This window comes from Anoplopoma fimbria, chromosome 5, assembly GCF_027596085.1.
Source record: "Anoplopoma fimbria isolate UVic2021 breed Golden Eagle Sablefish chromosome 5, Afim_UVic_2022, whole genome shotgun sequence".
Taxonomy (NCBI): domain Eukaryota; kingdom Metazoa; phylum Chordata; class Actinopteri; order Perciformes; family Anoplopomatidae; genus Anoplopoma; species Anoplopoma fimbria.
In genome coordinates, this window is record NC_072453.1 from 5,508,089 (window position 1) to 5,615,397 (window position 107,309).

The 107,309-nt window shown below is 41.0% G+C and overlaps 7 protein-coding genes across 8 annotated transcripts; 2 read left to right on the plus strand and 5 right to left on the minus strand.

Annotated features, from left to right (window-relative positions):
* Positions 1 to 694: 694 nt before the first annotated feature.
* Positions 695 to 10,138, minus strand: fam20a (FAM20A golgi associated secretory pathway pseudokinase). Of its 2 annotated transcripts, none has more exons than XM_054598708.1 (11): positions 9,267 to 10,138; positions 7,442 to 7,635; positions 7,194 to 7,244; positions 5,581 to 5,659; positions 5,237 to 5,329; positions 3,277 to 3,392; positions 2,782 to 2,962; positions 2,136 to 2,245; positions 1,955 to 2,036; positions 1,812 to 1,871; positions 695 to 1,673 (listed from the first exon to the last, which is right to left on the minus strand). In XM_054598708.1, the coding sequence occupies exons 1-11, from the start codon at positions 9,635 to 9,637 to the stop codon at positions 1,403 to 1,405; spliced, it is 1,608 nt and encodes a 535-aa protein (XP_054454683.1). In that variant the 5' UTR covers positions 9,638 to 10,138; the 3' UTR covers positions 695 to 1,402. The 2 variants fall into 2 exon arrangements, with proteins under 2 accessions (XP_054454683.1, XP_054454685.1); XM_054598710.1 differs by lacking the exon at positions 9,267 to 10,138 and adding an exon at positions 8,833 to 8,925 and having other exon boundaries at positions 697 to 1,673.
* Positions 10,139 to 17,527: 7,389 nt separating this feature from the next.
* On the minus strand, positions 17,528 to 24,452 carry LOC129091693 (WD repeat-containing protein 49). Its single transcript, XM_054599389.1, has 11 exons — positions 24,403 to 24,452; positions 24,257 to 24,303; positions 24,036 to 24,173; positions 23,737 to 23,925; positions 22,746 to 22,937; positions 22,157 to 22,630; positions 21,882 to 22,031; positions 20,184 to 20,368; positions 19,618 to 19,757; positions 17,850 to 17,998; positions 17,528 to 17,743 (listed from the first exon to the last, which is right to left on the minus strand). Exons 3-11 carry the CDS (start codon positions 24,114 to 24,116, stop codon positions 17,528 to 17,530), a joined length of 1,776 nt encoding a protein of 591 aa, XP_054455364.1. The 5' UTR covers positions 24,117 to 24,173; positions 24,257 to 24,303; positions 24,403 to 24,452.
* LOC129091775 (uncharacterized) lies at positions 24,253 to 27,384 on the minus strand. The gene is made up of 6 exons (XM_054599469.1): positions 27,066 to 27,384; positions 25,727 to 25,964; positions 25,388 to 25,534; positions 24,664 to 24,786; positions 24,428 to 24,574; positions 24,253 to 24,303 (listed from the first exon to the last, which is right to left on the minus strand). The coding sequence occupies exons 1-6, from the start codon at positions 27,134 to 27,136 to the stop codon at positions 24,253 to 24,255; spliced, it is 777 nt and encodes a 258-aa protein (XP_054455444.1). The 5' UTR covers positions 27,137 to 27,384.
* Positions 27,385 to 28,649: 1,265 nt separating this feature from the next.
* Positions 28,650 to 56,109, plus strand: LOC129091671 (myoferlin-like). The gene is given in 56 exon segments (XM_054599366.1): positions 28,650 to 29,098; positions 30,005 to 30,060; positions 30,439 to 30,530; positions 36,915 to 37,023; positions 37,134 to 37,227; positions 37,329 to 37,492; positions 37,913 to 38,041; positions 38,217 to 38,279; positions 38,365 to 38,415; positions 38,512 to 38,542; positions 39,437 to 39,552; positions 39,683 to 39,809; positions 40,011 to 40,114; positions 40,216 to 40,284; positions 40,410 to 40,453; positions 41,040 to 41,122; positions 41,311 to 41,349; positions 41,693 to 41,817; positions 41,905 to 42,018; positions 42,174 to 42,351; positions 42,445 to 42,569; positions 42,766 to 42,875; positions 43,123 to 43,315; positions 43,428 to 43,583; positions 43,685 to 43,816; positions 43,999 to 44,162; positions 44,949 to 45,063; positions 45,370 to 45,472; positions 45,760 to 45,902; positions 46,063 to 46,233; positions 46,547 to 46,640; positions 46,727 to 46,804; positions 46,967 to 47,101; positions 47,104 to 47,147; positions 47,486 to 47,644; positions 47,813 to 47,914; positions 48,003 to 48,164; positions 48,427 to 48,592; positions 48,704 to 48,777; positions 48,927 to 48,983; positions 50,151 to 50,162; positions 50,263 to 50,361; positions 50,490 to 50,618; positions 50,791 to 50,946; positions 51,045 to 51,136; positions 51,250 to 51,420; positions 51,514 to 51,662; positions 52,470 to 52,609; positions 52,699 to 52,787; positions 52,873 to 52,968; positions 53,127 to 53,268; positions 53,406 to 53,505; positions 53,619 to 53,812; positions 54,333 to 54,442; positions 54,608 to 54,755; positions 54,951 to 56,109. Coding segments are annotated over 56 exon segments (6,225 nt in total). The 5' UTR covers positions 28,650 to 29,010; the 3' UTR covers positions 54,990 to 56,109.
* Positions 55,502 to 59,046, minus strand: aarsd1 (alanyl-tRNA synthetase domain containing 1). Its single transcript, XM_054599362.1, has 12 exons — positions 58,944 to 59,046; positions 58,360 to 58,488; positions 57,998 to 58,157; positions 57,844 to 57,901; positions 57,600 to 57,756; positions 57,332 to 57,448; positions 57,090 to 57,220; positions 56,931 to 56,997; positions 56,698 to 56,789; positions 56,531 to 56,585; positions 56,356 to 56,450; positions 55,502 to 56,275 (listed from the first exon to the last, which is right to left on the minus strand). Exons 1-12 carry the CDS (start codon positions 58,980 to 58,982, stop codon positions 56,137 to 56,139), a joined length of 1,239 nt encoding a protein of 412 aa, XP_054455337.1. The 5' UTR covers positions 58,983 to 59,046; the 3' UTR covers positions 55,502 to 56,136.
* Positions 59,047 to 59,862: 816 nt separating this feature from the next.
* ptges3l (prostaglandin E synthase 3 like) lies at positions 59,863 to 61,833 on the minus strand. The gene is made up of 7 exons (XM_054599363.1): positions 61,561 to 61,833; positions 61,324 to 61,437; positions 61,053 to 61,119; positions 60,827 to 60,925; positions 60,318 to 60,407; positions 60,093 to 60,155; positions 59,863 to 59,976 (listed from the first exon to the last, which is right to left on the minus strand). The coding sequence occupies exons 1-7, from the start codon at positions 61,593 to 61,595 to the stop codon at positions 59,968 to 59,970; spliced, it is 477 nt and encodes a 158-aa protein (XP_054455338.1). The 5' UTR covers positions 61,596 to 61,833; the 3' UTR covers positions 59,863 to 59,967.
* Positions 61,834 to 62,632: 799 nt separating this feature from the next.
* Positions 62,633 to 69,946, plus strand: kat7b (K(lysine) acetyltransferase 7b). The gene is made up of 14 exons (XM_054598849.1): positions 62,633 to 62,825; positions 63,818 to 63,968; positions 64,064 to 64,312; positions 64,473 to 64,555; positions 65,010 to 65,090; positions 65,267 to 65,365; positions 65,478 to 65,588; positions 66,483 to 66,674; positions 66,988 to 67,077; positions 67,218 to 67,358; positions 67,490 to 67,583; positions 68,110 to 68,256; positions 68,424 to 68,530; positions 68,905 to 69,946. The coding sequence occupies exons 1-14, from the start codon at positions 62,808 to 62,810 to the stop codon at positions 69,004 to 69,006; spliced, it is 1,665 nt and encodes a 554-aa protein (XP_054454824.1). The 5' UTR covers positions 62,633 to 62,807; the 3' UTR covers positions 69,007 to 69,946.
* The last annotated feature ends 37,363 nt before the right edge of the window (positions 69,947 to 107,309 follow it).

Consider the following 107,309-nt stretch of genomic DNA (forward strand, 5'->3'; position numbering starts at 1 on the left):
ATACTACTCAGTTTTTCCCCTTTTAAGAGGATTTTTATGACTTCAGACATCTATGGTCTTTTTTCCATGCTGTGATATTTTCAACTAATGAGCAGAAGTTTTAAACTTAATTATGAACAATTGTACTTGGCTCTGGGGAAACTACCAACATTTGCCGAAATAAAATGGTTGCCGTTAGTTATTCGGAGTTGGAATAGATCTGTCTGTTCCTTTATGTCCTACTCAGTCATCCTTAATTTTGACAGAGGTTTAAAATGTGAATTCCTGTCGCTATGTTTTAGTGCTATGGTATGAAGGTATTTACCTGAGCCACAGAGCATGTTTTATGATCTCACTTCTTATAAGCCTCCCTGTCTGCTTTGTCAGGCTGATGTCTGACTTTATTTGGCATCCCAAAGACCTCTTAAAAATAGTTGTGGTTGTTCGTAGAACTTAACATCACACAGAGACCTGGAATGTATCAGGATTGTTGGATAAGAACAAAGAAAATAAGGCCAAAGCTCAAACACACTGACAGAGTCACATTAAACCTTTGGCTTAGTTCGGAGTTATTACGGTGCAATGATACAACACATATTTCTCAGTTGCTTTAGTTTAGCCACTACTCTGTCTCAGCCTGTTAAAGTTGTCAGTGATGTGGTGAAGCTGTTTAAACACTCTAATGAGACAGAAAGATTACAAGTCTGGAAAACAGGGCGAAACTAAATGGAAGCTTTAACTGCACTTTTCTCACACAAAGACATCGACACATACATGCACTTACACTATGTTATTTGCAGGTGATAATTTATCTTCAAAATAACTTTATTTTAAAATAATTACATCACATGGACACAAAAATCTTTATTTCCCCGATCACCCATTAAGCATTAATTTGATAAACAACTGATCCAGTGCATGGCAGCTGTCTCTTATGAATATGAACTCCATTGCTGATTTTGATGTGTATGTCAGTGAGAGAGCGCAAATAGCTCCACGTATCAAAGAAAGCTCCAGTATTAAATCATGTACGCTTTAACAGCTTTTAGGTGTTTAACATTTGTCTTTAATTGTTCCTTAAAAGGTCTTAATTTAAATGTATCAACTCCAAACATACCTGACTGTGTAGGTGGACATGAAAACTGAGAGCCCTGTAATAAAATGCACCCTTGGGGGAATTTATGACCCTGAGAGAAGCAAATAAAACTAAAATGTACGGCTCCCCCTGTGATAGGAATCTGAGGCCTGCAGTTTTTCAAGTCATGAATCTCCACAATAAGATTCCTTCCTTCTCTGAAGATTTCACAGTGTTTTCCATTCATGGCTTGTTCCTTAACAAAACATCTGTGCCTTGTTTGCCCACTGCGCTTCATCATGAAGTCTTCTGTGATGCAAAGAGGAGCGCCGACCCTCTCATCCTGTGTTACCTGACCTTTCCTGTCTCTGTGGCGGTCTGAGATGTTGCTGTTGATTTGATAAAGTCCCTGGCGATCACCTCGTCCTCACCCAGCCTCCGGACGCAGCGCTGTACCGTTCTTAGGACCTTCTCTAACCTGCGGTCCAGCGCTAAGAGGTGGGGCTCGGTCAGGATCGGCTGCAAAGGGTCTCCCTCCAGGGACTCCCTCATCACATCGCTGAGTCTGAACTCTGGTCGGGCCAGAAGCTGGAGCCGCATCAGTGTGGAGCGCTTTATCCTGAGGAGGAGAGAAGAGATTATCCATTATCCTCCCAAAACTTCAAGACACTACACGTTCCTTATTCACTTATGAATTTCATATGTCGATCCACAATCAACAAGCGGTTTCAACTGCACCACACAACATTATACTCACATGCAGCACTGAGATAGTGGAGCCAGGATGGACATCTCATCTTGAGAGTGCTTCCCAAACCTGAGCACAGGATGTGATAATGAAATCAAACCACAACGGTTAAATTCACAATCGTTAAATTCTTTGTGACATTTTTGTCTCACCCTCTGGCGTTGTCCAAGTGGAGAAGAAACCCTTCGTCCCCAAACTTAGTAAAAATCTCATAGTGGTGCCTGTCCATGTTGCCTGTAACAAAGGGACAAAAACCTTATAGAAAGATTGTTTCCAGACGGTAAACGTTCTGGGGCTAATGTGAATAATAGGTGATGAAGTGGTATACAATACTTGTGAGGAAGTCAAAGATGGACATGTCTATGATGTTGAGGAGCCTGTTGCCTGAGTTATAGGGATACAGCTGCTTTATGGTGTCGCAGTAGAAGGGATTCACTTCCCACCTTTAAACAAAAAGACATGCAGGCATAAATTACATCTTTAAAAGTTCTGATGCAGGAACTGTATACTGCATTTGGATTTTTTGACCAGATTTTCGAAACAATTTGAGAAAACACAGTCTAAAATTAACCCTCAGTTCATTTAGATTTTGAGACATTATTATAATGATGATACTGATGAAACCTGGTCAGGGGATTAAAGGAACGAAACAGGAAGAGGCTGCTGTTGGTCGGGTGGAACCAGAAATCATAGGTATAAAAATAGTGGATGGTGTGGCAAAGACTGAAAATCCAACAAAGCACTCTTCCATCTCTTTCATCCCTAATTAGAAAAGCCTTTGACCAAAGAGATAAACATGCAATGTGCTTCAACAGGATATAAAGGAAATCTGGTCTTTAATTTTATTTTGAAAATACTACAATTTATAATCTCACTGGAGGCCACCAACTGTCTACACCACAGTTGGATTATAGTCAGCAAAAGACAGTAAACTTGCAAAATTAAATGTTATATATTTTGGGTGAGGTCGAGGTCTTACTCTTCCCGTCCAGTGAAGGTGTAGGAGCGTATCCAGGGGTTGGGGATGGAGATGCGGGGAGCGATGCTGAGGCCGGGCAGGTAGGCGGACAGGGAGCCCTCCAGCAGGTCGGGGCCCCCGCACACTGCGTATTCAGTCTTACAAACGTACAGGCACTTGGCAAAGAAACACGTGTTGTTCGCTGTTGGGAACCAGAGTTAAATAGCAAAAAATGAGTTTCATGTTCACATAAAATGACATGCTGTTTGATCAACTCCGCCAATTCCTCCAACTGAAGAACATCAAACCAGAAACAAGAATAACTAACGGACATGCTTAGTTCAAAATGGGAAGTTGCCTTTTTTAACCCCCTGTAAGATTACCCTGCTTCCTGCCTTTATGCTAAGCTAACCTATGTGCAAGCTAACAAGCTGTTAGCTTCATACAGTACAGACGTGAGAGTGGTGTCAATCTTCTCAGCTTACTCTTGGCAAAAATGTCCTGCTGGTTTTTTACCTGGTGAGGTGAAGAAGACAGCTCGTAGGTCTTCGTTGTGGGTGACTTGGAGGACTTCCCCTGTGACGTTCACCAGCCTGCCAGCCACCGGTGGGACCCTCCGGAAGTCAAGGATCCTAAAAAATAAGTTGATTCAATCCAGAAAAGAAACTCTATTGGAAACGGTTGCTTGCGTGAGGAAAAGTTTACAGTTCACACAGTTCATGCTTACATAAACTGAATATTAATGCAATGTGAACCCTGTCAAGAAGATGGCATCCTTATCTCTGTCTCCTCGCCTCATTTCACAGGAGCCCGTGGTTCATTTCCACTGATTCTTATCAATGAATGTACCCTACTGACAGTCTCCACGCTGTGTAATTTGGCTGGCTGTGTGTTCATACACACTACCGAGAGCTTATACCTCCCCGAGGGCTGTATTTCAGTCATGTCTCGCAAACAGTAATCAAACAACAATCAGTGTGTGGAGCTGAATGGCTGTTTCTCAGATCCTCGGCGGCGTTCCCCAGCTGCTGATTGCTAGCAATGATGATAAGGGTTGGCAGCCAGCGCAGACACAACAGAGAGACAACACACTGCCACGGATTAAAAACACACCAAATTAAAAATAGGAGAGAGAAGAGAAATGAGGTTTGGGTTTGATGACAGAAACTTACATTTGAACGACTAATAGATCGTTAGATTATGTGCAGATAGGCAGTAGAATAATAATTGTAGTGGTTGTTTGAGTTGTTGACGTGGCACTGCTGTTGTTTTCTGTCTGGTGTGCTGAGGTGATGACTTATCATTGTGTGTGGCATCCTAATGATACTGTCTAGCTCAGATGACTGTGTTTCAGAGTGAATCACCTCACCTCAGCTAATGTGCAATTTCACAACGTGTGTGAGTGTTTGCGCGCGTGCGTGTGTGTGTGTGTGTGTGTGTGTGTGTGTGTGTGTGTGTGTGTGTGTGTGTGTGTGTGTGTGAGTGAGAGAGCTGGTGTTTTCTCAAAGCCTGTGGTTTACACTGATCAGCTAGTTTGGAAATCCTGGGCTGGGCAAACATGTTGCAATCTTTGCTTAGGGTGGCTGATTTATTTGTTGGCCCCAGAGGACAGTTTTAATTTATAAATGGAAACTGTTAAGGATTTTTTTTTTTTTTAAATGATTGCCTTTTGTTTCTGTTCATCAGTGGTAAACTACAACAAGAATAGTTTCTCCGCTTCTGTAATGGTTACAATCGAATTTCATAACTGCTCATTTTAAGAAACATTTAACGCTAGTGTCAGCATGCTAACATGCGCACTATGACAATGCTATCATGCTGATGCAAAGCGTGTATAATGATTACAATGTTCAGCATTTAAGGTTAGCATATTAGTCTTTTAACATTTGCTAATTATCATGAAACATTAGGAACAATTGAGGATGATGGGAATGTCATTGGTTCTGCAGGGATTTTGACCTCATGGTTGCACTAAAAGAAAAGTCAGGCGGTCACCAAAGTCAAAAGTATTCATCCTCTGAGGACAATGAATGTGTGGCATGACATCAAAAGTTTGATGTATAAATTATGACTAAGCTTTTTATGTTCTTTTCTCAGCTGGTCATAATTTTGAATATAGGCATGTTACACTGCTGTTCTCAATTATTTAACAGCACTGGAAGCCATTAATACTTTTTACTTGCTTTTTTACTTCCTTTTTCAGTTTTACATTTGCATCACGTATTGTCTCTTTAAAATAAAGGACCCTAAAAAAAACATTTGTAGCACTTCAGTATGCACCACAGCCATAACTGGTGCCAATAAAATGACAGATGTGCAACAAAAGCTAAAATTACCCCCAAGCACCGCAAGCAACACTACCGCATAAATACCCTGAGAGACTACTTAGGATATACAGAGTGTAACAAAGATGATAGTAAAACAGGAAAAAAAATTAAATGCTAATGAGCATCATGAGAGGAGAGGAGTGTCCCACCTGTCTAGGTGAAAGGCAGCAATCTCTGCATTGTGTCTCTGGAAATCAACAAAGTAGAAGAAGTCTTCTGGAGTCTCCACGTCCCTCTGCTGCCTGAAAAACACACACACAGACACAAACACAGTCAAGATGTACACAGCGATCAAGCTGCCAGTTAGCATATAATCAACGCGAGGAAAACTATCATCTGAGCAAATACTAGATGATTTAGCTTGACGTACTGGCGCACTGTAATATACAGATTAAAGAACCCCAGTGTCGTACTTCACCAACCATTCAGCTTCCTCAACATAAAATCCATTGGTGAGACCAGTGACTAAATCAAATGTGGGTTCAGTCCTCACCTCATTGGTTTGAACATGGCTTTAGCGAAGTTTTGCATCTTCAGAGCCAGTTTCAGGTGATGTCCACTGGGCTTCACAACTAGAGCGGAAACAGAAAGAATAAGAAACGTAACATAATATAGAAACTTCAATGTTAGCGTGACAAAATCAGCATCAGGCAACTGAGTCAGTGTCTAGTTGAGTTGGGGGAAATAATCAATACAGCAGAGTATCGTGATTCTTTTCATGTCACAAGTGTTTGATACAAGGACACCAAGTATGAAACTTTTATTCTATTATTTTTATTACTAATACAACTGAAAACTTTTGGTAACGAGTGCTTATTCAGTCAACTTCAGTCTGTCTGATTTTCTGACAAACCCATTTGCTGCAATAAAAATGTTTGAAATTAGATCAGTGAAAACTTTATCTTATTAGACAAAAAAGATGTTGACAAACTGCATAATTTGCAGTTGAATTTTTTTTATTGAATCCCAATATATGTGATCGCAATATCGTGATTTCCACCCCTAGTATTTGGTTTTTAGCTTGGTGTTCCACAGGCCAGACCAAGAACCCTTTCTACATGAAGATCTGCCAGTTCCCTGGGATAAAGTAATTGGGGTTTGGCCACACAGCTTGCAATCTGCTCTCTGTTTCTCTCTGTCTGGCTGTATATTATGTCACAGCAGTAGGCCAGACTAACCACAGACACGCCTTGCTCCTGCTGCGCTCATTCAAGCTCCAGGGTATTAATAGTTAACAATCATATAAGGTTTACAATCACTACATATTTTTTTTCTGGAGAAGAATCAAACAGGACCAAAGAGGCGTAAACAGCCCTCCGGGCAGATGAACACTCTCGCTCACTCTTTCGGTACTGAAATAATGAGAATGTATTTTGAGGTTAAATTTACGGGACGGATTGTTTTGTTGTATTTCTTCTTGGCAGTGAATAATGTTTGTGTGGTCAGCCACGTCACTGTGCTGGTCAGGCACAGACAGGACAAAAAGCATTTTTTTGTCTGAAAATACTGAAGATTTGGAGCTTGTTTTCGTTTTACAACTTTGCTTTAATGTTCTTACTTCTACTTGAAAAAGAATACTACAGCCTTTTCACACTATCTGGATCCAAACAGCAAGCTGCATCATTACTACGTTCCCCGTATATGCTAGTTTTTGCACCAAATACATAAATTAAAAGTGAATTTGTCTGTAACTTTTCCAATTATCCATCCTTACATTTGCAGCTTTGGCTTGCATGCTGCTCAGAGGTAGGAGATGACAGTGTAGGTGGCTGCTGGTGTGTAGGTTGAAGCCTGCAAAGGTTGGCTTCCTTCAGAGCACGCAGACATCAAACACTGCTGTAATTAAGAAGCTCTGCCTTTGAACACAAACACACGCCTGCTTTTCTGCCCCAGAGCATGTGTCTTACACAGACAGACAGACAAATCTGGGTTTTGACGCCAAAGGAACACAGAATCTTCCCTATCACAAAGGCAGCAGTGTGTTTGTCTCTGATGGTACCGCCAAGCACAGCGAGAAACGTAAAGAGAGAAACAAAGGGGCTAGTCAGAGATCGAAAACAAAGAGGATCAAAACCCAAACACATGTATAAGCCTAATTGACCATACCTTGGGTACAATCACATGCTCCTTTTAGGGCCTTCTCATCTTGAGTGTAATCTGTAAGAGAGAAAGATTTGTAAACTCATAATTTAACATTACAGTGCACTTGTAGCATTTTAACATCAATGATTTGTCACAACAAGAAGCCATAATATTAGCACCTCTAAGATGGTAGCTACTAATTACTACAAGCAATCACAAGTCATTTTACACTGACATGCAGATGTTTTGAATCCCAACTATCCTTCCATCACCTGAGCTGACGACGGTCATGCTCTGCATGTCTTTCAGTAGTTGTGGGATAGCTGGGTCATCACGGGAATACAGAGCATAGCGGTTTATTCCCAGGTGGAACTTCAGCCAGCTGGCGCCGGGGTCAAAGGTCACTTCATGTTCAGTCACAGTGATGTTGGACATAGCCGCTGCCTCACTGTAGAGTTTCATATGTCTGAGGAGATAGAAGCCACATAAAGGTTAACTGTAGGGGATGAATACATTAACAAAATATATGATTTATGTGTTATCGTAAGTTTTCTTGCTGCAGAGGGGTTTGTGAATGCCATGTTACATAAACAACAAAGAGGTAGCTGACTGAAAGAGACCAGGGCTTCTTGCTGTGCTGTTGCTAAACCTGGACTGCCAAGATTAAAAATAAAAGAATCCACTGCTTGGGAATCACTTCTTACAACGTTTTGTAAAGGCGGTGGTTTATTTTGGAAAGACCACAGATTTGGAGCGGTACTTGGTGCCAGAAATCCATGGCAAAGTGCATTCAACAGGTTTTCTCAGCAGCAGCTCTCACAAGAATGTGTTTGAAATGAAAGAGGATATGAGCAACTAAACGGTGTTGCAGGGATTTGTTGAATTTATTATACACATTCTGTTTTATAACTTGTTTTATTAGCCCAATTTTGCTTGAAAAAATAGACATTTTATTATTTTACATAAGTTGTCTTATGGGCTCTCTATTGTTTTTAACAGTAGTTGTACCAACATTTTGAATTTCCACAGCCTCCTCTACTCTATGCTATACTTAAATCCTGAGCAACAATAATCTGAGATCCAAAGCAAATACGTCTGTGGTGAGAGTGGCATGACATTGTCAGAGCTGACCACACTGAGTGGGACAGTCATCTCCCAACCCAAACAAACTCCATCACGGCCGCATAAAGGGCCTAAATAATGGAGTGATCAGGACAATAGGCAGTGTAGACACACACAAAATAGCAAAGAGGAAGTGGAGAATGTTTCAGTAGTCATTTCTTGCAACATGTGCCAAATACACATACACAAGGTTGAGCAGGAAACATTTTTTTAAACCCATTTCCTTTTTCAGCATGATAATGAAAGCTGTCGTCATTGTTCATTTGACTAGTCAAAAAGCTCTCCTAGGTGTTTAGATGCTGTTGCAAGATTTTGCAAGTCTTCAGCAAGCCTTTGGGCTATCCATTGTTTTGGTGCAAACTTATAAAAAAGGCAGCAGAGAGAGGAGATCCATTGCTCATAGTTCTTCTTATTTTCCAGCTTGAGAGCCCAAAATCTGTATCTCTCTGAGTGACAGACAGACAGACAGTCTCACAAGCCAAGACAGCTCCAGCTCCCACGGATTAAAAATGGGCTTTAGCAGTTTTAAATCCTTGTTTACCTTAAAGAGAGCTTTCCAGACGCGAGCTCTCATAATGACATGTTTGTGAGTCTTTTCTGCCACAAGCCCACTCGACATTGGACTTTTATGACGCACAGAATTGTCTACACATCCTGATGTCAGTCAGTGGGTGTACATCTGTTATCTTGAACAAATGCACAAGTTTGTTTATGTGCATGGATGTTTGTTTGTGCGCGTCTGCAAGTGGGATCGGCCGTGATGTCGGTGACCCTGCCCCCTGACCACAGTCAAGCCCCAACGCGTCCTTTCACGGTGAGATCTGTCAGCCAAAATGAACCTGCTCCTCTTTCCATTGAGCAACACAAGCCATGTTTAGATAGTTGGCAGCCATTGAAAAATCAGTGCACTGTGGACAAAATAAGCAATGTCTAAATGTGTTTTTTAAAAATCAAGAAAATGAATCCGAAACTGACCTTTCCCAGTGTGACACCTTCCTCCTGTAGTACTCCATCAGCTGCTCCTCCTGCAGAAGCCTCTCCTCCAGCCCCAGCACCGGAGTCTGGATGTTGTACAGAGGGTGAGCAAACAGCCTCCCCAGCTTGGAGCCCCCATCAGCGGGTTCAGATGTGGTACCATCACTGGGCAGTGCAGAAGTCCAGTTGGAGAGCTGCGGGGTGGCCAGACCCCCGTGCCTGGGAAGGGTGAGGTTGATGGGTCCACATGGACAAAAGTGTCCTGATCCTTGCCCCATGCTCCGCAGCTTTGGCAGTAGGATGAAGTAGAAGTCAGCAGAGAAGATAGCTGTGAGGGTCGCGGCCAAGAAGAGACGGTCTCTCCTCATCATTGGAGCAAAGAGGGCAAAATTTAGAGAGAGGAAGCTAAAGAACTATGTGCTGCTCCAGAGAGTGTGAGGCATCACTTGTTGTCTCCCACAGTCAGCCAGGCAGAGGTTGGTCCAAGTCTGTCTCTTTCTCTTTTCTATCTGTGTATTTCAGTCTGTTCCTTCCAGCCTCACTTCTTCTCCTCCTCCTCCTCCTCCTCCTCCTCCTCCTCTTCCTCCTCCTCCACCTCCTCCCTTGGCAGCGTCTGAAGAAAGAGCCGAGCTGAGAGCGAGCATGCGTTTGCAACAGTCACTGACAGTTTGGCTGCTTCCAGGGACCTGCTGCTCTGGGGAACGAGAGAGAGCCAGAGTGTGTGTGTGTTTGTGTGTGTGCAGTTTTGTACACACACATCAAGTGACAGGTTAGGAGAGTGAGAGTGAGCACAATAAACACACTCCGAAGCAGAAGTCATTGGGAACAGGAAGGGGTGGAGACTGTGAACCTCTTCTTGTCACAGCAGATCTGAATGAAACCACGTCGAGCTGCCGTATCCACTTTGATGCAATGTGTGTGTGTGTGTTTATGTGTGTTTGTGTTGAGTGTGTGTGTGTGTAGAGCTGTAGGTCCAAGTCCAGTTTTCATTCATGTGTGTGCGGAAATTGGCTGCCTTCCTCTCCAATTTTCTGGCAGGGGGATTGTGAGCGTGCGTGTGTAGATTTAAAGGAGTAAAAGTGTGTGAAGTGTGTTTGAGCGTGTGACTTGCCTTGACATCCCAAGCAGGCGTGGAGACATGGTTCCCTTCCCTCTGTCATCTCCTCAGCTCTTCCTCATTAAGTAGAATCCACTTTTCACTTCTCTCCCCCTCCCATCCCCTGCCTCATGTCATCCCTTCTTCAAACGTTGCTCTTCTGCCGTCTCTTCTACCTCTCTCTTTCCTTTCTCCTTTCCTTTCTCCTTTCCTTCTCTTGCCTTTTCTCCACAGACGTCCGGTCTGTTTTGCTCCGGGGCATAAATTCCCAGCTGCACTTTCCTTTCCTTATGCAGTTCCCACACATGAATCCCTCGCTTTTCTCCCTGTCACGCTGGTCTGCGGAAGAAAAGCAAGTTCAGAAAAGGCAGGGCTGGAAAAGAAAATACAACTTTTTGCACAACTTCAAATGAGGAAACACGCAGGAAGAAATAACCCTTCGTTCACAGGCCACCTTTTCTTTACTCTCTCCCTCTCTGATTCCTGTGAAAACATACAGTGTATAAATTACGAGTGCTGCCTGTGCCCATTACGCCTCTAAAAGCCCTAAGCAGCTTTATACTGAAGCAATAAAGAACTCACAGGGCATTTCCCCGCCTGCATCTGCGCTGATGTTACTGTGGTATTTTGGAACATCTGTCGTCTGTTTAGGTGTGTGTGTGTGTGTGTGTGTGTGTGTGTGTGTGTGTGTGTGTGTGTGTGTGTGTGTGTGTGTGTGTGTGTGTGTGTGTGTGTGTGTGTGTGTGTGTGTGTGTGTGTGTGTGTGTATGAGAGTCTGGCAAAATTACGCATGAGTGTCTGGGAGTTGTTCTCCGGGGTGTTTTACCATCTCTGAAGAGAGAACGGGCTGAGGGAAATCTATGCTGATGTTGGAAATTAGTGAAAGGAATCTTTAACCTGCCGTTTAGCAGAATTGTAAATGAGCTTCTGTTTTGCCTTGATACACACACACACTAAGTGGGTGACTGCTGCCTTTTCGAAAGAACACAGTTACGAAAACAGACATTTTTGTTGTTGTTTTGACCCAGATGCATGCTAAAAATATATCTGTTTTTAGACGAGCAGAAGCCACGTTTTTTGTTCATGGTCTGTGGAAGCTGTTATTTATTGACTTTATGGCAAAAAAAATCCCACAACTAAACTACAACAAACTGAGAAATGTATAAATATGTCTTTGTATTTTTTATTCTGCTGCACCAAGATAAATACTTGAAAATGTAATCACTAAATGCCAGTCTATCTGTTGTCTCCCCCAGCAGAAGATATTTCTGAAAACACATTTCAGTAATGTTATGCTGTCTTATAGATGCCTGGTGGGCAAAAGTGCAGTGTAGTTGACTTGCCCTGTTTGTGCCGGCTGTGTCTGTTTGTATTTATCCCAGAGAAACAAACTGGAGAAAGGGCTCTGCGCTCACTTCCTCCCCCGCTAAAACGTGCTTAAAATAACCCTTTTTTTTCCCAGGATGAGCAGGCAAGCTCATGCAAAGAAGTTGCAAATAATTGAATATGGAAAGAAAGCAAGCAAAAATAGGGCATTGAGTCTTGCGTCATAAATTTGTGCAATTCAGCAGACCCTTATGTATTCATGTCCAGGGTTGGGTTGACATAAATTGGTGAGATGGCTCAAATGTCTGTCAGTCGGAATTACTCTCAGATATTAGGCCATTTCACACAGCTGATAAAAGAAATACAACAATAAGGGTATTTTGAAGATGCATAGCCAACAATTTTCAAAGCAGTAGTTCATTCTTTTTTGTGAATACCCTTAGCTTAGCTCAGTTTAAGAACAGGAAACAAGGAAACAGCTAGCTAAGCTCTGTCAGAAGGTAATATAACATTATGTGCTGGACTATTTCTTGCATGGGCAACCTTATAGTGACATCAAAACAGGTACAGGCAGTTAGCTGGGATCAGGGGCTAATAATCTAGTCATTTTTACACTTCAGTCTTTGTGAGGATTAAACAAATAAGAACTGGAAATAGTGGGTTCTGGTGTTGCTGGTTTGCAGATTTTTTTATTTTCCTGAATGTAGCCAGGCTAGCTATTTCACCCACTTCCAGTCTTTAAGCTAAGAAAAGCTAACTGACTGCTGACTGTATCTCAATCTTCTTATCTAACTCTAAGTGTATGATGTCAGCTATATTCTTTTAAAGCAGAGATGAGTAAGAGACGGACCGAACATCAGGAAATGTGAGCAGAGTTTGGCATGAATGAAAAAAGAATACGAAAAAAACCTAAATGCAATGTGGTGCAGGCTGTTTTGAAAAGGAAATAGTTCCAGCACAGTATTCATATGACATATTTAAACAGACATAGTCAATATGCAGTTTCAACACGACTTTATGAGAAACAGGAAAAACAGCATTCATGTCTGCATCTTCGTTTATATCTGACTAGACAGGTAGGGAGCTCAATTTTCCTTCCACATGCTGTGAGCTGAGCCTTTCGCTGTAAGTCAAACCCCGATACCACACCCAGGGGATTGTGGGTAAATCCTCGGTGGAGGCATCTCCTGGAAAAAGAATATGAGTAAAAAAGAGGCAAATTAAGAACAGACTTTTCAGCTTCAGGTTCAGATAACTATTTTCATGAAGATGGAGCAGCGTTTACAGAGCAGCATCATAGAGGCATTGCTGACATTCTTCCCTTCAGCAAACATCTAGAGCAGTCAGATGAATCGATGGAAGTCTTTTCAACTTCCTGTCTGACCTCTCAGTCCTCACAAATTAGCAGCTACAGCAATGCACAAACCCACAGTGTGGCAGCACAACATACAATATAAAGGGACAAAGTCACAGTGAGGAGAAGTAAACAGAGAGATGATGCAGAGGCTCAACAGATGGAGAGATCAGGGGAAAGATTTAGAGAAGTTAAGATAAAACAAGAAAAGAAGGAGGTGGGAGGACATGTATGCAAACTCACTAAATCAGGTTTTTACCCGTCAGATTGGTCTAAAATAGAATGGCAGTATTCCACATTTATTCCATTTCTTTTTTTTATCCCTCTTTCATTATCCCTTCCCATCAATTTATGTTTTTCTGGACAACTTCAGCCTGAGCATGGAGTTCTACAGCCACAGCCGCAACGAAAGGAAGTGAAACTGCGCCCTCACATTCCTCCAGAATTGATTGAGCCTTTTATAGTTGCATTTGCTGAACAGTATTTTCATGCTGGTCGCTACAGGATATCCACAAACCTTGACAAAAAAACTCTCCCACTATAGAGTATCTAGATAATGCACTGAAAATAAAAATTATAATATTATTCAAAGCAGTCATTAAAAGCAACAAAGAGCACTGCATTTTGGAAATGAAGGAGAGACTATGTAACTTTTTAGCAGCAGCCACTTCAAATGTAGTGGTATGCTTGAATGGAAATGATGAAATTTAACTTTATAGTTGCACAAGTAGAGAAGTCCTATAGTCAGCAAACTGACTCACTCCGATCCATTTGAAGTTTGCTTACATTAGCTAGCATTAGCCAAAAGAGCAAGAACGTTTTTTATTGTTTAGGAGTTAAACTCATAACTTGTCAGAAAAAAGAATGTGTCATTCCCTTTTTCAAAAGGTACATACTGTTGTTTTAAGTTGCAACTGGTATAAAAAGTTATTTGAAAGAGGCAAGATACTTGAGGTTTAGTTCCACAAGTTTTGCATGGAGTCAGACAGTTGTTTAGCATCATATTAAGACCGGCTCTATCCAGAGGTCACAAAATCTACAAACCAGCACCTCTGGTGTCTTCGCTGTTTGCCGAGCAACTTCACAGTGATGACAAGACAATAATTCAGTCGTCTGACGCTTAACCCACCTGTAAAACCAAGCTTCGTATTTACCTTACAAACATAACAGTGGTATGGATCCTCTCATCCAAACTATCTATTTAAGTCTTTCATTCATCTGCACAATTTTTTGCTTTCTTTTTGCAAAACAGAGAATTGCAATAAAAAAATTGTATGCATCATTTTTTATTACAGTCACTGGGCACCAACAGAACTTAACGATCAGGTATTCATAAAGCGGTCAGGAGGAGAGAAGGGAAAGGATCCAGTAATCAGTGTGAAAGCCACCTGCAGAATGTTATGGTGCAACAACAGCCAATCAACAGCATTAGTTGTTGCCGATGTCATCAAACAGATGTCTCCTCTTGTGAGCTAGCGTCTGGCAAGAGTCCTCTCACAGATACTGACATCCACAGATGATGGTCGTATTGATGGATGTGCATGCATGGAGGAAAAGAAAGAAGACAATTGAGATGAGAATGACAAGAGTTTGCACTCATAAGCTGCTGATTGTATGTTTGCTGGATACCATGGGCTGTTGAGGTTGATTGTGGTTGTACTCTGCTGCGCTGGTGGGTGAAACTTAAGTGGATGACAGTAAACAAAACTAGTCAATATGTGTATGTACATAACTGTCCCTGCCTGGGTGTGGTTGCTGAGAAAGCACAGCTAATCGCTTATTTTGGCAAGTTCTGAGTAACGGGCAGACAGTGAAAGGAAAGTGAAGGAAATATCTTGCACTTGCACACACACAAACCTAGAGCATTTCTGCACTTAAAAAAAATGTTTTTGTTTTTTTTACAATCTGGCTTGCATCTCTGGAGCAGTGCTTTGCCCAAATGTTACCGATCTGAGCTCCAGAATTCAGAGTAGGAGAATGTGAAGAATGCTCTTCTCATCATAATGTGGTGGAATTGGACATGATTTAAGTATCAGATTTAATGAGCCTGGAAGGCCATCCTGACCTGTAAGTTGTTTTTCTGCAGCAGCAGCTACACACACCCAAACACGTGTGGAAGGATTCTAACGAAAGTGGTAATTACGTCAAGGGACATTCCCAGTGCACAGCCAAATGTGACTGGAGATGTCCTGGATCAGGAAGAGGCCATCTGTGTGTGTGTGTGTGTGTGTGTGTGTGTGTGTGTGTGTGTGTGTGTGTGTGTGTGTGTGTGTGTGTGTGTGTGTGTGTGTGTGTGTGTGTGTGTGTGTGTGTGTGTGTGTAGCCTCTTAAAACACCTGTTTGCACTAAATGATTACCTTCAGAACAGCATTCCTCCTGTGAAGTTTGACCCCTGTTGACCTTTGACCCTGCTAAGCCCGTTTCATCACTTTCAGTCCTCTTCTTGTCAGTATCTTTTGTGTCTTTCGATGGATGTCAGAACCAAAATATTTCTTTGCTGTTGGGAATTGACTTGTGCAAACACAAAGCTGTTTACTTTAGACAGTTTCCCAATTGTTGTTCATGTCACTGATTTATACAGGATCAGTGATCTCTGCTGGATGATATGTTGTTAAGTTTGATTGAAACCAGAACTGTGGCTGTTTTTCTTTTTCTGTGGTGTAGCTGGCCTGCAATCGAGTACTCAGTGTGCACCTTCTGTGTATGTGAGTGTGTGTTTTAGGACTGTTTATTAAAACCGACAACATATGAAACTTAACACTGATTAGCTGTTTAAAAGTGATCTGAATGGTTTGAGACTTTTGTGGCAAAATGAGAGTTTAAAAGTGAATGTTTGGCCGCCTCTCTGTTGAAGCCAGCATCTTGAGCAATTATGCATGTATGGAATGCAAATTTATTGATGTTTACATGTGCATTTTTAAAACACATGCCAGTACACAGTATTTACTGCTTTGCTAAAAACTGGACAATGCATAGGCAAAAAAAGGCAGCTCTCCAGCAATACTAGAGGCTCTGTGAGGCTGTACTTCTATATACATCATAGCTATCTGACTGCGTTCAAGGACAACATGTCATGAAACTTAATGCAGTTTGCTCGCGCATGCTTCGCCATTGTTAGAATACCAGTTGATAACAACACATTCAAACATCATAGCAACACGTTCACAGATAAGGAGTTGGACAGTTCTGTATGTATGACTTATTTAATGAGACACAAGTAGAAGAGAATTAATAAACATTATGTTACTAAAGCTTTTTCACTGTTGATGCACGGAGCAGCCGTCTTGGATTTTGAGGACGGTTTTGGAGGGGGTTTGTATGACTTTCAGACGGGGTTTCTTGAAATTTCTGCCTGGAAAATAAGAAATGATGACTGTTCAAATGAAAAACAGAATTAGGCACAGCACTTTAGACTTATGCTAATGTCAGGATGCTAACATGCTTGCAATGACAATGCAAACATGCTAATGTTACATAGCTATAATGTTTATCATGATCTTTATAATAATTTAGCATCAACACTAAACACTAACTGTAGCTGAGGCTGATTGGGATGTCATAAGCTTTGCAAGTATTTGGTCGACATTGCCACCCTGTGAAATTATGCAACACTTATGCAACAGCTACAGCAGATACATGACTCTCTGTGGATGATCGACCAATCAGAAGCCGCAGAGGGTGAGAGGAGTAGAAATGAAGCAACAACATAATTGATTTTTAGACCGCAAACTTTTTCTCTCTCACTCTCACATGTATCTAAGCATGTGCTGACTCTGTTTTTGCGTTTCTGCACTTTTTTGTGTCTTTTAAACTAAAATACTTCATAGTGTTCTCTCGTTTATGGTTCATGTTGCCCAACATGTGATAGAAATACAGTCAAGCACACAGCAAAGGCCCCTTGCCAAGCCAGAGTTTATGAACTTTAACCAAACTGAAGTTGCTATTAAACACTCAAATGTCTGTGGAAACAACGGGGGAAGTTTATTTTGGAGGAAGCACTTAACCATTACGTATTCCTCTATATTAGATTTGGCACAAACCATTGACAGTCGACATCATTACTTGTATGGACTTACCCTGTACACGCTACTATGTATTTTCAGAATTATATGATAAAATCACAGGAAAGCTGCCATGTTTACACACGTCATCCTCAAAATTTGGACAGTATGTTCCAATATACTTTATTGGCAGCATGTGTGCTGACATTTTTAACATTTATCGCACACTGAGAAACACACAGAGTTGATCTCTTAACTCTCAGTGGGTTAAGCAAATTAGGAAAAGTTAGCCATCAAATTTTGTTTGCATTTTGGCATTTTTTGATTCCCTGCTAGATTTTGTGTCATGTATTAAAATGTAATTTGGTCATGGATGCGGTAACATTGCTGAGCTTTCTCTATAACTCTTTTTATTTTAATTTTCGCTTTTATATGACATATACTCTCTAGATATACAAGTGTAACAGACACAAGCTCATGAGCCTCACCTCTGATAAGTAGCTGGCTCACTAATAATCCACATCATCTCATGCCCGAAAGAACCCACATGGTCCCCGTCTTTTGTCCAAAGTCCAGCAGAGCCGTAAGCTGAGGCTGTGAGGACGAACGATCGGTCAGCCACTTCAAGGACTTCCACGCTTACTAATGCTCTCTCATGAGCCTTCCAACACTGCAGAAGAGGAGGCCGCTCACAAACTGTCTGTGTGGAGAGAGACCACCTCGGGTATATGGGGATGTACAGTACAGTGCACACTTCATCCTTTATTTATTAACATCAGCTCACACACACAAAGACAAACACTCACCTCCTGTTGGATGTCCAGTGCGTAGTGACAGATGTCCCAGATCTGAAGACAGCCCGTTGTGTCTCCAGTGACCAGGGTGGTATTTTTAAGCTGATCTGAGCTCAGACTCAGTACTCGCTCACCTGGTTGCTCAGGAGCATAGAACTGACCTGGAATGAGGAGGAATGAATTGCACGCAGTTTTTTAAACATAAAGAAACCAAATAAAATCAATATAAATTTTAATTTAATGGTCTCCTTCAGGTTTGGGTTCCTGAAGGTCAAAAATACTGTCTTGACTTTAATCCCAAATTTACCTCTGAGACAAATTGCCACCCTTAAATGTTATGTCACACATCGCCCTATTACTCTCAAGTTCCTTAATGCTGGAAAAATGCATGGACACATACAGACATATACACACACACATATGCAGACTGGCTCACTCATACACACACCCATGCATGCTCGTACACATATGCAGCGGTCACAGTGCATGAATCCCACACCACTAAACACAGACGGGATCTGGAAAGAGACATAGTTGTGGGCTGCCAGGAATGGTAGAGGCGGGAGGCCAAGTCGTGAGTTCAGCCTGACTGTCACTGACTGCTCTGGCTGTTTGTAAATCCATCTCATAGGAGGATCATTAAAACTGACAGCTGCTTGTCAATTGCTTATATAGTTTGGTGCTTCCACCTCCCTCATACTGTGAGAGTTTTATTCTAAACTCACATCTTTGTACTTTTGCATCCAGTTCTTCTGAATGTTACTCTCTGCACAGTGCTTTAAGCAGAAAAATATATATGCCAAGACTCCCCGTATTAACATGTTGGTATGTGTATGACTAGTATTAGCAATCATTTCCACATCATGAATTTCTACATTTAAATAAAAGATAATAGGAGATAGTGAGTTTGGGGTGCTCTACCCCAATAAAAATAGTTTTTTTTAATAATATTTTAACCATTATCATTACAACAGATAACGCCCTTAAAGCTAAATACTACCCTTGCTGTAGTTTATTTTATTTACACATTTCACAAAATTCTTATGGAAATATTTGACCTGTAAAACGGTATTCTTTAAATCAAAAGAGCCATTTCAGAAAAGTTTTAAATAATAATAATTGTTGACAAACAAAAAAAGTTACGACAAACAGTTCTCTAATTATTTCACAAAAAGGACGTTAACATTGTTTCAATAAATTACAGCATCCTAGTTCTCAACCCCCTTCCCCCTCATCTTCCCCTCCCCCGTGACATGCCATGTGCTGGCTTCTCTAGATGCTCTCCATATTATTTTCAAGTTCATATGGTTTATGAGGCGTGTAAGCCCAGAGAAACTGATATGGATATGTACAGAAAAGAGCAACAGCATCTTGTAAGATGTGGTAGTATGCAAGAAAAAGTCAGAGCACGCTAAAGAGTAATATGAAGAAGTGTTGGTACTGCGTACCGGTGAGTACCAGCCCACTTTGATCACTGCCAGGGAGAACTTTTTCACAGGTCTGTTTCTCATGATCTTCTTAACCAAGGTTGTGGAAATGTGTAACTCAACACATAGAGCACTTTTAAACAGCCTAGATTATTCAGGTTGTGGATTTGGAAAATGTTGTCCATGTAATAGATGGTTAAGCTGTTTAAAAGTGCTCCACGGGTTGAGTTACACAATTCCATAACCTTTTTAATAGGGATTACGAGAAAAAGGACATTCAGTGGAGATCAGGCTGTATAAAAACACAGTGGGCAAAATTGTAGTCTGCATCCATAGTAGCTTTCTTCTCTCACCATAAGTGTGCGTCTGTCCAGTGATGCTCCAAAAGGAGAGACAGCCGGCCTGCGACGAGACCAGGACACCTCTGTTCCTCAACTTTCTGTTGCCAGCCCGATGCTGCAGAAACAAGAGGCTGTCCACAGGGGTCAGAACTCTAGATGCACATAAAGGAAGAACAAACAAACAAACAGGCCACAACAATAAATACCACATGAGAAGGATGCAGAAATGGTTAACAACCAGACTAGGGTTAATGTTTCTGCTTTGGGGATTGTGAGATAAATTAATAGTGTAGGAAAGAAGAAAAAACTAAGTTCTGCTACATAAATTTGTATTTGTTATTTTGCCCTTTTCTGATCTTTTCTTTTTTTATTGGGAATATTGGATAATTTTACCACTTGAATGTGACAAAGGGCCCCAACTAGACATTGCTGTTTTATAAGCAGTCACAAACCAAAAAGTTTGTGAACCACTGTTTTAACTTTAACAATGCATTGTATTTAATTAACGTATTATATGCTTTTTTTAATGCAGTACAATACATCTTTGCTATCTTTACATCACTGCTGCGTTTTCCTACCCTCCCTGTGTCGGTCTCTGAAGGTGAAGCACTGGTCCTTGCGTCTCCAGCCTCCATACAATGACCTCTCCGTCGTGGCTCGCCGTGGCAACGACCCCCAGAGAAGCGCACTGACACACAGCTAGGATGTCCGACTTGTGGACGCCGCTTGACTTCCACGACATGTCTGCTCTTACATACAAATCCTATACATACAGTGTATACACAGATGTACATATTAAACATCAGCAAAGGTTTTTTAACTTGGTATCAATTAAAATAATTGAGGAAACATTAGTGTGTAGTATTCAGTTAGAAAACCAGCAGTTTAAACAGCTTAGTGTTAACATAGAAAAGATTTTCAGAAAACAAAAAAGTGCCAATGATGTCTTCAGGCTCCACTGTGTGCGTGAGCTTGTTGGCTGAAATCTCCACTTCCCACTCTGACAGTTTACAGATGGTCTAGAATAACTTGTAATTGTTTGTGCTGCATTGTGGAAAGCAGCACTATTTCCTTCTCTGGTTTACTGATTTTGTTTACACCTCTGGGCTACAGTGTTGAGGTCAGCTCTTTCAAATGGGTTGGCTGTGGTTCAGGGGGATGGAGTGGGTCGACCTTACATCAAAAGGTTGGCAGTTCGATCCCCGCCTCCTCCTGTCCGCATGTCAAAGTGTTGTTGAGCAAGAAACTGAACCCAGAGTTGCTCCCCGGGCGCTTTACAGCAGCCAACGGCTATTACTGCTTTGGATAGTTAAATGTAGAGGACAAATTTGTTGTGTATGACTATACGTGACAAGAAAAAATAAAGTTAAGTTATAGCCCAGCATAATGGACTTCAGAGAAATCTTGGTGCAGATGTTTTGCATGGCCCAGATGTTTTGGATCTCACCAGGTGAATGGATAAATGTAATTTGCGTCATTTGCTAATATCATTTACTCGTAAGTAACAGTCTTCACATTTTTTTTGCCTTCTCAAAAACCTGTTTCTGCTGACACAAGGCGGCTTTACAATAAGATACATTGTGAGCGGAGGAAAAACAGGACATGAATACTGAATGTTGCTACTGTAGTCAAGGGATGAATCTAACCGCAGAGCAGATGGCAGCTAAAGGTTGAGAGGTAAAATGTAATACAAGAATTTGAGGTGTGAAAAAATACCGTCCAAGCTTTTGTCTCACATTGCAGTTCATAATAGTGTTTATACTGGCACTGGCAATGCTATATCTTTATTTTTTGAGACCAAAGTGTCAGCATATAGAAATGTGTAGGCGGATGTGGTGAATCTTTTCTCCCAAACACTGAAACATGCTAGACATTTAATAAAAAGATATGATGCCTTTCTGACCTAAACCACTTAAGCTCAAACTCTTAGTTGGCAGCGGTTTGTAAGGGGACTGCTGATCCAGCACTCAAAATGTGGGGAAGAACTTGTGGACGAGCAAAAGTGTGAAGGCTAAGACATCTTGATGTATGCCTCTTGGCATATTTGTAGTACTTGTGGAGTTTGTGACCACTAGTAGCACCATGGTGCAATGTTTTTAAGAGTGGGCCCTCATAATACACAGTCCTGCTGATTGTTTAAGTTGATTGATGTCATGTTGCAAAAGAAGGAAGGAAGAGACTGCTAACTAGCAATATATATAAAGAACAATGCAAGTTTCAAGTTACTTTATGTCAAACCGCTGTGATTATCAAATCAAATCAGCCTTTAATTTTACCTTGGCGGCTGCAATGTCGTACTGAACGACCCGCTGGCTCCATCCAACCGACAGCAGCTGGTTGTCATGGAGACAGGTCAACCCGGTGACCTCGGAGTTGGTGACGGGCTCCAATTTGTGCAAGTTAAGGCCATTTAGTAAGTTCCACACCTGTTGATGAGTTGTCTTCTCATTAATATGTCTCATACATGTGAAATAAATATGCACAGCAATGTTTGGTGCACCAGTTGTTACAGTATTTTTGTACAAACTGATGGGGTTAAGTGGTATTAAACCTTTATAGTGCCATTGCGAGCTCCAGTAATAAGTCTTCTGTGGGAGGAGTCAAGTGTCATGCAGGTGAGCTCATCTTCTCCATGAGCGTTTAGGATCTGAAGCCTCCTCCTACCCGTCTCCACGTCCCACAGAGACACAGATGAGTCGGCATGTCCAGTCACCACCTGTCTCAGAGAAGAGTTGTACAGAACACAGGAGAGGGCAGGACCACTTTGGTTGTTTGGTCCAGGTTCCCTTCCTCCGTCAGTCAACCATCCGCCCCCTCCTCTTCTCGTTTCAGCCAGGTTGAGCAGTGCCAGGTAATCTTTGCATCCCACCACCAAATGAGACTGGGTCTGCTCAGGAAGAGGAGGGCTCAGCAACAGGAAGGGGAAGTTGCCGTGTTCTGGGATTCGACCCGGCTGCTGGCAGGGGAACTGCAGGCAGACGGTTTTCAGACAGTGATGGCTGGAAATGTCCCAAACCTTCAGCTCCTGATGAAGAAACAAGTACTTAATAAGAAAAGAAGCAAGCTCTGTTGTGATATGTCACAATTCACAAAAATCCCAAATACGATTTAATATGAATAGTGAATATTTAATGACTCACAGCATCTCTGGAATAGCTGAAGATCTGCCCAACAGGTTGGTAGATTGCAACATCCAACACAGTGGTGCGGTGACCCAGCAGCGTAGCTACGGGACGTGTGGTCACAAATCGAGTCCATAGTCTGACTGCTCGGTCACAACCTCCAGTAACCATCAACTGCAGAGACGCATCGTAGTCAAAACATTTAGCCCCCTGAAATGAGATGAAAAGAACTTGGTATACAGAATAATTATACTTAATACTTAAAATAAAGCATGGTCACTTCTGATAAAACTAAACAAGTCAATGGTCTCATAATTGTTTTTAATGGGGAGTTTTTAAGGTTGGCTGCATTGTTAAAATGTCCCGACATTTAATTGGAGCATGAAATTAGCCTTCAACTTTAAAAGAATTGTGAATAACAGGAAGCATCACCGCCCAGTTTTAACAACCCTTTTGAAACAGCATTACTCCTTCTCTCCACAGTCACTAGTGCTGTTTACCTCTGCATGCTGTGAAAGAGTCCAGATTAGAAAATACTTGACTGAAATCTCATATTTGTTCTTCTGGATAAAACTGGCAGGGGAAAATTCAGTGTATGAGTTAAGAACAATTTGCATTTGCCACGTAAGGGCATTCATTGATTTATAAACAAGTTTAAAGGGAAGGTTGATTTAAACCTAGTTAGGTCGGGGTCACCCAGGCCAGTGTACAGTGACCTCCATCTGACCTTGATCCACATAAAAAGGGGATAACAACAAAAACCATTGCACTCCCTTCCTGCTTCTTTACATTTTCATTCTCTCTGGAAATATACTTCTGATGCACAAAAACATACTTTATATTATGGAGTGCTAACTGCAATAATATGTGGTATCTAGTAAAATTGTAGGCATATGTTTGTTAAAGTTCCTTACATAAAGGTGTGATACTCAGTTATATTTACTAAAGAGAATTCACACAGTAACAAACAAAACCCTGCTATCAAACACCTCAGAGTGAAGTCGGTTACCTGCTTGAATTTCCAAATGTAAGGCTCCTGCTTCAGTGTCACATTCATAAAGACCACAGAGGTGGTGTCACTTTCTGATGATGTCATGATGACGTTGGCGCCGGGCTCAAACATCACTCTGTTGATTGGTTCCTGGTGGATGTTTGGGATGTGACGGTAGGAGACCATGTTGCTGTGTTCACCAAGGTCCTGTTAGTACGATGTATAACAATAAATGCTTGTTTGTAAAACTGGAGTGTAATCAACAAGTGGTTTTCATTGCTGACTTTTACACTGGTTACTACTGGTGCAAAGCTTACTGGGAAAAAGATCCTCTGTGGATCGTTCTCTTTGTTGGCCAGATTCTTGAAAAGACCTTTAGATGGATTCAGGAACCACATGAGGTGGACTCCTCCTTTTTCATCCCCCAGTAGCAGCAGAGAGGGTCGCTCTGGACACTTGGAGGGAAAAAGCACGTAGATTCAAGGGATGGGTTTATCGCTTTCAGAGTGAATTTGTCTCAAATGAATAGTGGTCCTACCTGAGCATCATACCAGTAACAAAGCGCAGTCGGGACACTTCGAAACCCTTTCAAAAACGATGAGACTGTTAAGGGTTGACGACACTTGACAATTTAGATTTTCAGCTCATTTTGGAAAAATTCAGCACGTTAGCAATAAAGTATACCAAACAGGTGGACATCCTCAAATACATTGCCCGTGGAGACATTGACAAAGTGCAAGTCCCTGCAGTCGGTTGCTATGGCAACCTTGTGGACGTTGCCCATAGAGACAGCATCAGTGGTCCAGCCTCTGAACCTCCTCGTGTTGGCCACTTCCTCCGTTGGGTCTCCGGCAAGCTGGATTAAACATGATTAAATATAAAATATGTGTGTGAGTGTGTAGTATTTCCACGCGGATGTAAAAGTATTACCATGATGTCACTCACCCCTAGAGTTTTGAGGATGTGTAGGCTGCTGTTCCAGACAGTGATCTGACCTCCCTTACTGACACTAATATAGCGAAGTGGAGGAGGGTGAGAGACAGCAACTACACGCACTGTTGGCTCCCGCTGCAGAGGAGTGAGTGCAATTATAATTAATGACACAAAAAAGGTTATTGGAGTAATAAAAGTATTACTTTTAGAAAAAAAATATGTAGAGTAGAAGTAGAGTATAGAAAATAATGTAAGACAAAACTATTCTCATTTCTGGCTATAGAGGGGCAGAACACTTCCATTAGATGACAGACACACAGCTGGCTAACATGTTAGCAAATTGACTATACTAGTTATACATACAGCAGAAACAAAGCAAGCTTGTTTCTGCCTACCTGCCAACTTTTAATCCAATATTCACTTTCTTTTTTTAGCTTTGTTTGGGACTCTGCCAACTTCTGAGGGCAAAATATTACTTTTTACCATGCTAATGTTAGACTTTCTTGACCAGCCAGCGTTATCATAATTGCTATCTTTGTCTGTCTGCCGTTAATTGGTGCTGGCCAGTTAGCACAGTGTTTCCAAAGCTTTTTGTTTGAAATCTCTGCATGGTAAATTGGTAATATTTGATAAGACTGACCGGTTTACTGGTTAATGTGGTTTTTCACTATGGGTGACCCTTTTCCCTGTAAAAATAGCCTTTCCTTCTCATTCTCCCAGGCTGGTGGGTTTCTACCTTGTTGTGAGAGCAGTGTCTGATCTGCGGCCTGGAGTCCAGGAGAGCTGCTCTGGGGATGGAGGCCCGATCTCTCTCGGTGTACTCCAGAAGCAGGTAGGAACAAAGCTGCTGCCACTTTACCTGGCCGGTACAGCTGATGTCCACCTGGATATGAAACAGTAAGACGACTCTGCATCATCATCATCTAGAAAGTCATCATATATGTTTTTGTTTGGTACATTGAAGTTACGCTGATAGGATTATACTGTATAATGTCCTGTAATGTGCGCAGCCTATGTGCTATTCTTTTTAACATTATATGGCATTATTATTTCTTCTATACTCGTTTCTTCTTACCTCACCAAAGAACCTTTCGACCCATGTGTCTTCAACATCTGGACCAATCACAGACCTCAAAACCTCCCGAAACTCTGCGAACTTCATTCCTTCATTTCCTCTGTTCCTTCCACTCCTTCCTTTTGGCCTGAATTCATGGATCAGTGGTCCAGCTTTTGGACAAGTAAATGCATTTCTCAGGAGCTGCAGGTGCTCGGGGGTCAGTTTTTCTGCAGGACTGACTCCACAGGCCGGATCACTGCAGCCATGATCAGTTAAAGGAAATTGTAAATCTTTGCAGATATAGGATACTTTCAACTAACTTACTTCTTGAGTGTGCAGGTATACAGCTGATTAAAAACAAGTTAGGTAGGACTGGAGCCAATTGAAGCCAAAGAATGATCAATCAGGGACAATTGGTTGTCTTATTATCACTCATTTTAGTTTTTGTTATTAAGTTAAGTTACACTAATTCCATACAGTCACTGACATCTGGTTTGTGAATGTATCACTGCAGAATGAATGCAGCACTCCCAAGTGGCAGCACTGGGACAACACACTGCTGATCCCTAAAAAAATTGTTTAAAGTCACCTAATGAACTATTGTGCATAATCAACTGAAACATAGTATGAGTAAAAAAGAATGTATGTAAATTAGACAGTGGGTCTTAATGTGAGTATTTGGTGAATGTTGCTAATAGGGAATAAATTAGGTTTTGGGGGACATGTTTATAACATCACAGTGACGTTCACCACCAGCAGCTCCTGTGTGGCCCTGTTGCTCGGGGAGACTACAAGCTGGAACAACCAGTCACATGTCTCAGCATTGTGAGGTCTTCTCCAGACCTAACAGGACATGCATGAGTGGTCATTTGCATTATACACATTTCTCACTAATGCTAATGAAACCGTAAAGTAATTAAGTAATAAAAGTGTTGGTTAGATTGCTGACAAAGGAGTGTAAAAAAAAGCTGTTGTATCTGAGTTGGTGAAGCTGTCAGTGTCTGAGTTGAGAAAAAATGTGAATCTGAACAAGAGAGATGCAAATGTTCTTCATAGAAGACTTGACATAACCTTTTGTGATGTTATGGAAGAATGGATAGCCTAGTATATTGATGTAGGGTGAAGTTTGAAACCAGTATATCTTTTTCCCATTGACAATGTTGTATTTGACAGGACAGAATTTAAGTTGATAAAATGTCAGTTGGATTGGTGTCACATGAAGAATATCGAAAGTATTTGGAAAGTTAAAAGGTACAGCCATATCACATGCAAAATTGACAGACTTTTGTTTTAATTAACAGTGTTCCGTAATATCCATCAAGATCAGATAAATAATAACAAGCCAAAGAAAACTCACCAAAACCTGCTGTGTGGTATTTCCGTCTCATAAAGCCCCCAAGGATTTCTGTTGTTTCTTAAAGTGTCCATATTGATAACCTGAGCCTCACTGCCTCTTTAAATTCTTCCAAAACAGCAGATAATGCTCAATCTTCTCCTGTTGAATTTTAAATCCAGATTGAATCTACATTGGTCAGTGTTTCAAGTTCTTTAAACCCAGATCCTGGTGACAAACAAAGATGCAGCACCCACAAGCGCTGTGGCCAATCTGAGATCCTCACCATGCTCTGAGTCTAAACACGCAGGGCTTTTGTTTCCATCCCTCCTCTCTGTCTTTTCAGGCAAACCTGATTTGCTCAAACACAGCTTCTTGTCTCCAGACGGGGAAGGAATGTCCAGTTTGACGGATCAACAAGCCATCCGTCGCAACTGTTTGAGTCAACACATCACTGGTGAAAAGACCGTTGAGAGTTTCCAAGATAACTGCAAGTCCGCTGGGGCTAACAGAGCCACAAACCCTCAGTGGATTAATCATTTAAAGAGGCAAAGTTAGTCAGGACCCAAAAGAGTTAAAACTGGCAACTTTTGGACAAGGACAGCTGTTCAAACATAATAAGGACTTTGCAGAAATCCTCAATATTACATTTAAAATTACAAATGTATTTTAGGTTAAAAAGAGTAAAGCAAACATCAGTATTACTCTGTCATAATTGTCATAGCCTCAAATACTTCTTTAACTAATGGAGTTTAATTATTGCCAGGCAACTCACAGCACTTTTGCTTACCACACCAATGAGCACACACTATCCAGAATAGCCTCCCACGAGGTTTAATGGATGTACCAAAGTCCCAGTGGGGTCTGGTCTGCAGGGCAATTCATTCAGCCTTGTCTAGTATCAGACCTACACACACCAGTAGCCTGTACTGTAACTGGCCCTACATAATTAATTCCATATATGATGCAATGGGCAGCAATGGACAACAGAAAATAGTGGCAAACAGTAATACACCTTTTCCACTACATATGCTGTGCTTGTTATAGCAAGAAAAACACAGGTGGAACATAAAAAGGCTTCCTGTTTTGCCATGTAGACCTTTTACAGCAGGATCTGTCAGCAGTGATGTCATCAGCAGGTCTAAGACTGACTTCGCTACAACTACTACTGCAATAGGTAGGGGAGCAAAAGTGTATATGAAATCTATTTTGTACAACTTCACCTGGACCCATGATGATAGGAAGCTGTTTCAAAATGTATTATACATTAGAAAGCAGAGGCTGCAAAGACTGAAACAAGTAATGCAGGATAATATAAGCTCATATTTCAGATCCTAGCGCATTACATTCTGTGGGTGGGCCTATTTTTGCTTTTGGTTGGAATGTGTCCTTGCCCATGTAATGCTATGTTTTTGTGGGTGTGTGTTAATTATATTTTTTTTACTAAAAGCCTTGTAAATTTAATAAGGTATTTGCTAGGCTGGGATGGCCCCGTGACTGGCCTCAGTCAAATATATGCTATTACCTGATGCAGCCACTAGATGGAGCCCCATTCACATATTTGATCAGTGCTCAAACATGCAGAGTGAAACCCGACGAGTGGAGCCGTCTGAAGACATTTAAACCCTCTGAACAAAATGATAGTTTGGGCTATTGCAAAATAGTTTGATCGTGGTTTTAATGAAGGAATAGGGAACTCTTCTCTTCTCAGCTTTAACTCACACGTTGGCAGCAGAAGCTCACTGACTTCCACTCGGGATAATCACTCCCCCGTGATCCGCCCTTAGTCCACCCCTCGCTCCCACCAACGGGACGGGCAAATATACTTCCTCAGCCCTGCCCTGTCTGCTTCAGTGATGATGGGGCTGTGAGGATGCCAAAGCACGAAAATCCTTTGAAGATTTTTTTATTTTCATTTCATTCCACAACTTCACAAATTTAGTCTTTTTTTTTTAACCTGTTTGTTGCCATGTTGCGGGTTGTAGTAGAATCGGCTCGAGGGCTGCCGAAAAAGAAAATTGGAAACCCTGATCCAATTACCAGTGTGATTTTTAAAGGTGAGTTTTAAAAGTCTTAAAGTTGTATTTGTGTTCCGTTTTCGGGAAAGAAATCACTTGTAGCCTGACATTAAAGTCTTAAAGAAGTATGTAAACTGGGTATTTGGGAATAAATGGGAAGTTTATGGTCGCTAAATTCATTAAACCTTTTTCTAGTATGACGTCACTCTACAAACTTAATAGTTTTATTTTGATTTTATATGGAAGCCCATGCAATAAAGATAGTGTTATTCTATTGTTTTGTCGTTCTTTCACATTAACTGGAAGCCAAATGGTCCATTTAGAATTAATGAAGTTAAGAGTCATTGTTTTCCTTCTAAATGTAGTATGTTTCAAAATCAATATAAATTGTTTTGCATTACTGTGCCAACATGTCAAAGTATTTATAAATGCAAAGAGAGCTTGGAAGGGACGATGGTTGGACCGGTGGTGAGTTCAGACAGAACAAAGGAAGCTTCAGAGAAACAAGTTAGAATTTGTAGGGAAATGGCCTTCAACTACTGGAAAAAAAATGGTATCAGGTAGTGCCTCCCTGATGAGGAAATGATCTGGCAATCAGCCCTAGTTGCTCTCAGCTGTTTTTTGGACCTAAGTTGTTATCATCACTCACAGCTGTGGGAGCTTCTCTTTTTCAGTTGTCCTCCCAGTAAAGACAGAAACTGCAGCCCACTGACGCTAACTCTTGCCATAAAGCATGCAAACCTGCTAGGTTAGACACAGCAGTAACTAAACTTTGTCAGCTAAATGAGTTGGTAGAATGATTTTAGCTGTATTTACTTGGGTTGCTTGATCTATGTGTGTCCTAATCTTGAGAAATCATGTACCATACAGCATGCTTTTTCTCAAGGATCAGTTGATGTTCTATTTTTTTTTTTTTTAAATTTCATGAAATGATTTGACTTTCAGATGAAAAGCAGAAAACCAAATCGATTGACAGTGAGGTGAATCCTGTGTGGAACGAGGTACATCTACATTACACACACAGACATGTTTAAACATGCAGATATCGCTGCGTCCCTCTTTTACTTAGATTTTTAATCAGTTAGTTTTGATCAGCTGCTTGCTTAGGAAAGCAGGAATAACTGATATGTCACCTCTTTTAAATGCAGCAGTAAACATTACATGGTAAACATAAGCTGTGACAATCATCCTATGACTGTCATAGTATGTATAGACCATTAAAAACTGATTATGTGACATGTAGATTAGTCTTGGAGTTCAATGTGACTGTGTGTTCTGTGTCGTACAGGCTGAGTTGCAAAATAAACTCAATATTTACTCAGTTTACATTAATTGGAGGTCCTGCTCTACGATACAATGTTGCTCATCTATTCTTGCAGGTGCTTGAGTTTGATCTGAAGGGCACTGGGCTGGATGCTAGCTCCTACATAGACGTGATTGTGAAAGACTATGAAACCATTGGGAAAAATAAGTAAGTGCAAAACAAACCGCTTAGATTGATCTTCCTGTTATCCATGGATTTTGTGCAACAGATGGATCACAGTGATGAAAGAGAAGATGGGGGGGGGGGGTGCACCTCGCCCTATTGAATCACTGCGCAAACCTTTTTTTTTGTGAGCAAAGACTTTCTAGGTAATTAGTCTGTCCTGTTATAAAGCAGGTTGGCTAAAAGCAAGTCTTTCTGTTGTATGGATGTTTTTGAATTACAGTTTTTCAGATACAACACAGGCAGTCCAACACCATCTGTCATTTAGACAGTCTCAATCTGAAGTACCTTGGCTACAATAAAGGTGTTTGAACATGCCAAAAGTTCCACCACCCACTGGTTAAAGGAAAGGCATTATTATCAACACAGACACATTAACACACAAAGAGAGTAAGTTGGATATTTTCACAGTAACCCTGTGTTTGAGTTATGTAGCTGGATGCCTCTACCCCCTCACACCCTACTTGCCATGTTAAGACTTGCTGGGCTGTGTGGGCTAACTGATCCTGATTGGGCAACACTGGATGGATGAATGCGCTTGTTCTCTCTCTATCGTAGGAAAACAAAGCTCTCTCTCTCTCTCTCTCTCTCTCTCTCTGTCTCTGTCTCTGTCTCTCTGTCTCTGTCTCTGTCTGTCTCTGATTTGGGTGGACAGGGAACATGTTAAAGGAAAATACTTTATGTGGCATATACTTGCCGACTTATATTGTAGTTGCGTAATTGCTGTACATACAGCATATATGAACTGCTTTAATACTGTGTGAGGAGAGTTGCTGTCATGCAAAATGCTTCTACATTTTTTTTTTCAAACAAGCTCAATGTTGTTGTTTCCATATAAAGCCAGAATCACATATGGGACCAATCTAGACCAACCACACAGCAAGTTTCTTCTACATCTAATTACTGCGATCAAAGTCTTGTCTATCGTAAGAACAACAAAGCACATTAAAGTCTATCTGTCTTCATAATTTATGTCAAACAGACCATATGTGGTGTATCAATATTTTTTATCTAGTGAATGTTCCCCCAGTGCATGGGACAGTCATAACTGAGGGGTGGAGCTTTTCAAATGTGCTTCTCCAGCACATGAATTCATGTCAAATTGAGTAAAGTTTTCCACTGGGCTGGCCCATCTGACACACTCCCTAAAGATCTACACTGTGGTAGCAGAAATGGACTTCTCTCTCCGTCTCAAATAGTTTTCCAGATGTTGTTGTGGGTAATCCCTGTTGTCATGGCAACAAAAGGGGAACCTGGAAATAAGCAAGCAGTGTTTTCGTAAACTAAATCGTTTTAAGAAAATGGATAAGAAGATTGTCGGACAGAGTTCCCCCTCTGTGTATATTAGTACAGTCTAGATTATACGATTAGAGAATCAAATTCTGCTTGTGAGTTTCATTAAAATCATGAACAAAATGTCCAATTTCATTACACATATTATTTGGATCTGAAATGACACATGATTGATTCATTTAAATTTACAAGTTAAGTAAATCCATTTTACAGTCAGTTCATGTTCTGTTTAAAGTATTTTAAACGGGTAAAAACAAGACTACATAAACGTCTTTGGTCAACTAAAATATTGGATGGACAATTGAAATTCGAACTATATGATAAATCCACTAGATTTAAAGCCAGGGGATCACTTTTGTCATTAGAATGTTTCCTCTCTGGACCATTCATATCTATAGTACATCCCAAAGCAATCCATTCAATGGTTGTTGAGACTTTTCACCCTTAACAACAAATGTAAACCTCATGGTTGTACTAGATGAAAGGTCAGGGGATCATCACAGTCATCAGGAGTCATCCTCTGGGGACCATGACTGACTTTACAAGATGTCATGGCAATCCATCTCATTTTCCCATTAAAATCAAGATTCATTAACTTGAGGAATATGCTTTAGAGTTCTACAACAGGGATTCAGACTTTTTGAAGTCATTGCATGGTTAGTTTTTTTGATAACGCTGATATAAGGAAACGGCCACTTAAATATTATAATTACCATTAAATATTAACATGGTGGGGATGGTAAAAACCTCTTCAGGAGGATATGGCTGAAAAAATGTTTTCACATCAGAACCTCAGAGTATTGTTTCATTTCCCGTCTTCATAAAAACCTCAGGGTCAGACAGGGTCTGTCAAAATGTTTCACTTACCCCGTTTGTGAAAAACATTTCTGGATTTTGTAGCCTTGCAGTGCTTGATAAATAGGATGCAACAGTAATAATCAGAGAACTGCGTTTTCTAAATGTCACACTCTAATCACAGATCTGACATGAGCTGTGTCATCACACTCAGCCATCCTAACAGATCTGCGAAATAAATGAATTATGACAGCGGGAGGGTGTTGACGTCTTGAACTGAACTCTTGCTCTTGTGGAGCTGCTTGTGTGGAGAGTTACGCTTTTCCCTTCACGGATAGGTGATCATAGTTAACTTCGTTGTACCGGGGGAGGTGGAAAGGCCAAAAGGTTCAACTTGTTTGTTGGCTAAACGTCTGGTGGCAAGAAGCATCGTAGTCCGTTCTTCCACTGGCTATAGCAGGCTGACAAAGGAAAAAAATGTGACTATATACAATAATAACTCAACACACATCATTTCTGTCTGTGGGAGGATTTGTGAATGTTTAAACATGGAAACTTTATCAGCTATGGTAGGATGTTGTTCCTCTCTGACTCACCAGGGCTTGGCATTAGTCACCAAGTTTGTTTTGGTCATTTCCCCTGTGTTTACATGTAAAACAATGGCATGACCTCTATATTCTGTACACAATACATGCACTTCTGGCCGTTAATAATTGTCCCATAACTTTGGAAGTTGTTAAGGAGCGTGTGTGTGTGGTGTTTCATACCGTACAATCCTGCAGTATGATTCTACATATTTGAATGCTCTTATCAGAACGCAGTCAAACCTGAAACCGAGAGGTAGCAAAATGAAAAATATGTAAGAAGGGACAGCCCTACGTCTGAATCGGGTCACATAAGCTTTTTGAATAGTTTGGAACCAGTCGCAGCTGGCAGAAGTGTCCAAGGAAAAAAAACATTGCTGAAAACCATTGGAAAACTACACAGGGGTGTTATTGGACACCCAGTGAGATTCAAGGCTGCATACCAGGTTTATAGAGTCACTGACTCCTCGGAGAATCCCCCTGTCAACCTCCTTCCTGATGTAGTGTCATAAAAAAAACTCCTTTCTTCTCCCAAACCAAACTCTGTACAACTATTGGTGTTGTGACTGAAAGAGTTGGTAATCTGATATGAGTAGCTGTATACGTATAGTTCATATCTTGCACTGATCTATTTCAGTGGAGGGAAGCACAAAATTTATAATCTGCTAATGCATGGATGTGTGCTTCTAGTATTTGCTTTGACCTTGAAGTTTTTTGATCTGTTATGTTTAAACAGATGCTTTTCTGATAGATGTCGAGTATAACTTACTCAATGTAAATCACAGCATGGTGGTGGTCTTTTTACAGCAATTTCTTTTTGTCCCATGACATTTTCCATCAAGGCCAAGTAAAAGTGGTTAGCAACGGGGGGGGAGAACACCCTTTGAATATTGAATATTGAGTTCTTATTGAAAGCTTTGAGTTCTGGTCAGTCTTGGATGTATCTGATTCTGAACATAAAGTGGTGTCATTGGCTCCCGTTTAACCCTTGTGTTGTCTTAGGGGTCAAAAATGATCCGCCACTATGTTTAACAGCATAGGAAACCCCTTTAATCATCTTTTTTCAACTTGAAATTCAATGACTTTTCCTAGAATGACCCCAACATGAGAAAAAGTTAAACATTGCCTTTGTTCATATTTCCATAAAAGCTGTACACCAACAAATCTTGTCTTAGGGGTCATTTCTGACACGGCAGTTCTAAAATCACTTTCATACTACAGAAACCATAAAACAAACACACACACACACACACACACACACACACACACACACACACACACACACACACACACACACACACACACACACACACACACACACACACACACACACAAGAAATTGAGATTACGTGTGCTACTGATTGAACTCAGGGAAAACAAAAGCTTTCTCGCAAATGTGCAGCATCTCCCCTCCACGACCCCACACCTGACTGAAGTTGACAGACAAAATACAAACAAGATCAGAGAGAAAGCATTGTTTACTAATGGGGAATGCAGTCAGAGGCTATAAAGGTGCTGTAGATGACAGTACCCCCAGTAATCTCTTTACTGTAGCCATGCGTGCACATTTCACTGCCCAGCAGGTCCTAGATCTGATTTATTCAGATGTCCAGGAGGATAATAAAAACGAGTGGATTCCACTGGTTAAACACAGTCTTTCTGCACTGTGAAGAGGAAAAACCTAGATATTCACAAAGTTTGTGATGAATGACAGGTTGTTTCTTCATGCAAAATAGATTTGGGGTTTAAAATGCAATCAAGCTGCTTTATTTTAGGGTTTTAGTGAAGGCGGGTCATTTTTTACCCTTAGGACAAGTGGTGTATACAGAAAGTTAAGACAACACAAGGGTTAAGGAAACTGTGAGTTTCTGTTTTGGGTCAACAGAAATGCTGCCACAATAATATAACCTAGTAAACCCAAAGAACAATACAGTTAATATGATGTATTGCATTTAATTGGCTACATTGTTAAATTATTTTAATCAGTAAAACATACAGAGTTGCCAGTTTATTAACTAAAACTTATGCAATCTACACAAGTCATGCAATAATAACTGCTACCTTTTATAAAGGCCATAATGTTCAGTTTCTGTTCAGAAGGTTAAAGAGGTGTTGACTCTACTGTGTACTAATGTAAAAGAAGATTCAGTTGGTAGCAAACAAAGATGTGTTTTTGTTATTTAGCCTACCCTCACTGATATAAATCCGATGGACAAAATAATAGAACTACTTTGTTTCAATATATCTTGGCTTGTAATGGTTATTTGGCACCATTTAGGAAACAATTTAAATATATGTTCTAAGAGCTAATGGTATGTTGTTTCTTTCATATGTAATTATAAGTGTCTAAACATAAACAAGCAGCACATTGAGCAGTGTAGTTTTTGGCTACACACCAAGACAAACACGACAAGCAACGACACGCAATGACAAACTGCTTCTGAGTTCTTTTTTTAACTGACAGTGCATGGAAAGGCGACTGTACCTGTTTAACAACAGTTAAGTATTATTATTAGAAGGGGTGTCACGATATAACGTTATTAACGATAACAGTGATATTTAAGAACTGTAGTACTGATATTGTGTCAATAATACACATTTGATAATATTATTTACATAATGCGATTCCCCTCTCAAATCACACTTTTGTACAGTTATGGAAAAAGACTTTCTTCACCTCCCTACAGATGAATTTTGAGTATAATCCCTTTGCTAATAAAAAAGACAAAACGCATGGTAACAATGTTAAAGATGAATTTGACTGATTGCATGAACATACATTTTTTTTAAATTTTCTATAGCATTATCCTGTATTATTTTGGCCACAATAACTGTGTAGTCAAAATTGTGATATTGTGACCCAATGTAATTGTTAGTCAGATCTAACACCAACAGATACTTTAAGCCACATTTACTTTAATTTATTTAGATCTTTAACATATCTAAGCTTAAGGCCACACAACTGTCATAGCAATTCAAATTCAAGTTTAATCTGTAACCTTTATTTTGACAACTGTTGATTCATTACATAATATTTTTTTCTACTTAATCATTCAAATTTTGATAATAACAAACCAATAAAAAATGCTAAACATAAGGATTCTTTCATGGAGAAAAATTTGTAATTTAACAATCAATAAGGAAACAGTTCGACTAAGAGGCAAATGACTTGGAATGAAATGGGTTTCTTTTTTTATTATATTGTTATTTGACCACTGGAAACTAATAAGTGGTTCTGTTGTCCCTAGCTGGTGTTTAAACGACCCTCAAATGGAATAATTGGCTAATTTTAGTTCTCACAGATGACCCAAAGACACCGTGAATCACTGGCTAGTAGCTTCCGTGCGGCGTTGACTGTGCGGTGGCTCATGGGGTGCGTTTGTTTGTCTGTGCAGGCAGGGCTTGTTAGCTCTGGGTGGTGACCTGCTATTTGCCCCTTTTGTGAATGTGATGTCACTGAGTGCACATGCAGCATATCATTTTCTGTGTGGTCTGTAACTTGATTACTGATATGTTGGCTGACTAGAATGGCAGCCTGTATTTTGCCCTTTTTAAAGCAGGAAATCAGTGCAGAATCGTTACCAAGCAGATTCTCCCAAGTCACATGCTATACACTGAAAAGAATCCACTATCTGACAGTGAATACAAATCTATTTGTGTATTTAATGTTTTTCCCTGCTTTGTTTTTTCCTAACAGATTCCTTGGGTCAACCAGAATCTCTCTGAGAGAACTTGCCTCAGGTCAAATGAGATCAATGCCATCCAAAAATGTTCCTTTGGTCAATGAAAGTGGACAGAGTATTGGAGTAAGTTTTTGTTTTTTTCTGCATGAATTAAAAAATATAAGCAACAGGAAGGCGACCTTCCTTATTAAATAAATAATGAAATAATAGAGCAGCCATTCACTTCCTTCTAGGCTAAAATCAACCTTGTGATTGGCTACGATCCTCCAGCCAATGCTGCAGCAAACCTCAATGACCCTCAGGCAGGAGATGCCACAGTGGATGATGGTACGTTCATGTTATCCTTAGTGATGCAGAGCAATGCAGTAAATATTGGTAGCATTCAATGCATGCCAGACATTTGATCATCTTGCTTTTCTGCTGATTAGGCGGTGGTGGTGGTGATGAGGAGGGGGATGAGACTTTACCAGATGGGGGGCAAAGTGGCCTGGCAGGTGTCCCCTCATCCCCTGGTCAGTCCGGTAACCTTCGCCAGAAGATAGCCCGAGCACGGAATCGCCACCGGCTAGTCGATAAACCTCAGGACTTCCAGGTCAGTTCGTTTTTGTTTTTTTTGAGCGATCATCAACAAAGACCGTCGAGCTAGATTCTTAATACGCATATCAAGAACAGAATGGTGTGGATGTTTGGAGTGCAAGCAAAAAGAAGACAATCAGCAAAAACTGAAATCAAGTTTTCTTTGTTATTCCTTTTTTTTGGCATTAAAATACTTTACAAAAGAACTATTCCATAACCTTTTTAAGATTTTTTTTTTATTGAAATTCTTAGTCACTTTCAGGTTGCCACAACAGTACTTTCCCAGCTAGATTATGTTTGCTCAGGTTATGTTTATCTATGTCAACGGTGTATTTAGATGCAATGCGGTGTATTCGGACAGAACCAGCTGCTTTCATACTCGCACGACGTGAATTAATTCATCAACACTGATACTGTGATACTACGCGTCCTTTAGATTCGTGTCCGAATCCTTGAGGCCCGTCAGTTGTCCGGCAACAACATCAAACCAGTGGTGAAGGTTAACGTGTGTGGAGACACCCACAGGACGAGGATCAAGAGGGGAAACAACCCCTTCTTTGATGAGGTACTCTCACTTCATTCTTACACAGAAACTATAGAAGACACAGGTTTGAAAAACGAATATAAATGTGTTCCTGGGGTCAGTTTCACACATTAAATAATTTAACATGGGTTAAATTGTGCTGGGTGATGGTAAATGTAACATTTTCATTGAAACGTATGATTTTGCTTTTTTGTAGATATTCTTCTACAACGTCCACATGCTTCCATCGGATCTGTTTGATAAGCACATCAGCTTCCGGGTCAGTACACATCTGCAGATTTTAAGATCCTATCCTCTGTCAATGTGTATGTATACATATAAACTGTGAATGCTCTTTTCTGCAGGTATATAACTCCTATTCACTGCGGGCTGACAGTCTCATGGGATTATTCAAGGTGCCTGGTCTAATTTTGTCTTCACATATTTGTTAAAAGAATGCTGTTGATGCCTTTTTATGAGTCTGGCTAATCTTGTTTTGTTCTCTCACACAGATCGACATTGGTTATGTTTATGATGAACCAGGTGAGCTCGGCACAAACCACCGATTTGTGTGTCATTTACATTTGCTAAGAGGATGCTATTGTTTGTCATGTGGAGGTCTGAATGTGAGAGGGTTATTATAGTCTTATTTGTAGTTGGTTCGTATAATGCTGATAATATTCAGAATGGGTGTTTCTGGAATCTGATAAATGTGGTTAACATGATTTTTTTTATTTTTTTTTATCAATAGTCAAAGTGGCTATAATCTTTAGGTAATAAGTCACTTGAGTACTTGTATGCGAATGGTTTAGCTCATAGTGATGAACCCAGAGAGTATTATATCATTATCAACCAGCTCTGCTGTTCCCCTCAACTCTACAGAGCATTTTAGCATCTTCCAGGTCGTCGTTTTGGTTTTTAAACCTGATAATTAGATTTTTCTCAGAAGTTGGTGGCTAAGAAGAGGGTGAATATTAGACTTTTGTCTGTTGGCCAAATTAATGATGTTGAACTCTATAAGATGGATGTGTAAATAAGCAGCTCCCTATATCAACTTAAAAAGTGGTCATACAAAGGTGTTGCCATGTTCAATCAATTACTGCAGGGTTAAGTAAAATTAGACAAAAATTCCACTACAAAAACAAATGGTTAGCTTTGAAAAATTGCAAGAGAATTCAAAACTTCCTTTTAGCCATTTCTTCTTATTAGTTTCTTACACTGATTTTTTTAAAATGTGGTTTAAATCTTTAATATTCAATTTATTAGAATGTTGCATTAGCATAATTACTTTTAGCAGGAATAACTTATATAAACTCAGGCACTTGGGTGTGCACAAGGTATAACTTTAAGGTTAATATTAATTTACCCATACATTCTACCTGATGGTGCTGACTGTACGAATGTGTGTCCTTTGTGTGTGTTTGTGTCCTGATGCAGCCCACTGTGTCATGAGGAAGTGGCTCCTGCTGAATGATCCAGATGACTCCAGCTCCGGGGCTAAAGGCTACCTCAAAGTCAGCCTCTTCGTAGTTGGAGCTGGAGACGAGCCTCCGGTACGACTCGCAGACTGCAGCTCTCAGATCACTTTCACTAGCGCTGGTTGCTTCCTCTTTCCACATGTAAATATGGTGGTCATACCTCTAGCCCTCTCTCATGAACTCGTTTCTGTTCTTTCTACCTCAGGTGGAGAAGAGGGACTCATGTGACGATCAGGATGACATAGAGAGTAATCTGCTGCTGCCAGCTGGTGTGACTCTGCGATGGGCCACCCTGTCCCTGAAGGTGTTCAGGGCTGAGGACATTCCCCAGAGTAAGACAAGTTGTTGTAATTATTTAATATTTGTAACATACCAAACGGTCATTTAATCCGCACATCAAAAAGACAGATTTAAAAGCTGAGCTGAAACTGAATTATTTTCATTTTCTGGCCGCCAAAACTGATAGTATGCTACCATACTGTGATATTAATCATGATTGATTAATTAAATATTCCAATGTTTTTGCATTACAGTGGATGACGCATTCATCCAGACCATGAAAGAAATTTTCGGGGGAGATGAAAACAAGAAGAACCTGGTGGATCCCTTCTTAGAGGCTCGCTTTGCTGGCAAAAAGGTTCGTTTTGTCTCTTTTTAGCTGCAGTGTTGAATGTACGCATGCTTGATATAACGTTGAAGTGTAGCAGAAGAAAACTGATTGATTGTTTTTCTCTCCAGCTGTGCACTCAGATCATTGAGAAGAACGCAAACCCAGAGTGGAACCAAGTGCTGAACCTCCAAGTAAAGGTGAGAGGATGAAAAAGTGTTGTTCTGACCCAGCACCACTAAAGAAAGGGGGGGGGAAATGGACACTGAATGCATTTTGGTCTTTTTTTTTTTTTTTTTTAACCTGCTTCTTGTGTTTTCTGTAGTTTCCTTCCATGTGTGAGCGTGTCAAGCTGACAGTCTTTGATTGGTAAGTCAAACAAGATTAGAACTTACATTTAAGAGAATGACTGTGTGGTTTTGTGCTCACGAAGAGGCAGCATTCTTTTGTTATTTGAAGTATACCATAATATTTCTACTGTATGGGTGTGTGTGTGTGTGTGTCCATGCCCCATCACCAAACACATGAGACTCAGGCTGTGCAGGCCCCTCCCTTCCCCTCAGTTACATGCTCTGGGATCCTGTTGGCACCGTCTCTCAGCTTATTTCATTATTGTGTGTTTGTGTGCGAACGAACTGCCCGATAACTCTTTTCCAGGAAGTTTGAAGGGAAATAAGTCCAAGAGGAAAGGTTGGAACAGTTGTGTGGGCCTCAGGAGGTGTTGAAAACAGGCTCGGATCGCTGACCCAAAAAAATACATTGTTAAAAACATGAAAAGCAAGAAAGAGACTTTGCTTTTCTATTCCATGTACTTCCTTCATAGAGGTGGTGGAAAAAGCAGAGCATAACAATGCCCCTACATTATGAAATGTGCACGTTATTTTCAGTTAATTACGAGCGAAGTGCTATGTGTGTGTGTGCAGCGTGAGTCTAAAGGTGTTATGTGTGGTTGCAGGGATCGTTTAACAGGAAATGATGCTATTGGCACTACATACCTGAACCTGGCCAAGATAGCCTCCTCTGGTGGAGAGATAGAAGGTAGGATTTTTGTTTGTTTGTTTAAAAATGCCCAATAGGTCTGGATCTTTTTTTTTTTTTTTTTTTTTTTTTAAACCCCTCTGTGAAAAACAATATGTTTTACATTTGAAAACCATAGTTGCTCTTAAATGTCTGTTTTGTTACAACTTCTAAATGGTACTTGAATTGTCCTTTTTCTCCTGGAATAGAGGAACATGCGAGAAATGGGGAAATGCCGTCATATGAAGGTTCAATTGTGGTCTTTTTTTCGCTCTGTGTTGCATGAGATGTAACGCGTTAAGCATGTCGTTCACACTAATTTGCTGAATACGTCTGTTCGTGCACATTGCAAATTAAGCTGTGTTGTGCTCTGTTTTGAGATTATTATTAGTATTTTAAGTGTTAAACCGTTTTGTTGTCTGAGTGCTTGCCACTTGCTTTATTTACCCAGCATTCACTGTTTCCAGCTCAATCTGTCCATCACCCCCGCCTCAAATACCAAAACTCTGACGTACTAACATTAAAGCTTTGCATAGCTTTGCTTGAGTCTAAGCATACAAAGATTAAGTCCATCCCCATCTCTATTCACAGCTAACACAGGGCAGTCTGAAGTGGGTTTCCTGCCCGTCTTTGGGCCCTGCTATGTCAACCTGTATGGCAGCCCCAGAGAGTTCACCGGCCTGCCAGACCCCTATGAGGATCTCAATTATGGCAAAGTATTGAAGATTTGTTTCTTCTCACTTTATCCCTTTACTACAACCCATTCATTGGTTTCCCAACAGTTAATATCAATGTCTTTGCAGGGAGAAGGCGTGGCGTACAGGGGCAGGGTCCTGGTCGAGCTGTCCACTAAGTTGGAGGGAAAAGCAGACAAAACAATAGACAGTATCCACAGCGACGACATCCTGGTGATGCAGGTATTGTGCCTATTTATCCGCTGAGTGATACCTGAGAAGTGTGGTTCCGTTTAACAGGGGTGTGGTTTCACTTGTGCTTCTCTGATGGTAAATTATAATTAGTTAAAATATGTTCTACTTCTATTTCCCTTTTCTGTTTTTCTTCCCTACATTAGAAGTACCAGAGGAGGAGGAAGTACAGTCTGTGTGCAGTCTTCCACAGCGCCTCCATGATACAGGAACCAGGAGAGCCAATCCAGTTCGAGGTCAGCATCGGCAACTATGGCAACAAATTGGACACCACCTGCAAACCACTGGCCTCCACCACTCAGTATAGCTGTGCTGTATTTGATGGTGAGTGAGGAAGCTACTATGTGATGTTACACTTAATCTGATCAATCTGCGTTCTCGTTAAGAGGATTTTAAATTGGTGTGTCATTTTTCCAGGTAACCACTACTATTACCTGCCCTGGGTAAACACTAAGCCAGTGGTTGTGGTTCTCTCATTCTGGGAGGACATCAGCCACCGCCTGGACTCTGTCAACATCATCCTCTACATTACTCACCGCCTGGTAATACTGCATTATCCTCTTTAATCCACATAAATCATTGAGTTTATGATTTATTGATAGGTTTGCAGGCATTAAAGCATGCTGTATTGTCCTAATGTTTGGTACGTGTGTGTACATGTATCAGTGTGAGAGCTGAGAGTCATAGAGGTTTAAGATAGGAGCGTAATCCTCACCCATATTTTGTTTTTTGTTGCAGCAATCCAACCTGGGGTTATTTAAAACTGCCATCTCGGCTAAAGTGTCTGACAACGATCTTGTAGAGGTGTGGCTGAAGTTGCTCAATCAGCTGATTGAAGACATAGAAAGGTAAACCGAGGATGTGGTGTTAATTTTTAATGTTGTCTGTGCACCTTTTCAATGTAATAAAAAGTCAGATGAACCCAAGAGAGTCGGACAAAACAGAAGGAAACTGTGCTCAGTTTCACCCAAGAAAAAATGACACAAGGATGGTCATAGAAGTTAAAGAGTTTGTTTGGTAAATAATGAGTATAATCTCCATTTGTGTGTTTTTTCGATTAAAATGAATTGTGTCCCATTTTTGTCTCTCCTCCAGTTTGCCTACACCGGAGCTAGAGGGTCGCTCCAACCTGACATCTCTGGACATTCAAATCAAAAAGCTGCGAGACAGCGCTCTGGCCACCGTCAAGGACGGAGCCAGACGCATGAGGGAGGAGGCCACTGACATCCCTGACACTCTGCCCGACTTAGAGTCCTGGGCGGACAAACTTAAACTGCTGGCCGAGGAGGTATGTACCACAGCGAGCCTGAAAAAGGGGGCACCTAAAAATAATGTTTCCAAGCAGTATATTGTTTTGCCCATCTGTAATTCTGCATTTTTCTCTCACTTTTTTTGTCCAGCCCCAGAACAGCATGCCTGATGTGATCGTCTGGATGTTACGGGGTGAGAAGAGGGTGGCCTACTGTCGTATTCCCGCTCACCAAGTCCTCTACTCCACATACAGCGAGCAGGCCTGTGGTCAGCACTGTGGCAAGACACAGACTGTCTTTTTACAGGTACAACACATGAGGTCCAAAAAACATTTATGTAGTAATCAGTTCTCATTCAGACTCTGAAATCATAATGCTCATGTCATTTTTTGTTTTGTTCCCTGCAGTACCCCATGGACAAGAACAAGGGCCTGAAGGTGCCGGTTCAGATTAGAGTCAACATGTGGCTGGGTCTGGCTGCTCATGAGAAGAAGTTCAACTCCTTCTCTGAGGGAACCTTCAGCGTGTTTGCTGAGCTGGTACATTGCTCCATAATATAATGCGTCATAGTGCCTCTCTCACAATAGAAATATTGTTATTTTTGTATTTGCAAAGCCAGAAAATACATTTGAATACCAGAGAGAGAGAGAGAGAGAGAGAGAGAGAGACACAGCAGTCCAGTCAGCATCTAAAACTAAACATGTCGTCTTTTGCATTACAGTACGAGAACCAGGCCCAGGTGTTTGGGAAATGGGGGACCACAGGTTTAGTCGGGCGCCACAAATTCTCAGATGTAACGGGCAAACTGAAGCTGAAACAAGAGTACTTCATGCCTCCAAGAGGATGGGAATGGGAAGCTGAGTGGTTCATTGACCCAGAGAGAGCGTGAGTATAATTGTAGATTACAATTTGGCATCGTAAAATTCAAAACATTTGACCAAGACAAAGCACAAGGTGTTTGTCTTAATATAATGGAGGCTGAATGTGAATGCTTTCAAGTGAACACAGTCTGTGGACTTAACTAGAGGGGCGACGTCTGCTTTCTACTGTTTACATTCCTCTCATGCCTTAGACCAGGATTTAATCACAAAGTACCAGACTGTGCCAGTGAGCTGGAAGTTATATGCAGTTACTTTTTCTGTTTATCTCCAAACACTCTCTGTACTTGAATCTTGACTCAAATGTACATGTCTACTTGTTTGTTTTACATGCCAACGTCCTCAGTATATTTCTGTTAGTGGCTCTCAATCACTAACTGCTGTAATTCTGCCATGTACAGACAGGTGACACAAAAGGGCTGCATACAATGGAGAAAGATTATTTCATGCAAGTCATGAAGGGACATCTTTATATTGTTTTTATCTTAACTTTTTATCTCATCTCAAACATCTGCATATCATAGGCGAACTATTTCAATATATAAAAAGAAAATATCGCATACGCAAAGCACCAAAAGGAACACTTTGACAACTTGATTTGGTTACTCCAAATGTGTCACAACCTTTTCTTATCTGTCACACTGTAACAAGTCCATCATAACAAAGATACACATTCGTCATACTACCACCGGAGGGTGCCAAAAATCACAAACTAGGGCTTTAAAGTAGCCTCTTGTCAAATGAATTAAACATTTTCACACACATAACACATATGTTTGACTTTGTGTTTCAGTCTCTTATCAGAGGCAGATGCAGGACACACTGAATTCATGGACGAGGTGTACCAAAATGAGACTCGCTTCCCCGGTGGAGATTGGAAGGCTGCCCCCGAGCAATACACTGATGTGGTGAGAACTGCACGCTGACATGCAAATAATGTGCAGGGGTGGCTTAAAATATCACACAAGCAGTTGATTTTTTTTTTCTTGGTCTCTGTAACACAACAAACATGCATGACTACTACCAAGATCCACACTCTTTCTCTTAGTAACTCATTGACTTTGGTGGCAATTCCATTACTATTTACACTCAGTTTTCCTCCAGAAGCCTATGATGGAAGAGTAATCTTGTTGACCTATTCTAATATAAGAGGACGAAAACACATGAAGAAATGAAATTGCAAAAATAAAAACTGAGGTTTTTTTGTTGCACAGAATGGTGAGAAGAGCCGCAACCCTGGAGAGTTTGAATGTCCTCCAGGTTGGACCTGGGAGGACAAGTGGACAGTGGATGACAACAGAGCTGTGGATGATCAAGGTACAGGCATTTACATCACCAGCTAAAATCTAGAGAGTAGTGTTCTTCAAGCTATTTGTAGGCATAAGAAGTTAATCAGAAAGGCAGCATGGGGAAAAAAAGACTATATTGTGTTCTTGTTTACAGTTCTTTGTTCTCTCTTCTGGTTTCCCGGTACTCTGACTCACTCTTGCCTCCTTGTTAGGTCATAATAATAGTAAATTAAACTCACATGGTGAAAACCATATGTTCTTCTGTACAAATAGTAATGAAACAATGTAAAAATGTTGTCTGTCTGCACCTCACAGGTTGGGAGTATGGAGTCACCATTCCCCCAGATGACAAGCCCCGGTCCTGGGTCCCTGCAGAGAAGGTGTACCACATCCACCGCAGGAGAAGGATTGTTCGACCTCGCAAGAGAGCTGCACCTACTCCAGGAGCAGCTGTGGAGGTCAGAATAGGGTCATCGGGCTTAACTGTGACATCTTTTGCATTTTATGGCAATATTTTATTATATATAATATTCTAAATGTCTCTTTATTTAACAGTAAATAATCCCCCATTACTAATTATTGCATCACTCAGATTTTCTTGTTTATCTTTGGTCACAGAGACGGGACCAAGGGGATCCTGAGGGGTGGGAATTCTCGTCTCTGATTGGCTGGAAGTTCCACAGAAAAGAGCGATCATCAGATACTTTTCGTCGAAGGCGCTGGAGGCGAAAGATGGCACCAGAGGACCGGCTCGGTGCATCCGCCATCTTCCAACTGGAGGGGGCATTGGTGAGTAAAGAAGAGAAAATATTCAGTTTTTAAGCTGCTTGTTTGGGTCACGATCTGGTTTCATAAAGATTATTTGAGTGTGGCTCAAATAATTACAATGCAACACAGAAGTATCCGTCAACGTACGAGTTTGAGAGGAAGCGCCAACATTAAAGCATGAACCGGATCTGAGCATGTTGAGTCACCAAATATTTTCAAATATTTACTTATGTATTAACACATCTCCAGTGCCATGGTGGCATTTTTTATTTGGCAGTGTGTGACGCATAAACAGGTTAAAGCTCTGAGACGTCCGCTTTGGTTTACTCTGCAGGGTGTTGATACTGATGAGAAAGAGAAAGGATCCAAGGCTGATGCCAACAAGCTGTTTGGTGCCAACACCCCCATTGTGTCCTGCACCTTTGACAGTGAGTGATGCATATAGTGACAATTATGAATGATCATGCATGTACAAATAAAAATACTTAAAAAACTATTTTTATTTTCTCTACAGGGTCACATGTGTACCATCTGCGTGTCTACGTCTATCAGGCACAGAACTTGGCGTCTATGGACAAAGATAGTTTTTCTGGTAAGATTCTATTCGATGGTCAAAAATATAATTGAAATGATTAGTTTCTAATATCAGTATTAGGACTGCTGATGAAAATTAGATTAGTTTCATTGCAGAATTGTCTGTTTATGATGGATGTGAAAAGATGACCATTAAACGATGTGTTTTTTTCCTTTGCAGATCCGTATGCACACGTCACCTTCCTGCATGTTAGTAAGACAACAGAGAAGCTGCAGGCAACTCTGAACCCAACCTGGGACCAAACTCTGATCTTCAATGATGTGGAGATTTACGGTGACCCCCAGAAAGTTTCTCAGCGCCCCCTGAGGTTGTTCTGGAGTTCTACGACCATGACCAAGTGGTATATAAAAAAGCATTTGTACAACTAAATATGCGGGGTGTCAGTACTTGATGATGTACCCTATGATACATTATTGCATATAATTGCTATCGGGGGGTGGCGACCACATATTTTACCCAAACTTTGGGAACCATGAATGCAGAAGATATCTATTTGGACCTCTAATGGTCTTGATATTCAAGTTAGACTTTTATGGTGTGAACTGCCTTTAAAAAATCGCTGGATGTTTTTATTTGATGTTGTTTTCCTCTTTCTTATAGTAAAGTCCTCTTTTTCTCTACACTGAAATGTTTTTTCTAAGTCTCTAAGCTTAAGGTATGGTGTTATGTTTTGCCCAGGGGAAGGATGAGCTGCTAGGCCGCAGTGTTTTCCGTCCACTGGTGAAGTTGAATCAGGACATGGATCAGACCCCCAAACTGCTCTGGTACCCCATCATCCATAAAGGTCAAAAGGCGGGGGAGGCACTGCTGGCGGCAGAACTCATCCTTAAAGACAAGGTTTGTCCTGAAAGTAATGGAGAAATGGCGACTTTCCAGTATTTAAAACACAGCCATGTTCTTGAGGCCTGTAGTTGTTTTACATTTTAGAGTGTGAATTAATGAAAAGGTATTGGTAAAAGCATAAAAGTAAGCATAATCCATACTCTCCTGTCTCTGTCTTTGTAGTCGGGCGAGTCAGATCTTCCCCTGTTTCCCCCAAAGAGATCAGAGAACCTCTACATGGTTCCTCAGGGCATCCGGCCCGTGGTGCAGCTCACTGCTGTGGAGGTAACACTCAACCTTTAGACACCGTCCCTCTGAGCTTATATACACAATGTTTCTACCATCACCTCGGTGTTTGTGTCACTGTGTTCAGATTCTTGCATGGGGCCTGAGGAACATGAAGCCGTACCAGCTGGCCTCGGTGTCTTCACCCAGCCTGGTGGTGGAGTGTGGGGGGCAGAGGGTGGAGTCAGCTGTCATCAAGAACATGAAGAAGAGCCCCAACTTCCCCAGCTCTGTCCTCTTCATCAAAGTGGTAATTGCAGGGTAACACAAGCTGGGTGTGTGGAAATAACACTTGTCTACGAGAAAAAAGGTTCAAAGCTATTGTAGAGGGGTAATAATATCTTCCAAAATAAATAGAAACATTATGATTTAATTTGTTTATCTTCTGCACTAGAATCCTAAAAAAAACAAAAAAAAACACAAAGCAGTCCTTGAGCTTTTTTTTTTTAACAATAATGTAAACTCACAATACATTTTTTTTCTCTCACACCTTCTCTACAACCTCCATGCAGCTCCTTCCAAAGGAGGAGATGTACACACCTCCCATTGTGCTGAAGGTGATTGACCACCGTCCATTTGGCAGGAAGCCTGTGGTGGGTCAGTGCACCATCACTACTCTGGAGCAGTTCAAATGTGACCCATATGTCATCACTGCAGAGGGAGCCATGTCTTCCAAAAGTAAGGTGTCATACAAAGTAATACAAATGACTTGGATCATTCCTATTCAATTGAGATAGAAAGCCTTGTTCTAATGTGGTCCTCCCATTTTTTTTAATTTTTTTTTAACAGTGGCCATGATGGCTTCTCCTTCCAAACATCTCTCTATTAACATGGATGAGAAAAGACCACTGCTAGAAACTCAGGTAAACTCCCTCCTAAACAAACGACACAATAATTTCCTCATGTCGTTCCGGAACTAGTTACTGTTAATTCTTCTTTCCTCGTGTCACTAAGAAGTGCATAATTTGGCTCTCTAGTCAAATTTGACAAGCCTGATTACTCTCGCTTACAGTTCATGTACAGCATGTCAGCTGCTGTCAACAAAATGGCTTCCCCTACCTCCCATTTTGTATGTATGGTTACTTACTTATAGCTTTCTAATTCACACGGCTGGGCACCAATGACAATGGAAGGCTGAGATCACTTAATCCACAGCGCTACAGCAGGATCGACAAAAGCTGCATAATAAAGTCACAACGCCATTGATCTGGAAATTGTCACATGAATGCAATTGTTCTTAATTTGCCACTATTTTAATGAGCACATTTGATCTTTTTTTTCACAGCAAGGGTGCAACATGTAAATGGGCCCTGAAGCAGATTAGGCTCCCAGGCATCCATTTTGCATGGAAGTAGATTTAGCTAGAAGTACAATTTCCAATATTTTACTAAAAGCAAAAGTTAAACATTTTGAGAAATGTTATTATTAAATGTCCTGCCAAGAGTTAAACGAGAAGATAAATACAACTCATGTTACGCTAAATATGAGGCTACCGCCAGCAGCTGATTATCTTAGCATGAAGACAGGAATAGTTTATAGGTGGGGTTTTTTAAGCTCACTAATTTAATTTGTCAAATCCATTTTGTTTCTACACTTCAGTTGTTCAAGCTTTGTTTTACTGCTTGGGTTGTTACCCGAATTTAACAAACGGGATGTGACATGTTAATTAATTAATTGGCTTTAGAGTTGAGGTAGTAGTGGATATGGTACCTCAGACAGAGACAAGCTAGCCTTTTATCCTGTTTCCAATCTTAATGCAAAGCTAAGATAAGCAGCTGCTAGCAGCAGCTTCATATTTAGAATACAGAAGTACGAGAGATATCAATTTTTACATTGAACTCCTGGCAAGAAAGAAATAAGCTTATTACATTATTATTATATACAAGACTCAAAGCCAGCTCCAACTCCTGGCAGGCATTTAAAAACTCCTGTTGCCATGTTGTAAGTTAAGGGACAAAGTGTTAGTGAAAAAAAGTGTTAGTTAGAGGCCTGGGGCCTTAATGCAGTAGCACATTCTGCAAAGCCCCTTTGTTACGCCCTTGTTTTCCAACTTGCTGTCAATCGTGAAATTGCAACCTCTCCTTATCAATCTTTCCTTCACTGACTTTCTTGTTAATATTTGTAGCCTATTGTATAATCTGTATGTGTGTGTTTTTTGCATTTGTTAATGCTGTATGTATATGTACTTTTTACTTCTCTTCTGCTTTCTGTCCCATTGCATCTTTGTTCTCCAAAGCTTGAAGAGAAGGTGAGAGTAAACAAGTGAATAGGAATGAGATTTCAGATTATCATACCAGATACATTGAACTATGTACAGGAATTTTAACAAAGCGCAATTCAATATTCAGGAAAAAGAGACGGTCGATTGGTGGAGTAAATTCTACGCTTCAACTGGAGACCATCAGAAATGTGGCCCTTACCTGAAAAAAGGCTACGACACCCTCAAAGTGAGTAGGCTTTCTTTCTTCCCACACACCCCAGACTTTATAGTGTTACTGCACTTGTTTGTTGTAAGTCTTGTCTTTGATCCCTACAAAGTGTTGTAGATGACTTGAATGCATATGTGTGTCCTCAGGTGTATGAATGCGAACTTGAGGATGTCCCAGAGTTCAAAGGGCTCACTGATTTCTGCTGCACCTTCAAACTTGAGCGGGGCAAGAATGAAAATGGGGATGATGACCCCTCTGTGGTTGGAGAGTTGAAGGTAATTTGACGCCAATCAGAACACTAACACTTGATCAGAATCTATTCAAAATAAAGCTGTTAAACAAAGCTGAATCTCCTCAGCTCAGGACCAAGGCCAGTTCTTAAGACTTACAAAACAGAAAACGTCAAATCTGAATTGTGTGTGTGTGTGTGTGCCTTTGTACCTGCAGGGTTCGTTCAAGGTGTACCCTCTGCCGGACGACCCAGGTGTTTCTCCCCCTCCCCGTCAGTTCAGAGAGCTGCCAGAGAGTGGACCTCAGGAGTGTCTGGTCAGGATTTATGTGGTCCAGGCCATAGATCTGCAGCCCAAAGACAATAATGGAAGAGTGAGAATAAATTTGTATTGAGTAGAAGCAGCATGTTTAAACACACGTAGACCAGTCATCACTTTCTGCTTGAACTTGTTTGTCTCTCTCCTGCTCAGTGTGATCCATACATTAAGATGTCACTGGGAAGGAACACGATTGATGACAGAGACCATTACCTACCTAACACCACCAGCCCTGTGTTTGGAAGGTAAATGCTATGAATGGACAAATTTAAACGATGGAGAATATGTTAATATTACAGACCATATTTTCCTGGTAAACACCGTGCACCTTTTCAACCACTCCTTTTGTTTTATTTAGGATGTTTGAGATGACGTGTTACCTGCCCCAGGACAAGGACCTGAAAATCTCCATCTATGATTATGATCTTCTGAGCCGCGATGAGAAGGTCGGCGAGACAGTGATAGACCTGGAGAACCGCTTCCTGTCCCGATACAACTCCTACTGTGGCCTTCCACAAACCTACTGCATGTAAGGAAACACCTCAAGGGGGTGGATTTTAGGAAATGTTCCTAAAAAAACCTTCGGTCATGATCCTTTCTTTCATTTCTGTTTTTGTCTCAGTTCCGGTATCAACAAGTGGCGGGACCAGCTGAAGCCGTCTCAGATCCTGGAGAACCTGGCTCGTCTAAAAGGCTTGTCCAAACCCAGGACAGAAGACAACGGCACATCAATGACCTTCAATGGCAAAGAATACATGCTGGATCAGTTTGGTAATGTCAATGTTTTAAAATATAATGGTGTAAGTGTGTGTGATTCATACAACATCATTTTATTTACAACCGTCCGACAAATTGACCTTAGTCTGCTCAGGCTAAGTTGTAATGGTAGACCCAACTGGCTTGATAGGCAGTGTCATCTAAATACTTGGGCATGCTCAGTTGTCCAACAACCATCACTGTTTATCTCGTGCCATTAATAGTAATAACTTTAGTTCATATGTTATCACCAAGCTTTAAGTATGTGTTTAACACATAAACTTAAAGACTCTATAGACTAAGAGTCTATAGCCAAGCTATAAGAGTCTATAGCCAAGCTAGCAGCTCTATGAGGCTGTATTTTGGCACAGCAAAAGTAGGTATTTGGTCAAAAACTAGAGTATCGGACAAATATAATCTTTTAACGGATGAGAGTAGAGCAAGGTCAGGATCTCCAAAGTTATTATTCATTTTGAGGGGAACATGAATGTCTATACCAAAATTCTTGGAAATAAATCCAAAGTTGTAGAGATATTAACTAAAAACATCATGGTTGTGCTAAAGGCAAAATCATGGGATCACCAAGGTCGTTGGGATTCAACCTCTGGAGACCATGAATGTCTGAAATATTTCCACGTGAAATTTTGTACTGTCTGGATCAAAGTGGTGAACCGACTTGGCGTCCTTCAAGCCATGTTGCTGGCTTTGCTAAAAGTAGTATCAAACATTAGAACTATTGACCGATTCTTTTTCCCACATCTAATTTCACTAATTATGGTACCACATGAGCCTAATGAAGCTGTAACATGTTTTCACGTCCAGAGAACAACAAGGAAATTCATGAGCACCTTGGTCCGCCCCGAGAACGCCTCTGCCTGCATGTGCTCAGGAAACAGGGACTTGTCCCTGAACACGTGGAGTCCAGGACGCTTTACAGCACCTTCCAGCCCAATATCTCTCAGGTTAGACGTCACAACTCAAAAATGTTGTATCTGTCCACATCCACCCTGACGCAGCTATTTAGTAAAACCTTTATAATGTGTTTATTTAGGGGCAGCTTCAGATGTGGGTGGATGTTTTCCCCAAAAGCATCGGCATCCCTGGACCTCCCTTTGACATCACACCACGCAAGCCTAAGAAGTGAGTGCTGTGCCGCTCTTCGGTGCGTCATCACTGGTCACATTAGAGGACACTGAGTTAATCCATGCTGTTTTTGAATTGTCAGGTTTATCCTGCGTGCTATCGTCTGGAACACCACAGACGTGACTTTAGATGAGACCAGCATCACAGGAGAACACATGAGTGACATCTACGTCAAAGGGTATTGATGATAAATCATTCAAATTAACTAAAGTTTCTGAATCTTGTATACAATGATTTAATTTAATCTTTTAAAAGCAAACTTGTATAGTAAAAGGTTACCTTGGAACCAGTTGGGACAGGACAATGAATGCTGACACCTGTTGTTCCCTTTGCCAGCTGGATGCCTGGCATGGAGGACAACAAGCAGAAGACTGACGTCCACTACAGGTCTCTGGACGGAGATGGCAACTTTAACTGGAGGTTCATCTTTGACTTTGAGTACCTGCCAGCTGAACAACTCTGCCTGGTGTCCAAGAAGGTGAGGCTCGTCTGGATTATCAAACAATTGGCTAAAAATAAAAAAAGGATCATTTTATTCCTGTACTGATTTGCTGTTGTTGTTGTTGTTGTTAAAGCAATTCTAAATCACGTTCTCCTGTGTTCTTTATTCAACAGGAGCACTTCTGGAGTCTTGACAAATCAGAGTTCAGGATTCCCCCCAAGCTAATTGTCCAGATATGGGATAATGACAAATTCTCACTGGATGATTACCTTGGTAAGACACTTTATTAAAAGTTAACAAAGCAAGCTTTTATCAAGCTGCTGATTTGACCTACAGCCATTAAATGAAAACCTGGCCATTCATAGTATTATAATCTGTGGTCCCAGGCACTGTGGAGCTGGATCTGCGTAATCTGGTTGCTCCTGCAAAGACCCCAGAGAAGTGCTCTCTGAAGATGATGGATGATCTGGAAATTGGAGCTCCAAACAAACCAGAGCAAGCAAAGTCTCTGTTTGCTCAGCAGTCAGTCAGAGGCTGGTGGCCATGTTCCATTGAACAGGATGGAAATAGGGTTCTGGGTGTAAGTATGAATAAAAAAATACAACATAAAATAGATGGAGATATTTTGTAGTTTTTAGGTAAATTGACTTGTTCAAGCTATTGAGCATATGAATGAACAGCAATAGGATTGGATTTGAAGCAAATTTAGGATGAGTTAAAACTTCTCAAACACAGCATTAGACTAGAAAGAAGAATTAAGAAATGAAGTAAAGAACACTGTTTTGAGGTAAACTGACAAAAAGAACAACTTCATTCCTGTCCATGTGCCTCAGCTTTGTTAATATGTGGAAACCCATCTGACCAACAAGAACACTCATTTAATCTAAAATGAGAACGGCATGGGAAAACTGCTATTGTTTTTTCAGAAATAAGGATATAACCCTGCCTTAGTTTTTGTAACAAATTTCCTATTCATTATTCCTAAAAAAGTACTTAAAAGTAAAAGTTACCCGCAGACGTCTGATGAAGTATCAGAGATGATTTAATGTTATGTTGTAATACAGTATTTTCCTCTAAATCGAACTGTCTTGTGCTTACAGGGAAAAGTTGAGATGACACTGGAGATTGTAGGTGAAACACAAGTGGATGAGAGACCTGCAGGAAAAGGCAGGGACGAACCCAACATGAACCCAAAACTGGACCCTCCCAAGTAAGATCCCAGCCTATGAAACATACCATATTTAATATTCTGCAGATTGAATCTATTAAAAATGTATCCAAATCATGTTCCTTACCTGCTGGTTAAAATAAGGCAAATGTAGTTTTGCAGGTGACATACACAAATACACTGTCTTTCATTTTTCACAACCCTCAGCCGTCCAGATACATCCTTCTTTTGGTTCACCAACCCATGTAAGACCATGAAGTTCATTGTGTGGAGAAGGTTCAGGTGCCTCTTCATCGGACTCATCATCCTCATCATAGTGGTGCTCTTCCTCGCCATCCTGTTGTACTCTTTACCGGTAAGGACAGACGGGAGATAATATTCTGACTTCATTTGGTTCAGCTTGTGAAACTCAAAAGCGAAAGCAGTTGTTCAAAAATACACACAAATGTTCCCTGTTATGTGGCAGGTGATGATGTAAACTTCTGAAGCTGTGTGTTTTATGAGAAGAAGTAATTGTTTGTTCTTGATTGTTCTTTTTTGCCTTTTCCAGAACTACATCTCGATGAAGATAGTGAAACCTTTTCAATAAACCGGAGCAGTGGGACTGGAAAGGATGATTCAAAATGTCTACAGGATGATCACACTAACTGGGCAAAACTACTTCCAAACACTTTCTTTTTTTTTACTGCCTATAGTATTTTTATAAAGGTCTAAATGGGAAGGGGTGCTTGCACAGTTGCACTATATTGTCATATTTACCATGAGCACTTTCTCTACACCGCTTGACTGTGAAAGGCTTGAGCAATACATTTGTATCCAAACCACTGCTGTTAAAACACACACCCACACTCACACACTCACGAAACTAGAACCCCCTGTACAGTTTAATTCCAACTGTCCTGTAATAAACTCTTATTGTGTTTATTTGAGGGTGATAGTGTGTGCAAGAAATTTAGCTCTTGGGGGATTTGTGAGGCTGCATTTAGTGCTTATGTTGCATTAGATTGCACATTATTGTAAGGTGTTTCTACTATTTTGGCATTCTGAATGTAAATCAGGTGATTAACAGACATTTATAATAAATAAATAACTATTAAAAAGTTTCACCAAGGTAGTATTTATTACAGGACTGCTGCATTAAAATATACAAGGGTTTCTATTTTCCTGATCAAAGTAATTGTGCCAAAACAAATTAAGACTTCAGCTATCAACAGTCATGTTAAGTGTGTCTGTCTTTTGTACATTATATTTCCACAGGTCTTTTAAATTAAAAATATGAAAAAAATCTTCAACTGGTGTTGGTGTGCATTGTCTAAAACAGCTCTGAACAATATGAGCAGCAGGACTCTTAAAATGTTAATCGTCTGTTTCTAAATTTAACATTGACGTGCCCTTGAGCTGGGCATTTAGTACAGCCCCAACATGCATATAAAAAACCTAACTGGATAAAAAAGGACTTGATTGGATATGACAGAAAATAAGGTTTAACAGATAAGTTTTAAATGAATAAAAACAGCACATGACAATATGTACAGCACATGTTGTACACAAGTCCCAGTTATATACATTTTAACAGAAATGATTCATTTCTTGGTATTTGTACAGTACTTTAACCCATTTAGTCTTTACAACAAAATAAGAATACCTCAAACAATCAGGTAAGCTATCCTTATTGCCTTCTAAATGTATTGTTTCTCTAAGAAACATTTGTTTCTCATATTGAACCATTGCTGAGTTTATTCTTCCTCTGAGGTGTGATGTTTGCAGTGCTGCTGCAGGAAAGCTTCAACCTCCCCTCTTCTAGCCAGGCTGTTGGCTTTTCCTTGGAAACGTCCGTTTTTCCCCGCCCCCTTCCCTTGGAGCATCTCTAACACCCTGGGGAGCACAGAGAAATTCACATAGTACCAACCTAAATTAAAGCAAAAGCTAAATAAATACGTGGTGGTGTCCCTTACCGCGCCCCCATCTCAGCCACTTGTCCACTGGGTCCAGCCATTAGAAACAAACCAGGTCCCTTCTCCTCTCCGACAGTCAGGAAAACCAAAGTTTCCTAACAGCAGACGAAATGAGGCTTAACAAAAACATTTACCAGCTAATACCAAGAAGTATGCAGTAGAGTTGTAAAGTTACCTCAGTGTTTATTTCATTGGCAATGATATTCATGAACTCATTGTCACCCTCTTTCCTGTAGAAAGAAAGATACCATTTCTTTAATTAAATACTTATATTGATGTTCTTTAAACATCAATGCTGTACTTACAAACAAAGCCCCTTCAACTTGAAGAAGAGTCTCTTACTTGTGCAAACTGAAGAAGTTGCCTCTCTGGGGGTCGTTCTTAAAGTTCTGAGTGATGAGAACAGCCATGTCTCGTAGAAGGCTCAGGTTAGTCTGCCCAAGACATTTTTATGGTAGTTAGGGAGTCTATGCGCAGTGTTTTATGCAGCACCAAACACATGTGTGACAGTGCTCATCAAAATAAAAAGATTCTTATCGCATCTAGAGAAGAAGTCACTGATGAAATGTTCTTACTTTTTGTAGTAGCTTAACAGATTTCTGCAACTTGTCAACAGCCTCAACGTGCTCATCGGGTCCAGTTCTGTTGAACAAAGAAGTAGATTTTTTTTTTACTTAAAAACCCCAAGGATGAGTTGAACTCACATTTGTGATATTTGGATGATTCAGACTTACTTCAGGAGAGACACCAGTGATCGCTCTGTGCTGTAGCTTTTCTCAGCATACTTCAAAACCCTGTCTCCTACCAGGAAGATCAGGTTGGTTTTGTTTTTCTTTCCTTTCTCAGTTCCCAGTAGCTTAATTACCTAAATTTTTGATTTGACAAATATGACTTATGAATATATGTTTAGTACTGTATAAGTCAGATGAGGCACATCTAAGTGCTTGTGTGTCTGCATGCGTGTGTTAAGTTGAACCTGTAAGTGACTGAGGTTAGACACATGGGTTCCACAGCACATGTTGGCATCTACGCCCTCGATATCAATGATCCGAATCGGCCCTGCATGGTCGTCTGGCAGCCCCCGACTCCTCACCTGGTAAACACACACACATAAAACTCATGTGACAAACTGATGATGTCAAATCTTTTTTAATAGATGTAGAACATGAAAAAGGAGATATGTGTTGAAACAATATCCAAAACTTGAATTGATTGCACAGTAAGAGGACTGTAAGTAAATGCACCTTTTCCACAGCGGGATCATCTATAGAGAGGAGCTGAACGGTGACAGGGACATGGACTCTGATCTTTTCGTTTATGGCTTCCTCCAGAGCCTGGAGCTGGGCGGGCTTCACAGAGGGAGTGTCCAGTTCAATGGTGCTTCTCTGACGCCCCAGTTCCCTGAGAAACAAAAGAAAAACAGAAGAAAGGTAAACCCAGAAGTCTCTAATGGTTACAGGGAAATGGCGCAGTGCAGTGGTAATGTACCAGGATGTGGTCTTGTATCCAAAAAGGTTATCTGCCAAAGCTGTGATCAAATGTTGACCTAAGAAACAGGAAGAAAACAATTGCAGCTTAGAGCAAGTGTGTTATATCAACGTATGACACAACAGTCCCTGACCTTTTTCGTTGAGATAATCACCTGAGTGTTGCTGCATGTGGTCAAACCTCCTCACCCAGTCCACCTTTACCTGCACCTCCTGACCCACCTGCAGAGGTGAGGCCACAAAGTGGACGGCGTCAGGTCCCTGCCTCGTCACCCTCAAGACTGGGACATCTCCAATCAGCCCGTGGTCATCTGGCTGAAGGAGGACAACACAAAGATTGACAATTATAAGAGTAACATCATGTAGTGTGGCTTTTTGATTGCTTCATATTACTTCTAACACAAACAACTCCCAGATGAGTGACAAGAAGATGTATGTACACAACATGCAGTGATCACTTGCTTGATGGAGAAATTGAAGTCCTATGATTTTGGAGAAAGAAAAACAAACAGCTTACTTGGCCGCCTCCTTCAGGAAACAAGATGGTATCTTGGAGCTTGACATTGAAGCCCTTAAGTGTTTCTTTCTTTCCACTGATTTCATGTTTGAGCTCAGCTGGGCAGCAGGATACTACAGAGGTAACAAACTAAAAGAAAAAAACAATAAGGGAAAGTAAACAACCCTACAGATTTCAGTCTTATATAACCTGTAGTAAGGTCTTTGCACAACAAACGGGGTTAAAGCAAATGCGTCCATATAACCGCGTGATACTGTGTAACTGTAAAGTATAACGTAAAACTTTTATTTTGAAAATCCTGATGTTACATTTTGATAATAGCTATAGCTGGCTTTAGATACACATTGGGCAACTCTAACGTTTTGATGTGACAACATTATACAACTCAACAAATACCAAACGTGCAATGCCTTAAAACATGTAATAGTAACGTGAGTTAGTGGGTAACTAGCTCATGCTCCCCATAGACACTGTAGTTAGCAACTAAGCTAATCATTTCAGCAGAGAGCGAATGCTAAATGTAGTGTTTTAGCACCCTATTAAAAAGTGCAGCGCTGATAAATTGTCTTGCAACTGCTTCATACCTCTTTCATATAGCAGTCTCGTTGACACTGGAAAGCCATTCTTGGATATATTTGAGGTAAAAGTATACCTGACACATGAGTTAAGCGAAGAAAAATGACTCTGGTAACAGCTGCCAGCTGAGTACGGCAAGCGACATAGTCCAAACTTAGTTAAACCGACCTTAGTTGGCTTCGACTTGTTGCCTTTTTAATGACTGCTTTTAAACTTCAGATACAAGCATAATACGAAGACAAATAAAGTTGTTTGGATTTTTTTAATCCCCGAATAGCCGAAACATGAAGGAAACAGACTTGGCCATATGGGACAATTTTGTCATAAGGGTACATAATTAATAAGATAATAATAAATACAACATATATGATATAGGTTTGTAAAGCATGTGCTAGAACCTGCACATCATTACCTATCACCAACGGTTACATAGAATCGCCTGCTGAAATAAATGCATGTAAAAACATGTTTATGGAATGAAATAAAACAATATATAAAACATATGTATGAAAAATCTTGCTAACATTACTTATTTTTGTTGCAAAGGACACTTTCCACTTTTTCTTGTCCATTGTTTTGTTGCCGTTTCATATACTGGTGTACCAAAAACGAAATAATGATTGAAGCTGGCATACTTATTTCTGATTTACTGCCATCTTCTGGAGTTTGTGGAATAAATAACCCTGTTCTGCCATGCCCATCCCCATAATCCAGTATAAAGCCTTTCATTTACTTGTAAAAGCCTTTTAACATAAAATATGTTAACGCATGTGCAACATATCAAAATGACTTTCAAACCCTAGTACATAAACTTATTTTTTTATTAAAATTGACAATGATACATCAGCGACAGTGGAAAATAATATGCCCATAAATAATCCCACAGAAAATATCCCATACAAGAACAGTATTTTGGACAACAACAATTCAAATCATCTGCAAATATTACAAACTTTAGCAAACAAAGCACTGTCGTCAGTGTCATATAAAGTTGTAGTGGCCTCCAACACAGGAGAAAGGGCACTGTGAGTCTCAGTCAGACTGCAAGAGAAGAATGAAGAAAGTGATCAATGTCAAAATTGAATTGACCAAATGGAAATAATACATACTACATTTTAAAAGTAACCTCCCAAACTACCAGAACTATCTCCACTTACATCACTAAGATCCCCCATATCTGGTGTTGTTCCTTTGTTACTGGTAGCCATTTCATTAATCATCTGAAAGAGAAAACCCATATAAATATTAATATTGCATATAATATAATATTATATAATAATATAATTATATAAATATTGCAAAGTGCATGCCCGTCTTCCAAAAATCTTGAACATTATCATAATTTAGTTGATCTTATAACTGGACACATTGCATTTACTCACATCCATGTATCTCTCGTACTCCTCCTTTCCCTCGTCTTCTTCGTGCTCCCAGTCCCTCCAGTTATCAAAGTCTACAGCAATCCAGCTGGGCTGCAAAGACATTTTTTATTTCTACCCTCATAGTACTTTTAGTTGAAGTGTCATTTAAACTTTCAAATATCAGGAGTCAAGCCCATGTTTCTAATTCAGCATGTGTTTTTCTGAGCACCCACAGTGTGTCAGGAGTTTTTCAACAGAGGGGTTAGAACCTGATGTGGTATCATTTGATTTGCAAATAGTGTGGTGAGAAATATACAAAATATTTCGGACAAATTACACCATTTCTATAGAATCCAGGATCTAAAAGTATAACACATGGAATTCACAAGATCATTTAAAACATTTCTGAGGTCCTGGGAATGTTAATACCTAAATGTGGGTGACCAATGTTGAGAATTGATTTAGTTAGAAAATATGGTGACTGTACATTTCAAGCAAAGAGACACACAAATACACACACATGCACTTACCTTAGCTAGATCCTTCTGGAGATGAGGCCATGCATAATCAGGCTTCACCTTCCTTATCAAGAAATTGATGCTGCGGTCATAGACTCTTTCTCTGGAGTCCTTTTAAAGTGTTATCAGGAAAAAATCAACACAATTATATAAAACAGTACACTGACTGTATGTCTCAGCATACAACATATAGAATCAATTATAATCCATTGGTCTCACCAAAAAATCAGACACTTACATTGATTAGAACTTTTTCGTAGAAGTGCAGCTCATTGTAGAACACGTCATCTGTGTCGTTTTTGCAGCTGTTGTAAAGACAGGACAGGGTTGTCAAGGGAACAATTTAGTACAAAATATATACAATTTGAAACATTTTATTTTATAGACAACTGGCCACATGATTTTCAATAAATGCTGTTGCTCAAAGTATGTTACTCAAGACAGAGATAGAAAGCAAGAAAGAGATTTCACTAACAGAGAAACAAAAGAGAACACATGCCTAAACTCACCATAAAATCATTTTATCTGTCTGGATATCAACCTGGACATCTTTAGGTCTCTGAACCATGAAGTTGATGGTTACATATTTCTTTCTGTCAAACCACAGCGCACGTGCTGGCTGGCTGTTAAGACACAGAGAAACTGTTATACTTAAGAATCAAATATATGATCATACATTAGGATTAGTGAAAAAAAAAAAGCAAGTCTTGGTCATTAGTACTCAAGAAGAGACTGGCAGCACTTACCTCTCCTCTGGTCTGACAATTTTTGGCTTGTTCATTATAATTCTTGCGCAGTTCTGTGACAGAAACTACTTTCTTATTCCTTTAACTTCCAGAAAGTAAAAAGCATGTGGCTTGTTTGTTCGGGCTGTGTGCTCTAATGCAGTGACCAGGCCCTGGAGGCTATATATAGAGCAGTTGGTATCAGCTGCTTGGGGACATGCCTGCCTCGGCCCCTTCCCCTCACCCTTTATAGTCTGCCAGTGGAACTCTCGGGAAAACAAATGCATTTTCTAGGTTCTCCAACTTCAGCCACCCCCAACCCTGGGTGCTAAATCAGTGAAGGTGGGGGCGGGGAGACACAAAACGGAACAGGGTGACAACAAATGGGACATCTGAACATATAGAAACAGCATTTGTAACCATAGACTTCAATAAACACCTGATGTAAATTGCACTATTTGTATTGTTCTTTTCAGTTTTTGTTTTACTCTTTTGTAGTTATTTTGTAAATACGTTAAGTGATGAGAAAACTAAGTCATCACTGTAGTGGAGGTTGAACTACATTTACAATCTATATATTTTCATTTAGGTAAGTAGGGGAATTTATGGATCAATTTGGATTTTTCACCAAAAAGTGGATATATTGTCACATATTTCATGTGAAAAAAAAGGATGGTGGGTAGGATAAGAGTTGACTGACAATTAAAGGTGTATAACTATCTTTAATGTACACTATTGTAATTTGACCAAAAAACAAACAAACAATACATTAGGCTAAACTTAAATACTTAAACTCCATCTGCCAAGGAAGACTACATTTAAATGCTTCAGAAAAAAGTTGTGTATCTTGATAGCTTAGTTTGTCATAATTATTTTAATGGTATAAACTAGAAAATCAAGATGCTAGTTTGAATGTCGTTAATCTGTAGTAAATGCGCTGCTAAACGTAGTTAATATTAGATTAGACTACTTTTGATGTCGTTGGTGGCTGGTTAAGTCTATGTTAGTGAAACGAACCACAACAGTGCACAGAGTCGCCCCCTGCTGGTGTGGAGGCGCACTCCATATATGGCTCACCGGAAATGCAGTTCTCTGGCCCGTCTGTGTGGAGAATGTGGCGCGATAGACCCGGGCGACGCTGTGTACATATAAACTTCTGCCTGAAAATAATCAATAAAATAGTTTTCTAAGGTCTTTTTTTTAAGTTTGGGAAATTCTGCCATTTCTAAACTACAATCCCGCAGGAAGTACCGCGCATCAAGCTGAAAATGCCCCGCAGACGACAGGTGAGAGCAGATGTAGGTCGCACAAGAGGGTAACGTAAGCTAAGGTAACGCTAGCTTCCCTCTACGGGTAAGGGCATGCTCCACCGCAGCCCATTCAACAATACGACCATTTACATGCCACTTTTTATGCATACTTTCAGTCCAACACACAGCACTTAAACATCCCAGTTGCTTCTCAACTGTTTCAGTTGTGATATTTTGTTTTTTTGTAAATAATCAGTTTACGTCAAGTAAGATCATTTACGTTAAACCTCGGGGTGCGCGGTCAAGAGCAGTCAAACCAAATGTAAAACTTAATCATTGGTGTTACTGAAACCTGACTGGTTTTTTGGGAGTTGTGTAAACGCCGAACTTGCCGTGAGACTACCACGACTCGTATTCTGTCAATAATATGCAGATAATTCACATAAATAAAGCACCAGTCAGCTCTACCTCCTAAGATGCGAGTTCTGCTGATGCTGTTTGGTTCCTCAGTCTGTTCGCGTAGGAGAACACGGGGCGCTAACAGGACACGAGAAGCTAACAATATCACGTTGCTGTAATGCCAACTAAGGTCCACCTGTTTAGTTGCCACTCCTGTGGATAGCCAAGGTTACATTGTCTGACTAGCTGCGCTTTAAAAAAGTACCAAATGCTCAGTGTGGTAATAGTTAGTCCCAGCTGTGTATCCCTGCTAACTGAGCCATCAGCTGTCTGTGGCCTTTCTCTCAGATAATGATGACAGAGTAGGCTGGATAACAACAGCAGGTAAACCCATTACCAGCACTTTTGTACACAAGCATCTCGTAGTCCTATATTTTGTGATGCTGGGTTTATTAAAACAATAATAAATTCCTAGTAAGCTAACCTCATTGATTGTGCTTTGTAGGTCAGACCCCTATTGTCTATGTGACATCACTGACACTTCCCATGGGCCACCAGCCTCTACATATTTGCACCATTATAACAGAATTTGAATAGGATGCCTCTCATTTATGTTTTCCCCCTGATAGAGACATATGGTCGGGAGTGGTTCTGATGGAACCGAAGACTCGGACTCCTCCGCTGAAAGAGAACAGACCAATAGCTCAGAAAGTGATGGGAACATGCCCAAGAGACAGCGCCTCACCAGAGCCTCTACTCGCCTTAGCCAAAGCTCTCAGGGTTGGTCAACATCGTATAATGACAAAATAAAGTTTTTATAGTGTTCTTCTCATAACTGTTAAATGAACGTGGTGGTTTGACTCATTTTGCTTTAGATACTCCGGACTTGAAGCGAGCCGCTGACCACGATGAATCTCCACCATTGACGCCAACGGGAAATGCCCCCTCTTCTGAATCTGAGCTGGACATCTCCAGCCCCAATGCCTCCCATGATGAGAGCCAGGCCAAGGATCAAGCCAACAGAGACTCAGATAAGGACCTCTCCCATCGACCCAAGCGCCGTCGCTGTCACGAGACCTATAACTTCAACATGAAATGCCCAACGCCGGGATGCAATTCACTCGGTATAATCTCTACCCATTTGAAAATGTTATATAGGTTGATCAAAGGAATGCCTGATTATTAATCTAATCATACTGAATTCTATTTATATTCAGTGACATTGTGTTTTATTATACCATCATTGTATTAATATCAATTACCTCCTTTTTTCAATTTGCGAAGGTCATCTCACAGGAAAACATGAACGTCATTTTGCTGTATCAGGTTGCCCTCTTTACCACAATCTTTCTGCTGATGAATGCAAGGTGAGATGATAGTGATATAGGTTACGTCAGTTGCTTGTCTACTGTCATAAGCCAACACTGATATCTCACTGTATTGATATTATATGGTAGTATTAGTTGTATTTTTGTAGATTTGTTGTCTGTGGTTACTTCACAAAACTGTCCTTCATCTTCTGCTATTTATTTTTCCCTCCATGCTGTTATATTTTTTGTATTTATTATATGTTTATATATATTTTAGATAATGCCCTTAAAAGTGTCTACATTGACTCATTTTGGGTATTTAATATCCTTGTCAGACACAACAGTGAAGAACTATGCTTTTGAATTGAACCGTAACAGGATGCTTTGTGGTTACAGTTAAGATAACAAAACAAAAACAAATGGTAGATCAGTATCATACAGTAAGTTAATAAGGCGTAGCAACACATGAAAATATTTGACAGGTCGAGCTGCACCTTACGCTTCATTACAGGTGAAAGCCATCAGCCGTGAGAAACAAGAGGAGGAGGTGGTGAAGGAAGAAAACAACTCGCGCCATGCAACTCGCCACCAGGTACTCCCTTTTTTGCAATGATTGACATCCTACTATTTATGTTTACTTTCTAACAGGAAGCATATGAAAGTTATGTAAGCTCGCACAATTGATAATAGTACAATCGTCTAAAAATATTTAGCAATTTAAAAATGTAGTAATCATGAAATTGAATGTATTTCTATCATGATTTTCAGACACCAACATCAAAACAGAGCAGATACAAAGAGCAGGTGTCTGAGATGAGGAAGGGGCGAAACTCTGGCCTTCAGAAGGAGCAGAAAGAAAAGCACATGGTACATTGCTGGCACTCCAACTTGCCATATTCCCTTATTACAACTTCCTCTCCATTTGTATAATGAATGATGTATCATCAAATATTCATACCTCGTTCTGTCTGGTCCACAGGAGCATCGGCAGACACACAGCAACACCAGAGAGCCTCTGCTGGAGAACATCACCAGTGAATATGACCTGGAGCTCTTCAGAAAAGCCCAGGCCCGTGCATCTGAAGATCTGGTAATGGCTGCTTTATATCTCCATCTGTGTCAAGAAGATTTTATGTAATAAAATAATATGAAATATTGTTATCAATATAATTATAACAAATACTAGTTAATGTACTAGTTAGTGTCTTTTATATTTTAAAAACTCAACCAAGGTAAAATGAATGACTATGATTATATTCTGGGGTGGTGTTACCTGCTTTGTTGTTGGATACAAATGCATTGACCCTGCCTTGTATCTTTCGATTTCAACATTTACTTACTAACGCAGACTGGCCAATCAAAGTGTTGCATCGGCCAGGGTCCTACAACGCTCCGGCTGTCCTCCATAGACTCCCATGCAGTAGTTTAAGGTTTCTTTTAGGGCTGATTTTGTAGGTTTTTGAGATAGTCATTGTTTATGCTGTGTATAAGTGATACTAGTTACCTGGAGGTTTAAAGGTTGTGAATTGAGACCTACCTGCCTTTACAGGAACATTGTTTTTCTTTAATTTTATTCTTTCAATCTTTGGTCTCAATCGCCAGGTGATGTGGTTCTTCACCTTTACACTGTGATCTGTTGTCATTAGCTTTTATCTTTATCTTTTCGATCTGTTTTAATGCTGAATCGGTTTGACATCCTGGATATATCCTTCAAATACATTTTGTAGACCCTTATGTCTGCTTCTTTCTGAAATTCCTTTTTCTTTTCCCAAAAATGAGATATTTATTTTTGAGTGTGCAGTAAGTGACGCAGGCTCCATGGTAGCTCTGACAGTTTGACAGATAAGCATTGGGGGTGGGGCTTAGCGAAGGGTGAATCGTTACCCATTTTTCAGTGTTCCAGCACAACGATTTTTGTTAAATTGCCTCATCACACAGGTTGATGCTAAGACCAGCAGTAACACTATGTACTTCCCACCTGCAGGAGAAGCTTCGTATCCAGGGTCAGATCACAGAGGGCAGTAACATGATAAAGACAATCCTGTTTGGCCGCTATGAGCTGGACACTTGGTACCACTCCCCCTATCCTGAGGAGTATGCACGCCTAGGTCGCCTCTACGTCTGTGAATTCTGCCTCAAGTACATGAAGAGCCAGACCATTCTCAGACGACACATGGTGAGAGTCAACTACTGAAATGTCCTTGATACACCAATAATGCTATGCTGAATATAGATATTTCAATAGTATATATAGTATAAGAAAACGTCTGCTAGCTGACTAACTCACTGATAGTTTATAATAATTAAAGCTTAAAAGGTCTTTAAAGGTTGAAATTGATATCGATATCCCAAACATTTGAGTTTGAATTGTATTCATATTACATATGATGCCTATTAACACTGCATTATGGCCTTCAAATATATCTGTTTATTCCCCCTGAGATCTTCGGAAATAATGCCGATGTGTGTTTTATTATGTGTTTTTTCAGGCCAAGTGTGTGTGGAAGCATCCTCCAGGAGACGAGGTTTACAGAAAGGGTGGAATATCTGTGTTTGAAGTTGATGGCAAAAAGAATAAGGTAGTGAGACTCAGACTTTGAGATCTTTACCCCATCCGGTTTTGTTGATATCTGGAAGTTGTGTACACATAAATCTGTGAAGCAAGGGTCAGGGGAGGGACAGTGTCATTTTACTAATGAGTGTCATTCTATCCCATTAGATCTACTGCCAGAACCTGTGTTTACTCGCCAAGCTCTTCTTGGACCACAAAACGCTGTACTACGACGTTGAACCTTTTCTCTTCTATGTCATGACTGAGGCCGACAACACCGGCTGCCATTTAGTGGGATACTTTTCCAAGGTAAATGGGGGGAAAAAAACGTATTGAATTTTCTGCTGTGTATACAGTGTATAAGAAAATATTTTGTGGAAACTATATTTTTGTATGCAGAAGCAACTGTAATGTTTTTATTTTGTTTTGATCACTTCCAGGAGAAAAATTCCTTCCTCAACTACAATGTATCCTGTATCCTGACAATGCCGCAGTACATGAGGCAGGGCTTTGGCAAGATGCTCATTGACTTCAGTATGTATATATATATATATGATTTGTAGATTCACACATATTTTACTCTCATTTTGTAAAACTCTGCCAAAATTATTAAGATTAGTGTTGTCTATACTAACAGTAAGTGTGCTGTTAAATTAGTTATTTCCATGTTCAATATAACAACAGGTAGTTGAATCATGAATTTGTTCTTGCTTAGTAAACAAAATGCAGAATATTTTGAATATAAATAATATTAATTCAGGGCTATTGCATTGGACTGTATAAGACTGTTCAGTTGTTGGTGACTTTATGTCCACCCTCTGTATCTCCACTGGTTATAGCCAGCATCAGGTAAAGCACATTATTTTTCTGTATTATGAGCCACTGGAAGATTTATTTTCTTCATTAAATTATCTGTTTTAATTTGATGTACTTTTGGAATTTTGTGCTGAAATCGACATTATTACAGTATTTCACGGTAGACCATACTTAAAATGTTTTTTTAATATACAGATTGTTGTTTTTAACTGCTCCTGCTGGCTCTCCTTTGTGCTTTGTTTAGGCTACCTGCTGTCCAAAGTAGAAGAGAAGGTGGGCTCACCCGAGAGGCCTCTGTCCGACCTGGGCCTCATCAGTTACCGTAGCTACTGGAAGGAAGTGTTACTCAGATACATGTGCAATTTCCAGGGCAAGGAGATCTCCATCAAAGGTCAGTCAGGACACAGAATGCATGTTGCCCCCTTTGTCTTGCTCTACCAGCATTAAGAGGAAATACAAAAGATGTCTGTCTCTTTATTAAAATGTGGCTTGGTTGAACAAAGAACAAACATGCATATACAAAACATATTCACTGCTTCAATATCTGTTGATGCGCAGAAATCAGCCAGGAAACTGCTGTCAATCCGGTGGACATAGTGAGCACCCTGCAGTCTCTTCAGATGCTCAAGTATTGGAAGGGAAAGCACCTGGTGTTGAAGCGACAGGTGAGATGTTTGTAGTTGGTATGTGTAGTTGTTTTTACAGTAAAATTTTTTATCATATCTCTTTTTTTATTTTTATTAACTGATCATGCTGACAAACTTGCATATCTAACTGAAAAATGTAATCTTAAAAACCTTTAATGTTTTCTAAATTTCAAACAAATCATTTGACTTGGATGGACATGAGTTAAACTTTTTCTCATGTTTTGTATAATTTATGCAACATTGGACCTTCACTTTTAAGATAATACTGTAATAATTAAACATACATATCTTTAGACATCCAAGTCCTAATGCATTTTTTACTGTTTAAAAAAGGACAGTAATGCAGCTTCACTGTATTTGACAGCCCAGTTTGTAACTCTTCTCCCTCCTAGGACCTGATTGATGAGTGGAAGGCGAAGGAGATCAAGCGAGGCCATAGCAACAAAACCATCGACCCGAGCTCACTAAAATGGACCCCTCCCAAAGGGACATAAGCACTAAGATGCTCAGGCTACTGAATAAACTCAACTCCAGCCTCACCAGCCACAACTAGCCTAGACCTACGAACTGTCAATAAAGACCAGTGTTCATTCTTTTTGTTCATGATTTTACCCTCCTTTATTTGTCACTGAACTTTTTTTTTTACTTTTATATTTTACTTCCATTTAGATTTTAAAGCTACATACGTTCCAAGTCCAATGATTCTCGTCTTAAATATTGTCAAACAATTTACAGTAGAGAATCTCTTTGTCCTATTTGTTTTAAAAACTGCCTTCATCTAATAAGCTTTGAATGTTAAATGATACATGGTCCAGTGTTGTGGATAAAATGAATGTTGGCTTTGCTCATGCAAAAAAAAAAAGACATACCTGCATTTATCAGCATTTACATGCTGTTATTTTTTATTTCATTCAAGAAATGTGCATTTTTAAGATGGTAGTTTTTGTTTGGGCTTAATACAATAATTGTTAGCATGACTTGAAATCGTAAGCGGAGTGTATTTTCAGGAGTATGATGTAAGGTAACGTTTTCTTTGGTTGGTGTAAAATTGTATAGATCATCATAATGTGTATTTTCTTTTTTTTTTAGCTCCATCAATACAGGATTTGGACCCATTCCTCAGATGAACCTGCCAAATGATGGAATAATAAATGATAGATATTTTTAATTTGCTGAGAATATACAAAAAAAATTAAGACAATACCACTGTAAGAATGCACATAGAAATAAAACAACCTCAGGTTTTTATACTGATACAATCATACCTTGCTTGTGTGGTTTCTCCGAAACATCGATCGCAGTGGTTGTTGCAGACAGAATTTCTCTGGTTAAAGATTCTGTAAAAAAACGGGAAACATTTTAACTTAACATTTCAATGGGCCCGTCTATGCCTTGTACTTTTAATGATAGCTGTTCAATGTGTATTAGCAATTTGGTATTTTTTAATATCAATAAAGCTGCTTTGATATTTTGAAATGAGTTGGATATGTCTGTTGGTATTTGTGCTTACCTCTGCTGGAAATGCTTCTCCCCATCAGACCCACAAACATCTCTCCTTTGTTTCCTATAAATATGAGAAAGATGCACACATTTCAGTAAGAGTTTAATGGGTAAAAGTTTATAATGATGTAGCCATAAAATACGTCATTTAGATTAGAGTTTTGTTATAAAGTTATCAACAGCCAGTGATTGGGCCAGTAATGTTTTTCAAAGACAGTTGAGATATTACATTAAACTACAGTGTGAGAGCAACATCAAGTAACTTACGTCTATTTACTTTAAACGGTTGCTTTATACCTGTGAGATAAAAATGGAACCAAAGTTACAAACTTATTTTAGTCATGTACCAGTCTTTTCCTATTTATCACCGCAGACACATTACGATATAATGAAAAAACAATATTTTAAATATGTAATGTTTTTTTTTTTGCAGAGTTAGGCCACCTGAGCGTTTCCCCATCAGTCCATAGAAGCGAAGGGATTTAGATCTTTTCATCAAACTGGCCAACGGATGGGTCAGACTTGCCTCCAGTGACTCATCCTGCCAGAAAAAATATTAACACTAGTAATTTCTCACTGGAGTAAAATAAAAATACATATTTTGTTTTATAAATAATTTCCTATATTGTCATCAAAATATTTCTGATAAGAACATTTAATCACGGATGCTCACCTGCCAGTCTCGAGATAACCCTCTCTCCTCTGCCACACTAGAAGACAGTGCCTCGTAGGTTTGCACCAAAGCACAGAAAGTCACAACAACAAGCTGGATCTTCCAGTTATCCATTTCGTCAGGAGGAAAAGCTCTGGTTCCGTAGCTCTTCAATCAAATTTATTTTTAACTTAAAATGCTAAAAACACTTAAATGATATTGGGCAGATGTGATTCAGTGTTATTCTATCTGCCTTAGCTGAATTCAGGGTGCATTTATACCTCTACTCCCCATGCTGCTAGACCCCTCCCCCTCCAAACATGATTATGCACTTTCCCCCATTGCAAATTTTGAAACTTCCAGATTTGATATATTGCATAAGGTCTCTTTTCATCTGAAGTATTAACTATTTTGCAGCCATTACACATTAAATATCTGATGAATCAAAGAATATTTTCAATTGAATATACTGCATTTCTTCTCGCGTAGTTGGAACAAAGTCCTCCAATGATTTACAAGCAGAGTTAAATCCTTAGAAAGAAAACCTAACATGTTCAATAATATAAGAGCTTAAATATTTACATTTGAGATGGTCACCTTTCATTTCCATTTTTATTAGACATCTGGATGGTTATTGGTCTAAAAATATCCTTGTGATGTGCACATGCTTCTTTGATATCACAGAGGAGGAGGGCAGGACATGCAGGCGAGTCGGATCTCCGGCCACCGCTTTGCAAATAAACCCATTTGCTTTGAAGGGAGTGCTTTATTTGCTGGCCAATTGACTTGGCAGCAACTTGGGATTTATGAAGCAGAATAACAGACGTGACCTCTGATTTTTTGATTTATAAAAACTTAGGAATAAAATGCCAAAGTTTCTACATAACACTGACGGCCAGAGGATAAGCAGAGCAACAAAACAAATGCTAATTATTTATGAACACCAGCAAATAGACAGTTGACATTTCCAGTGCAATGTAATATGTATGACATGTATTGGATGCTGTAACCTGAAACCAACTGAAATATACCAATAATTGTAACTTTTTGATCATGGGTTATATGAGTAGAGTCATTTATTCACCATCTCCTCAGACGATAAAACTGTTCGTAAACCTTTTCGTGATCTTTACTTAGCCATTTAAATTCTGTATTATAATGAAAGGTGGGCTTTTTTCCCCCCAACACTGGCTATAGAAATTTCTGGAGAGGCAATTACTTGACAATCTGTGTGCTGTAAGGACGCCCACTTGAAACAAAGCTGACACATACATCAAATGCTTTGATCCACGCACAGGTGCTTCTAAAAGCAAGAAAAGCCCGGGACAATTAGGCCCTGAAAGGCAATTACACCTGAACAGCCCCTTGTGTGCGCATAGTCTAGCTAATGTGGAGTGTTGAATCAAAATAAATCAGACGCACAACATTTGCATATGAAATGGTTCAGTCACAAAGAGTTCCCCTTAATAACAGAACACAGTATTTCCATGAGACGCAGGGGAGCAGTTCTAAAAGGCCATTTCAGGGTTTGCACTGCTCACTGTGTAAACCTCTGGTACATTTCACCTTCAAATATATGACTTTTTTGTTGATTTATAAATCTCAAATGGCATTTCAATATATATAATAGAAGTATATTGTTGTGGATCACCTTCTTACAACTGCATCATGGGATATTATGTAATCTGCAAACCTGGTTTCTGTAAGAGTCTGTAAGAGCTGTAACTGTAATCTGACGTTTAAATTAAGGCATGTTCAGAACATGCATGGTTGAAGAAGTCAACTGTGCTTCATTTTTAATAGGAGAGACTTGTCCATTGAGACAACATCAAGAGTTACTGCAATGTTTTGCTGTTGTTTTTTGTTGAGGAAATGGAGAAAAAACAGTCAACCTTGTATCCCCTGCTGCCATACAATTCTTAATTTAGACAATTACAGGCTGTTTCTTGTCTGAGTAGGCCATGAATTTAAGCTGTTGACTCCTACCAGTCTGTAGTTGCCAGCTGTTCTTCACTGTGATGCGCTGTGGTGGTTGCATCAAGTCTGGTGAGGCCAGCAGACTCAACAAACTGGCAAGGAAGGACAGCTCTGTGGTCAGTGGCAGAGAGGAGGATAAGGGAGAAGATCAAAAACCAACCTAGACGTACCCCTCTCATCATCTCCACCATGAGCTGTGAGGCAGATGAGCAGCTCACTCAGACACTGCATCATCCCACCAAATCCAGAGACTCAGACTTGAACCTGCTGCTGTCAAACTGTACAACAGCAGTGGAAACCATGCACGCACTATGTTACATTATTCTATAAGTCTAACGCCATAAACAATGTTATATTGTTGTGCAAACAAAGCCGTCTTTTAATACTTAAAAAATAAATTCTTAGGAAGGCCTACTTTTTTAATGACTATTATTGTACTACTGTACATTTCAAATCGCATCCGATATAGAGTAAAAAACAGAAATCTTGATAGTGTGTGAGAATGGAATAGAAGAAAGGAGATTAATCAGCAGGTGCAGCAGTAAGAAGCTGCTGGTGTGTCTGGCAGTTTATAGCCCCAGTTTATAACTCCTCTGATCCTCCGGAAGAGATACAAGATCAATCGAGTTCAATGTGTAACTTTAGGCCTCTACTTTCACTGGCCGAGTTTCGGGGGATGGCAAGAGGTTGAGACAGTTAAGCAAATATCATGCAGGAAATGTACACAGAAAATATAATAAATAATGACACATCACGGATTTAAGCGCAGGTAGAGAACAAGTTAATAGTGTATGAGCGTGTGGAGACAGTGGTCATGGGAGGAAGTGATAACTTGGTTATATGAAAAACTAGAATGAATACTGAGTAAACTAGTGACTAAAGCCCTCAAAGCCTGAGGGTGGCAGTGGTGAAACATTTTGTATGTCGACTACCGTAAAACCTGAAGGAAAAAGAAGTAGATCCTTGACATTATTGTAATTCGGCAAAGTAAAAAAGAAAAATGTTGCATCCACCTTTATTAATGAACCATCCTGTGAAAAGTGATATCAAATGTTGAATCACTAACAGGTGCATTCTGGGTCTGGCTAAATGCTAACATGCTAATGGACCTTCCAGTAGTGACTTCTGCTTCATTGAGGAACTTTTACCATTAACTTAGAGGAGCACAGTGGGGCAGAGATGCTGAGTGGACTGGTTATACTGGGAGAGAGATGCTGAGCATTTGAGTACTTATTTTGGGTTCAAGACACACAGAGGACGTTCAAACAGGTGAGTACAACAAACTCACTGAATTCATCCAGGTGAGAACGTTAACCATCACCTAGCAACATAGCGTCGTGTGCACTATTAAGGTAGGCCTACAGTCTCCCCTATGCTTTAGTGTGTGTGTGTGTGTGTGTGTGTGTGTGTGTGTGTGTGTGTGTGTGTGTGTGTGTGTGTGTGTGTTTCTGGGCTGTAGCTGCTGTATTTATTTTGGTTGGCAAGAAACTTCAAAGTATAGTGTTAATTAACACTAATCATCAACAGAAGTTGTAAATGCTCAATGCTTTTCTTATAGAATTGTTGCATTAATTAGTCTTAAATTGAACAAAATGATTTTATTTTATTCCTCAGCTATTAGAAAATACAGTACAGATAAATGACATGGGGTGGCAGTCGAAGACGGCTCCTTGTTAGAGCAGATAATCTCCTGTTGACAGGTACTGTGTTATCAGATGAGTCAAGCCCAGCAGATGCTGCACTGTGGTGAGTTTAGACGAGAGGCTTGATATCATCACCTCTTAGTCTGACAGAGCGGCTTTAAGGCTGACTGGTAGGCCTGCTATCTCCCCACAATCTAGACCCGTCTTGACACTGACAAATGAGTCCATTCATGAGGACTAAGTGGGCTCTACTGGAGCTGCTCAGTCAAGTAAAGAAAAGTCACATAAAAATTCTCGTCCTTGAATAAATATTTGTGTAATATGTTACGATACCTTAAATATGTAAATATTCTTACGTATTTTCTTTCTAAAAAATTGTAGTTAAAACTATTAACGGCCTTAAGATGCTACACTCCATCGGCAATCTCTAAAAATATTAATGAATAACATGTCACCAGCGCATTTATTCATTTATTATATTTAAGTTTTATGATTGTAGGTTTATCTGTTGTAGTCAGGTTAAATATTTTTTGACAGGATACATCTCAGTCAGCAGGTGGCAGTGTTGTCTAACAGATAAAATCAAAGCACCAAAACCTGCAGTGCTTTACCAAAATGTTGTCCCCCTCCTCCTATCGCTCAATATATTTTAAGAGAACTTTAAAGCCTACATGATGAATTTTGTTGCGTGTACTTGGCTGACATATCCCCCAAAATAAAGAATGGGCAAGTTCTGTCTTGGTCAGATGAAATGTGACACTTATTATGATTTGTCTTTGATTTTTATGGTTCATTTGTGTTCTGTTTGTGAGTTTTTTAAACTTGAAACATTCAAGTGTCAGCATATAGGGATTTTACCACCACAAAGAAATCCGGGTATTTGTTGTTGCACACAGTAAACTGGTGACGATTTTACTGTGTTGAATTTATAAAAGATGACAACCTTTGATGTTGTAAAACGCCAGTTTTGCATAAATCAAGAAGATTTTGGGACTTTTTGTTATGACATCTGCTCAGACCACAATGTGGATATCAAAACAAACACTTTTAGTATAGTTGAAAAAGGTTCATAATTTAATCACAACACCATCACTAAGACATTATGCTACTCTGCATATCATTTTAGATCATATTTCTGAACAATCAAAGGTAAATCTTTCAGTAAAAAATATAAATACAAATATCTTCATAAGATGTATCACAGCCATGTTTTATTTGTGAGACACAAATAGTTTTCATGTTGAAGTATCAAACACCAGAATAGATCAGACATTGTATGATGAAGACTCCATCCATACAATGGTAGGCGGTACAACCTACTGTACATGCAACTATAAATTATCATAGGAGTTTTCACTGTTGCCTGAGTGCTTGTTCCCCTAGTTGTTTTTCCCGTTTGGTGCCCTGTGGCACTTTATTGTGGTTTCTCTAGAGAGGCCATATTTTGGCTTTTCAAGGCTCTGTGAGAATGAAATATTACTGTCTGCCTTTTGCATGCTCAGACTGGGGGCTTCAGGCTGGTACTGTGGTGATCCTGTCTCCATGTGTCTGACAGTGTGAGACACACTGGTGTCATGGGATTGGCTGCACCAGTCATGAACCTTTTTTTTTTTTTTACATCTCAGCACCAAAAACCACAGCAAACACCATATCCAAAATGCAGTGCCGGGCCTTGCTCGATGGCACACTGAGCGTGCTCCAGTGTAAGAGCACTGTAAAGAGCGAATGTCATCACTATTGGATAATAAGGGCACCCGCCACAATCATACGTCGGCAGGTTGTGTGGATGTCTTATCGCAGTGGTCACACTTTTTGGAGGTGAGGTTGTCAGATGGTGGAGGTTCCCTGAAGCTTCCAAGATTTGCTTTGAAATGGCTGGGTTAAAAAGCGGCGGATTCTTGGCTTTGAAGTTATTCAAAATCTCCCTGAGGGGTTTGAGTTTCAGTGTCACCTCACGAGTTCGAGGAAATAGTCAGTAAAATACCAGTTCAGTGACTGTCCCAGCTGCATTCCCAATTGGGACGCTTTCATTGGTGGATGGCTTGTAAAGTTGCCATGACCTTAGTGTTTAATTACTGTTTCATATTTGCATACTAACACAATCACAAGTTGCATTACAGGTATTGTCTGCTGTGCACGCTATCATTATTTAGTCACAACTGGGTGGTTTCAATAACTTGAGCAATTATTTTGCTGGCAAGAAACTCCCTTGATAGCGTGGCCTCATCTGACCTTCAGATATAAAGGTCAAGTGAAACAGTTCTGGAAGTGACATAACATCATTTGGCCTAAAGGAATTGTTTGCCATTAAGGGAAATATGCTTTTTTCTCTGGGGATATGAGCCAGAGAGCCAGGCTAGTTGTTTCCCCGTCTTTGTGCTAAGCTTTAGAAGAGATTAAGATGAAAACATTGATACCACTCTCATAAGTATTTCCCAATATATCACTTTTCTTTAAGGTTATAGTCATTCGTCACTTTTATGTTGGATCCCTCTGTCTCAGTATGACTGTTCGTTGTCTTTTCCCAGACTCATCACAGTGCTCACCTGTTGGTTCTTAGGTCAGAACCCACGGGTCCCCAGAGGTCAAAAATTGGCCCAGTTTAGTGATGTTCTTGTTTGCTGTAATCTTGTGGCTTCTTCGACACTCTCAGCCTATGGCGAGGCCTTGTTTGGTCAGATGTGCTTACTTTGTCGGGGAGCCAATCGCCAATTCATTCCCAAAGCCTCAGAGGTTCAAAAGCCAAGTGCATAATTGCTCCTTAAATCAATCTGCAAATTTCGCGGTATCCGAGCTGCAAACAGTTGGCTCTGGAATCGTTTCTTCACGAGGAACGGCTGTCCATGGTATGTATTTAAAGACAGAAAATACTACAGTATCCTGGAGAAAATTACATTTGAATCACAGAAGATATGTTCAATTATGGGCTTGTGGTTTACATACATTTTACATTAAGCCTAGTCCAATTCATCCCATTTGTTCAAGCTTTAAGGGTATTATTGTGTTTTTTGTGGTTCTGATGGTGGGACAGGCCACACAGCTAGAAACTGTGTCCCGGCTCTGCATCTGAAACTGTTCAAACCCATCGTTTGAGAGTTTTACCCTCAATCTCTCTGCGTAGACTTCAGTCAGCTGCTGCTGTGTGTGAGACGGAGAGACATCAGAGGCAGACAGTGCGGTTTCAGCAGTGTTGCTTTAAAAGAAATAGACAGGACTCATCTCCGCCTTAATAACAGCTCCTCTCTACACACACACTTTGATGCCATGGGCTTTACAAGCCTGTTTAAAGCACACCGTCCTGCTCGCTACGTCTCCCCGTGTCTCTCTTTTTGAGTTTTCTGTCTCTATATCCTTTTTCCTCCTTCACTCCCTCCTTCTGTCTCTCTCTCTCTCTCTCTCTGTCTCTCCACTCCTCCTCCTCCTCCTCTCCCTGCTGTATTTGCAGGCAGCTTTAGTGCCAGACACCCTGAGGCAGCGGTAGCGCCAGCGAGTCTTCCCACCTCTGTTTTTGTGGTGGGAGATGACATGTCGAAGCTTTGAAGGGCAGAGGAAGGGAGGGAGAGGGGGAGGGAACGAGAAGGGAGGGAGGGAGCACATCACTCGGCGCGGAGGAAAAGCAAGGGACCCAGAGAGAATGTCATGTGGCCTGCAGTCCGCCCAGATATTCTCTTTCGCTCTTTCTTTCTCGGGCTGTCTATGTGGGCAGGCAGGAATGGCGACAGGAAGCAAACCCCCCCCCCCCACCACCACCTCCTTCTTCCTCCCTTCATCCTCTCCTACCCTCCTTCATCTCTTCACTCACTCAGTCACTCACTCCTCATGTCTCCGTCCCCCCCCCCACCACCACCCCCCATTTTTCCTCTTCCTCATCCCACCCCTCCACTCATGCTTCTTCTCTCCCATCTACAGGCCCAGTTTCTGTTGTCTAAAAAAATGCTTAGGTCTGTATTCACCACCCATTATGATTCTCTTGAATTTGTGTGCCTCCCTCACCCACAGGCGTGCCCGTGCAGCATAACTCACCCTGCCGTCGAAGCGTGCTCAGGTGTGTTGAGGTGTGTTGAGGTGTAAACCATGAGTGAGTAGCAGACAAAAGATGTTTGATAGAAGATCCTCAGGCATAACTCAACCTCTCATCTGCAGAAGGAAAGCAGCAGTACTTTTCCGAGAATGTACTCCCATATATGTACTTACACAATACATACAATATCAAACGCTGGCCCGTGCCTCTAAATGTTTCTTACAAACACTCTGGAGAGAAATGCATCTAATAAAATACCTGGAGATCCTGGGTTTGTGTACTAATTAATGTATCAGAGCAGAGGGATTAGCACTGAGGCAGACAGGATGGAGCCCTCGCAGAAACGATCAAACATCCTCTCAGATATGCATATGGATGCATGTAGCGTAGTCTCTGTTCTGTTTGGCCTACAGAGAAAACACGGTGATTTCTCCTAGTGAAGCAAATAAAATCATTAAAGGAAAAGAGAAGCCTCCACTGGGGTATAAAAAAAAATTCCACTGGCTTTGATATGGGCCCCTGATGGTACTTCAACCATACCTGCTTGTTCTCATGTGGCCACCCTCTCACCTGTGCACTTTCAAAGCAGTCACCCATAAGTCATACATTGTAAAGCACCCTCTAAAACACAGACAGGGACTTTTTTTAGGTGGGTATTTTTTCAAATCAAAGAACAGACAGAAGATATGTTGTTCAGCACCTAAAGAGAGACCCAGCCACTTTGATGTTATACTAAATTAGTGTGGGGGGGAGTCTTATTCGTCTACTGTCAGATCAACAAAGATAACGCAAGATCAGTCGCAGGCAAATAGCCTGAAAATGAAAACAAAAGAGTAAGGTCCCTCTTCTGACTCTAGATGAGCTCACTGGAAAACTGCGTCTGCTGTCTGTGCGTGCATTTGTGTTTGTGTCACAGTATGACATACTATTTGTGTCTGCATGTGTTTGTGTGGATTGTATCACTGCAGGCCAGTTTGATATTTCAAGCCATTACCAGCATCAGAAAGGGAAGAGATTACAGGGTGCTGCAGCAATAACACACGCTATTAGCAAGACAAGGTGTTATTATGCTGCTGGTGTCAGGTGAGATGTCAGAACAACTAGTCTGTGTCATGCTTACAATTGCTGGATCAGCAGGCTTAAACAGTAACAAGTGAGTAACACTAACACCTTAACAAGAAGGCCAAGGTGTAATTGTTTTTCTGAATGGAAAGTCATGTGATTATCTGCGTTTGTATTTTGATAATCCATGGCTTCGCTGAACAAGTTGTTGATTACAAAGTAAAATATTCTGTAAAAGAAAATACATTGAATTTGATACAACATGACATTTTCAAAACATCTGGTTGTGTAACTGGTCATCACATTGCAACATATAATCCCAGTGTTGTTTGGAGAGAGTCACAAACTACTGTTACAGTGTACAGTTTTTTTTCTTTCACTTTCAGATTTGAGAGCCTCGTCCCTTTACAGTAAGTGTGTTAAAAGCATTAAGGAAAACGCTCACAGCCGCAAATGTGGATGGGCACATAAATTTTGCCTGCCTCTCTTTTTTTTTCCCCCTCCGTCTTTCTTGTTGCTTCTAAATTTTCCATGCCTGGCCTCCCTACTGCTGAGAGTGCTGTTCCTCGAAGCCGCAGTGTATTTTGAAGCAAGGTCGGGAGAGAGCCAGAGGCTCCAAAATCAGGCACAAGACTCCCAGTGTTCCACTGTTTCGGCTTGCTCTTGGCACCGGCTCCTGACAGAGAGGTCTAGCTAGCCACAGCCACTGTGTGTGTGTATGTGTGTGCTTGTGTGTGAACATATATAGCCCTCCCCCCTCCTAAATTCTAAGCCTATATAGAAATAGCTTTGGTTGACTCATTTATGGGCTCTCCCACATCGAAACAGTTCTTAGGTGTGAGTCAGAGAGGCTCGAGCACAGTTTCTGTTGGAAGAATTTTCAGTTTTTGTTGTAAACCCCAGCTCTTACCCCTCATATACACACAGTCTCCCCAGTAGTCAAGACTACATGAAGCTGAAGTGGAGGATGGCCCAGATGTACCGGAGTTGACAAATCTGAACACACAAGCAATTCAGGGGAGCTCCTCTAAATTGGTTCCATACCTTGGCTGACAGTGGTGAGGTCATCTCCCATAGAAAAAAGTCTAAGCTGGTGATTTTGACAATGCTCAAATTTCATACTTTCCCTGCTGCTGTCATTACAAACCAATCATACAGGATGTCAAGACTTTACAGGAGGGTAGTCTCTTCAACCATAACCTGCTCTGAACGATAGATCTACAGCACTTTGTCAGAAAAAAGTTGTTTTTGGGGACGGGGGGGACCACACATCAAAACCTCACATTCGATTAACACATATGGATCTGACATTAATCCTGAAGGTTCCTTTAGGTTTGTCAATGGAAAGCCACCCATCTGTCTTCGTCTTCAGATGGAATATCCGCCCGGGGTCTGGAAGTCTAGGACGTAACACGCAAAACCACAGCGAGTATAAATAAATGGCTGTATTTCTCTCCCTGCTTTTGTCTGGTCAGGACACTCCGTGGAGAGCCTGCCAAGTTGAGCATCTACATTTGGGTTTGGCTGTTCCCCTCTCCCGACAGCTAAGCCTGGGCCAAACCACAGGAAAAGGAAGCAAAAGGTCCTCTCTGAAGGGGCCTATAAAATGTTGTCTCGGGCAAAAATGGCCAATGTGAATGGCAACGTTCAGTCTCTCCACTCCAAACAAAAGGCCTTTGAAGGAGAAACACTGGGAAGTCGCTGTTTTTGCTACCTTTGCTGCCCAAACCCCTCGTATTTTACTGTTTCTGGTAGTTCTTTTGAGTTTTCTAGTAAGTGCTTTGTGTTTTCTGGCAGAGATATAGTGCATGATATGGCGTAATAACCTCTGAGAACGGCACTTTAACTGTTTATTGGCACCCACCGCAACATAGCTATGGCTTCAAATTACCTGGAAACACCATCTAATATAAAGCTTAAGTGCATATACAGCATATTCTAAAATTTTACACGTCTTTGAAGTTTACCATGTACATTTCAAAGAGTGTAAATATGTTTGTTTGATTTTCTCAACCAAAGACTCAAGTTACCTAGTATTTTAACTGCAGTTTCATTTAATATCTGTCAAGTAGGGTTGGAACTTCTCTTCCTCAAATCCACTAAGCAGCTGGGAAAAGAGATACACTTACTGCTGCTGATGTGCTTTTGAGCAATACATTTAAGCTCGTCCAGTGGAGCTGCTCATTTGCTAAGAAGCTGTTTCCCGTGGCTTTTCTGGAAAAGTAGCACTGTAAACCATCAGCACACACAAAATGAAAGGTGCCACGACTAGCCACCAACTGGTATCAGCCATGTTTAGTATGACCGGTGGTCTCTATATAGCCAATCAGATGACGCATTGATTCTGAATTGAAACATTTTTTATACTCATTTACCTGCTTTCTCGCCTGCTCTTTAATTCGCACTGAGAGCAACATAGTTAAACACACATACACCCACACACACCCACACACACACACACACACACAGGGCCCGGCATGCCGTGTCTGAACGGCCCGTGCGGAGCTCCGCAGGCCGTCGCGCAGTCTGCAGCAATGCTTTGGGCGTCCGTCCGGACTGTTTTTTCCGCGAGCCTAGTATCACTGCTGTTTGTGATTGTGTTATTTAAATTACGTATTTATCCCACATATTTATCAGTTGTGTCTAAACAGAGAGTGGAGGAGCAGAATGCTTGTTCACCGGTGCAGAGAAGTAGTTAATTAGTCAAAATCAAAACATTTTTAAAACTGTTGGAAACCACTTAAGTTTTCATGTCAGTGATCCGAACACTGAAATCTGTTCCACAACTGCAAATGTCTGTGTAAGGACGTAACCAACGTACAGTATACCTGCAGTGTAAACGCCTAGCTGTGAAATTGAACTGATTTGTGGTGGTGGCGGTAAGGACCTCTTCCATTTCAATGTTTTTCCATCTCTCCTCCGTGGAGTTTAACCCCCCCCGACAAACACACAAACACACATATATAATACAAACCAATGTCACAAATACTTAAAGTCAAACAGTAAAGCAAACTGGTCGCCTCCTACACACGCAGATACAAAACCAAACACACAAACATGTACCACACACATCCTCCCATCTTCCCACCCGCTGTCTGTCCGCTAGACTCTGTCTGTGACAGAATATAGTTGCACAGTTTGTGTGATCTGCATTTATCTCGTTGTAAGCATAAAAACACATTAGGAGTGAGTTTCAAACATAGCGACACACTCGCATGTACAGTATGTAGGCGCATGAATGAACGGCTTAATGCACCGGTGCATGCGGCATATGCACGCACAAGGTGTGTGTGAGGGCTCGGTGTGCCAACGTGATGTGTGTGGAGAGACATCTGGTCACTCCTGCCATGCCACGGTCCCTGTGAAGTGCTGTCAGCGTGGCCGTTGTGGTCTCCCGTGGCGACTGGAGGCTTGCTGCACAGCACTTCCAGCCCAGGCAGCCGACCTCAGAAAAGGAAATTTGGGTCGCCCAAATGGAGGGGTTGCTCCCGAGCTATTTACAGAGCCCTCTACGGGTCTAGCGCCACCCACGATATTCCATATGAGAACCAGTGTGTGTGTGGTGCCTGTGGCATGGTGTGTGTGTTTCTGTGTGTAAGTGTTGGGGGTTGAGGGGGGCTAAGTTTCTCTCTCTCTGTGTGTGTGTGTGTGTGTGTGTGTGTGTGTGTGTGTGTGTGTGTGTGTGTGTGTGTGTGTGTGTGTGTGTGTGTGTGTGTGTGTGTGTGTGTGTGTGTGTGTGTGTGTGTGTGTGTGCAAGTGCTTTTATGAGGTAATGCCGGCTTTATATTTATGTCTGAAGGCATTGTGCGGTGTGTTCTGGCATACAAATGCACGTGTATTTAGTGCTTTATTAAAGTCATTATACCCTATTATGGGATGCGATCTTATTTGATTATGACCCGCAGCCAACAAAATAATTGACAGCTAAAGTAAACAATACTCCTTTTACCTGCATTGACTCACTTGTCAAACGCCATAGTTGAAACACTTCTCATTCATGTTACACTGCACAATAAAACCACAAAAGTGCCAACGTATATTCCATAAATCACTGCCAGATTTATGAATATTGTATCTACAGATCCTCTTCTAGCCTCGCCTGTATAAACATCTGGGGCATCATTGGTTGCTGATCATGGCAATACGACACGGATACGCAGAAGAGCAGAGCCTCGGATTAATGAGAAACCTGTCTGTAGGAAACTTTGGTTCAAGTGACATCATGTGCATTTCTCTTCTGATGCCAATCAATTGGGTTTAGTGGTTTCCTGGTAGAGCCTTGTAGACGTGTGGAATAATGCTGAAACAGGGCTGCCGATCCATTCGCCAAGAGACCACGGATCTGTTTTATATTCGCAGTATTTTAGTGATCAACCACATCACGCCTAGTGGATACAAACATGACTCAATGTATTGAGAATTTGGGAAAATCAGTTAACAAGATGAACATGTTTATAGCCATATCACAAGTGGTGGTAGCGTACGTTTCATGCACAGGAGCTCAAATTAGTACCTTGTCTACGTGCTCTTGATGTATCTAAGAGAGGTAAGCAAGTAAACGACCTCTTACAACGCCCACATGCTGAGGACAGTCCACTGCCACCCAAGGGGAGACCTCCAGCATTTCTCAAAGTCTCCCTATGTTGTGAATATTAGGTTAAGGTTATTTTAGGCCGACCCGCTCCAGAAGCAAATTACAGTGCAAGAAAGGGGGTGAAAAACCAAGTGGGCTGTCCACCATGTAATTTTCCTGTTTCTCTTTCAAAGGATGAGGTATTCCTCGAGGAAGCCCTGTTAAATTTACAAGCCATGACCCCACATCAGCAGGGAAGGAGGCTCCTCTGACAGGGAAGAAGAAGCACTGGATGGAGCTTTTTGACTTTATGTGGAGGCACTTGATGGAACTATGTCGCTGCTCAGCAGCATGTTGTATGTGTTTGTTTGGAGTAGGTATTCAGAAGCTGTTTGAGTTTGGTTAGGCATTCAAAAAAAGCGATAAATCATTCACCTTGAGCACTTCTTTCAGTGCTTAGCGCTCACGCTCATGCACACCAAACTACGCTGGTGTAAGATTCCTCAATAAGACCCTCTGGCTGATCTAAAGAAATCTCTCCCTGAATAAAGGCCTTTCCTGCCTGAACAAGAGAGCAGCCTTTAGAAGAATGAAGATGATCACCGCTTTTTACTCCTCAAGTGTACCTCCAGACGTCTCAACCTTAATTATGCCAGTCTGGGAGAATTACAGGTACCCAGGCATTACTTCTAATACACACACTTACTTGGTCTGCATCAAAAGCTACTATGCTCTTATTTTCTCATGCTTCAAGTTCGTAAACCATTTCGCTTTGCTACTTTGTTCTTTGCCAAGAGTGAATTATTGGCTATAATTATGTACTAAACATCCCTTGCTAAATTGCAACCAGGAAATCCATGACACTTGACAGCAAATTATTGAAAGTCACACATAATGCTGTTAATACACACTATATACATCATCGATACTTCTTCCTCGAGAGTCTTCCAGAGCATCCTGATCTACAAGCTGCAGTACTGCGTTATATATTCTTCCTTAGAGTTTCCAAGGGGCCCTTGCAGTGGTGTGCGGAGGGGGGGGATGTGCGCTGCAGTGCGGCTTGCTGGTTAATTATGGGTCGCGAGCTGCAGCTCGGCTGGCCTGGGCGGGTGTTGGAGCCAGTGGGTCTGGCACAGGGAGGTCTGGCCACAGACCCCGGCGGTGACGGCATGAAGTCTGGGACGAGTCAGAACACCAGCTCGGGGTTTGGAGCATTCCTCGCATTCTCTCCTCCCATGGCTGCCTGCCCGTGAGTGTATATGTGCAAGACCGGAGAGCAAGGGAAGGAAATGTGTGAAAGATACAATATGTGTGCATGTGTTCATTAGAACATGTATGTTACACATCTGGGCTGTATGGGTAGTTTATCCAAGCTCAAAAACAAGGCAGCATCAACTATCCCAACAACAGTCATGATATCTGAGCTGAGAGTGAGAAGGAGAGCCAAGTCTTTGATGATATTGCTGTCAATGAATTGACAGATTTCTTTGGCACACTTTTATAAGTAGCTCTTGAATGATTTTGACATGCAGAAGCAGCTCGATATCTTGTTTTGGACTTGTTTGAAGCAGAGCGGTGCTCAGTTTCATATGTTTTCCCATTTAAGGAACTCTGGGCAGAAGCCAAAAAAGTTGTGTAAAATATTGGATTTCCTACCATTATACAATGTAAAAAAGAATATGAAACCTTGCTTAATAAGAAAACTTTAATATCAGAGGAGCTATCTTATGCCTTGAACCTCACCTTCATATAGTTTCGCAATAATCAGGTTTTCAAGTTTCTTTTCTATGGAAGTTTATCCTATTATGACAGGAGTGGCAGCGGGACAACCCATTGTGGGTATGAGAGACGGAAGGAAAATTAATTTATGCAAGAGGTAGCATAAGGTAAAATTCAGTCTAACACTCTTTGAGTCTTTAACACTTTCTTAAATAATGTTGAATTGTATGCTTTCCTATAGGCACATTTCACACGTTTGCACGTTGAGCTGACCTGTTGTGCACATGCTATGTATGTATTAATTCACTTGGGTGTATCAACTGCCACTGTTTTCCTTATAACTGACAAAAAAAACCCAACACATTGTTCTCTCCAGGAAACTTCCTGATACATTTTTAACTCGTGTCTACTAATTGTGAGTGAATAAACAAGTATCATTAGATCTATGAGTCATGTTCCAGTTATTGAGATCAGGAGTTGCAACATTCTCAGTTGTAAGTGAAGAGCTTAAGTCTTATGCTTATGGTGAGAGGCTCCTCTCAGCAGGTGACTAAAGCATTTTTAAAAGCATTTTTGTGTTTGTTCAGAGGAGACAAGACCTGCTGCAGACACGGACAGGTGAATGGGCTGCAGAAACAATGAGGAAGTCTCCTTATACTGACAACACAGATCAAAGCCTGCTGCATGTCAACAGGCTGCCGTGTGTACATAGCTCTGGCAATTCTTCACAGATCCCTATGTCTCGTCCTCTACCGCCGGGGTCAAAGGATTTAGGCCTTATTCAACCGACCCAGGCAGCTCACCTGTATGTTGGAATAAAGGTGCCGTGTCCAATACGCTACAGTGTCAGTGTCAACATATTGCCATGTAGTAACCTTTCTGGTTAAGCTGCGGAAGTTTCGCAACTGTTAAATCGAGGGCCTTAGTATTTTTAGCTCCCTTGATGTTCGACTGCTTTAAAGGAAAGGACCTCCTCAAGTTTGTCTTCATGTATCATACTCAAATCTCTGCCGCTTCACCCAAAGGTAAAGAGTAAGTTTCCTCCAAAATAGCTCCAAAGTGGGGGAGATGGCCACCAAAAAAGCCCTTTTTCGTTCTCCCCGCACAACCTTTATTTTGACAAGGCTGGGAGAATAGGGTATTTATATATGGGGCTGTGTGCTGTGGTTTCTCCACAATTACAGAGTGGCAGTGCTTAGACTGGGAGGCGTGCTCGAGGTTTATGGAGGGGGACATGAGGGGACCAGCCCTCCTGAGCCTCTCACAATCTGACGTAGACTCGGAATACCTCGCATTCATACAGTAACATGACTTACACCTAAATACTTGTATGGTCAAGTGCACAAGACAAACAAACAAACTGCACAGTCGCCAGGAAAAATGTGAAAATATATATTTTATGCATTTAAAAGTATGAACAGAATTCTTGCTGGCTGAGCCAAACCTCCGCAGACCCCAAACCTTTACACTGCGATGAGGCTCAATTTCAGTGTTTAAAAGGTGGTCAGTTATGTTTTGAGTGGTGCTGGCGTGGGTCGGAGCCTCTCTTTGTAGTTCTACTGTATTATGGTTGCGATATAAACAAGGTTTTTCTAGCAAACGTCTTGCGCAACCGCTGCGAGCCACGTAGAGGAGGACAGTGGGAGTTTGTGTTTGTTTCGTGGATGCTGTGTTGAATCTGGCGTCGGCCTCTTGCAGGGGTTAGCAGAGCAGGGGGGGGGGGGTTGTGGTTTCTGCCGGGGAGCCTGGAAGTCAGTCAGGGCGGTGGCTGAACCACCATCCCTCCACAAGCTGACATCCACCCCACTCCCCAAGCACACATGTGAACACACATTTTCACAGAAGCACATATAAGCACATATCAACCTCACAGGCTTCATCCCCTCTTTTTTTTTCTGCTCTCAAGCCCCGCAGCACAGTGGATTGAGGAAGACGGCATGCCGGGCAGGCCACAGGAAATACAGGACAACCTTGTTTACAGTGAGCACATGATGCAGCAGCTACACCAGGAAGACCGCTGTCACAAGAGAGTAAAATGAACTAACAGTCGGCAAACCAAACAGGTAGCTCTCTTGATGAGGACATAGAATTCGCTTTTCTTTTTTTTCCCCCTCGCCACTGAACTTGATATTGCTTTAGACTTGCTCGTGCCTGTCTATAAGTCAAGCCTGACTTTGAAACGTAATACATCTCCAGGGGTGTGAACGTTCTCAACAACAGGCATTGAGCTTGTTGTGTCCCTGCGCTAGAATGACAGATACCTGTAAATGGAAAACAAACAAGCGGAGCCGCTGCTGACAGATATGCCTTCAGTATTCTCAATGCACTGACATACATTTCATAGTTTGGCACAGCAAGGTGCTATATGTGTCAGCTGAATGATGATAGCACTTTCATCTTTATTTTTTATTTTTTTATGATGCCGACCTGATCACCTGAATCTCCTTGTTCTTGTTTCCAGGCTCGCTTTTGTTTCCTCCTACGCCTGGATTTAGTCACCATGGTGGAAAAAACAAATACTAGAATCAAATGTAGCATATCAATCACAAAACCTGCATTTACCACCCACATTAAAGGATAACATGGCTTGTGAGTGGAGACAACAGCGCATTAAGGTGTATGGAAGGCATTGTTGGTTTGTTTGAATATGTGGTTTGTCGTCTTAGGGTGCATTGTGATGTACACAGTGTGGTTTCAAGCATAACTGAGAATAAATGGGAGAATACTGTTACGTCAAGGATACAGTGAGACGCCACTGGCTGAGCCTGTGAATCAGCCTGTGTGATTTTTGTAATATGAGCAGACTGTAACCATACCGACACGTCTGGCTAAATGTTTTCTAGGAAATATGATTGTTGGATCAGTTTTCACCCTTTCAAGAGTGTAACTTTGTTTTAATGTAATTGTCCAACCAGCCATTACGATAGATCAGTCATTCTTCAAATACCATTAGTAGGAGGGATGTTAAATTACAGTAGCGTAGGCCTTTCCTATTCAGATACGGAGAGATCGTGCAGGAAGGTATTTTATTCCCATTAAGATTATCTATTGTTGAATCTGTCAGTCAGAGCCATTCTGCACTCACTCTGTCCCTCTCCCCCTTTGCTGCTAGCAGGCGCTGTGGCGTGCTACTTGAGTAGCCAATAGCACTTGCGATTGGATTGCTATCATCCCCTTCAGTTTCAACAGGGCTGCTGAAAATATTCTCCTCCTGGTCTGCACTTTTTCCATAATAGCTCCTGTAAGAAGCCATAATTTCGGTGTTTCTGAACCACTCATTATATCTCCGCTCTCTATCTATTCATCACAGTTTAGCTCGTAACTAATCATGGACGTATGCACGCGCTACATTCACAAACTGATATTACAGGAAAGGCAAAGCGTATTTTAAATTACATTTCACCTATTTCAGTTAAAGTAGTTAGATCTGGGTGAAAATGGAGAAAATCGCATTGTTTTTGACCAAATACCTCAATATGGATAATGAGACAATATCGTAGAGTTGACGATTGGTGCTTCCACAAAATATTTACGCAATGAGATTTTTGATAAATAATGATCGGTAGTGTTCATGATGCCCCAAAAATGTAAAGGCAAATCATTAAATAGCTAAAACTGTCTGGTATGTTCAGAAAATGACATCACTTTGCTGTAATGCAGCCTTCGAAATCAGGAAACGATATTTATATCACGATATCCCAAATCTAAGACGATATCTAGTCTCATGTCAAAATATTCATATATTATTAATATATTTCCTATCGTTAGTTGTAGAATCTCTTTAATATACATTGTTATATATGTTTTTAATTGATGTATTCATTTTTTTTATATTACAAAGTTTCCTTTCAGGGAGCATATATAACACCAGTGCTACGTTTTCCATAGTTTGAGAAACGGTGAAATACATTACTTCACATACAATACAGATGAGCCAATGTACAATATTTGTTCTCTGTAATAGAGCAGAGAACAAGTGTAAAAGGTAACCTGAAACTGAAATATAATACAATTCCCTAGAAATTGTACTCTAGTACAGTATCTGGTCTAAATTGTTTTACCACTGATCCCATTTAGTAAAAATATTTCACAACTTATCTCAGCATCCTCATTAACAGCCACTGTGACTCAACAAGTTACATCTTCACAGGTTTGTCACTGGAGACGTATGTGGGCCAATTTTATTTTCTCTGGTTCTTCCTCTTCTGTCACCACTCACTGGCAGATCAAATAGGAGCTGCTCCCGTCACCTGTCAGAGGAATGTGCCAGCACTCCCATCCATCAGCAGCTCGATTAGAACAGGCAGAACGACCGCGGCTCGCTGTAGGCCCCAAAAAGCACCCACGGCAGCAGCACCTTACCTGCTGGATCGGCCCGGGATGCACACACATTCATGTGCGTGCGTGTGTTTGGTGATCCACACGCAGGTTTGCACTCACGCATGTTTACGAGGCAAACGACGCAGCCAGCGGTTCCGTCACGTGACCCAACATGTCCTGCCCTGCTCAGCGGCCTATGTGATGTCTGTGGTTTAGACAGGGCGTTCCAGCGTGTTCACCACCAACCCGGGAGAAAGAGGGGGATTTGGCATGTGTCAACAGGAATACCTGTAACCTGGGAGATGTACCCTGCAGGCACCTAGTGATTTTCTCATGATTGTGATGGCCAGACGCAGACAACAGGGCTTGCAAAAGTAGGCTCCTCAGCAGGACTGAGGTGGCTTAGCGTGGCGTCAGACACATACACCACTGCATTCCATTGGGATGCTCTTTATGCAAAGGGAGGGGTGTTACACTAAGTGTGTGTGTGTGTGTGTGTGTGTGTGTGTGTGTGTGTGTGTGCGCCTATATGCCTGTTTGTGTGAGTCCGTCACAATTACTGTTTGTGTTTGTGGCAACTGAGGGACAGTGTCACCGTAGCGCTTGGGGAACAGAACACAAGTCCAACCCTGAGAACCTGAGGAACCTGAGTAGACGTTAGGGGACTAACGGAGTCTAAGGGCTTAGGCCTGGCCCGACACAAACACTTACCTACTGTGTCTGCTGTCTCTGCCACTGTGTACTGGAAAACAAGAGCTTTGGTGGAGACACTGAACCTGAAGGGTACCTCTGGTCTGCTACCGGGGCCTGAGCTTTCTGCTACACATCTCATGTTTGTTTTCGGTTTTTGGTCATGTTGAAACGATACTGTATCACTCACAATATTCCTCTTGTGTTATTTCCTTTCCCATGTCATCTACAAGTCTTTTCTCCAAAGTACTTCCCAACCCCAAGCAGCACTACGTGGCTCTATATGAAAAAGGTGTGTGAGGGGGGCATTAATCTTCCTCTGTCAGCTTGGAGACAAAGGAAGTGGATCCTGATGAAAGAAAAGCCTCGCGTGTGAGTATACAGGGGTCTTTAAGCGACGGCTGGCGTTGCATGTCACACAAAAGCGAATGATGGCCATCAGCTGTCATGAGACAGAAGATGAAACACTTACTCAAGACAGAAAAAGACTTTGGCCACACCTTTCTGTTTGATCTCAGTTGTCACTGATGCCTTTGTGAGCAGCGGTTTGCATATTGTCCTTGTATATTATAGAGTGCATATGCCGGCATGTGTAAATATTTAAGTTTGTAGGTAGACACACTTGCTGTATGTGTTCTATACTGTCAGCTAGGATATGGTAACAGCTCATTTGCCTAATGATAGCAGTCATTATGATGTTTGTTTTGGACCCACTTTCTCTTGTGTTTAATTTACAATAGTCCTTGCATATTGGCTGAGAAAAGAGCCTAACTGAGGTATGATAATTAAGATAAGCCGGCAGTAGACCCTGAGGTGAGTCCTCATGGTCGGGTTGCGTAATAGTAATAATAGCAGGGTTCATCCAATACCAGCGATAGTGAAGCAGGGGAATCTCTAATTGCCCCAATTATCAAGGGAAACCTGCATTCCAGCAGGTGGTATAGTGAGCAGGGATCCTCTGATATGACAGTTAGCGTGCAATGAGCTCCTCATTAGACAGCACATGTGTGGAGCTCCACTTCGCCCCGTCCTTTGCATGAGTAGAAAATGAGAGTGGAATCATATTTTCTGTTTATTTTAACGGATGAGACAACCTTAGACAAACAAGAAGTGTGACTCATTAAATGTCCAGTGGCAACTTTGTTTTGGGTGTGGTGATTTGTTTGTTCTCCTTCCAAGTAACACTGTTGTCACCACTTACAGAGTACTGTGTGGCACGCTAGATCAGTTCCAACCTAGTCACACAATGGAATCAAATATTCACCTCAGAACTCAACTCAATACTAAAGTTCATCAAGTTCACTGAGTGCTTACGGCTATGTTCTAATTAAAGTTATTTAATGTTGTTGCATTGCCAGCTTTTTACCCTACATGGACTCAACCTGGTTTAAGGAGCAAGGCCAACACGCACATATGTGGTTTGTGATATCATGTCTGTTTGGATGCTTTATTGGCATCGATTATTCTCTCTTGCATAAACATGTACACAAACAAAGGCACTGTGCATGCACCTCCAAGGCCAATGGCTCCTGGAGCATGGCTTTAGAGTGTCGAGGCTAATGTCGTGCTAAGCCTCGGTCATCTCATGTCAAGAGGTTTCGGATTAGTCACACTGTGAGTTGTGCCGTCTGTATTATTTATTAGCTGGCTCCCTTGTCACTTTAGGTAGGATTTGTGTCTCTGGTGTAGCCGGCAAGAGAACGAGGCACACATTAAGGAAATGGAGACAAAGTGTGGCCGGACCGCACTGACACCTACTAAATACCACTGCCCTGCCCTTCCCCCCGCATATCAATTTCTAAAATAATGGATTTAAAAAGCAGTACGTGCAGCTACAGTTGATCAGCAGTCAGTCAGACAGAGTTAAAACCTGATATTAGCCGCTGTGGCAGGCGTTAGTGGAGGCAGTCGGGAGACACGCTCTCTTGTGCTCAAAAAGTAGTGTTAGGCCGGAGGTCTAAGAGGAGCTAATGGACGGAGGTGAAGGGGTTTCAGAGTTGTCATGAATTATTGAATGTGATCAGGTTTCCCATGCTCTTGTATACATACAAATGCTCAGGCACAGTGGAAAGAAAACCAACACCTGTAATCCCTACAAGGTGTAGAAGAGCGGAGGATCAGACTCCTGAGACCCGAGTGTGTTTTGGGATGTTTGTTCCCACACGTGCAAAGACATGTGTATTAAGTATCTGTTATGTACACTATGTATGTTTATTAAATGTTTGTTTTTATTGTTTATAGGAAGACAATGTCTGACTAAGATCTCTGTTAGAATGAAACTTAGCACTGTTAAAATGTCTGGGAGCTTTTAATACAATGTGCAAATCTGAATATTATTATTGTTATTTATTTTATTTTTTTGCATTTTTTCCTTTATTTGACAGTAATAGAGAGTATGACATGCGACAAATACCTAAAGGTTGGACATGACCATAATAGACATCTGGACATTGGCAGTTACAAAACAGGCCAAAGATGATTACAAAGTTAGATTTTTACACTAAATCATATTTACTTGCAATATTTTAGCATTTTGTTGTTAATGTATAGTGAATGTGATTTTCTCACCAATCTTAAAGGGCTCTTTCCATAACATTTAGGTATTGGAAAAGACAATTGACCGCTGTTAGCATTGCCAGTGTTTTTGACTAATTTTTAAGCTGGGATATATTGATTTACTAAAACACTGCAATAAAAGATTATTTGGCTAATTTGGGCCAGTAAAACAACAACAACTGACATATCATGAGCATTTAAGTTGATGAAAAACATGTATAAAAGTTGCCTATATTTACACATTGAGCAGATACAGGGGAACAATTGCATTCATCACTGGCTTCAAACTGTGACGCTGGTATTGTTTTCACCTTGTGAGTCTGTGTGTGTGTCATTGTGGCAAAATGTTGTCCTGGAGACACCAGCAGTAGCGGGAACTTCCACTGTTTTGAGTACTTTGCCAGGTGTATTTTTGTATGTCTGTCTGTCTGTTGGGTGGACAGTATTTTTTTTAAATAAAAGCATTGCAACTATGCAAGATGCAGTAACGAAACTTTACAGGTATGCAGTAGAGATCAAAATATCAATATATCTATATATATATAGATATATAGATATATAGATATATACATTTTATTATACACTTGTGTGTTTGTGAATGTGTTTGTGTATCGTAATGTTTATATGACCATAGGATTGAATTTCAGACCCCATTCTCGGCTAAAGGGGAAAAAGCAGCTTTACTGCCGTCCTCTTTGAATTATTCAGCCACCTTTACCTACAGTATCTCAGATCTCTAGGAGGTGTGATGGGCTCACTCAGCTCTGGTTTCCTCCCCATCACTAATTACATCTGCATTTTGACGGCCCACCTGTCTCCTCAAAAGAACCACTAATGAAGAGCTCTTTATTAATAGCATATCAATGATAGCAGAAGATGATAAACAGACGTTGGGGACAGAGACACTTTGTTATTGCCTCCCAAATGGGTCTCAGCTCTAACCAATCAGCCTCAAAGGCGAAGATTGACAGTAATGCAGCTTCTGTTATTATCCTTGTTGAGTAACACTTTTAGGTGTTGTTTTTTCAGTTGCATTGTTTTTTTATTATTGCATACTTTGTGTCATCAGAGGTTGAACATAGTGGACTAGAACACTCGTCCATTCTCCACACATGAAAGACACAAATGCAATTGATGTGTCACTTTCTCACAGCACCGCCTGTGATGGATTTTCACTGTTGGCACTGTGACATAACCCTCGCAACGTACTGATTAATTAATTCCGAAGCTATGCAGGGAGTACAGACGGCTCTACCTTCGTTGTCAACCTTGCTTGTGTCATTCATAACAAAAGAATAGAACCGCCTGATAACCAGGGAAGAAAATCAGAGCAGCTTCAATAGAGAGAGCTCACTCTGAACCATAATTCACATTTTCAGACATTTGGAGGTGTCCACTGTAGACTTTTCTGACTACGTCGAGCACTTGTCTTTGTTAGCTCATGGTGTACGGAAGGTGGGGGTCTGGGCATACTCGCTCCGGGGTGCAATGGAAAATCCCATTCTGTCCTATGTATTTCCCTGGCAGTGAGGTCATGTTGTCTACCTAACCGCAGGCCTCTGGAACGAAGCCTGATGACTGACTGAGTGTTATTATGATATTTCACTGGATGCGATCACTGGGTGGCAGTGTTGAGCCAGAAAGATGGAGGAGGGAAGATTGTTGAGGAGGACTGAACTCTGGCTTGATGAACATACAGTACAGCAGATCTGGATTAACATGTAAGACATAAACAATCAACAAGCAAGATATGCAAGCAAAGCTACAGAGTGTGTCCAGTGGAGATTTGTGTTATTCTCTGACTATCAGTTTCAGGTCTAAAGCCAGTCAGTGTACATGTTGCCCAACTTTTTCTGACTGAGTGACCCTATTGTCCCCTGAGGTCCCTGCGAGACACTAAAAGCATTGTGTGTTGCTGCAAAAATCGAGGGACTTACCTGTCAACAGCTATAGCCCGACGGACAAGCCCCTTGTCTCTACTTTGTTCTAGCGGTGACAGGGGGACAAGGGGATACTTCCAAGGGAACCTTGTTTCAGTGATCAGATGATGATGAAGTGACCTGGTCTCGATTCACAAGTGTCGATTGCGTCTGTCAGCGCTTGTTTGATGGGTGGCTGTCCCCCAAAAATGGCCAGTGAACTGATTAACGTTACAAGGGGAGAGACAGAGATCGTGTTTAAGAAGTGTTCCAATTTATTTATTAGGGCAGGACCACCAGTTGCTGTATTGTGAGAGTGATTGAGTAGTGTATTGTTTTTAAAATGCTCAGAAAATATGATCCATATGTCCACGTCTGCATCCGTATCAAGTACTGACCCTGTGAACACTCTCTGTAAACCTCTCTGTCTCAGTCGCTCTGGAGTGGAGACATGCCCAGCTCCCCTTAATGGCCCTTTGTTCAACCTGCAGGCTCACAGGTCAGGGGTCAACTGCACCTGAGGCCGATTCCCACCAACAAAAGCTCTGTGTTTACTGGCACCAGGCCACCACTTCCCTGTCTCCTGCGGGACACACACACACACACACACACACACACACACACACACACACACACACACACACACACACACACACACACACACACACACACACACACACACACACACACGGACACCAAGAAACACATAAGTCAACATGATAAAGTGGCTACAGCAAGTTAATATGAAAGAACTTGTTATTTTAGCTTTCTTTGTGTCCATCTTACTAAAAGGACATAGAAAAAATGATTAATTCCTGTGTTTTACAAAAGTAAGTGTTCACGCAAGTAATGTATTTAGAAGTAATTAAAGTAGTTCAGTTCTCTGGGATATTAAGTTAGTTTATTCAATGAAGACCACCAAGTACAAGCCAAAATTGAGGCTCAAGATTTTTCCACAGTAGGAACTTGCTCACATGACATTTCTTTTAAATATGAAAAATAAATGTTCACTTTTTCATTTGATATATTCAAAAAGAGGACTGTGTGGGCTCAACCAGGGTGGTATGTTGCAATAAAGAAAGTTAAACCATGTCCAAAACCTCAAACAACCAAACCAAAAGGAATTAACTTCAACCCTAGAGATATAAATCAAAACTCAATAGGTGGAGCAGGCTTTTCAAAACTAATTTGAAAGATACAAATTTGGTTTAATGTTACCACGTTTGAAGTTTTAACAGAACTATGGTACGCTGAGCACAAACATGTCCCAAGCAGTCTCATTAACATCTGCGATAGACAAAGAATGTGTAGCTTCAATGCAATGTTAAGTATCAATATTTCTATTCATGCTTCCAACATAAATATCATGTAACGCTCTCTAACCCTGAGCATTAAAATCAACCAAGAAGCATGGCCTCAACAATTCCCTGTACTTCCTGCATCAGAGATTGACATTCACAGCTTCTATGGCACCAAGTCAAGGACAGCAGATGGGAATCTTTAAGCTGCCACACATCCGCCCACGGACGGGAGCATAAGGGGCCTGCACTGACCAGATTGAACCCTGAGAAGGAATAAAAGAAACAGTTGGATGCTGCATGAGGACTGGGTGGTGGTGTTGGGGGGTGGGGGAGGGGTCGTTGGGAAAGGGGGGGGGGGGGGGGTCCTACCTGTCAGAACATGAGTAGAACAGGTGAACCCCCCGTCCCCAAGGCCCTACTCTTTTTTTGCTTCCACCCACACACACACATGTGGGCCAGCCCCCTCCACCTGTCACTCTGTCACTTGTACTGGGAACCAGCAGGGTGCCTCCCTCCACTCCATCTCTGTTACGCCCCCTCTTTCCGTCCCAGCCCATTAGCTCGGGGCTACCCGCACTGTACTTCTTTCTTTGCCACTATTTTAACATCTCTACATTCATTTTTTAAATGGTTTTCAATGTAGTTGTGTAAATGTTGATATTGTTATTGCCCGTGATTGTGGCATATTAAAAAATCATTTTCATAAGAGAAGCTGGTCACTTTGCCACTTTTTATCAGTTGATATTGATTTTCGTTTTTTAAGCCGTGTAAAAACAATACTACAGTCATTTAAATATATGCCAGGCCAATGAATTCTTTGTATTTGTTGTGTAAAATTGGCATCAATTCAGTGTGCTCAGTAAGAATTGCATTCTGCTTCTGAACAACGGTTGGTTTCTCGGAAACCGTCTGCCGCGCTTGAGACAAATAAAAGAAACACAAACAACGTTAACAGAAAACCAGAAGATGAGGCTTCACAGTTCTGCCCACAGTCTTTAAAATACCACCACTACTGCACCAAAGATGAAACTAAAATGTGGCAATGATTTTGTTATTGAGGACTTTTGGGTTTTTGTCTTAATGGTCAATGCAAAGGCTTGTGGATCACAACAAAGCTCTGCATGCTAGCGACACGTCTCTAGGGATGGTGGTCGGTCGGACGGTCCACCACTTCATCAGCTTTTTGATGGATTGGCTGTGAAATTTGTTTCAGAAATTCATGCCCCCCTCAGGATGAATTAACTTTGGTGATCACTTTCATATCTAATGCTAGATTGGTTTATGAACAAATGCCTGCAAAACAAATTACATTCATGTCGACCTAAGCTGTACATGCTATTTAGCAAATGTTAGCATGCTAACATGCTTAACTAATATTTCATTTTCATTGTGAGTATATTAGCATGCTGTGGTTAGCATTTAGCTCACAGAGCCACCAGCGTGAGTGTAGACTCTCTACCTCTGACTGCAGCCCATCATCATCCATCATCTGCTCCTCTGCGGTTCTTTATTTAATTATTTTTACTGTTTAAATGTTTTACTTTACAAGCGGATTACTTTTGTTTGCATGTGAGCTCATCAAACTTGAGACAAACTAAAACTGATACCTCCTTTGTATCAAACCATTGTAATTATCATCATTATCACAGTTATCAACTCTATTGCTTTTAATCACGGTGACAACAACACACATACAAAATTAGAAAGTCAGGCAGGTTGAAATTTCCTGCCAAGCTTTGTTAAATTGAAGGACGTAGAAGCGATGACTCCCTCCCTTCCCTCAACACAAAGTCTTTATTGTACCTTTAGTTGACTCTTAACCCCCAGCTTCTTGAGCAAAGCTGCTCTGCAGCCAACAGTAGATGACTGTAGTTATACAGAGCGACATCTAGGTGTGAATTTCTGTGACTATGTCAATATGCAGCAGCTAGAAAACAGCTAGCGTGCTTGGTTAGGTTTCACTAAATAAACACTGGTTAAGACGATAAATAATGTTTTGGTCTACGGATGACGAGCAGCGAGTGAGTCACTCTGAACAGCATGATCTGACTCACCTCAACTGCAGTAAGTCGCAGACAGCTGCTTAAACCTGTTGAGATGAGTAAAGGACAGAGACTGTTGGCTGCACGCAAAGTCCTCATTGTAAACGTTTAAAGCTTAACTTATAATATAGCAAATCTAGTATGCAGATTTTCATATCACGCAAATATAAGAAGGCTTCTCTCTTTGACATGTTGTCCTCAAAAACTTTGTGGGAACTCAAGTGTTCACGCATGTAAACATTTTGATAATGCCTGTGTGAGCTGAGCAGCTACCTGAGGGGGTTGCTGTTTTACATGGCCTTTTAAAAGTTTCTGTGGGATTAAAAGAGGTTAGACACACACACAACACACTGCTATTTCCCTTAGGCGGGAGAGGAACCTTTCCACTCTCTGCTCACACTCCAGACTAGTCACGCAAGCCCCGTCAGAGAAAGGTGCACACGCACACAGTCACGGGAAAACATACAGACGAAAACCTTCCTAAAAATGAGTCAGGCGTGCAACTCAGGACGTTTAATGCACATTTTGTTCATGGCTGTGTTTGTGGTTTATGTGTTATATGAACATGCTTTTCAGCTTTTTTTTGTGTATTTCCAAGCATCTGGGTTGTTTTAAGCTCAGAGAAAATGATAGAACGTTATGGCATTAATAGGGAAGTCTTTATTTGCATTACGGAAGCAATGCGGTAATGGCGTGCTGTGTCAACTGTGTCAGTTGTGTCAGTTGACACAGCAACTGAAATACATACAAAAAAGCAAAACAACTACAGAATAACAATGGTCCCTTAACTACTGTGATTTAACTTTGTGTGTGTGTGTGTGTGTGTGTGTGTGTGTGTGTGTGTGTGTGTGTGTGTGTGTGTGTGTGTGTGTGTGTGTGTGTGTGTGTGTGTGTGTGTGTGTGTGTGTGTGTGCAGACTTCATAGTTTTAGTGAGTGTGAGTGACGGAGTGTGCGAGGAGGGCCTATTCAAGCAGGATGCATGCTTCAGAACAGGCTGCAGGGCATTGCTGACTGACTGATAGGAGAGACCTTTAAAACAAAGCTCCTGACATACACACATGTACACACACAAACACACACACCCACACACTGCTCTACTTGCACAATCCAAAATGAATAGAAGCGAAACCTCCATAAATCCTTGGCCTGCCTGTCTGCTCATCTTGTGATGACCTTTTTTAGTTCATGACACATGCAATCTACTGTAGCAACTATTATTCTAGCCGATCACTCAGAGACAAAACATTTCATGTTTGTCTTTGAATGATGCATCCACCCACTGGCACACAGCAAGGAACCAAGTGGCATCTGCCGTAGCGGGCGACGGGTGATTTTCAACCTGTCATGGACTTTTTTTCTGTGCGTGTGTGTGTGATTAGCATGTGTGTGATTTCTGCCGGCACAGTGCTACAGCTAAAAAGAACGGCTCTGTGTGGAGGTCAGGCACTGTCTTATTTTAAGTCCCGATGTCCTTGGTTGCAGATCTTGACTTCAGTTGCCAGGTGTGGGGTTTTAGACCCTCTGAATTCCAGAGCTGCATAAATGCTCTCAGATGCTCGAGGGGGGGTTAAAATGTGGGGGTTTAGGTGTGTTGCACGGGGTTTTGAACCTATGGTGATGTGCATCTGCGAGAGAGCGGGACAGGAAGAAAGAGGCAGAGTAAAAGAGAGCGAAGTCTGTACGTGAGAGAACTTTTGTGTCTGTCCTCATGTGAACAGTGTCATTTAGGGTTGGAGACTTTTGTAGCACTGGCAGCGATTTTGAATTATAATGGCCACAAAATGTCACCGCCACTCCAACCACATGGTGCGGTAGATGCACATTAGGGGCCTCAAGCATGGCAGCTTTACTGTAACTCTTTATGCTTGCTGTTCCTGGAAGTCCCACACAATGGGTCCAATACTGTTCCATGTCAGAAGACAATTGGGCAGTTCTGAGCTTTAATATATTTGTTCACAGTGGTCAGAACATTCATCGCATGAGAATTCAAAAAGAAGCCAGAGTGATCGCGATTCCACGCTTCTCTCTCTCTCTCTCTCTCTCTCTCTCTCTCTCTCTCTCTCTCTCTCTCTCTCTCGCTGTTTTAAGAAAAAACCCAAAATGGCTGACGGCCCTGGCGCTTCAGCACAGAGCTGCTTAGTTCATATACAGTGTGCAGGAAGTGATTAACAGTAAAAAGATCAAAGGCGGTGGACAGGATAAACATTCTTCCCCGGGACCCTACTCCTCCGGGGTATACAGCACCACTTCCTCTTTTTACAGACTGACTGCTGCCTCCACCGCCACAGCACAGCGCACACATTGTCAACACATGAGGCACTGACCCACAATTCAGACTCTGTGTGTGTGTGTGTGTGTGTGTGTGTGTGTGTGTGTGTGTGTGTGTGTGTGTGTGTGTGTGTGTGTGTGTGTGTGTGTGTGTGTGTGTGTGTGTGTGTGACAGAGAGAGATATAGAGATCGAGAAGGAGAAGGGGGAGGTGATGTGTTTATGAGTTGTGGGGGTGTGTGTATGACTCTTAGGAGCTGAGGCAAAAGCCGAGCTGCACTTAGAGTTTGAAAATGATCATGTTGTTCGGAACCACCAACCAGTCGTGAGGCTCAGCTTATGCTAATTTCCCACATGATGCTCTCACTGGTGCACAGCTGTGGTGCTAAAGGAGTCGATTATGTGACCCGACCAGCTGCGGGTGTTGTGAAGGAGAGCAGAGGCAGGAAAGGGAGGAAGACCTCTCTGATGTCAGCAGCACTGGAAATGTGATGCAAATTTGAACCAAAGGTGTTACTAAGCAGTGCATTTTTGCTGCATGTGTGGGTTAAGGAAAGACCAGAGGGGATGGTGTGTGTGTGTGTGTGTGTGTGTGTGTGTGTGTGTGTGTGTGTGTGTGTGTGTGTGTGTGTGTGTGTGTGTGTGTGTGTGTGTGTGTGTGTGTGTGTGTGTGTGTGTGTGTGTGTGTGTGTGTGTGTGTGTGTGTGTGTGTGTGTGTGTGTGTGTGGCCCAAAATTCAAACCCTCATAACATTACACAGAATCCCTATTAAATAATAGTCATCTCATGCACGTCATTTGCATAACGTTGCATACCAGTGACACCAGTTTAACCCAAAAAAGTGTTAACCTCACATTAAAATTTCTATATTATATTGATGCTGTCAGATGTCGCCCAATACACACAACATAATAAGGCTCCTCTTATGAATCCAGTTTTAACCTTTTGATGTTTAATCTGCCCCTCCGTCCCCCCAACACGCCAACCTGAGGTGAAACCTTACCTCCTTTTGGGCTCACTGGATGGCAGATCACAGGCCCTTGAGATCTAAAAGAGACAATTATCCTCAATTGAAGGCTGACAGGAAGAACAAACGCTTCATAAGTGGTGCAGGGGTCTTTCTTCTCCTGGGGACGGGGGATTAATCCACCGACATGGGGCCTTAGGAATGACCAGGTCACAACGCAGCCAGGTGAAGGACCCCACAACCCGTTCATCTGAATAACAGGCCGAGATGGCTGGGTGATCATAGGCCTCTGTATGTATATGTGGAAAATCATCCCATAACATGAGGTCCAGTTTGCCTGACAGTGTGGCCCAGAACTGGAGAATAAAAATACAGCGTTTGACCTTGTTGTTCCTTTGAAGCTCTAGTCTCAGGGACAATGTCTTTGTGTTGGGTTGGATGATGGCTCCAGCAGCCTTTGCTGTGGTAGGCGCCGAGCGCAGAGTCCAAATGTGGGGTTTAAAAATAGCGAGGCCTGTGGATGTGTGGCTTGCTCATGCTGTTTCTCTTGGCAGATTGAGGTCAGAACATATTGGCCATAATCCGCTTCATATGCAAAAGCTACATGATATGATTCCATGTCTTGTTACAGCCTGCCAGTTATTCTCATAGTCAATCAAATCTGAGAACACATTGATGATGGAGTGGTATTGACATTAGGAAATAAATTGTTACAGCGCTCTCCCTGGCGTAATAAACAAAACATTTTCCTCCGCATCGCTGCCAGAGCTTAACTTTTCATTCACATATTGGTTACAAATGAGCCTCGTTTGCAACGATAACCAGAGAAATGCACATGTGGCTTTCACTGAAAGACCCACACTTGGCCCCTCTGTCTGCCATTAAAAAACATTTAATCTGATAGATTCATTTGTCTTTGCGTCTGAAGCCGGGCTAGTCCAAGGGCAGCTTCCAGCATCTAATTGGTCCAGAGGATCATTGACATCACAAAAGGTGAAAGGTCGGACTGGGACAGCCTTGCAGGTTCTTTGGTGCCAAGTTCTGTTTGAGAGTTGCCAGGTGTGAAAGGCTTTTGTTGTTGTTCTTACACTGATGTGAACATCTGTGCCGGCCTACTAGTCAGTGCAGAGAAAGCGATTCGTTGCTGGGGAAGTGCGGGACGTAATTTAGAGGAAACACACTTATGGGTGGGGTGGGGGAATGGGAATTAATTGCTGTACATCAAGCATTTTGCAACACAGTATTTTAAACATTTCTAACATGATCTAATCGTCCTTCATGGAGAGCTATAAAAGTGTTTAAAGAACATTTAGAATCAAGTTGTTGAGCCACATGAGCCTAATGTATAAAGTCCTATTATCAGACCTCTGTATCTTCTCTTCATCTCTGTTTGAGGCCAGTGGCTTTAAGCTACATTAGCCACTACTAGCATAACGCACTCAAATCTCTGAGTTAGCTGTTGACGTTCGAATTGCATTGTGGGTAATGTAGGTTCCATGTTTTGACTAGGAAGAAAAACCTTTGGATAAAAGAGAGGGTATGTCTGGTTGTGATGAATTGATTTTGATACTACCATACAAAATATATATAATTGCTTTTGGCTTAACACGTCTTTGCTATTAGTCTTTTGAAATGTGTAAATGTGTTGTAAGGAAACATCTGTTCGACTTTCCAGTGGAGAGCAATCAACTATGTAAACAGGAAGTCACTGTAGCATCAGGTGCAGTAACATATCTTATAAAAGTAAGTTTTGAGGCAAACCGTTCTGTAAATGATTCATGGAGAGACGTGTTTCGGTTAGTAGTATTAAAGCAGTTTAGAATGAGTGGAAAAATATAAGATTATTGCAAACTAACAGAAGTTATTTGTTCATTTTGTCTTACGCTGTTACTAGCACAATGTTTTGTCGTGTGAGGTATAGTGTGTTATTTAAAAAAGCAATTAAAAATGTTTCTACTCTACAATTTTCGATGAAGTGCCAGGTAAGATATGTCAACCCATATTGTTTATCCTGTTCTAAAGGGGTCACAAATTAACAAACTAACATTAGTTTGGGTTTAGCGATAAATGCTGGCAGAAATTTGCTAATCATGTAAATTCTTAAGTTAAAATATTTATTTTACCACCTGATGTACTCTCAATATCTACCATTTATTTTCTAATGCGACAACTGCACATTCTACAGCTCTTAAACTACTAGACTTGATGCAGCAGATTACAACCTTATACTCAAGAATTGCATTTAACTCTGACACCAGCCCACACTGAAGGCTACATGAAAATCACTTTAATTTTTGGTCAAATCAAAGTGAAATACATGTTATTGATTGAATATTATTTGTGATAAATACAAAATTTCCCAGATTAATAGCTGTTCTATTAGCTGCATAGTACACAGTATTCATGCTCTGATTTTCTGCATCACCAACTGTATGTAGCTTCCTTTGGCCAAAAAAACGCAACACTATGCAAAAAGTCTGTGCTACTGTAATTGCACGGTGTCTTTCAGTTGCATTACAACCGTAAAGCTTCGGCTCAACAAGTTTGCATATATAACGAGACGCTATATCACTCATGGGGAATATCCTCAGATAAAGCCGACGGATCTAGGAGGATTTTTCAAGAATGGTCAGCTATTTCCAAAGGAGTTGATTAGTGAGAGGCACTTATAAAAGCAGATTTAAATCCGAAATTCTGAAACATAACGACGTTTGGAGGCTGTGTTAGGTCTGCAGCATATTACCATGGAGATCTAGCCAGGTGTCTTTTAACCAGCCATTTTCATGACATTGAGTACTCTGGTGCAACCCATTTCAATTTAGTGATTCATAAAGTTCCACTGAGTGAACACTTGTGTTATTACTAGGCTAAGTTTGAACTTACAAACGGCTGGTGCAACTGTTGCATCTTGCATCTCCAAAACACAGCAAGCATTTAGACTCCTCGTATGATATAAATAGACAGTATTTACTTACACATCTGCTCCTGACCCCTAACATAAACAGATATGGCTCCTTTCCCCAGTGGCCCAGAGGGGTGCAGGTGGTCCACATGGACACCTCTGTATGGGCTCTGACCCAGGTTCAAAGGTCGGACCCCTCAAATGATGCCCTTCCTTGCCGCCCATAATTGCCCTGTTTATTTTTAGTCCACACTGGGCCGTGTTGAGCTATTAAAAGAAACAGGAACATGAGGCCGTCTGCTAATTACTGTTGGGCCAGCAGACCCTTACTTTCCCTGATTGCTACCTTATGGTAGCCAACTCAGAGAGTCTCATCTGTCACCCTCACTGTCTCTCAGTGGCAGTGCTGTTTATGTAGTGCTACAGGATGGCACTTTTCTGCAAGTGTAAGTTAATAGAAACGTCTGCAGGCTTAAAAGAACAAAAGTTTAGTTTTGTGGAATAATGTTGATAATAAATCAAAATGTCTTTGAAACTAGATAATTAGGTTCAATATTGGCATAAAAGCCACTATCTGCAGCTTGATTTGTCTGTAATGGAAGTGAATCTTATTTCTATCAGTGCCCTTCACTTCATGTAATGTGTGATACTGCTCTGAAATTCCCCAAAGTCACATTGGAGACGCTCTCAAGAAGCTCTCAATTCACAGGATACACAACAATATCCACAGATAGTTATCACTGAGCCATTTCTGGCAAGTATCAGTAAATCTGGTTCGAGCATTTAAGGAAGCAGTAAGTAATTGGGTCGTTTTAGACCTATTTGTGGTCAGAGGGAGGTTGAAATAAAGCAGCATAGGCGGCCATCTTGATGAAGTTGTGAAGTTTACAAAGGTTTTGATTGCAGTAGGAAGCTGGTTGTGTGGATTAGCAAATGGGCCTTGGCAAAGAGAGTACATGCTTCTGTTTAGTCTTAGAGATATTTGATATGACAATGCGAGATCTGTTATTGAACTGATGAGTAGTAAACAGTGAGATTTTATACTAAATAAAACCTCAATATCTGATTGAGAAACCAGGGTTATTTATTTTAATTAATATTACATGGGCTATAGCTCCTACTTTGCATTATTTTTAACATTGTAGAGATGTTGGCTGTTGAATTGGCATGCGTAACAGCACTTATTTGTAATCTTTCCAATGTTGATGTGCTGAGAAATGTCTTTTAACTTAGTAGAATTCATGCTCTACAACAAACCAGCTCTTTCATTTCAACATTTTCTGATTTGTAGCTACTTGTTTCCCGTTGTTTTCTCGTCCCTGAATGCCGGCTTATGTTGCTGGCAACACGTGTGTCAGCGGTAAAGCCGGAGCTGTCATGAAGGTGTCTGGATAAAGTCAGACAGCGCAGGCCCACCCGTCTTGCTTTACCCTGATGGATTGGATTTCCACCGCACCTAGATGCACAAAAAACCTGCAACTTCCTGCAGAAATGAATCATTGAGTGGGGGGGGGGAAATAGATATTCGCCGGAGAGCAATGCTTTATACTGCTTAGACCTGTTAGGCAGCTATGATGTGATGTTATTTTTCCTGAGCAAATGAATGAGTCTGGAAATGTCAAACTGAACCCAAACGCAGACCTGTTCATGGTCTATATCCAAAAGAAAAACCTTAGCATGAGGATGACTTGGATCTGGCAAATCTAAGATATATTGAGTATGAGTGGCAATTACTTTGCAATGTAGAAATGCAATTATTTGTCATTTAAACATGTAAAAAAACTATATGTGGAAATGCTGTTGAACCTGATAGCCATCTGTTTTGTTGTCCTGAAATCTAAATCCAAGGCTGCGGTGTAGTAGAACACAGGATTTGAATACTTGGATTAACACTGATATTTGATACATGATTCTTTTCAGTAGACAATTTGTAAACATACTATAATGTGAGAAACTATTTTTCTTCTTTGGGAAAACCCAACAGTGAAAACGCGACAGTATGTTAGTTGAAAGAACTTTATATATATATACTTTTTTCTTCTTTAAAGGATTTATAAATTATTCATAAATACACAGTTGGTAAACTGTCATTAACTCTATCTAAGTTACTGAAATGGTTTACAACTTTGCCAATACACTTTAACATGCCCAAAAGTTACAATTGTAAGTATTTTGTTTACAAGCTTTGTTCGTGATTACCTGTTACCTGACAGTTTAAGGTGGCTGCTTGATAGGAAGCTTGAGGCTAGTTATTACCCTTTTACACCTCTGTTAATCCCGAGGCACTGCCACCACCCGACTGCCAGTCAGCTCAACAGAAACAAAAGCCTGATTCTGTGTTTCCCTTAAAGTAGTACATCCTTACTTTTTATATTTGTGCATGTTCCTATATGGGCTGAAGAGGATACCAATCAGATATAATTGTAAAATGCGATATATAGAAACTAAAGAGCACAGATTTGATAACCTGGAGACTGATGACTGTGTTATGGCAACATCTGGTAACACTTTGTAATAATGGCTGCTAACCCGGGTTATCAGGCCTGCGCAATGTGGATTACAATTTTATCTTGGCATTGGAATCTCAAACTTTCTGCTTTTGGAAAGCCTTAATTGCGGAAAACTCTTTTCTTTCTGGTTTGCTCTGCTGAGGTAACACCCAGCTGTTGCAGAGATGTTAATATC

Coding starts and splice junctions, on each gene's coding strand:
- fam20a (XM_054598708.1), bottom strand. CDS start 9,637: ATGATGAGGAGAGACCGTCTCTTCTTGGCCGCGACCCTCACAGCTATC. Junction 2,246..2,781: donor ACCTTCACTGGACGGGAAGA/GTAAGACCTCGA, acceptor TTTTGTTTAAAG/GTGGGAAGTGAATCCCTTCT. Junction 2,037..2,135: donor CATCTTTGACTTCCTCACAA/GTATTGTATACC, acceptor CCTTTGTTACAG/GCAACATGGACAGGCACCAC.
- LOC129091693 (XM_054599389.1), bottom strand. CDS start 24,116: ATGTGGTTCCTGAATCCATCTAAAGGTCTTTTCAAGAATCTGGCCAAC. Junction 19,758..20,183: donor CAGAGACCGACACAGGGAGG/GTAGGAAAACGC, acceptor ATGTGCATCTAG/AGTTCTGACCCCTGTGGACA. Junction 17,999..19,617: donor TGGACAGACGCACACTTATG/GTGAGAGAAGAA, acceptor TCCTCATTCCAG/GTCAGTTCTATGCTCCTGAG.
- ptges3l (XM_054599363.1), bottom strand. CDS start 61,595: ATGAACAAGCCAAAAATTGTCAGACCAGAGGAGAG. Junction 60,408..60,826: donor TCCAGAAGGATCTAGCTAAG/GTAAGTGCATGT, acceptor ATGTCTTTGCAG/CCCAGCTGGATTGCTGTAGA. Junction 60,156..60,317: donor AGTACGAGAGATACATGGAT/GTGAGTAAATGC, acceptor TTTCTCTTTCAG/ATGATTAATGAAATGGCTAC.
- kat7b (XM_054598849.1), top strand. Junction 65,366..65,477: donor AGCAGAAAGAAAAGCACATG/GTACATTGCTGG, acceptor TCTGGTCCACAG/GAGCATCGGCAGACACACAG. Junction 67,359..67,489: donor TAGTGGGATACTTTTCCAAG/GTAAATGGGGGG, acceptor GATCACTTCCAG/GAGAAAAATTCCTTCCTCAA.
- LOC129091775 (XM_054599469.1), bottom strand. CDS start 27,136: ATGGACACTTTAAGAAACAACAGAAATCCTTGGGGGCTTTATGAGACG. Junction 25,965..27,065: donor ATACCACACAGCAGGTTTTG/GTGAGTTTTCTT, acceptor TCATGGCTGCAG/TGATCCGGCCTGTGGAGTCA. Junction 24,304..24,427: donor TCAATGTCTCCACGGGCAAT/GTATTTGAGGAT, acceptor CGTTTTTGAAAG/GGTTTCGAAGTGTCCCGACT.
- aarsd1 (XM_054599362.1), bottom strand. CDS start 58,982: ATGGCTTTCCAGTGTCAACGAGACTGCTATATGAAAGAG. Junction 57,449..57,599: donor ATGATCCCGCTGTGGAAAAG/GTGCATTTACTT, acceptor TGTGTTTACCAG/GTGAGGAGTCGGGGGCTGCC. Junction 56,998..57,089: donor TCACTGGTGTCTCTCCTGAA/GTAAGTCTGAAT, acceptor TTTGTTCAACAG/AACTGGACCCGATGAGCACG.